Source organism: Passer domesticus, chromosome 3 (genome assembly GCF_036417665.1).
Source record: "Passer domesticus isolate bPasDom1 chromosome 3, bPasDom1.hap1, whole genome shotgun sequence".
NCBI lineage: Eukaryota > Metazoa > Chordata > Aves > Passeriformes > Passeridae > Passer > Passer domesticus.
Genome location: NC_087476.1, coordinates 59512659 through 59656837, shown reverse-complemented (window position 1 = coordinate 59656837; position 144179 = coordinate 59512659). Strand labels below are relative to the sequence as shown.

The 144179-nt window shown below is 40.1% G+C and overlaps 2 protein-coding genes and 1 long non-coding RNA gene across 9 annotated transcripts in view; 2 read left to right on the top strand and 1 right to left on the bottom strand.

Annotated features, from left to right (window-relative positions):
- The window catches only part of CNKSR3 (CNKSR family member 3), a 55506-nt gene extending 4540 nt beyond the window's left edge, over nt 1–50966 (top strand). The window contains exons 1-13 of one of the 3 annotated variants that reach the window (XM_064413368.1): nt 22331–22378; nt 22918–23081; nt 30169–30371; nt 31568–31655; nt 34122–34163; nt 36022–36141; nt 37936–37995; nt 40709–40777; nt 41491–41637; nt 43169–43293; nt 45718–45926; nt 46377–46466; nt 47930–50966. In XM_064413368.1, the coding sequence (XP_064269438.1) occupies nt 30193–30371; nt 31568–31655; nt 34122–34163; nt 36022–36141; nt 37936–37995; nt 40709–40777; nt 41491–41637; nt 43169–43293; nt 45718–45926; nt 46377–46466; nt 47930–48228 (1428 nt within the window). In that variant the 5' untranslated portion in view covers nt 22331–22378; nt 22918–23081; nt 30169–30192 and the 3' untranslated portion in view covers nt 48229–50966. Of the gene's footprint in view, nt 1–22330; nt 22379–22917; nt 23082–30168; nt 30372–31567; nt 31656–32481; nt 32591–34121; nt 34164–36021; nt 36142–37935; nt 37996–40708; nt 40778–41490; nt 41638–43168; nt 43294–45717; nt 45927–46376; nt 46467–47929 lie in introns of those variants that run through there. The other 2 variants (XM_064413369.1, XM_064413371.1) reach the window with 2 other exon arrangements.
- Nucleotides 23321–32381, bottom strand: LOC135296703 (uncharacterized). The gene is made up of 4 exons (XR_010358708.1): nt 32072–32381; nt 29052–29124; nt 27823–27903; nt 23321–23466 (listed from the first exon to the last, which is right to left on the bottom strand). It is a non-coding gene; the product is annotated as an uncharacterized LOC135296703 (long non-coding RNA).
- Nucleotides 50967–79627: 28661 nt separating the features above from the next.
- Nucleotides 79628–138418, top strand: IPCEF1 (interaction protein for cytohesin exchange factors 1). 5 transcript variants are annotated; one of them, XM_064413372.1, is made up of 11 exons: nt 79628–79682; nt 92949–92999; nt 98630–98666; nt 99334–99503; nt 107180–107253; nt 108400–108471; nt 111371–111432; nt 115067–115155; nt 121074–121443; nt 129129–129322; nt 132849–138418. In XM_064413372.1, exons 2-11 carry the CDS (start codon nt 92976–92978, stop codon nt 133047–133049), a joined length of 1293 nt encoding a protein of 430 aa, XP_064269442.1. In that variant the 5' UTR covers nt 79628–79682; nt 92949–92975; the 3' UTR covers nt 133050–138418. The 5 variants fall into 5 exon arrangements, with proteins under 5 accessions (XP_064269442.1, XP_064269443.1, XP_064269446.1 ...); XM_064413373.1 differs by having other exon boundaries at nt 79630–79682; nt 121077–121443; XM_064413376.1 differs by lacking the exons at nt 79628–79682; nt 92949–92999 and adding an exon at nt 98407–98485.
- Nucleotides 138419–144179: the final 5761 nt, after the last annotated feature.

The window sequence follows — 144179 nt, the reverse complement described above, 5'->3', positions numbered from 1 at the left end:
TGGTGTTCTTTTTTTAGAGCTATCTTGCTTACCCAGGGAGATTTCAACAAGGTCAGTCCTGTTAACTGTGTGTGCTGGGAACTGCAAACCAGAGCTGGATTTTAGTACAATTTATAGGTGATGCCTAGCACTGGAGTTATTTTTTAGCTTTTCTGTTTAGGCACTGTCAAGTGGATGCCGTTGTGTTCAAGTTATTTGGGAAAATCTAAGAAATCCCTGGTTATTTTGTGCGACAGGAGTATTTGGCTTTCGGTAGGGAATAGCAGAGAGAGCTGCCCATGCCTGGGATGCAGAACAATCTCTTTCTTCTTTTCTAACCTTTTCTTGGTTACCTAAAAAATACTAAAAAAGTGGTATTGAATAACCACTCTTTGCACATCCAAGCTTGCCCATAATGTTTTACTAGCAAAAGGTGGAATATACTAAATATGTCTATTTATATTCATTTGTGGGCTGAAGCAAAGTAAAAACTAGCACAACAAGTTTGTACTACTGCAGTCTTAAAGTTCTTCATGCGTTGTTGCTGAGTATGTATGAAAACATAAATCAAAGTTGGCCTCTGTGTCCTTGTGTTTAGATCACGTTTTCATGGGTTTTTCTGTGTTGCACTTTCTAGAGCTGCTTGTGGGTTGTGAATTTTTTCCCCCTTGATCTTTTTGTATTCACAGTCAGCTCTGTTTATTTGCCATTAAATTGCTGTTCAAACTACTATAACCAAACATCAGAAAGTCTAAAAGTTGAACACTGTCAGCATAATGTCTGGAAAAGCAATATTTTAAGAGCTAAATATCACAATAGGCATTAGTGGAAAGTCGATTGTAACTTCATAGAATGTAGTGAAACTGCCTAGTTAAAGGTACAGAGATTGGCCCTGTGCAGGCTGCTTTTCCCCTAGTTTTTTTAAAACTTGAGGGTCAGGAAGTAATTTGTATCTGTTGTTGGACACTTCTGTAGGAAAAGCCTCATTTTTGATGAAATATTGCTTGGGCTCCGGGTTTTCAGAACTCTTGTTGTGTGTTCCTTCCTTTCACTTCTTGCCTGAACCCTGTGTTTTCAGCATACAAAACTTCTTGAATGAGTATCATGCCTCTCATTGTTTTTACACTCATTAGCGCATTGCAAGAGCTACAAAAGACAAAGTACAGGGCACTGGATAAAAATGTATGTTGAAATTTGCTATGATGATTTGTTTTCTTTAGTAAAAGACCCCAACAAAAAGCTGTTACTCAACATGTGCTACAGGATGAATTGCAGTTATGAGTGATGTGTGAATACAGCCTATTATCAAGTACTCAAAAGTATGTGGGGGTTTTTGGGTGGTGTTTGTTTGTTCCTTTTTGTCTCTTAAATCCAGATTTCTGAATTGCCTGGTTTAAGACATAGAGCTCCTTCCAGGCATGTCTAACAGATGGTGGGTGACTGGTCAGGATTAGAGAGTTGCAGAAGAGGTGGGCAAGACTGTTCAGTTTTTGGTTTGCTCCATCGTTTTAGGACAGGATTTTCACTGATGCTTCACACAGAAGGCATGTTAATGAATAAGTCTAAACAGTGCCTCTGTGAAATAAGTGAAAGACGTTGATTTCCATTGTATATTTTCCATGGAAGTGATGATATTGTTCTGAATTTGCACCTTGTCATTGCCTAATGGTATCACACAGTCAGGCCTTGCCTTCCTAGGGGAATGGTGTATCTGCAGTGTTTCTCCTTGCTCTGTCCTCCACACACCCCAAATAAGCCCTGTCAAAAGAGGAGGAAGTGAGGTACTGCTGAGGGCAGGGCACGTTTGAGGACAGGAATGGAAGGGTGGAATTAATTGAACTGGGGTCTCCATAGCAGCCTCTCACACATTTATGGCAGTTCTTCAGGCCCCAGCTGCTTGTGGAGTTGGGGTAGCTCAAGATTCTAGTGTGTTTGTACACAGGACTGTAGTAAAATAAAGGAGATTCAAATAAAAATGCTGTTTGACTGTGGGTCTCTGGCTGATATTAGACCTGCTATAGAGTCCTTGTGTCATTTGGGCTCTCATTACCAGAGTGGAATAACTTGGGAGTCTATCCTTCAGGTCCCTGGGCCATGCTTCCTTTGCATGAGGAAATTGCCTGTGGGTTTCCATATGTGTGCCTCCACCTTTTCTGAGTACAAGCAATGACATTTCGCAGCTTGCAGGATCTGCAGGAGGTGCACTGAATCAGCCTCATCTGTTTTGCTGGCTTTAAACATTCATTACCTATTAAAATAGATATTTATGGTATTATGAAATGTAGCTAATTTTCATGAAACATCACACATGCTGGACAAAACCAAGCATCTGTGTTTGATTTGGTGAGATCAGATCTCTGACCTCTGTAACTGGTCTATAGTCTTGTGTTCAGCACCTGGCTGAATTCTGTTATAATACTGTATCAGTTCTGTGTTAAAGTAGTTTCTGTTATGTGCTTCTCTATACATCCTTTTGAATGAAGAATGTTCTTTGTCACTGTAATGACAAAATATTTTTTGGACTGTTTCTTAGACTAGTAGTTGGGTGTAGGTAAGCAAAGTGCATACACTTTGCTTGTGTTGTTGCAATCAAAGCTTTGTGGCATAAATGTGATCTTATCTTGCTCCTTGATCAAAGGAAAGAACTTAATTGGTGCTCATCAAGGGCTAAGGCTTCTGCTAAGCAAGTGTTGGTACATGCTTCTGGGCTAATCATCCTGATGTCTCTCTCTTGGGTGTTCAAAATGAATGTTGCTTAGGTTGCCATCCTTTTATCATTGTGTTTATTTATCTCAGTGTCTTGTTTTAGTGAAATTAAGTTGGCTGGGCGAATGCTTTATTAAAAGCTCTGCAATAAGCCCATTTTATCATTAAACAAAGGAGACCTTCTCTGGTACAGGTGCTTTTCAAGCCAGAAGAGGACTCAAAGTTTTGCAGGAGGCAGAACGCTGTACCTGAGCAGGTATCTTAGCACTGCACTGCTGAGGTGTGTGCTTGGCCATGCAGGTGGGGAGGGAGAAGGGATCAAAAAGGGATGAAGACTTATTTCCCCTTCTCTCATCCCTCCTCAACCTCCCTCCCCCCAACAGGACTTGCCCTATATAGAGGGCTCTAATAACAAGTTCAGACATGCCTAAAGAATGTGGCCTTTGAAAAAGTCTAGTGGATGGAGATGTGCCCAGAGAGTATTGCAGAGGAAAAGTGGGAACCTAGTGAAATGCAGATACTTACTCTGATGTGAAACTTTACTTTTCCTCCCTCCCTGTCTTGTTCTAGTCACTGCATCCCGTGCAAGGTGTTGGATTCTGTTTGTATTCTGTCAACTTCACCAAACAGAATTATAAGAGTATTATGGCAAAAGTTACACTTAATTGTTTACATTCCTCAGGCGAGCTGTAATGGAAACTTTGGAAGAAAGAGGAGACAAAAGATAGATTTGCTATAAATTCTGTATGTTTGTAGTCTTTTTCATCAAAATTTGTAGCATGTCTTGCGGTATTTGGACTTTGTTTTTACCAGAGGGTGTAATGTTATACCTCTTGTGAAATATAATCCCTGTGTCAACATAAAAGCATTGTAGTTGTTTCCTTGTATTTCAAAATAGTTCATCTTTTCTCTTAGCTATACCTACTTCCCACTATTTCAGACAATAACATTGGATAAATAAATCTATATGCGATTGAAACAAGGACATGGAAATCAAACCTGCCAATAACATTTCTATATCTTGCTGGTTTTGCTTTTGTCTCCTCATAACATATTAGGCATCACTGCATTAAAAAAAAAAAGAAGGTAAGAACATATTTTGCCCTCAGTTATGATTACAATTTAAAGATAGTCTTGGAGGAGCATGTAATGTTGGTGTTTGGCTGAGGACGAGTTTTATTGCTTATTTGTGAGGGTTTGATGCAGCAGTGCCAAGGCTGGAGCATTCAATAGACTGAGGTGGGTGCTGTCCTTCCATAGCAGGTACTCCCTGCCACTGGGTGCTCTGAGTGGTGAGGGGATCTATTTTTATGGTTGCTCTTATGATAGTTTCATGCTAATTTAATATTTGGTTCCTTACTACTTTGGGACTAGGTGTACCAGAGTGATGCTGACTGCTAGTATTCTGGCCAATTGTACTTTTATTCAGATTTTAAAATATCAAGAGAAGATGATTGAAGTAGAGCCTTGAGAAACAAAGCCTCTGGGAGCTGATGAAGTGTTCTTTTGTTGCCTTATGCAATTCTTGTCTTAGTTTAAAATTAACACATCATTATCACAGCGTAACTGGTGTTACATGTTTATTTTATTCAGTTTCATACAGTAACATTGGACAAATAAATCTATATGTGGTTGAAACAAAGACTTGGAAATCAAACCTACCAATAACATTTTTTATATCTTGCTAGTTTTGGTTTTATCTCCTCATAACATGTCTTTTTAGACCACAGCGTGGTGTGTAAGTTCCAAGCTAGTTAGTATCTTTGGTGTATAAAATCATCTCTTCAAACAAGACAATTAGATAATTCCATTGGATGTTGCCATGGTACCAGTAGCAACAATATGTGCCATTTTTTTTGTAGTCAGATTATTGCTGCATTCTCAAGGTGATGTATTTGGAGAGGAATTCTAGCACTCAGTAGAGTTAGTCATGTGCCAGGCATGTTTGGAGACTTTTGCTGAGCTGCCTTTCATGGAAATGATAATTTCCAGGATAGGTTGTGTGCAGTCTTGCAGATTTGTTCAAATTAACATGGCTTGGTTGCTACAGAATGCTGAATGGACTGTGTGGTTTCTAACACGTGTATAATTGAGCATAATGCATGTAAATTTTATTGTCCAATATCATCCTCAATTTTCCAAGGGTTAAGAGAGTGTTGAAATGATAGCTGGAAACTTAATTTTTTGTTTTCTGAATTATATTTTGCTCATTATTCTTCCCTGTCATTGGGTGTTCTCAAAAATGTGTTAACTACTGAAAACTAATTTTTGTTAAAGATTTAAACTATTTTCTTTCTGCTCCTTATCCCCCTAGCAGCTTTGTTAGTCACATATGCATGGGCCTTCCCTTGAGATGCTTCTTGCATCTAGGAATTATGCACTGTCTGGAAGTTGCACCAAAAAAATTGTACTCTGTAGCAGATTATAAAAAAAAAAAAAGAACCCAAATCAAATTTAGCTGTGAGAAAGAGGCAAATAGCCATCAATCAAATTGCCTGACTTCCCAACAAATACCTGATGGTGCTTAATACCAATGCAAATACCTGTGGCTTAAAAGTGTCAGGGAGACTTCTCTGCAAGTCAGCAGAAGGTCAGAAATATCTTGGCACCACCCCACGAGGAGGGTAGAAGATCTGTTCACACTCTTGCCTCTTCATCATCACGAAAAATGAGGATGTCAAATGGACTGGCTAGGTTACTTGGAGGACTCTTCTCTGCCCTCTCCTGTTCTGCTTTTTGTCTAGGAAGGTGGTAGGTCTCCTGGTCAGTTTAATGATATTTTGGACTTGTCTATGATTCAGACAGAGCCCTCAGCTTGCCACTGATGATCTTAAGATACCTTTGGCTTTGTTATGGTTGTAGTCTTGCACTTGAACTCTGAGCTCTCTGCTGTTTTAGGAAGTAGAATTATAGCTACGTCTGAAAGATATGAAATAATGAAAATGAGTCAGGCAGCTAATTGTTTCAAGCAATTGCTTTAGTTGTTTAAAGTGATTATAAAATTATGGAGAAGCTCAAAGATTTGGTGTTTGACTGCTCAGGTGTGACATGTTTTAAAATGCCTGTTGTATTTGGTGCCTCAAGACAGTATGTCCTGGTTCATGGAAGGCACTCTGAGGGCTGGGTAAAATAATGCCAGGAGTAACTTTTAAGAAGATAGAATTTCTGATGAAAATGTTGTCAAGCTTTTTAAAATGAAGCAATTTATGCATGCAAGTAATGACAGCATCTCCTAGGAGAATCCAGTAGTGACTCCTGGGGATCTGTCCATGAAGGAAAGGTGTATGCACCATCAGCTCCTTTCTGTTAATGTTGTGTCATTCAGCTTGTAAATGTCATTCAGCTTATCATTGATCAGCAGGTGCTGATGGCTGGTGATTCTCATGTGCCTGCACTTACTCCTCCCTGGTGACTGCATCCCTGGTGCTCGGCATCCTTGTTTCCTAACCGAGGGAGGTTGTCATCGGAAAGCTTGGCTATCTGGCAAGTGCATCAGCTGTTGCCTTGCAGCAGGCTGCTCCCTGACTTGCTCATGGGTGGAACAGTAATCACAGTGTTTGCAAGGGTGCACACACAAAGGAGAGGCAGATGTGAGTAATGGACCTTGCTGCAATCGGCCAAAACAGTTCCACATGGTGATGCGAGAAGGCAGCCAAACCAGATTAAAGGGATCACCCCAGTTCTTCTTGGGAGATAAGAGGCAGGCAGTTTTGCAATGTTTCTTTTTGTTTCCACTGTGGGAACAGGCAACAGAGTGTTAATTGCGTGAGTTCAAGAAAAGGAGCTCTTGTGACTAATGAACTTCTCCTTCAGCCGCAAAAACCTTGTAACTTGGAAGAGACAAGCTCTTAATTGTGTGGTGGCTGTAGGGCAGGAGGGGTTGTTGCTTCATATAAAGCACAAAAAGTTTTCAGGAACACAAGGTTCATGTGCTAGACACACAAGTAATGTAGAGTGTACTGTTGCTGCTTTTGGAAAATGAAATAACTTTGTGCTGGACCTGTTGAAGGATAGTATTTATTTTTAGGGCCACCAAAGATCAATAATGAGTATAAAACCTATTCTTGCTGCAAAGATGTTGACTTATTTTCCTCATGGAAGGGTCATAACCTAATACAGCTGACAAGGCATGGAAGCAGTCGCCTTAGGAGGCAGGCTTTGAAGGGGACGGTGCTTTTGTGTTACCTGCAGTCATCGTGTAAATACCGTGATTAATATTAATATTGCATGGGATTTAATTCTGTGCTTGTACTTACTTTCATTTTTATTCCATTGGAAGTGTAATTCTCTATGCTATTGTGAAGTTCTTTACAACAATAAACGAGATGGGCAGAGGCTTGGTGATGAGATGTATGTATGACGTGGTCGAAGCTCAGATCTGGTTAGAATGGACTGAAGGTTGATTTTTGCCTCCAGGTGGGATGGGTTGTTTGTTTTTCAAGTTGACTTTTGCTTTGCCCGGAAGTTTTGCTGTGCAGTTATCTCTAAAGGCTTCCCTTGCTGGGGGTTTTGGCATGGAGGTGGGTGGGGGTCTGGCCTGTCCCCTCTATCCATAAGCTTTCCAGGCCTGAGCAGTGTACCGTCTAGGAACAGGGATTGAGGAGCTGCTGTTAGCTCTGGCTTGCAAGTAAATACATGCTTTTGGTTTCTGTGGCTCTCATTCCGCATCTTTTCAGCAGGATTAGTGTGTGTGCATGAGACGGGTAACAGCAGCTGAAGTTTAGTGTCTGCAGACAAAGAGGTTGATGATATTTTTATATAGGATTAAAAACATTGGGTTAAAATAAATGTCTTTCATATTTCACATGAGTGGGATGGGATACCTAGAGAGAGTAACTTTGGGATAAGAAGACTTCTATGTTGCTCTGTTTGTCATATGCTTGTAATGTTCTCCACAGGAGAAGATTACAAGCTTGCTTTTGAGATACTGCTTGCTTTTGAAATACTGCTACTTCTCTTGATTTGAAATAAACATTAAGAGGAAAATAATGCAAAGAAATTTTTTGTGCTTGCTGCAGTTGAAGCAGCACGGCTGTCTAAAGGTTTGTTAAATGGCCACTTTGGGGAGAATGTCTACAATGAAAGTTTTCAGTAGTTATTTCTGATCAACTTTACTCTTTTGGCTGTACTTCCCTTTATTCCTTGTATTTCACAGATAATGTGATCTTTCCTAGATGTTATTCTGTCATGTTGGTCTTGGGTAACTTGTCACTTACTTGACATAACTTGTCTCCTGGATGTTTTACAATAATTTTCAGAGGTATTTGGACCTTTTTTCCCCCTCGTTGTAAAGAAGATACTTATAGATGTGACAAAAGCAAGCATTTTGTTTTTTAAATTTAGTTGTTTTAGCTATTGTATGGAGAGCCCTTATTCTTTTCCAGCAAATGGTAAGCAGAAGACAGGAGTGCTTGGTGGCCTCTGTGATGACAGCTTGCAAATAAGTTGTTCACAGTTTTGTGCTTATGGGTCTCTATTACTGGTGCAGAGGGTTCTGCTGGAGCTGGTGGGTTTCCTGGAAGTTTTAGTAGAGGGATGTGGGCAAGATGTCACTTTCCATAGTGGTCTTGGTTTGGGGATGTGAAGCCAAGTCTGCATAAACAGAGATTAGTGTGAGACACTTTCGTTGCTGTGTAATAACTTCTAAATATCAATAATGCCTTTAATTCAGAAAATAAACCCTACTCTTTCCTTCTCTGCCCCTCCTTCTCTTCCCTTCCTCCACCATTCCCCACCTCATGTAAGGACCTAATGATTAACTCGGGTGTACATAAGGTCACTGCAGTGCCTGCAAGAGAAGAATAAAGTGATCAAACAAGCGTCCGTTAATCACTGCCTTAAAAGTCCATTTCCATAAAGTTGACAAATAGGGCACTCTCAGGGGTTAAAGAGGTTCAACCTGGTTGTAGGTTCAGTCTTCCCTTGCAAAGTACTGCACCAAAGTATTACTTCTGAATTTATATTTGCAAGTACTTTGGGCTCAGTGAACAATTTCTTATGATTTGGAAGTTTGAAAAGTCAGTCACTGACTGGAGATTGCTACATGGCACTGACCATGTGGCAGATTGACTTGCAGAAGTCTTATCTGAGGACTTGAAGAGGTTATTTGATCTCCCATGATCTCCTAAGGTACCTTGGAAATAAGGCTCTGTGATACATGAGATACAGTATGCATCCAGGAGACAGGCTGCTAAGACAATTTGAAGTTGGTCAAAACAAACAAATAAGTGTATATAGATAAGATTTCTGGTATTTCCAGATTGGATGTAATATCTTTTTATTACTGGGCAAACATCTGCTTCTTAAGTTTTTTTGCACTTCCAGTTTCAAACAGCCCTTATACCCATTGCATGACATTTTAAAAAACAACATAAATGTTAGTAATAAATGTCCTGGCATCTTCCAAATCAGTATTTCAGGGACCAGAAAATATGATGCTCATGAAATATAACCTAATTCTTCTTTCTACCCCATTCTTCAAGTGTAATGTTAGTCACAGAGCTATACAAAACACTCAGTTTCACATGAAACCTTGTGTTTACTGCTTCTCATTACTTATGTTGTTGGTACTGATTTGCCAAAAAACCTGAGCACTAAGAGGATGCTTGATGTGCTTCTTTAAACTTAATGCTATTTGAAATGTAAGTGGAGCAGTAAGTAGAAGAAAAATAAGATGTCTAGGTGACTCTAGAAATAGAAATCGGGGAGGGGAGTATATTGTGTTAAAAAATAGGCGTAAAGGTTATCGCAACCATTGTTTTTAGGACAGCATTTGCATTTGTATGTTTCTAGCCTGTTTATTGCAGCAGGGGGACAGTAGGTTATTTTTAGTGTTTCAGGTGATATTACAAATTCAGCATCAGGACCTTATTGTGGAAGATTGCATGCAATCATCCACATACATTCACACACACATGTAGGGTGCTCCCAAACTGCTGAATTCTGTCAGGCATTGCAAATTCAAACCATTTATGGGATTTTCATCTCTTCTTCCATCTGTTTTGGAAGTACAGAACTCAAAGCTTTAAGGGGAGATTGTCCATTTAATAATCTCTTGGAAGAGAGGCTGTTAAATTGTTATATACCGCTTTCACAAATGTTATCCGATCCATTCAGCCTTATTGAAAATCCAGTTTAGAAAGTCCTTCACCTTGGTCACTACACAGCAGTAAAGTGGCTGATGTGAAGTTTGGCACAACTGAAATAGAGAATAGAATTTTTCTGATAGAACAGAATAGAAATAGAACAGAATTTTTCTGATGCAGGAGAAATATGGTGCTTACAAGGTGGATCTACCACTAGGGTAGCACATTTTCTCCATGAATGGCTTGACAGTTTTAGGAGGGACCTGCCAGTTTGTGCTTCTTGTAAAGGTTTCTGTTATCTACCAGTTCATGTTCTTTCAGCTATTGACTTTGTGTTGACTGACACAAGCATGGCAATTATGTTTGGCTTTTTTTAAACTTGATTAATTAGTTTGGTATGAAAGCCGTCCCTAATAAAAATGTTAACCTACAGAGAAAATTATATTTTGCTTAAAAAAACTCCAAGTGCAGCATTGTTCTTAAAATAAGAAAAACCAAACAAAAAACTCACACAAAATCATACAGATCAAACACTAGGAACCCTGCCCAACTGCATAGTGACACAGAAAAATCTCAGTATGAGGAAAAACTTGATTATTCATAAGAATTCAGTGATGCTGTGTAGACAAAGAGAATGGTTAAATGCATGAAAATAATGAACTGAAGAAGCACTGCTTTGAAGTGTCAGTAGGTGAAAGGTATTATAGGTGGAAATACAGGTGACTGTTCTATTGACGTTACCTCTCTGTGAAGCAGAAGCACTTCCTCTTTCAGACACCTTTGAATTTTTGACATCTTGAAGTTTCCGCTTGTGATGGTGCTGGTGTAAGCTGTGTGTTACTGTGAATGCATTAACATCACAATTGAAATTCCAAGACTCTAAAAGGGAAAAGGCTCATTAAGTTGTCCACGAGTGTTCCTATGTCAGCTCTTGTGAAAATTGTTTGAATTTGTTTGTGAATTGCTTTATAGTAATAATAAATTTAGGTAAACTGGAAAAGTACAATGGTAAGAAGCTGCCTTTTTGTAAGTTTAACTTCAACGTCTGCTGCTTTGAAAATTGGATTAAGGATATGTGAGAGTTGGAGTGAAACCTGCCAAAGGACATACGCTTTTGTAAGGAGTTTAATGCTTTCTTCAGATTTTTTTTTTTTCTGCAAGCAGTGCAACCCTACATCCTATACCACACTGTGTTTCTCAGTGTTCTCTCTTTTTTTATCATTCACTGTCTTTTGTCCAATGCCCTGTCAGTTATTAGAGAGCCTTATATTCCTTAAATCCATGTGCCAAGTGCAGTCCTGCGCTGGTTCCCCCTGTATGGCACCAATAATTTCCCAGAGCTATGCCAAACCTGTCATTTGCTGCCAGGTGGTACACTAGTGTGCCAGGGATGGGGAATGTTGGTCCAGCCTACTTGCAATGTTTCTCTGGTGCCCTGGCATGCCTCGCAGAATGTGCTCAGATACCAGAGCACATGGTGAGACCCCCTCGTCATCTCCCTTTTGCTATGGTCCTGGCAGGTTTTCTGGAAAGGGGCAGGTAGTAACAGTGCAGGGATGTTGGATCAGGAGACCCCACCGTGGTGCCTTCCAGCTTTACCTGTTCTGTCATTCAGAGGTGAGAAAGAAGGGGACCAGGGGTGTTGGAGAGAGCAGTGAGACTGGACAATGGGAAGAATAAGGCTAAAGAGGTGGTCTTCAGCCGTACATCATGAACTACAGACTGAGTCCAAATTCCATTATTTCCACAGCTTCTAGAGTTTTTGCCTCTGGAGATTGAAACAATTTCCTATTCCTGCTATGGATTAAGCTGCAATATGTATTTCACTTGAACAATAAAACAAAATTAAATTATTTCCCTTAAACAAAAAGAGAATCTGGTTCTTGTAATCTTGTGAATGACTCCATAGCTAACATTGGAACTATTTTATGTTCAGTGCTATTATACTTCTGTAAGCAAAATGGTAGTGTTTTAAAGACTTGTTTTGAGCAAAAATTCTCTTGTAAGATGTGTGTGTTAGAATAGTGGTATTAAAAAGAAACCACACAACAAATTCAGCATAGTTGTGTGAGCTGGAAAATTCTGGGAAATGTATTTCCTCTGCGGTTGCGTTGATTTAGTGAAAACAGCTGTATCTGCTAGTAACAGCAGTGAGATTTCTTTTGGGCTTCTCTTTGGAGCTGTTAATGGGTTTGAGGAAATACACGACTCTGAGTGGGGTCTGCAGCCAGTCTAGTGCAGTGTGTAGGGAGTCTCGCAAAGCACGAGTCAGGTCTCAGATAGAGGAGCTCTCCTGGTCGTAGTTGTGCCATTTTCTGCTCTCTGTCCTCCACCTCCTGCATCTTTCTGCCCGTGTTTTGCAGTAACTCCACAGCAGAGATGGCAGACTGTGTGTCTTCCTGTGTGTTTTTCCAATTTGTAGCCCATTATACTGGCTGAAGCTGCTGCTGCTGAGCTTTTAGAGTCCTATTGCACAGTTGAGGCACAGGCATCCTCCTGGCTTGCCTTTTGCTTGCGAGATGTTGATGTTACGTGGTTGGGACAAGTCTCTCTGGTGGTGTGGGGGAGCTTCACCTCAGTTTTTTTGGTAAAAGTGAGTTGGCAGTGACCACCTGTACATCTCTCTGTGCTGTCTGGGATCCAGTGAATCTTTTGAGGTCGTGTTGTCTGTCCTTTGGCATGAGGCCTCCTCACTCAGAGAGTGGGTCAGGGTGCTGGAGCAGCCTGAAGCTGACCTGGCAATTGTTCTCCCACTCCTGTTCCTGTTGCCACCTAGCTGCAGGAGGGGACAAATGGGGCTGTGGTGTGCCCATGGGTGCTTTGTTTCTGCAGCAGTCAGGAGGGAACACATGATGGAGGGGAGTGATTCCCTATAAAACCAAGCACTGTGTGGAGGGAGGGAAGAAGGCCTTGCTTGCTGATTTCTCCCAGCTGCAGCTTTCAGTGGCCAGATGCCACTGTGCTTTCATTCTTGCCAAAACTCTACTGTGCCTAGGCAAAGCTTTATTTGTATCAATGAAGCAAAACAATTTTTGGGTGAACAGATCTACTGGAACTATAGAAGTTGCAAACTCCTGTTTGAGTACAATTTAAAACGCCTCAGCCAGCATTTCTTAAAGTGTACTTAGTGTGGAAAAAAGCTTTAGTGGGATGAGAAAAATGAATACCAGAATCATCTGGTTTTCTCCACTTCTTGCTTTTGATTTTACCACTTGCTTTTTTTTTTTTTTTTTCTGCTGGAGAAAGACTTAGTGTGTTTCTTGAATTGTTGGGAAACAACTTGTGAGTATCCAAGAGCAGTGTAGTTTTCAAACCCAGGGTGCAACAGATTCTCCACATTGAAACTTCGGTGAAAGTTTCATTGTCAGGGTTTTGGCACAGTACATGAGGATGATGTGTTGTGTCACTCACAGTCCATAGGACATATTTATATATTCTGATGTATGTGGAACAGTTCTACACTCAGTGCATGAGTGAAATCGATGAAGCTGCTATATGCTGGTGCAATAAGTTAACTCTCTTCTAGTGATGCTCTGTTTAAGCAACATCTTTTGTTCAGTCACCATATCAGTTGCAAACCACTTAAGAAGAGAATTCTTTAGGGTGTAGGAAGAAGCTGGCAGTATTTTAAGTCCTGTTGCATCTCTCTGAGTACAGGTATTTGGATGTTCTTGCTTCACATAATGTATGCAACTGTAAAGTCACAGTGAGTGATGATCCTCCTACTGTGATTAAAGCTCTCTATTTCCTGACAGTCATATCTTCACCAGCAAAATGATTTTATCAGGTTGTGGTAAACACAAGGTTTCTTTCACTGGGCATGATGGCTATCAAAAGTTTGCATGACTTAGTTCAAGAACAATCTTTTTTTGTTTAAAACCCCCTTATTTTTTATTAAAATGTGCATTTTTTTTCCCCTGCCATTAAAGTAGTGTACTAGAATATGCTCTACCAGTCTCTGCGGGTTTAAAATGAGTTTTTTGGTGGGATATAAGGTAACTGCTAGATGTAATGGTAAAGAATTAGGGTGAGAAAGAATAACAAGATCTGAGACCTGCTGGCTGAAGTGCTTGTGTGTCAGTTGGGAGCCATTCTAAACCCATGTAACTACCACTGTTTTAAACACAACCAGCAGACAAATAGGCACACCTCTGCATGCATTAGTATATTGGGGAAAAAAGATGTTTTCTTGTTTCAGTTTGGAGTTTATAGTAGTTCTTAAGTGGTACTGGAGCAACAAATAAAATGGCCTCATTACAGCTACAGCATACTGGCTTTGTATTTGGTTCATACTGCCTTGCTTGTGCACCCAGCAGATGAGTATAAATTGCACCTTGCCACAAGTAGGATATTGTTTTTACTGTGAGGTGGGGGAGGATGTTGTCAGAAGTGTCCCTGAAGACATTCTGTGGCATTAACTAGGAAGCTATTTGGGCTTGTCTGCCTAAAGCAGGTGTGTTCTCTATTTTAATGATGTGTTTGCATGCATTTGCTGAGTGTTGGCTTTTATTGCACGTTCTGTTGAAACTAAGAGTGCCAGGTCTGTCTGCACAGAACATATGGATATGCTCTGTTTCCATCTCATTCATGGAATGTGCCAAAAAAATCTGTTAAAACATGGAAAGATTGATTTTGCAAAACATAGCTGGTCAGTGAGTGATGCAGTTGATTCTTAAAAGAGAAAACCAAAGAGTGAGTGTTGCTCTGTGTGAAGCTACTGCATCATATGGACATTAATCCCGGATGCATACAGAGCATACACCAAGGTCAGCAGGAAAAAATAGTTTGCATCTGTTCTCTTCTTTTTTCATCCTTCTCTGGTCAGGAGTCCTTTTTCTGGTGATGTCTGGGATTAGCAAAGAGTTACAGCTGAAATGCTGGGAGCAAGATATCATGCTGTTGGTTGTTTGAATATGAACCCTTCCTTGTTTGTGGTCCCATTTTTTTCCTAGGATGAGTATTTAGGGTAGCACTATGGAGTCTGACTGCCTGGGGCTGGGTGGTAACTCCTCAATGAAGGGGTGTCTCATCTCTTCCCTCTCTCTCCCAGGTGAGTGAAAATTTCACTCCTGGAAGCCAAATGGTATTTAATGGCTGAATATTCACAGATGAGTCAGTCTCTTAGGGAAGTGGGTGATACCAGTGAGTGTGATGGCACCAAAGCCCCACGGGGTTGTGGCCTAGGGCCCCACAGTTTTGCACAGATATCCAGTCCAGTTCTGCTAGTGAAAAGCATGATTGCATGTATATTCTGATACCTGCCGTTTTTGGTTAAACCTATATGATGTTATGCGGTATTCCAGTTATGTTTTCCCTCTCCTTTTTTTTTTTTTTTTTTAGATATATGGCATGCTGTCACAACTCACTTTTCTGTAACATTGCATTTCAATTTTGCCTTTAATTTGAAGTCTTAAAGCTATGTCATAATAAGAACCTCCCTATGGAAAATGTTAGAAATAAGTTTCTCTTTCTCCACTCCAATTTTTTTCATGAATTATCTGAAAAGGAGCTATTAAAAATAAAAGTCAACTCTACTTTGAATTTTAGTTGAAATTTTGGAGTTAAATACCATTAACTTCTCAACTATTACAGAGTTGCCTTTATCACTGCTTATTGTACACTACCATTTCTCCGTGTCAAATCTCTTTTTGGAATTCTGATGCCAGTTCATTCATTGTCAATCAAAGCTACAATTTATAACTTAGTTCACTCTAGCAATTTTCCATTTGATGTTAATATCTCAATCTAGAATACTAAACCCATGAGAGCAGCTGTGTGATTTACTGTGATGAATTTCCTAGTATTACTAGGGTCAATTTTTGGCTGTATTTTTTTTAAGCCAGTCTGAAAAACCTTTGGTTCCATCTTTGGCTTAAATTGATATCACAATTCAGTATTAGTGTGTAGCTTTTTCTTCTTCCCCTCTACCTCACCGACTCCAATTACTCTATATAGAGTTTTGCCTTTTTTTGGGAAAATCTCCTGTCACTCTTACATAAAATGTTAAAACCAAGAGTAGCTTTTACAAGTGAAGAGAGACAGTTTTCTGAAGTCTTCGAATAGGAGCTCACCCTTGCCGTGAGAATGATGAGGCACTGGAACAAGATGCCCAGAGAAGTAGGTGCCCCATTCCTGGAAATGTTCAGTGCCAGGTTGGATGGGACTTTTAGCCATCTGGTCTAGTGGAAGATTTCCCTGCCCATACCTGGGGTAGGGGGTGGAGGGAGTGATGTGGAAATAGATGACCTTTAAGGTCTCTTCCAACCCAAACAATTGTATGCTTCTAAAAGTAATTAAAAGGGAAGCTGCCATCTATGTTTTGGTGCTGTGTATGGCACACCGGTGATAGTCCTGTGTTCTGTGCTGCCTGGCTAAGTGTCCAGTCCAGAATATTTGCCAAAAAGGAGTAAATTAAGCAATGTAAGAGGAAAGATGACACTGTATTTTCTCTTGTATTTCCTGTTCCTCAAGTCTTAAACCATCTCTGTCAGGGTCACACTCGGCTTCTGTGGCACTTTCTTTCGTGAACCTCTTCACCTTTCCCTGAATCTGTGTATGGATGTTGAACATTCATTGCATACTGCTGTGTGAAGAGTCGCTCCTTTATTACTTGTTTGGACCTGTTACATGCTTGCTTCACTCTCTGATTCCTGTGTTGGGAGAGATGATGAGCAATCTGTGTTCTTTCTGGCCACTTCTGGCTTTACAGGCCTTTATTATGTCCTTCTCCCCAAAGTACTTTTTTCTGTAAAACTTATTCCATGTCTGCTTAGTTTCCTGAAAATATTTTTTGAGGAAAATTTGAGTTAATTTTTCCGGCTTTTGTAGAGAGAAGTCTTGCCTTATAAAACTCCTGGAGGATTGGAAGGGTTCAGCAATCTGTTTTGACTCTTCCTGAGCATACTTTGACTGTGAAGTGGTAAAGCTTAGAGTTGTCTTCAGATTTACTGTCTGAACCAAGGTAATAGGCACTGCCAGAATGGTTGCAGTCAGTGGCTTTGTAGGGAGTACAGATAAAAAGTGTAGCATAACACAAGGGCTGTCAGTCTGAGATTGTATCTGTACTGAGCAACTAAAGGTTAAACATAGTCTCTGTTTCTCTTCTGGTCAGGATAGCTTACAACCCTAATTTACCCACGAGTTCTTTTATTACAAGGCAAGGCTTTCAGTTTTGTGCTAAAAAAAAAGAAAAAAAAAAAAAGAAAAAAAAGGATTTATAGATGGATTTGAGTGGAATGAATGGATTTATTTCGAGGTAACATGAATGCATGAGTATGGAGCTTGTTTTTGCAGGCTAAATATATTAGTTGAAAGTACTGAAAATAGAAACGTGTTGCAAAAGCCTTTCTGTGCAACTGTCAGTCAGGGGGGATTACAGAGGGGACAGTAAAGCACTCATTATTGAGCTGAAGGCTTCACCATTTCCCTCTGTCCAGCTGTGACCTTAATGAGAGAGCTGCCCTTTGCATCCTGGCTGGCAGGCAGAGCCCAGCAATTTGTCTGGTACCATCCCTGTGTGATGGGGGAGATTGACAAGGATCTTCTGTACCGCCCTGGCTGCTCTTGGCAATGCCTGTGCTCAGCAAAGCTGTACCCAGTGCCTGGGGAGGCAGCGCCTGGTGCCTGCTTCATCAGGATGCAGGTGCTCAGACAAAACCTTAGAAGAGTAGCTTAAAACTGACTACATGAGGAAAGCTTACTTAAGAAGCAATCAGGTTAGGCAGGAGACATTTTTCCTGGCATTATACTAATAAAAAGCTCTTGTTCTTTGACTTTGTGTGTGTTGTTTTGGTTTTTAAGTGATTGATACTTCAGTGGTGGTGGCAGTGCTATGATCAGTTTTAAAATTACATGAGAGTAAAAAGTGGAATGAGGAAATTTTTTCACATTTGTATTAGACAATAATACAAAGATCTCTTGAAGGCATTTTCTTGGAAAGCGAAGACCTTTGAGGTCTTTTCTGGCCCATAAAAGTGGCTCACACTAGTTGATAGCTAAACTTTTGTTACAGAAACTTTTGGAAAGATTAACATGAAAATATTGATGATAGCTAACAATCAGGCATATGGATCCTAGGAAGTCAGTTCTTACCTAGGATCAAATTATTAGTGAAATAAGTTTCTACTTACTACTCTAGATTTAATTTTTTATCCTCCTTTAAAAGAGCCTTGAATTCCTCTGTTGAAGTTATCCCTGGTTCTGTTTGTGATACTGCAGGAGGCGAATGGTGTCTATGGTGTTACCGTGTAAAACCTTCCTACTGTGTTCTGTATTAAAGAAAACCATGTATTTGTTTTCTTCTCCTTGAACTTTTCTTATTTATTTTCACCCTCTATCTGTCCTACTTAGCTGCCTTGCAGACTCTTTTTCCTTATTTTCATTTGCCTTCTCAGGTGCTGGTTCATCTGCTTATTTTTTCTCTTTCTAGTGTTCATTTGCTCCCTTGATTCCCTCCCACTTTATCTTTGATTAATTTCTTCCAGTCCTGGAAATAGAGGAAATGATGTCTGATAGAGGAAGCTATCACAGTAGCTGTTATAAAATGATGTGGAATGTAAATGACAGTATAATGGCACATACCATGGGATATGCCAAAAATTCTCATGCAACTGATTATCTTTCAAGGCTTGGAAGGGATGAAATTGATGTGTGCAGGGAATCTTTAGATACTCAACGTGTCAACTATATAGACCCTGAAAAGGAGACCAGAATAAATGACTTTTTTAGGTGGGAAGGTCAGTTTTAAGGTGATGAGGCAAAGATGACTTTGGCAGTCCTATCCTAATAGGCTATCCAGGGATGAGCCCCTTAATGGGATGAGGGTTGTAGTTGAACCTTGGTTCTGTGCTGAGATGCCAGGTGCTGCCTGCTTGTTAGAGTCACCCAAGGGAGGAGAAAACATGATCATAACAATGCGTTGTGTCCTTGAGGCAGTGAGCAGTGATCTGCTAGGTGAAGGAAAAGGTTTTGTACTTGTGAGTTCTTCCTCTGTTCAAGTGGCTGGTGCTCCTCCCGCTTCCCGGTGTCAACTTTTAGCATTTTATGAACTGTCCTGAGAATCTGTTCAAGTTCTTGAATGTACGGAAAATAATGCCTGTCACATTCCAGCTTCCCTTCTCCATGCCTTCCTCAGTTCCTGGCCCTATCTGTCCTCTCTTCCTTGCTCTCTGCCCCCTCTGCCCTGCTGTGTTGGATTGTTACCAGACTCTGTTGACTCCGGTATCAAAAGAAAGGAGTGACTGAGGAAAAAAGAGGTGGTAAATCAGCTGTGCCTGTGATGGATTAGCTAATTGGTGCTTTATGTAGGTAAATTGTTTGGTAGTGTCCAAGGCAGAAGTTGAGCAAAAAGCGTGGAACTGCTTAATGACTCTGCTCACAAAACATACCTCTAGTTTTTGGGGAGTGAGGTATGCCACTGCTCGATGGCTGACTATAGAAATGTTAATTCTCTCTGAATAGAAAACCGATAGTTATGGCTTGGACCCAAGCCTCATCCTTAACTCCCAAGTTGTTTCTTTCTTCCCCTCAATTCTTATACAAAATAACTTACTTAATTGTGGAAACAGCCTGAGATTGGTATCAGTGCAAATCCTTAAGTGTAAGCCCTGTCCTAATGTTTTTGCATGAATGCAAGGTATTGAATGTCTTCAGGGGTGCTTTGCATGGTGGTTATTTTAGACAGAAAAGTCTAGACGGTTCTTAGGATCTATTGCACATCTCTACACCTGCCAAAATTTGGGAGGGAGTGTTGTTCAAATTACACTGCTGTTCATCAGAAAGGTTTTCACAACACGCATAGCACTAACTGAATTAATCTGTTTTGCTCACTCTCCCTCCCCCAAAAAACCTCTGTTACTAGTGTTCTAAAACTCATTCTGCAATTGCTATTTTTATTTATACCTTTCCTCATTCTCTAACAATTACATAAACAGAAAGGACATTCTTTTGTGCATGGTTTTGTTGTATGTGCAATAATATAAAGATTTCACACACGATTGAGATAAATGCTTTTTAAACCCATTTTGAGCTGAAAATTAATAGATTAGCTTTCAGAAAGGCTCTTCAGTGGATAAAGGCAATAAATATAGATACCTTTTTTCAATGTCAATCTTAATTGTATTTTTCCAGAAATACAGAAAACTACTTTCTTGCTTGAACCTGCTTAATATTGCACTGTTGAAAATGACCTGGCATGTAAGAAAGTATCTAAGTAATGTCGACTTGCATTTTATTGTTTTTAATTCATCTAAGTTCTTCAGCAATATCCAGACATTGCAATTGACAATACCAAGTCTCCATAAGACTCTGAAGTTCATGGAGAAAAGACATGGAAAGAATATAGATGTGTGGAAGAAAGGAAAAATGAGCAGTTCATTTAGACTACTGGTGACATTTGAATGCTGATTTTAAAACTTTGCTTAAATATTATTAAAATTTATTGAATTGGGTAATGAGTCCTTCCTCCTCCCTTCTGCATTCCCTCTTGGGGGAATGGAGAAGGTTTGCACATGATGTCTTTGATTCACATGTGATTAGACATTTAATTCATATCATGGAAAACTAAACTGTAGGCTATAAAATGTGGTTGCAATCTCAATTAAAATGTTTAATATTTCCCCCTGGTTTCTTAGTAAAAATAATAAAAACTTTGCTAATGCTGGTAAGCTCATCTTAAACTCTGTCTACCAGTACATGAGTTCGTGGGTCTGTCTTCACTTTCTGCTTTGCATAGTTTTGGTCATTTAAATATGTGTCTGGCTGAGCAGTTGTGCCACTGTGTTGGCTATTTTGAGTAAATGTTTGTGCAATTTTGTAATATCTTATTATATAAAATATAGTCCTACAGTGTGGTTATAGAAGTACTGTTTTTAAGTACTCTTGATTAAAAAATTACTCTTGATTAAAAAGAAAATTTAAAGTAGCCCTTCAAGTTTTTAGTAGGCGTTCAAGAATGGGCAAGCATGAGTTAAAAAAAAGCACAGGCAAACAAAGAGCCACAGTTGTATTTCTTGGTGAGGATATATATGTTTTAATTCCCATATTTTAGAATAGAATGAAGTTCTAGAAAGGATAGCAGGCAAAAAGCAAACTGCATTAGGAAACTGTAAATATAAAACCTTGACTGCATGCTGAATTAAGTATTTTATTTTAGGTGTTTGTGTAGTTTGTAATGGAAACTATGGGCTTACAAGAGCAAGTGATGGGAAACAGTGGTCTGTGAGGCAGCAATAAAAATTGGGAATGCCAAATATGTGCACTGTATGTCAGCCATGCTTGTGAATTTGTTTGAAAAAATAAATTGTTAAACAATGAAGGCCAGTTATTTTTTTAAATTATTTTTCCTGGGAAAAGAGTTTGTATAGCCTAAGGAGGGATTTGGTGCCTGTGGGAAAGAGAACAGTGGGCTCAATTTTCAGAACTTCTGCAGCTTTGCCAAGACATATGGGAAGCAACAAGAGTACACCCTGAACAACTGTAGCCCTGGGAGACTCTGCTAGACCTGCATGTGGGTTTTTCCATTCATAATTATGCTTAAAAATCAAGCTGTGTGCGCTGGTAGCTCTGCACAGGGAGGAGTCGAGCTCGTTCAGCCAGATGTTGATTTACTGTAATAATTAAGCTGCTCTAGTCATGTAAGGGGGTGTCTGTGGCCATGAACTTGGGAAGGCGAGTGGTGTGTGTTTGGTCAGGCCGTGCCTTTGGGAGCCCATCCTCTGCACATCTGCTGTGCTGTGGGGAAGCAGCGCCTGCTCCTGCCGCTGTTGTGTTGTGAATATGTTTCATGTGACTCCTCAAACCCCCTTTGTGATTTGAGTCAAGTGTTTTCTTGGTGGTAGAGTGTGCTGGGAGTGCTTGTTTTCCAGGCTGCTGCTGCAGCTCCACGAGTGGAACAGAGTGCTGGTCTTTTGGCTCTGGTTTCTCTGTAGTTCAGGATGCTGTTCATGTTTCTCATCTGCTGCCTTTGATATCCTGTCCATCTCAATGGTTTCCGTTTGAACCGGAGCTGTGCATAAACATCCTTTATTCAAGTAAAGGTTCAGCCTTTTTTTAAAAAAGGAATGGTAAAACAATGTAGCTGTAGTGGACAATACAAAGATGTCAAATGTGTTAACTGAATTTTTGCTCATGTCAACTGTTTTCAATGAGTGTGGTGTATTCCTGCAAAACAGACCTAATTGGGTCGGTTCCTTTTGCTCTAGCCAAAATACTGTAGGGGAACAGAGTTAAAGAGCACTGAAACATTTGAAAAATAACATCCATCCAAATTCTCCCCCAGATTGTTGTTGTTCACAGGCTCTTAAACAACAGAGGAAATAAGGAAAATACACAAGGAAACAGGATTAACACATGAAGCTTAGAGTAAAATAAGATGAAAACCAGAAACACTTTCTGTAATCATTTGGGAAAACCTACTGTAGAGAACAGCATCAAAGGATCACTGTTTAAAGAGAGGATTTGGGGGATATTGCTGGGACAAAGTAGTCTAAACTGTTTTAAAAGTACTTCTAGATAGAAAAATGAATTAGATTTCTTACTTGTGTGTTGTTGATCCTCAGAAAGGGGAAGCAATGGCTGCTTCAGGAAGCTGCAGGCTCTTATCAATCAAGGTAATAATGAGACTTGAGCCAAACATCCTTTTGATTGCTTTGCCTGTATGTTTTATTTTTTTTTGTCATTTTCCTTCTCATCATTTTATGCTTTTGTTTCTTTGCTTGTTTAACAGGCTTTGGGCAAGATCTTTGTTCTTGCCTTGCCCTGGATTTTTTTTTCTTTTTTTTTTTGACAGTTGTTTTTTTTGTTGTTGTTATGGATGCCCCTCAGGGTCTGGGTTACCCTGATGTGTATCCCCTTTGGTCACTTTGCCTATGCAGACAACAAAGGCACATTTTTACTGGCTGAGCTTGATTCACAAGGAGCAGGCAGTTTGTGCATTGACTTAGGTGACCCAAAGATCCCCATAACTTATGTGCTCTATTTTTATGCTCTTGTGGCACAACCTCAGTCACATTGCAAGTTTCCTTCATAATTTTGCTTTGTACATTATATGAACTTAAAATTTCTGCCTTTTTCGAGGTCTGGGGTTTTTTTGGGGGGGGTTGTTAGTTTGTTTCTAATGTCTCCTTGTCTGTCTTTTGTGTTTTGGTAGGCCTGGATGATTGCCTGCAGCAGTATGTCCATAAATTTGAACGGGAGAAGATAAATGGTGAACAGCTGTTACAGATTTCTCACCAGGACCTTGAAGACTTGGGTATCTCACGGATTGGACACCAGGAACTGGTTCTAGAGGCTGTGGATCTCCTGTGTGCACTGGTTAGTCACATTGTGAAGAGATGAGCAAACAATTTCTTAAAGGGCTTTTTTGGGTGAATAACCAAAGCAAGATTGATAAAACCGGAATACCTTTGTATCTTGCTTTCTGTTACACATCATGATAAAAGAAAAATGTAAGAATTTGTTTAATTCTTGGAAGTATTGATAGTTCTCTAACTTTGGTATTAATAGTTCTTTTTTCCTGATAAGAGGCAACTTCAATTAATTTGTGTGCACTTCCAAAGGGAGTTGTCTGAGTGGCGTTAGATCTTGCGGCTCCTGTTAGTGAACTGTTTTAGAAGACAGAAGACACACTGTTGAAGTGACAGGTGCTGGAAGTTCCTCACATCAGTTGAAGTGGGTTTCGGGTAATTCTGTAGCAAACCTAGGAAGTGAAGAAAAATTAATTCTTGAGATGAGGGATGTTTAGCCACCTCAGTTACAGTTTAGCTGAACTCTTAATTGGATTCAGAACTTAAGCTGTTCTTTTGTTCTACTCCTGATATATAACTGCAGATACTTTGAAAACAAACATATTCAGAAAAGCATAAATACATTTTGGATTGTTTTACTAGTGCAGGCTTTATTTAAAAGCTATAGTTTGGTCACAGACTTGAAGGCCTGTTTGATGTAGTGCAGTGTAATGAGCACCAGAGGTATATATAATTACATCAGGGAGGAGGGTGGGAAAGCCTGCCCGATGATTCCTTGGCCAGCACTGGCCTGTCTTCCCTACATTAGGCAAGGTTTGGAGCAGCAAGCAGCAACTCTTCTTAAAATGGAGAGTGCTTATTGCCTGTGTGATACATGCTTTATTTGCTGCAGAGAGGTGCTACAGGGAGTGTTCCTACTCCACAACCTGGAGCAAATTGGACTGAAAGAAGCATATTTAACGAATCTCTTCAAACGATCTAAAATGTTTCTCAAAAAGTTACTCTTATACTTGAAAGATATTTTATTTCCTTTAGGTATTTGATCTACCAAAAAATTTTAACATTAACTTGAAAACCTAATAGAAGAATGTAGTTGGACTGAAAAGCAGTTCATGCTGCTTTTGTTGGGCAAGCAGGGGTCTTGTGAGTTAGTAAATGTAGTGTAGGCTGTATATGGTCCTGACTGAAGTCATCTACGTGGTAGTCCCCAAAGGCACTTTTTTATTCTCTTAAAAATATTAGAATAAAGTGAACAAAGCTGGACAACTGCCAGAGCCTAAAGCTGTGTTTTATCTCTTACAATTTCCTTCTAATTTCCTTTGTAGACAAAAGTTTTGACCTCAGACCCATTTCTGGAAATCCTTTGTGAAATGCAGCTCAAGTTAATGCATTAGACAGATACTGCATATTACAGCTGAAATGTATTTGTTCCCTTTTTAAGAGGTGCAGGAAGAATTCCTGTGTTTTCAGCATACCCTTTGCCACCTTCTTGATGCCTGTTCCCTTGAGTTTTTGGAACTGCATAGAGTCACCACTGATTTTGTTTCCAAGGGGATACTAATTGCTAATGACAATAATTTTTTTGGTGGTGTTGTTTCTTTTTGTGCAAGAGAGAGGTTTACTGATTCCACCTGTGTTAGTTCTTTGAAAGTGGGAATGTTTATGGTTTAGTGGTTGTTTTGTACATATGCTGATACTTCCCCAACTTTTGGGGCCTTATAAGCAAAGGAGCAATTTAAATTTTTTTTTTTCATTTTTAACCTTTTTTGCTTTTCTGTTCCCCCTTTTTTGATCCCATTGCCACCCCACTAAGCTGTCAGCTCACACTCTGGAAATGTAGCATTGGCTGGGCCAGCCTGATGTCACTCTCTGCAAGGTTGTCGTTCTTGGTGGGGAAAGGCTGAGAGGGGATTTTGGTGGTTTCCCAGTCCTGGAGTTCCCAAGAAGAATTTCCCCTTTTATCTATTTTTGTCTTGGCAGTTTCCCAGCTAAGTTTCCTTCAGATCAATGCTTTGGGCTCCCTCACACCACAAGAACACATGTGACAGTGAGGAAGCTCTCTCTGGAACATCTTTCTCCTGCAGTATCTGTTTTCAAGCATTCACCATTGAGACCTTTGTTCCAGCCTCAGTAGATAAGTCACTAAACAGGATGTGAACACAGTCCTTGCCTTGAGAAAATACACCAAATGCACCTAGTTTTTTAATTTAGTTTTTCTCGGGGCTCAGTACTATTTGGCAGCACTGAGCTAAAAGTATTTCTATGAGTTTCTGGTGTGAAGAGGAAATAATTGCATCTTTTTTTACTGCTTTGGTGATGAAGCAGTGTTCTCTCATGTCCTTGTAGCAGTGTCTGCATATGCCTATCTTGAAGAGTCAGCAGGAGAGTGTAGACTGGAATACAACATTTCTGTTGCTGTTGAGGTTGTCTAATAGAATTTTCTGAACAGGCGTTGAAGACTTACTTGAGGAATTTAGAGGATATATCAAAGGACCTGAATTCCCCCTGAAAAGGGGAAACAATCATCAATTTGAGTATTTCAACTTTTTGTTGAAAAAATTGTGTGGGGGGGGGAAGGGATGGAAGAAAGATCATGTTTCTTTTTTAATTGAAGTATTTGGGAGAGGGGGAAACAAACATACATAACTCTGCTTTTCAAACCACAAAAGCAGGGACAGAAAACAAGCTTTTGAGATCTTAATGAATATAAAACAATGTAAGCAAGAAACTATGCAAATATTTTCACTTCTAATGTGTTCGTTGGATTTGATTTCTGAATCTTTGCCTACACTGTATGATGGGAGAGTTTGGAAACAAAAACGCGGTGGATTTTTCTTGAGGTTAGAGTAAAGAGATACTAGTTATATGCAATTAAAAAAAACACCCCAAACCCTAAAAAACCCATAAACTAAAAAAGGACATAGTTGTACGTTTGATAATTTTACTGATGGTAGCATTCTGCCAGCATATTTGCAGTGTAACAAAATATAACATCATAACATGGAAAAAAAAAGGATTCCTGAAGACTTACCCTTTGGGTCCTAACCATTGTCAAAGGATATCTATGCACTGCCACATAAGATTTTAGTTTTTTTAGCGGCTTCAAATTTTGTGTTTATTAGGAAATTTGCTACTCCAGAGGATTCTTTAGAATGCATTTTTGTTAAAAGGAAAAAAGCAAGAATGGGTGACCGTGACAGTACCTTGTGTTAATTCAAAGGTTTTTATAGCCTGCAGTGAGTTGGGTCAGCATCTGAGCAAGCATTTAAACTGGTTTTATTCATTTTATTTCCCAGAGCAGCTTTTCAGTTCAATCAGCAAGCATGTCCAACTCCTCACATTGCAGCCTGTGAACATGGCTGTCTGTGAAAGGGGAGAGGATGCTCTCCCTGGGCAGTAGCAGAGCCCTTTATCAGCCCAATTCAGCTCTGACTCAACGGGTCTGCTCTTTTGACTTCAGTTGGCCACTTTTGGTTGTTTGTTTGTTTGTTTGTGTGGTTTTTTTTTTGTTTGTTTGTTTTGTTTGTTGGCTGCCTAACCTTGAGCTGTTATTTGGTCAGATTATTTTTTCTCATTAAATGTGATGGAGTTTAGAAGGAGTGAGCTCATGTGCTCTCTCCTGCACGTGTGGGTGCTGCCTCTCCTCCAGCCCTGCATGTGGCTCCCAGGTTAATGAGTAATAGCCTCGGAATGTTTGACATCAGGTGCTCTTGACCGCTGGCTTCAGCCTGTGTTTAGGTTAAAACAACTTTGATGTTTAAAATTGGAGCAATAGTAAAGTGCAACCTTTTTTTTTGGTTCATGAGCAACATCTAAAATCTTTTGGTTGCTTAAATAATAATTTGTTAACTCTTGCAGCCTTAGTCCTGTGGAAATATTTCAAGAAAAGCCTGCTAAGCTTTGCACTTCAACTGTGTGTCACTGTGAAGGTTGTTTGGTGTGCTGCCACAATATCAGCATTCCTATCTGTCATAGATTGGGACTACAGTTCTATGACAAGTTAAATTAATCCAAGTCAGCTGCTGTCTCCACCCCCTCCTGTCCTCTGATTAGTGATTCTTTGTGCTTGCACTCACCTGACCCTGAAGTGAGCTACTTCAGGGAGCTAAACCAAGGGATTAGGTTTCTTTGTATTGTTTAGATCCCTGAGCCAACCCTCCCAACAGACTGGACGTAGCAAGTGAAGGAGAAAGAATATTTGGTGATGTGAGAGCTGGTCAAGAGAGTTTCAGCTGGGATAAAAGTATCCTTATATCTGGTGAAGGGGCAAAATGCTTTCTGTGTATTAGAGCAGACAGTGAGGGGACTGGTGAAACAGAAGTGGCTTGGCTTGGGATGACTCCTATTTCTGGGGTAGTTCATCCACTAGGGCTGATCCACAGTTGTCCAATTTGGTGTCCTGGTACTCAAGAGCTATGTACCCTGTGTTGTGCTGGGTGGGTCTGGTGCTTGGTCAGGACTCTTCCTGGAGTACAAACTGCTGGTTTAGCAGTGGAGGTGCACTCTGTGGAGCCTTTGGAGGAAGCTGTATGAGGGAGCTTAGAGCAGTGACTTGGAGCTTGGCTGTGATGTGCTCTTGAGTGTCTTTTGGGGACACCAGTTGCAGGTATGAGCTGGAGCCCCTGCATCCCTAGAGACTGCACCTATGTTGCTGAAGTCACCCTCAAAACTGAGAACTACTTGACAGAATTATTTAAAAATGACCTGAACTGGAAGAATCACACCAGACTCACCCATGGTATAAATAAGGTGAAACAGGTATGATTAAGTGATATGTGAATGTTTTAAGTCCAAGCCCAAAATCTTACCTGGTATAACACATGTCTTTTTAAATGCTGGTGCCACCTCTAATCTCAGGTACTCACAAGTGGTTGGCTGAGTTTCTGCATCTGAATGACAGAAAGAGAGATCTGGAGATAATTAAATGAAAACTCTCAAGTTCTGATCAGAGTGATTAGATTGTAGCTCTGCACAGAAAAAATATTTTTTGTTTTCTGTCCCTTTATGTAGGCAGGGGATCAGCATTCTCTAGTTCCCCTCTTTAAGGGGAGGGTTTCTGATATGTGACTGCTTTCTTGTGGTCATAGGAACTTGCCCCACATCCAGACCTGTTTGTGAAAAAGTATTCCCTCAACAATAAACTAATATTCACTCTTTTAAGAGGAGGATAAAACTAACTGCAAGAAATACATCCAAATAATGCTCTTTGGGTGCTGGGTTTTTTTGTTGTTTTTGTTAAAATTAAAAGGTGATAAGTTCACACATCACAGTGTGTAAGTACTTTAAAGTTGTTTAGTAATCCAGATCTTTCCCTTTCTGTAATCCTGGAAAATTTAAGGATATCCTTTGCTGTTGCAACAGTGGCATTTTTTAAAATCGGACATATCCTTTCAACCCTTACTCCTGGCTGCACATTAAGGGTATTTCCTTGCCAAGAGCCCTGAGGTGGAGGAGGAGGGAGGCACTTGTGTAACTTAAACCCACTGGGATCTTATCCATAGGAGGTAGTGGTATTTTAAAGGTAGCTGATGCCTCTCCATACACTGGAGACTTGTGTTTCTTTGGGTCAAAGATTCTTACATTTTGTAAATGGCTTAATCTGAAATATTCCAGCCTGCTTTCCAGATGCTTCAGTCTGGAGGGGATGGAGCTACAAGCCAGCACTGTGCCCTAGCAACATCCTGGTCTGCATTAATGGGAGAGAGAGGGAAGTGTTTATCACCCTTTAGTTGTCACTCCTCAGTCTAAATTTGCCCCCTGCCCCTAAGTGCAGCAAAGGGACAGGCAAACTCAGTGAAGGGCTCTCAGCTTGGTCAGGGCTGGAGTACTTGCCCTTGAGGGGAGGCTGAGGGACTGGGACTTCTTCAGCCTGGGAAAGAGATGGCTCCAGGGAGGTCCAACAGCCTCAGCTGGATCTGGAGCTGGATCCCAGCACCCACCATGGTGGGGAGCAGTTGTCAGGATGACAGAGTTGGGCTGTGCATGGTAGAAGCTGAAACAAGAGCTTCAGGCTGGGTGAAAGGAAACATTTTCTTACCCTGAGGACAGTCACACCAGGTGGATCAGGCTGCCCAGAGAGGTTGTGCACTGTCCTTGGAGGTTTTCAAGACCTGACAAGATAAAATCCTGAATAAGTTGGTCTGAGCTTACAGCTGAGCCTGTTCTGAGCAGGAGGTTGGTCTGAGACCTCTGAAGCTTCCTTTCAGCCTAGATGGTGGTCCTGAGTGGAGGCATTAGAACTCCTGGAAACTAGGAACTAGATGGAATTAAAATTTGCTGTAGTTGTTTAGGGTTTGAGTAGGAAAGTAGAGTAGAGAGTATATCTGACTGAACTATGGGACTTGGAGGTTAATTGCAAGAATCTGCAGCAGCAAAAAAATAGTGAAGGGCAGGACTCTCTTGTATTTTTGCGTGTTTGTTTTGTTCTGGTGAGAGTGGGTTTTTTATTGTTGTTTTGGGGTTTTTTGAGTTTTTTTTCCTCAAGAAAAGTAGGATTTTGAATTTATAAAGTTGAAGCTATAGGCAAGACTCAGATTTTTTTTTAGGTTTTGTAAATGAATGAAAAATTTGGTGTCTAAAAATAGGTTTAATTACCATGTATGATGTTAACACTGTCCTCAAACTTGCAAATACTTGCACTATTGTACTCAAAGAGCACAGTTACTGAAAGCTGGTGATCCAAATATTTATTTAAGCTTTTGATTGCAAAATTGCATTTACTTCCTGTTGATGCTTTAATCGCTTACCCGATTTAACTTATCTTTTGTTGTGAATGAAATGTTACTTCAGTGTTTATTTATCACAGGAGAAAAAATGTTTTAAAGAAAAACAGTGCTTGCTCTTCTTTAACACAAAGAAAAACAACACATTTAACAAGCAAATTATATCTGTTACGGCACTGGGACTTGATTCTGATTAAAAAGCCTCCTTAAATCTAATTAATGACAGAAATTAGGGTTTGGCACTCACAAAAGTATTCTTTACTGGCTGTTGTGTAGAACAAATCTTTGAAGGCATTTTTGCCAAAAAACCATGAGAAAGTTGTACAAATCATCAAGACTTTTCATCCCATGTGAGCTTTTAATTTGTTTTATAATAAATAGGATAACTCAACAAAGATATTTATCAAGCTTAATAAATAATGTTCCTTGCAGAACTATGGCCTTGAAACAGACAATATGAAGAACCTGGTTCTCAAGTTGCGAGGGTCGTCCAACAATCTGCAAAACTACATCAGCACCCGTAGGAAAAGTTCAAATTATGATGGAAATACCTCTCGCAAGCCCCCCAATGAATTCCTTACTTCCGTTGTGGAGCTTATTGGTGCTGCTAAAGCCTTGCTTGCATGGTTGGACAGGTAAGAATTAAATGGTTGTATTTTAATTTGGTGCTCTAATTGCTTCTCTTTGTAGGGCCTTCCATAGATGCTTGGGTGTAAAGATCTTGAGGTCACTAATTCCTTTTTTTTGGTGTTGCTAGAAGACCTCTAGTGGATAAATTTAACCTAGGGTATCTATTCTTGCAGTTTCACTTTTGCTAAGTGCAATAAAACTGTTAACGTTGCACTCAAACTGGTATTTATAAAAGGATGAGTGTTCCCTTTTAGGTCAGTTTCTCATACACATCGTTTTCCCAGTTTCTAAATTACTTGTCATTGGCAGATCCCTTCCTGAAAGACGTTTTTAATGTTCTGCTGAAATCATGGCCTTAGCTATGTGATTTGGAAACTGAGCAGTGGGAGAGATTATCCTTCTGCTGTTTCATTTTCTCTCTGTCTTTTTTTTTTTTTTTGTCTGGAAAGAGCCAGAGTTATTTTGTTACAGCTGCAGCAGGTCAGGTGCTGGCAGGGATGCAGTCCATGATAAGAGATGAACATAAATTCTCAAAGCCCTTGTTAGCTTGTCTGAGAAGGAGAGTTAGGAGAACAACTGCACAGGGACTGGCAGCAAGGTGCACTTTTATCCTTTATCCTGCTCTCAAGTAAGGACTTGATCTGTGTCCAGGCAGCAGTGTTAGCACTTTTTGCTTCTCACCTGGTCCTTTCCTCTCACTCTGTTGCTGGCAGATCACCCTAAATTTTTTTTCTGTAACTTAGTCATCAGAATTGTTGGTTTGTCCATTTACAGACCTGCTGTGGTTATTTCTCAACCCCTCTTCTAGGTTTTGCAACTGTCTGAAAGGTCAGAAGTAGAACTCTTCAGGTCCTAAAGCTGCCCTACCTGTATTGATTCTTCTCTAAGTCTCACTGCACCTCTGTGTGTAACATGTGAAAATCTATTTTTCTTCTTTTAGAGAACTGTTTTTTCCTTGTCCAGTCTGAAAGTTGGAGCTTCTCTCACTGGTAAACCCAAGGACAGGGCTAAAAAATTCCCAGTTTTGGTACAAGAGCGGAGCCAGGACTGTGCAGTCAGGAATATTTACATTGTAAAACTATCCTCACACCTATCAGTGTCAGCATTGCAGCACTTACTCTCCTATGCTCTTCCTCACTGGTAAGGTGGGATGAGAGAACACTGGTCCCTCTAATGTAAGGGGAATTTTCTCTTGTTGTAGGACCCCATTTACAGGTATTGCTGACTTTTCATCAATGAAGAACAGAATCATTCAGCTCTGCTTGGACCTCACTACTACTGTTCAAAAGGTCAGCTGATTGCTTTTCCTCTCTGCTTTCCAAAAGGGAAGGAAAGGAGGTGTTGGGGAAGTAATGTGCTTGCTTTATGCTGAGTGCTAATGAAAGGCAGTTCTGGGAATGAGAGCTTACTTTTAACTTTGAATGTCCATGAAGGTCAGTTTCAGTTGTCTATGTTTATGAGTTGTGGGTTTTTTTTGTTGTTCCCCCTGCCCTTCAATTTAATTATCAGTTTTGGTATTTCTGGCTGTGTCTTAAGGGACTGCAGCTTAAAGGCTACTCTTATTTTCTTGAGCTTTACTGGAAAGAGGGTTAGTCTGTGCAATAGTTGATTTGTGTTTGAAGATTTTCACATTCCAAGCAGCATGTTGGCAAACAGTTATCAGTGCTAACTCTAAAGAAAAATATGGTTCCATTGGTTTTTGTACCTATATTTGCAGACTCCATAGATCTTGTCCCCTGCAGAATGTTTTAGCCATCAAATGGGAAATGCTGCGTGTAATAGAAGGAGCTGCTACCTTTATGATACAGTTCCTACCAGCCAGACTGCTTCTGCCATTACTGCAAGACCAGAATATTTTCCAAAACTTTAATTACCAGCTGTATAATGAGTGCTTGTGTAAATAATAGCTAAAAGGATACGTAGCAGCCGTGGCAATCTTTGCAATTGACATAATTTTGCTCTCTGAATAATGCTGCCTGTTTTTGAGCCTGTTCTGAGAGCGTGGCACTGTTGTGGCTGTGAAGCACTTCAGTGACTGCCACACTTGGTCATAAACAATATTCTGTGCCCATATAATGTTTGACCTGCCCTGTGACATGGGTGATTCCCTTCCTGTGCTGAAGGGATGATGTCAAAGGACAGAAACATCCCAAGTTGTCAAGCTGTGGTGCCACCCAATGATGTCAGTTGTCATTGGGAAAGGATGGTGTCTGGGTACCCCAAGGTGTGTATGCCTGATGCTCAGTGCCCTTCTAGCTGGGACACTCTGTGTGCAATTGCACAAACTCAGTGATTTACAGCTACAGATGTGCAGATTGTGCAGTAGAACAGTTCCTGTTTCTAGCAGCAGATGGTGTTCACCCAAGAGTGCTACTGGAACTGAGATAGGAAATTGCTGAATGTGTGAATAAAGCTGCTAAAAAGTGTGTCTAATCTTTCTGTTAGGTCAGCCTTTGGTGGGTGGGGAATGGAAGTTGGGAACAGCAGCCCTGGCCTTTTAAAAAATGCCAGACTACTTCTCTGCCAATTTGATATGAGCTATAATAAAAGATGGGGCTGGTGCATATGAGAAAAACATTAATGGGGGAAGAACCAACCAACAAAGTTTTGTCCTGGGACAGGGCACATATGCTAGAATAGTCTGAAGGAGTCTCCTGATGTGGAAAAGAGATACAGTGGAAAAATATTTAGGAGGGTTTTTAGACTTCAAAAGTATTTCTTATTAAGACACAGACTGCAGAAAGAAGTTCTAATGGGGAAGAGGCCAGAGTGGCTCTCGTGGAACCAATGCTGCTCTGCATAAATGATACATAAAAGCATATCATAATAAAGCAAGGCAGGAATGCAAAAAGATTCTAATTACATTGATGATAGCTAGATTGATTCAAGGACAGGATTTTACTCTAAGTTCAGGGCTGAAATAATAAACAGTATAAACAGAAATGAGTGGGAGCAGAAAGACTTCACAATATTGAGCATTTTGGCTGTGTGATGATAGATGGCATTTGGTATTGATTTGTGCAGATGTATTTAGCAGAGAAAAGCAGGGGAAAGTCCTCCACAAACTTCTCCAACACGACTCCTCCTTAAGCCTATTAAAATGCTTGGGGGTTTTCTCCTTGTAGATATTGTAAATCTTGGTCTATTGTTTATGTGCTGTTTTAACTTTTTAATCTGAGAATAATACCATTCTCCAGTTCAGCACTTCTTGCAGACAGCAGTGATGACTTCTGTAGATTTTTACATGAACTTGTTTCAGTTCAAAGTCTTTTATACCTGGACTATGTAAATAATGCCTTGTGTGCAGCCCTCTGCCCTTCAGGAATATCACTGATATTTTTTAAAAAATCACTTTCCCTTCTATTTTTAACAGTATGCTTTAATCCATTTTGATGCCTGGGGCAGAGGAGTACCTGAGTTCGGGTTTATCAGTGTAAGCACACTTATCTGCCTGGCCTTCTGAGAGTCTGATTTAATTGTGCAAGGTTCTGCTTTTCTAGAAAAGTCAGCTGCTGTAATTGAATCCCACATTCTCTTAGTTTTCAAGGTTTATTATTGCTTTCTGCCAGGGCCAGAAAATAGTTACTTAATAGTCCTTTTGAGCCCTACTGAGTGAAACTAATCTGACTAATCCCTGCAGCATGAATAACTCTATTTCTATTTGAGGTTAAAAAGGAAGTTTTGCAGTTTTCAGACATGATTTGTTTCTATGTTTATTGGTTAATGTAGGGGTTTTGTTCTTGTTTTATTTTTAGGATTGCACTGTGGCTGACATGGAAGATAAAGTCCAGACTGTGGTAAGTTTATGTTTCTGTTGAAACTCAGCTGTCTGCGTTCACATTCATTTTGGTTGCTTCTGTGCTGACTGTATTGACAACAGCTTTTCAGTCCCAAATGCACAAGCATATTGTGCAACTAAACATTACTGTGACTTATTTTGTGAATGTTCTTTCCTGTAGAGGAAATCACTGAAATTTCAGCAGATGGATAGTGTGTGGTGGTAGCATGTAGTCAAGTGTTCCTTAAAGTTTCATTACACAGCAATATTTCCAAGAGAATTTAACCTCAAATTTTCAAGGGAGGACTAGTCCTGGAAAATGATCACAGACTAAATAAACCAATTATGCCTGTGAAGTGCATTTAGCACCTTAATAAGCAGGAGCTCTGCCTCATTATGCTTCTTATGTAAAAAAACTGCCTTGCCACAGAAATGAAGCTCTGGCTCTGAATTTGAGCTTGAGTTTCTAGGGCTGTTTGAAGCAGCCTTGTGACCAAATGCAGAGTGTAATGGAATGCTTTTTATATTTTGTAACAGTTAATCATCGCTTCCTGCTTTTGACATGAACCAGGCTGTGCTCTTTGATAAGGCCTTCCGGTAGCTCATAGATCCTTAGGAATTTAGTAGCACAATAACTAAAAATAATTTTGTTCATAAATAACGAGACCATGTAAAAGGGAGTTTTCTGCATCTTTCTTTTTCCATTTGTGCACACCCACACTGGAAGTAGGTATTGTTGTTTGGAATTCCCTTGTTTGAGCAGTTCCTCGCATTCACACTTAAACATAGTTTTGATTTATTTTATTGCTGCTCTAGAAATCTGATGTAAAATGAAACAGAAAACGTTGGAGCTATTGTTTCCAGGGACCATTGTAATCCAAACCAATGTCTTCCTATGACACAGCTCCCCTCATTCTGTAGTTATATGTGTCTACTTTGACTGAAGGACTCCAGCCCCTTGTGAAAGGTGACTTACCTTGCAGGTTCCCAAACTGTTTATAGCTACCTACTGTACTGTGTGCTAATCTTCTTTCCCCTCTCCTTCAAGATTTTGTAACCTACTTTGAGTGTCAGCCTTGCTTCAGTTGATGTAAAAGCAGAAAACACAGTGAGACATAATGCAATTTGTGTGTAGAGAGGGCACAGATTTTTTGACTTTTTTTTCCTTATTTTTTTCATGTTTAATTAGACATTCTGATAGTTACCTGTTCTGCAAGGCAAAGCCATTCTGCCTCCAACTTCACTGACACACACACACCAAAGTCAGAATTAGCCTTTATTTATAATGTTGGCTTAGGATCAGTTATGTTTTGGTCAAAAGGAAATATGAACCTTGCCTGTGTAAGCATTCCAGAAGAGGTCAGTTCAGAGGCACAATGGAGAGAAGTACTGCAGAAGCACTTAAGTGCTGCATGGTCCTACCTTATGCTGTAAGGTTTGTGCAGATATGTCAATGGACAGCACATCACTTTTTGTGACACATGGCCAGTTGTATTCTTATAGCAGAAGTAGAGAGCAACATGAAAAACTGTCAATTGTTCCCTCAAGGAATCATCAAAATGCTTCAATATTTTAATGACTTCTATTTTGGTTAGAGCAAACAAGCCCCAAACCAAATTTTGTGTTATATTTTGTGGGGGGTTTTTTTCAGACAGAGGCTGTGTCAGCACCTGTTAGTGATGGTAAGGTGACACTAATTGAAACAGGTTGTTTCTTGTTACAATAAGGATGTAAACATGCTGTAGAATAGATCTGTACAAATGAATCTTCAATTTCAGTGATTTTAGAATTAATTTCCATTGTATATTTTGAAAACTGAAAGAGGAAGAAGCCAGCAGAGAATTTTCCTAACCATTTTTTGTATGTTCTCATTGCAGGCCAAGACTTTAAATGGCATTTGTGATAAAGCCATCAGGTCAACTACAGACCCGCTGATGAGCCAGTGTGCCTGCCTGGAGGAGGTCCATTTAACCAACATTAAACCTGGAGAAGGCCTGGTAAGAAGCAATGCTCTGGTATCCTGATGTTCCCAGTATTTAATACGTAGCCTTGTGAGCCAATGCAAATATGTATTTACAATAAGGTGTTTTAAACCAGTAGTAACCTGTGGGGAAAAGAAAGAGGCACGAGAAGGAACCCTAAAGGTCAATTCTCAGGTGGTGTGCTGGAGTGGCTGCCAGGGGCAGATACGCACATTAATAGGCTTGATCCCAAATATAATTTCTGATTCTAAATTGTTGAAAGTTGTTATTCTAATATTGGGTTATTATTATTCTAATTGTTGAAGGTGTGTTAACCAGAATATTGGAGAATTGACAAGTGCTTGTGAAGCTAGTAGTTTTATTTTTTCAGGTTACCATAACCACTTTTTTTCTAGGGGGGCTGGGAGAGGGAGAAGGCAATGAGAAATGATGTTTGTGTTTTGAAAGATAATTTTTTATGCGTGTTTACAACAAGATAGAGATGAATGGGAGAATTTTGGAGGTTTGGTGTTGGCAGGAAAATGAGATTTTTTAAACTATTTGGTGGCTATGTCTTATTACTGACTCTTATTTATTCAATGGATTCTTCTTAGCTGAGTGCTGGTTATGAGAAACTTAATTTGAAATCTCGGTGGGTTTTCTGTCTAGGGAGCAGATGTGTTAGAATGAGTTGGAGGGAATTTAAATCGCTACGTGCATTTGTATTTACTCCTAGCCCTGAAGGCAGGAGAAATTAACATTTTTTAGAGAAAGCTGCACAGTCTTACTAGTTTTACCTAGACCAGTGGATTTGACTGAGTCGGTCATTCATTTTTGAAATTATGGGAACCTCTTTGTTAATACATAAGCTACATTGAAGCAGAGTCAGTCTACCTTGGCCTGAATAAGAAACAAGGAGGTGGGTGCAACCAACTGGATATACTGACAGGAAAACAGGCTGGGAATTGGCTAGAGAGGAAGGGTCAAAAAGATCATCTAATTTTCCACCTATTTTTAAAGTAAGTGTGGTAACTTCAGGCAGCTAAGCTGCTTTCAGCTCCTGAGTAACATCCAGTTCTGCGCTTCTCAGTGTGAGTGTTTCTAACAGCAGATGTAGAAAGGAAAAGTAGTTATGCATTTGTTCGTAAATTATGAAATCAATTTGCTGGTCATCTCTTGTGGGAAATCTATGTAATTATTAGTTAATAGTCTGTTCATGATTTTTAATTTGGTGGTCTTATAGTCAACACCCACTTCATCAAGTTTGTCCTTGTGTTCACACTCAGCATTAGCATACAGAGCCACAAATACTCTGTTGGAACTTTAGTGCTTAGGAAGCATTGTGGTTATAAGGCTGTCTGTGTATCGACTTACCAAGAGAAGCTGTAAAAGAACATGTCAGCAATTCTTGTGGACCACCTGTGTGGGTCTGCTCTGTTTGGAGAGAACTTGTGGCCACCTGGTAAAACCTGTAATTCTCTAATGCAGGCTGGATAGTAAATAAAAAAGTTCTGTTCAAGGCCAAAGTCTGACAAGTCAGAAAAATCAGCAGTGTTTGTTATTACCAACCAGAGAGTGTTTCTAAGTCTTATTGCATGCGCTAGGTGTTTTAAGTCATTATAAATATTATAATAAATTACACTAAAAGTGATCTGTGAAGAAGTTTAGAGTGTTGTAATATTAGACTACACACTTTTTTTAGGGAGAATATACAAATTGTTAACTGGTTTTAACTATGTTTTGAGTCTGCTGCCAACAGTGTTTTAATCAGATAAGTTATGTGGTTTGTTTTGCCTTTAAACTTGTTTTTCATTTTTTCCTTATGTTTAGGGAATGTACATCAAATCCACTTATGATGGATTGCATGTAATTACTGGAACTACAGAAAACGTAAGTGAAGCAAATGTATATTCTCTCAGACAGCAGCTTTGGTTGAGTTAGTTTGAATTACTACTTTTTGTTGTTTCAGACATGACTTGCACGGCATTACTGCTTTAACTACTGCATGGTCCATCATTTGTTTATCCACAGTTTGTAAATATTTTGTGCCTGCATGTTTCACTGTTAGCCTGATTAAACCAGTTTCTGCAAGTACACAAATTAGTTCAAATGCTTGGCATTAATTGCTTTAATAAGTTACTGTATCTGCTGTTCTGAGCTCTTATGGTATCTTGCTTAACAAAGTCTTGGATGTATTTGCTCTCCACTGGCAAAGGCAATCTCCCTTAATGGGAGCATTTAAGTGGTACTGTGTTAAATTCAGTAATGAGTCATGAAATCAATGAGCTGTCCCATGACAAAATTACCTTGCAGAGTAAAACAACTATGAACAAGTAAGACTTTAAGAGTGGTCAGCTGGAAGGAAGTAGCTGGCAAGAGAGGCAGCTAGTTTTTTAGTGCAGGTGGTTGCTTGTTTTATTTGTACACTGAGTCCTTTGCAACTGAGAGTTTATTGAAGACTTCTGGGCAGCCCTTGAAGGAGTAGATCACTAGCCAGCAGCCAAGGCTGGCAGGTGATGCTGTGGTGTTTTCAAACAGGCCACTACTGTCCAGGAGCAGTGACTGAAAGAAAAAAAGAGCAGAGAAACTTGGCTTTTGCAGCAATACTTCTTTTTTTTTTTTTTTTTTTTTTGTGACTAGGAAAGAACCAGTGGTTCTAATTGTTCCCCTGCCAGGTCCAGGGACCAGGCAGGAGAGTGTGGAAATCTATGCTTGCAGAGTGTAAGATTCTATAGCTTTGATACTAGTGTCCTGGCATAACTCTGTGTAGGATCTGCCACAGAGACCATGTCCACATCTGCAGCAATTTTAACACCTGATAAATGCAGAAGAATGTAATGTTGACTGCTGACAAGCTGCTTCTGCATGTAGGTCATATTTTGGGGCTGTATTCCTTCTGTAGCTTTGACTGTTGACCTAAGGTCTAAGGTCTTCTTTTTGTTATCAACACTGGTTCTTCCTTTGGAGGAACTCCTTCCTTTGGAGCAACAGAACTTGACAAGCAACTGAGAGATCTGCAAGCAACTGATGGCTTTATGGTTGTGTGATATCACTTAGATGACCCAGGCTGGATCTTAGCTCAATTTTCTTGCTAGATTTGGAATGATATTTTAGTAGCTATCCCCAGGAGCTGATGTATGGGGATGCAATGGAATTGCATCCCTGAATTGACAGTACTGAACAATGGAAGAACTGGGGAAGTCCATTTGGTATGAGTCAGCCAAGAGGATCCCTGAGTTATGCCATCCTACGTGAAACTTTGCACGTCGTGTCCGCCTCCAGCTAAACTCTGCTCTTTCCTCTGCTCTCACAATGGGATCCCAGTGCTGTGACCTGTCACTTGCTGCAGGAGTTCTCTGTGCAAGGGTTCCCCACCCTCCCTCAGATGAGCTGTTGGTCACCCAAAGAACAGCTTGAAGTGAACTTTGTTTTTCACAAACTTGACTCTGGCCCAGCATTTTTTCATGATCTTGGTTGACTCCTATATATGCAGCTTTCCACAGAGGCATTTCCTCTCAGAGGAAGCAAGAAGACAATGCAGAAATGGGGTTACTCATGATAGCTGAAGCCTTCCACAAATTACCCATGTTTTTTTCCTTTGTTGCACTGTTTATTCTCACAGTTCTTTCTCACAACAAAGTTACACGAGGTCTAAAGGTGTGATGAGGTGGAGAAGGGTGTCCTTAATCCAAGTGCTTAATTCTGGAGTTGCTAGGAAGAGCTGGCCTGCTGCCTGGTGGTTACTCATGGGGTGGAGGGAATGGGAGGAGTTGCTGTCCTGTGACCAGGTGCAGCATGTACCAAGGTAGCATGTCTGTGTGCTTTGGGTGTTGTCAAGGCTGGTAGGAGCTGGTGTTTTACAGCAGTGAGAGTTTTTTTAATAACTGCAGCAAAGGCTGGTGCATTGCACCAGCTGTTGATAAATCTAAATATTGACACACTTATCTGTTTCTTGCTAACGGCTCTCCAGAGCTTCGGTGTTGTTCCAAGAAAATTGTATTTTAAAGTGTATTATTATTAGATAGGTATTTGAAAAATACCTGTCTGTGCAAGTATTTTTATCTGCTGACTTTGGCGATTCAGGCAGGCAGTTTCACATTAAAGTCAGGAGCTTTTATTTACATTGGAAAACAAAAAGGGTAAGTGCAAAGGATCTATCTTGGAGGGGTTTTGATCCTTTGTTCTGTACATTCAAATTCTTAAAGTATTTTTTAACATAAATACACATTTGTTTAAAAGTTGTGCAAGATGATTGTTGTGTTAAGGCAGAAATCCTCCTCAGGATTTCCTTGCCTCTTCCATTACTGTCTAAAACTATAGTACAAACTGGAGAGAAAAGGAGAGTGGAGACTGTCCCATGACTTAAGTACAATTTGGTGTTTAACAGATGGAGGCTATGCCTTCTCTCTTCCTGTTTAGTTCCCCCAGCATAAAAATAAATAATTTGATTAATTCATTTACATTTCTCAAGTCATCAGCAGAGGTGAAAATTATGTATAGTGAGGAGCATTGCTGATGCAACCTTTGACTTAGATTGGTGGGAGTTGTTGTGGGACAGAGGGAGACATGATGCAGCACATGACTTTTGTTTTCCTCTTTGTAGTCCCCTGCTGATCGCTCCCAGAAGATTCATGCTGGTGATGAAGTGATCCAGGTTAACCGGCAAACTGTGGTGAGTAACTTCCCTTATGCTTGCTCTGCACCACAGGGGCTGAATGGATGGGGTCAGGAGGCAGTTCTGATGTTTGAGGCTTTTTAGCATTTTATTTTCAAGACAAATTTTATTCTTTACAATATTTTGATAAATATACAGTATTTCTTGTTTAAATGCTTTATGCATCATATTAAAATAGTTCATGTTGCATTAAAACATATTTAAAATGTCTCGTTACATTCCACTGAAATGCAGATAACGAGCTTTAAAATGCCCCCCAGTAATTTGCAATGATTGTCCAGTCATTTTTATCTGTGAACCTGGAGGTAATGATTGCATTTTTGCTTAGCACGTTAGCAATGACTTTCAATGTGAGAAAGAAACATGACAAAAGTAGTTCACTGTGAATCCCTATGTTAGTCAATTTGAGCATATCCTTCTGTCCTGAGTGTCCTTCTAGGGCTGCAACTGAGCTATAGAGAACACTGCTTGATATCTTAGTATTTAGTTTAGAGCTTAAGTAGAGAACTTGGAAAGAAAATGAAGAACCTTGCAAAAAAAGAGCTTTACTTTTTTTTTAATTTTTAAGATGGCTTTTTTGGATCCTTTATCTCTTCTAAATCCTCCTTTATGTCAAAACAAGCTGTCTGACTTTGGAGATTTGGGCTTTTCTTGTTTGTTTGCTTTCAGAAAAGAAATGCTGAATAAAGGATGCCTTTCTTCTCTTCCAGGTTGGATGGCAACTAAAAAATCTGGTGGCAAAGTTGCGAGAGAATCCTGCTGGAGTTAGGCTGCTGCTTAAGAAACGTCCTACTGGCTCTTTCCATTTCACTCCTGCTCCACTGAAGAACCTGCGCTGGAAACCACCCTTGGTGCAGGTGAGAGCCTGCCACTTCCACTCTCATCTCGGGATGGGAATGCCTTGGTTGCAGCTGGAAAAAAGAAAAATACCATAAATGCCCCAAAGTACTCATGTTTGAGTGTACGACAAGGCAGGTTAGGTGAAATGGCTGTCCTCCTATGGTTCCTAGATAAAAGGGAAAATGTTCTTTTCTTTTTCTTTATTTTTTTTCTTTTTCCTTGCTACCAGATAATGCCCTCTTGGTACACAAAGGGACTAGGTGTGCTGCATATTTTAATCAGTCTGTGTGCCACTGGGAGAACTTATCTAAGGCAAAACTGCTGATATGTATGGAATTCATCAGCATGGAGCAATAAATAAATGCTTTCTCTGTTTATCACAGTAATATGTTTTTGCTGAAATAGCTTAAGACTATTCCATATATTTGTCCTCTTTTTAGTCTAGTGAAGGGTGAGAAAGAGTGGGTTTTTTTCAAAAAATTATTTAAACAACTTGTTAAAATAAGATTTGGTTGTTGGGCAATTCACAGGTTGGGTACTGACAGACAGAGAAAGTGATGTTAAGTAATTCTTAAATAACCATGTTGAGGAATGGCATGTTGCATTAGGAAACTTGGGGCTTAATGCTTGCAGGAGTGAGCAACCTAACTGAATTCAAACTACTTGTCTGAAATTATTAAAACCAGGGAGAGTTCCCCCTCCTTCTCCTCCTGTTGTGATACAAGTCTCCCTACAGCTGTGGGGATGATTTAAACCTGTGAAATGCTTGTGGCTGTCACAAGTCTCCACGAAGGCAGATTTCTCTCAAAATGGGTAGAAGATGTATACTTAACTACATGTTCATCCTTCCTTTCACCAATGCACGTGCCCCGTTTTTGTGGCATCGTGCCTGACATGTGCTACCAGTGTGAAGAGCTGAGGTGGGCTGGCTTATAGGCTGTGCCCAGCAGTGTTTCCTTAGTGGGTGGGAGTGATTGGAGAAGAAAGGTCTTTGAAACCTTTTCTCTCCTGTAGGCAGACAGGAACATGGCGAGATGCTGAGAATATATAGAAGTGAGGCACAGAGATGAGCAATGCCAAATCTATTTGTAATTTGTTTCCCTGGCCCTTATACCCATTGATCCAATCTATGGTGAACTTTACTATATTCCTGTCTTGCCCCAGGCATTGGAGTGTGTGGAATAAAGGTAGCATATGCTAGCTTCACAAGGCGTGTTAATCATATCTGTATTAAACAAGTTGCATTATTTTGATGCATCTAAATATAAAAGAGGGGGTTTTGTCTCAGTTGCTTTTTTTGTCTGTGGAATTTACATGAAAAATAGAACTGGAAAGAGCAAAGTATTCTTGAGCAATGCATTACCCATGATAGGACTTCTGTGGGAGGCCCTGTAAAGCCAGCCAAGACTAGGGGTGGAGGAAAATGTGGACTCTTAAGAGTTTATAGTAGTTCACTAGAGGATGAAAATGGTGCTATTGGTTATTAAATTATCTTTTTGTAAATGATAAATGAATGCTCAGATGTTTGATAGCTGTTTAACATTTCAGACCAGTCCCTCACCAGCTTCAACCCAGTCACCAGAAAGCACCGTGGATACCTCGCTGAAGAAGGAGAAGCCAGCCATTTTGGACCTGTACATCCCCCCTCCACCAGCTGTTCCGTATTCTCCTCGGTATGCAAACAAACCTGCACCTCTCAACAGAAACCTCCTTCACTGCACTTGTTCCTGAGCTGGCTTGCTGTTAGAGCTCTGTGCGGATTAGCTTGAGGAAGCTGCAAATCTCAAACTTGCTTCTAGCTGCCTAAATGAGTTGGATTGCTTGAACTCATGCTTAAATGTGTATACTACCAGGATTGCAGCAGATTTTATTACTGGAAGATTGTGTGCCACAGGGAGCAGAGTTGTTCCCAGAACATCACACCAATGTCATCTCTGGTTTTGTTGTGGAGCTATGTTTCTGACACTGTTTAAATCCAACTGCACACAGCAAGAAGTAATTTTTATCCCTAACATTTTTTCACTGTTGGATTTTTTCTTTTTTAGCAAGTTGAGTAACTGTTGTGGGAGTTAGGATAGAAAAGAATGTCAAGTTAAATGATGCCTATCACGTTAAATTTTTAAACTTGCAAGTTGTTTAAAACAAATATGTTCCCACTGAAGGGAAGGGAGAGGCAATACATCAACTCTTCTTTTTTTATCCTGTGGTGTAAGCTATAAAAGTGCATACCTGTATACACAGCGGGAGGGGAGTTGTGTATATGGTAAGGCTGGCTGTTGTTTCTTCTCAAGTCCATGTTGACTCATGCCAGAACCCTGCCAGATGATCTGGGAATGTGATGGGAAAACGTGTTTCCAGGCAAGATGTGAAAGGCAGGCATGCTTCCTGGCCTTAGGTTACGTGTAGGCAGCCCAGCACAGAAACTGTGACCTTTTGCTGCAGGCCTTGTGGCAGGGCACTTGACTCCTGCTGTGTAAGGGCTGATACAGAGACAGAGGTGCTATTACTGCAGTTTTTGGGGCAGGACCAGGGTGGGGGGCTTGGGGGGGGGGGGGGTTGCTTAGATAGGGTCTCTTCACTAAAGTTGGACCCACCTTGACCTGTGCTTGCCTTGCTTTTGTGGTTACATATGCTCTTCTTACTAAAAAACCCTCAAATCTTTAAATCTTTTGGCACAATGACAAGCACATAGATTTAGCAGATGAATGCCTTAGTTGTTTCTTCAAATCATTGAGTATCTCAAACATGTTGGTGAATTATGTCCATGTGCTCAATTTGTTTATCTTTCCTAAAGAATCACAAAATTATATCGAGCTTCAAATGCCTTTAGACCTGAATCCGTGTTGAAAAGGATGGAAATCACAATACGAGATGTAAAACTCATCCTGGATGATAGGTGGAAAGGGAAAGGCATCTTGACTTTGACTTTTAAAGAAAGCAAATGTGAGAAGCTATGGCAGGAGGAAGAGGAGAAAGGATAGTTCTTTTGTCTTCAGTTTGGTCATTTATTTTGACCTCTGCATGTTTTGCTTTTCTCTTGAAATTGTGATGCATTTGTGTGATTGCTTTTTTCTCCCCCCCTCATCATCCTGTTCTCTTCCCTTCTTGGCATGAATCTCCTCTGCTCCTCTGACTGTGAGTCAGAGGGCAGTGTTTGGTTTCCCTCCCCATGGCACTGTCTCCACATGGTGGTGGTGTAGGAGAGCTCTCCATGTACATACATTTCTGGTGTAACACTTGAGTGCAATTTTTGGTCTCTCCATCTACATAAATAGCTCCTTCCTATTCAGTGAGCTTTAGCATTCTTCTTGCTGGAGAGCTGGACAAGTGGGATGTGCTGTCCAGGGACTGCTATGAACACTGGGGTATATGTGTGCTTAGGTGGTCAGGTATGCCTGACTTGGCTAGTGCTTGCTTCAAGCAGTAAGATTGTAACATGTAGGAAGGGGAAAAACCTCCAGGCAAATCTTAACTTGAAGGATAGCTTCTCTTCCAAAAGTACTTGCAGAATTTAATCAAAATAATCTATGTGTGTGTGAGTGTGTATATATATATATATATAGACACACACACACACTATGAATCTGTTACTGGAACTCTCAAGGAGGGAGAGAGAAGGTGGTAAATATTCAGTGACAGGTATTGGACTCCTATAATGACTGAAAGGCAGAAACCTTCAGATGGAGGTAATAGGTGTTACCATTACCCATACAGAGATGGATAAATTCATGTAGCACTCCTGAGTCACAGATATGTACTTGAGCAGGCAGTGAGTCAGGGCCTTTGATGCCCTCAGGACAGAACAATCTCATTTATCAAAATCTTTTGCAGGAATGGAGCCTCTAAATTTCTCAGTGTGTTAAATTACTGGCTTGTTAAGAGTGAATTAGCATGAGGAGGGTAGCTTTCTTTTCTCCTTGTTAAATATAATGAAGTCTTCTATCACCTGACTTTCTTGGGGGTTTCTTCCAGCTTGTTTGCAGCACAATGCCAGTTGTCACGAGCATGACTTGCTGCTAGAAGCATCTTTCAAACCTATTAATGTCTGTAGCTTTAAACTCTTTCAAGTCTCTAACTGCAGTGACATGTCCTTTCAGAGATGAAAAGGGGAGCTTTGTGTATGGAGGAGGCAGCAAACGCAGTCAGCCACTACCGGGGTCCAAGGGCGCCGAGTCTCCCAACTCTTTTTTGGATCAGGAGAGCCGAAGGCGGAGGTTCACTATTGCTGATTCAGATCAGCTGCCTGGGTATCCCATGGAAGTAAACGTCCTACCAGCCAAGATGAGAGAAAAAACACAGTCCTACGGTGAGTTCATTCCTCTCTTTTTATCACTGTTCAATCAGTCTGAAATGATTTGTCTTAGAAAACTGCTTGTTAGACTTGATTGATGTTAAGGCTATTGGTACAAATTGTGAATCTGAAATTCTGCATCTGAAATAATTTCTCTTAAACGGTGTTATTTCTGTAATGAATGTCATTCAACTGGGGTCTGCTGCTACAGAACACCATTTCCACATGTATTTTGGTTATAACATTGTCCCCTCCTGCTCTAAATGAGCAAGAGAGCGGCTGTTTAATCTCAGCACACTGATTTCTTATATGTCACCAGTGGAATTACCTTCAGATATTCTTTTTTCTGCAATTTGAACTCCTTATTGCTTATCTCTTCCTTTGTTTAACTGGGAAAAGCAAAAATTTAAAAATTTGTTCTCTCAACTTTATGTAACTCCTCATAACCTTCTATGTTGTCTCTAGGAAAACCTCGTCCTTTGTCAATGCCTGCTGATGGAAGCTGGATAGGAGCTGCAGAACCCTTCTCTAGGCCACGAGGATCAGGGAGAAAAGGCAAGGTTTTAGGTTTTATCCTTCACACTCTTCCTCTCCAAAATTTTCTTGGGGTGAACTACATAAAAGTGTTTAAATTAGGAATGGAGGATTATAGTTTGCATATTGCTGAACTGATACAAGGTGACCATTGTTGGGTTTAGCAGAAATGCCAGATGGTAAATTAAATTTCTGAAGCTATTCAGTGATGGGACTCAAATGTTCTGCCTTAGACTTGTAGTGAGCATTAAAAGTTAGCTAGAATGACTAGGGCAGATCTGTACTTGTGATTTTATAGCACAGGTTACCATTTTGCTCCTGCACACAGCCTTTTCCCTTTCTACTGCATTTAATATTGATCATGAAACTACTTTTGTGCTAAGTCTTTTTGTTTAACTCACTCTGGAGGCTGCTGAAGAAGCAAGCTTGTTCACAAAATGTGAAATGTAGGGCCTTTTAACAGCTTTTACTGCTGTTAGAAAGGAACATATTCTGCAGGCATCACTGAATGGGAGAGAGACAGAAGCTCATAACATTTTGTGTTCAGTTGGATGACTTTTTTACTTCCTACACAGTCCTCTTCCCACCCTCTTTTGCATCTGAAAGACTTTTAGTCCTGTTAGAGTGGGAAATAGGGATGACTAGTTTATTCTTGGAATCAGTTATGAAAGCTAATGTCTAATTCTAGGTAAAATCAAAGCTAGATTCTATTATTTTCATATAAAAGTAGAAGTTGATAAGGAGAAGCATCAACCTGGAGGGATACTAACAGAGCGATCACCAGGTGGCAGGGCTGGTTTTTGTGTGTATGGTTTTACCTTTGGTTTTGTGTTGCCTTTTTTTTAATGCTTGAAATGTACCTAAGTGCTGCAGGCTTGTATTTAAGCTGTGTTGGATCAGAACTAAAGGCCTGCCTAGTCAAGCAGATTTCTTCAGCAGCAGCTGCCTTGGTCAGGTGTCTGGGGAAGAGTTAAAACAGAGAGAGCATCATGAATCACTGGTCAAAACCAGGGAGGGAAGTGCTTACATCTTCACCTGCAAAATTAATTTCTTTTGTCAAAGTAATATTAGTAGCTTTTAAATTACTCATGAGTTATACTGAGAAGTTTAACATGGGTTCAACTCTGGTCTCTTCAGCATTTTGAATAACACATTAGAAGAAATTTGTTACGTATCACCTATGATAATGATTTGCATGAAGGTAGTCCGTATCATCATTTTTGGTGTGTGTGAATCTGGAATATAACAGTCAAATGTTATGTCCTCTGATTATGGTTTTATTTCATTATTGTGTTACTTAAAAAACATTAAAGATGCAAAAAGCTATGAATTTATTGATAGTTGCTTATATCCCAGTGTTTTATGAACAAAACCTCAGATTTAGGTTTTTGACGTGTAACCAGAATACTTTTATAAAAATAGCAAATGTCAGTGGAGGGTTTTGAAGTCAGCAATAATTGGTTTTCCCCCTCCTGTTCGTGCAGGTGAAGATGTCCTCTGCAGGTACTTCAGCAATGAAAGGATACCCCCGATCATTGAGGAAAGCCCCTCCACGCAGCACCCGCTCTGCAGACCAGTGTCTGACAAGCAGTTAGTGAGGGGAACGGATTATATTCGAGGCAGCAGGTGTTTTATGAATACAGACCTCCACAACAGTGCAACGATTCCTTTTCAAGAGGAAGGTGCTAAAAAATCATCGGTTACATCATCCACAAAATCCTCCTCGGCAGAGCCCTCGCTGCTGGTCAATTGGTTCACGAGACTGAAATTGTTGACTCACTGACTCGTCCCCAGCGCTGTTACCAAGTGCCTTTGCTCGTCGGTCAGAATTCTCTACTTTGCAGCTTAACTGACACACAGAGACTAATGCAGTATTCTTTTCCTGGAGAATCTCACACTTTAGCCTTTTTGTTTGTCATTTTTGATGGTTCAGAGGGTTTCATAGTGCAAGGAGGGAAGAAAGATCAAGCTCCTCTTCCTGGCCAAAAACTAAAGGCGATTATTCCTATGGAAATGAGTAAAATTTCAGTGAGGTAGAGGCCACACGTGACCTGGAAAATGCCTGGTGACTCAGAGGAAAACATTGCATTACTGTGAAGCCCAGTGGCACTTTAGTTGTCTGAATGCTCAGAGGCTGGTGCAACTGGCAGGGCGTCAGAGTATGAAGAGCTCACAGAAGTTGTCACTCTCCTGGCTGGGAAAATAAGCAGGGAAACAGCAGTTTCATGCAACTTGGTGATGCTGTTTCAAGTACTGCATGAGATCAACCTTGGGAGGAAGAAGTGGTGGTGTTACCATTCTTTCTCTGATATCCAGAGTTCCTGTGAAGTCTTAGGAAGAGAGTTCTCTTATTCAGAGATTTTAGGAAGTTGGACTAATTTAATTATAAATCAATCCAAGCTTATATATATATAATCTATTTTATTTGAAATCACAGTACAAATAAGGAGCACTGAACAGCTGCGGTGCTCATCTGTAAGGGTATATGGATTGCTACAACAAGCCAAGGAAATGCATCTGTAGAGGTGGTGAAAGAATATATATTTTTTCCTTAATTGTTTAAGAATGACTTGCTGTTAACCAAAGTAACCTTTAAAGACAGTCCTGTTGGATTTATGAGAACTTTTTCAGTGGTTCAGTTTTTGAATGATGTGTTGTTTTTATGAAAAATATGTGCTATTACACACTACAATTGTAAGACATCTTGCTATTTTCTATATAGCTCTAATTTTTACCCCTCCAGAATTTTAAAGTAGCATTGGGTATTTTGGGAGGAAAATAAAACTTGTTTAACAAAAGAGGAGGACATTAAAGAGGTATTGTTTAAGAAGGAATGTACATAAGATTGTTAGTATGCAAACAGTTGTGTTTAAAGTTATTTAAATGTTAAATACAGTTGTATATATTTTTACATTTAAACAGATAGTTTGTACCTTCCTGTATTGATGTATTGGGCACAGCTTAGTCAAATGAAAAGAAAATAAGATTTTGTATTACCTTATAATTATAAGACTAACTATTTTTGTAGATGAGACATTGCCAACAGCCTCTTCTCCTTTGGCCTTGCTGAAAAGAAGGATTTGTATTTAATGAGTGGTGGGGAAAGAGAGGGAAGTTAAATGCTAGTTTGCACTTAGGACTGGGGCAGGAATCGCATGTGATAGCGGGATGTTAAAAACACACTGTAATTCTGTCTGTGAAGATGTCACCATTCTGCTGCAACGAGCTGATGAAGTTGTGTGCTACTGCCCCGCAGAGAGAGACAGGGTGTTTCATTCACTTCTCAATTAATTATGTTTGATTGTGACTCATTGATGACTGGGTTGGCTGGTTTGGACCTTTCTGATCAAAGCAGATATGTCTGTCTTCTGCCACTCTCCTCCACTCCCCGAGATGGCAGTCTGTACTAGACATGAACTGCTCCTGTGCAGCTGAACCCTGCAACAGTTTGGTCCTGCCTCCAAGAAAAGGGCTGAGACTGCCATATTGTAGGCTCTGTGCTGTAGTATAGTCCAGCCTCAAAAGGCTGAACTGTTCTAAAGCTGTTGTCCAAACAAGACTTTTAAAATGGCAATTCTGCTCATCTTCAATGTTGTGTTTACTTTAAAAATGAAAGGAGGCCATCATGCTTAATCTCTTGTTGTGTATAGTGAATGTAGAGGATGCTCTACAGTTTAGGGGTAAAAAAAAGTCCCACAGATCTAGGCATAAATCACAGCTGATACCCTTCTTGCTTAACCTGCAAAAAATTCTGCTATTATGCAAAAACTTGGCTCATCTCTTGATGTTGAAGGTATGTGTATCTATCAGATCAAGAACTGTATCTAGGCTGACTTCCCTAATGAGTACCACCTAATGTACATTTCCAGATATCCTGCCGTGGTACAGTACTCCACAATATTTTAAATACACTGTCATGGTGGGAAAACAAAAAATGCAGTTAATTGGAAAAGATCATAAAACCCACAAAATGGAAAAATAATATTTAGTACTGTTGCATATATGTATAGTAGGGATCATGCACTTTTGAAATATTGAGCAGGCTTCTGTTGAAGTCTGTAGAATACGTGAAAGCCAATACCTTTGGTTTCTCTTGCATAACCATTGCAAAAAAAAAGTCCTAGTTTGGATGGTAATGTGTGAAAGGAAATAAGACATAAAAATGAACACTAACAGCTTGTAGAGACAGAGTGCAGGGCAATTCGCCAAGCCATGTGTTTCCTCTAGTATAATGGACAATTAATCAGTGTTTGAATTCTGGATGACCAACAGAGGTGAACACAGTACTGAGAGTATTATACTAATTTTGTGCTAATCAATGAGCCAATAACTTTTCCTTCCTCATAAGCAGGGCTTGTTTTACCAGTAACATGCACCATGGTCTTGGTGCTTGTTGAACAGAAAGGAGAGTGAGTAAGAATTCAAAACTTAACCAAACCAAGAAACAGATGGTAAAGACTAGTTTTAGAGTTGGAGAGGATAAAGAATTTTCTTCTTGCATAAATGTTTCTTTATTCCAAATCTTGCATCCTGTTTTATTACACTGCCACCAGGCAGTCTTTACAAACTGCTCTGTATCTGCAATCACATCCTGAACAGACCAAGTTAAACCCCGCATCAGGCTTTAACTTAGATCTTGATGAATTCAGCACAAACCCTTTTTTGCAGGTTTTACTTCCCTAGGAGCTTTCCTGTATTCATCATTCAATTTTTGGAATATCTTACACATGAGCAGAAAGGCTTTCGTGTTCATGCATTCTCAGAAATGCCTTTGCCAGCAGGATTGAGGAGTGAGTGTGAATGTTGGCTTCTGCTTGAGTTTTCTGCACTAAAATATTCATTCCCTGATTTCCACCATACATCCTAGTGCACCATCTCAAAGCGTGAGATAGAAATGCTCGTGGGCAATTGCAAAGAAGTGTTGTGTCCTTTGAAGTAACCTTTGTCTTGCTGTACAACTGTGTCTTCTTTCTTCGCTGTAGCCTGAGCTTTACTTTGCACATGCTGTGGTTATTCACGTGCTCTTTGTTGCTGTCACATAGGAATGCTTTTGTCTCCTTGCAGGCTGTAAGGTTTTTATAATGGACAAGAGCTCTTGAGGAAGCGACTGACTTAACTCAGCATATTCTGTGATTCACTTAAAATGTAGAAAGAGCACTCCAAATATCTCAGTTTGGAGAATGAAAAAAGAGGGGTCAGGCTAAGCTAAATGTGTGGGTCTGTGTTGTGTCGAATGCAGCTTCATCTGAGTGGCAGCAACTCTGCAAAGAAAGCACCCCACACAACTGCAGCATGCACATTTGTTTCTACTGCTACATTTGTATGAAGCTAGAATATGAAACAAGGGCAGTCTTTCAAAGCAGTTAGATATAGTTCCACACACCACATTGGAGCTGTAAGATATATTGACAAAAGCAGTCAAGAGCTGCTGTCAGTGTGTAATTTCACCAAATTCTGCTGCCTGTGCTTCTGCTGCATCAGTTTAAAATAGTAACAGTTTTGTCTTCCTTTGTGATAGCAACTGCTGGTAAGATTGTGTCATTCCCACAGGGCCTTGTGCAGTGGTCCAAAAGGTTAGTTAGTTTGGGTTATGCTGGACTTTGTCCAAAAGTGGAAAGTCAAATTTAAAAACAATGTTACTGCTCCAACAACACTTAGAGTTGGGATTTTTTTTTTTTAATACATACTGGATATGAAACAGGCAGGAGTTGTCTGTTGCACATATTTTGCCAGTGGAACAAAAAATTAGGATTACATACTCAATGGAGGAAAAAACCCCAGACCTTTGGGTGTCCTCCAGTTCCTGCCAGTGGGAGAAATGTGTTTGTTTTAGCATGACATAGAAGAGATGTAAACATTTTTTTAAACCTCTCTGTGTGGTCACCTCACTTGTTCACGATGATGTAAGCCACTTTCTCCCTTAAGTGGTTATGGAGTTATCCAATATATTTTTTTTGGGAGAGGGTAAAGATATCTTAGACAATTATATGATTGATTAACAGAGTATGGAGGCAGAGTATATATATTGGGCATAAAATAAGTGCCAGAGAGTGCAGAGTTATAGGGAAAATCCGTGGGGTCAATTTATGATTGTGGTTGCTGTTTGCTCTCTGAGGTGAGGGTGAATGTTCTCTATGCCAGGCAGCAGCCAAGGAGTCAGAGAACAAGAATTCCTGTTTACTGTGCCATCTTCAGCTGAGAGGGGTAGTTACTTGGGCTTTTTTTGGTTGGTTGTTTCTGACACCCCACCCTCTTTGGTTAGTGTAGGCCTTTTTCAGTGCAAGTGAGCCAGAGTAGGAATTGTTGAAATGTACCTGTGGAGCAAATCTGACAAGATTCTGGTGGATCACTGGGCTGTGCTGACTGTTTGGTGCTCAGCCACCACGTGTTTAGATGTGCTCTGGGAGTGCTTTTGCAGGTGAGGAGCCTCAGACCCTTGTGACCTTTGCTTAGAAGCTTTTTTGTTTGGGCAATATTTACTGAGAGGCATACAATATGCCACAGCCTAAACTGATATTCAGTGTTTTGACCGTGTATTTAATGTTTTGGGTTTTTTCCCCAAGTAACTGCATGCTTCTCAGTGCTACTTATTAATGTGTTTTCCTCTTTCATCCCCATTAGCTGTTTTCAGTACCAATGTTTCTATTGAAATTCTCCCATGTTTCTAGTGAAAATGTTCCTAATGCCAAGCAGTCACAAATGAGCCATAACATTTTAATCTGTAAACTGTAAAAGAGCCCCAACCAAACAAAAATCCATTAGAAAAACACAAGAAAAAACAGTTTTTCTGCCTTGTGAATAATGACTTCATGAATAATAATGAAGCTAAGGATTTTCATCCAGGTAAAAGATCAGCCAAACTTTAGTGGCTGCATCTTGGGTGGTTTGTTTGATTTTATTACCTGATAGTAGAAAATGAGGGCTGTAGTTCAGGTATTGTAGATTCTTGTAGTGCAACTGTGGTGTTTAAATGTGTCTCCACAGAAGGTGACCAAAGGCTTTCTTAGGTGTAACACAGTTTTAGCTGAAACTCTCCCACTTCACTGAATGTCCCATTGAACATGCAGAAGTCTTAATATTGTCTGGCATATTTGTTGACCACTGGTTTCTGGGGGGAAGTTGGTATAAGTTCCTATAGGTGAATAGGATGAGAGCAAAATAAATTATGTCCTAAATTAATTATTTCCCTTTTCCTATGTCTTTCCTCGCTGACCTTTTCCTCCCTACATTAAGGCTAAGGGACTTTACAAGAATTTATTTCACAAACAAACAGCTATAAAGTCTTTAATATTTATAGCATAATCAGTTTTCATGTCCGAGATAGTTTTGGTCAGATCCTTCCAGCAAAAATAGTGCTGCCCACAAGACAACATTTCCAAGTTCTTGATTTGTGTAAGAATTCCTCTCTGCTTAGTAAGCTGTTGGCTTAGACTCTGCTTTGAAGTTACTTAGACCACCCCAAGCAGTCCTTGGTCCTTTAGGTCCAGACACATCAGCTTCTTATCACTGGGTAGGAAGAAAGGTCTGGTTTTCTGTCCCCTTTCTGTTTTGTAACGCTGAATTCATAGGTTGCATAGGAGAGATGGGTGTGTACCTCCTGCCCTTCCCTGTCTGTGCTATGGCTGTGTGGGGTGGAGGGACAAGAAGGCAAGGGGAAACCCATCAGCTAAAGCAGCAGCCCCTCTCTACCCTCCCTCATGCTCAGGATAGGAGTGACAGGCCTCTCAATAAAAGGCTAATGGGACAAAAAGTACTTGATTTGCAAAGTTTGTTTTCCTGCAGAAGTGTGGGAACACTGTGGAGTGACCTGATGTGTCACACAGTGTTAGTGCAGAGGTAAATGAGGGAGCCATTACCTAAAACAAAAAGGTTTGGCAGCATATGAGCTCCTGTATGGCACAGGCATGTTTCACCCAGTCCTGCACAGAGAGGCCTTTACTAAAGTAAAGGGCACAAGTGAGCTGGGGCTGTCTGGGAGAGGCAGCGAGGCAGATACCCCAGGGTGCTCACACATGGGTGAATCTGGGCACAAGAAATGCGTTTGACCTGTACTGCCCATAGCTGGCTGCTGTGCTTGGAATGGATGTGGTTTGTGTGGGAAATAAGGCTTTTGGAAGGATGTGGAAGAGGCTCAGGTTTTGGCATCGTGACTCATTTTCCCAGTGGTTGACCAAAGTGGGGGAGGTGTGATGGGAAGCCGTGATGAGCAGTACTCCTGCTATCTTTCTCCCTATCAAGAAATGTCAAGGAGTGAAAACAAACATCACCAGAAGTCTGAAGTTCAAAACACCTGAATCACACACGGTTACCAAAACGCATGACTTCTCACTCTCGCAAATGTGGATTTTTCATCTAGTTTGCAATGAAGCATTTGGTGCATTTTCAAAATGCAGAAGATTTTGGACACCCTCTGGTCTCTCACATTATTTGCTGTTCATGTAGCTGGCTGTGAAGAGAGACATCTTGGCTAGTGAGGCTGGCTCTTGCAGCATTGTCTCCGGGCAGGGGCTGTAAAGTGAGAATTGCATCACCCTGACTAGTTTGATACAACCTTTTTGGGTTGGATGTGCGTAACATGCCTACGTTTTAAAATGAAGTGAAAGTCAGTTATAGAATCACAAAAACATACAAAAGCCATTAGTGGGAGTAGAGATGCTGCCAACACATTTTTCTCTGGTTGCTTTCCAGTACTCTTGCCTAGTTTGCACCCCTAAGACAAAATTCCAGGTGCTGTCCTAATGGAAGGTGGCACACTACGTGACACCAAAGGCTTGTTTCCATTGTTCAAAGCACAGGCCAAGCAACATTTCTGTTGTTTTTCTCTAGGTCTTCAGTGATTTCCAGTGATGACTAGTCTATTCAGTCTGTTGCCACCTTCTCCCTTTGCTCAAGGTGCCCTTGCTGAGCACCTCAGGCAGTTTTGGCATTGTCACACTTGGGTGCCTGCAGAAGGCAGTGTTGTGTTCAGCATGCTTGTGCTGCTTTTGTACTTGAGCATAAATAAATTCTCCCACTAAGTAAAGAGGGTTTGTAATGCAAGAGGTTCTGTCCTCAGCACTAGGTCTGATTGTTCCTTCTAGCTTTTGTGTCAAATCTGATTAATTGATTAGAGCTATTTTTTATTTATGATCGAAAGGGTGAAATGAAAATAGGATCTTGTTGATGAAGAAGGTTCAAATGAACATTTGAACAAATTAATAAAGGCCAAAGAAACTAGAGAAGTAAAACCAGGCACTAATTCCTTATCTGAGCAATGCTAAACAAAAAATACACAACGTAAATGTGTATGTGTTTTGCATTTGTGTGGGTTTTCATATCTCAGCCTACTGTCTGGAAACTTAATATTATTCTCCTACAAGTTTCTTGACAATGAAAGATAACTGTGGGATGCTTATGATCAAGCTGCTGGTGTATTATTGTGCTGTTGTATTTTGGGAGAGCAGGCTGCTTGCTACACCTGGGTTTTCTGTTCCTTCCCAGCCCTCCCACTCTAAAACCAGTGCACATCACATCAGGTGGCTTTCAATATTATAAGCTTGTCACTAGATCCTCTTTCCACTGTGCTACTCAGTTCAACTTTTGAGAACAATAGAAAATGTATTTTTAAAGGCTGAAGACGCTGCAATACCATAAGCACAGGTAGATGATTGGTTTGAGAACTGGAGCCATTATAAGGAAACAGATATGCTGCTGTATTTAAGATGAGAAGTTTTTCTTCAAGTAGAAATTTTGTTATGTTCTTGGACTATTAAATACACTCTTGATTCAGAAATGCACAAAGCACCATTTGTGCCACTTAAAGTTCACATGGAAAAGCTGAATCATCCAAGCCATCTGAATGATGCACACTATTTAGTAGTTGTTTTCTTCATCAGGCAGCTGGTGATCTCTCTTCCTGTATTCGGAGCTTGGGTGGGGGAGGAAAAAAGGAAGACAGAAAGGAGTCTCCAGGGTGGGGGGAGAAGCTATTGCTTCATGTGTGCAAACTTTATGGTTTTCCTGAGATCTCTAAATTTGTGGTAAGTTAAAACTATATTAAGAGGATTGAAGAGGCAATATATATCGCAATTAGGTTATAAAGTGTTTTTATTTTAAAGTAATAATGCTTTATGAACATTTTACGCATGTTTTGTTTATTGTAAGTTCTATTTCAAGCAGTTCTTCATGGAAGAAGACATGGGATATGAGCTAGGGCTGGGAGTCCTTCAGACTTGGTAGCTTCTGTGTCTCCTGCTCCCGTCTTGAAATAAGGAGGTGAACTGTGAGATTTGTTACCTCAGTCACCAGCCAAAAAATGGTAACTCAATTTGTCTTGTGCTGCTCATGTTGTAAACTTAACACCCAATTTACATGTTTGCCTAGTGAAGCTCAGTGGTAATATAGGGCTGTTCAGTGCTAAAAATCTCTCAGGTCAGGAGGGGGACAGACATGTGACAGGGTTGGGGGAACATTAGTTTTGTAGAAAACCCCACACATACTCCCTGCAGATGCATCCTTAGTTTTCTAATTTAGGATGTATCTATTTTTCTGTGGATATTTTGTTCATATTGACATTGATGAAGAAGCTTTTTTCTTATTTTTTAATGATCTATCCCTTTATTACAGTCTGTCTTACCTAGTTAGAGGATAAGATTTTTTAAATCAAGCTTTGTCTTCTAGTTTTAACTTCCTGAGTGTAATGGGTTGGGGATTTAATTGTTTTGTATTGTACTTATTAGTACAGTTGAAAGGGTCTAAAGAGCAGCAGAATAGAAAAAGCAGTGCAGAAAGGCTTTGCTCAGATCTTGTTTGTCTGACTTTTCTTTGGGTCTTTCTTTTTTCGCAAAGCTGTAGAGGGACACAACCAGCAGGCATTCAGATCTTCTTTTGAGTCTAAACCAAACTGTGTGACTCCGTCAGTGTGAGTAATGAACTGCCTCGGAATTGATGGCAAATTACTTGTATTTCTAACCAACACAGAACAGGAAAAAAGGGCTGGGGCTCTGGTTCTCAGCAGATTCTTCAAGAGAGGCTGTCATTAACTGTGTAAGGGGGGCACTTCCATTCCTTTTGGTGACTGTCATTTTAGGGTTGGCAGTGCCTGCAGTAACCTGAAGTACTTACCATACCAGCAGGTAGTATCAGCGAGGGGGCAACAGCCCCTCTTGCTTAGAAAACATTGGCCTTTGAGAAAATATTAACTCAAACTATGTTGCATAGTCTTAAGAAAAGATGATTGCATTGGTGTCATAAGAACAAACATTAAAGATTTATGTAAGAATTTTATAGGACAAGAGACAATAAGGTTAAATTACAGCAGGGAGCTTGAATTTGGTTGAAAAACCTGATGTCAATGAGAGTTAAGCACTGGTTTAAGATGCTGAAGGGAACTGTGGAACCTCCATTATTTGATGTCTTAAAGAACAGGTTAGGCGGCCTCTGTCAGATATAGCCTGAGTATAATTGATCCTCCTGGGAGGGACAGGCATAATGATCTCTTCATGTCTCTACAACCTGATGAATTTGCAGAGATGTGAGTAGGCTGTGTGTGATTGCATCCTGCTAGAGTTCATCACGTGCTTTCAGGCCCTTCTGGATAAAAGCCATCATGCACACTTCACCATAACCCTGGTGAAATTTGGAGGTTTAAAGGACCCTGAAGCAATCAAATGAATGCATGAGAAGATGCAGTTCAGGGCCACCACAGAGGAAAGAGGGACAGGGAGCAATAACATTCAGATTCAGCAATTTTGCACTTTTGTACTTATCTAGAGTAAAAGCATCATTGAAAATTACCATTGTTGTTCCTTCAGTTGAGGCACTTGCAGAACATTACAAAAACACCACTTTTTGTTTTGAAGAACTGTGGGGGTTTTCCTCTTAATAAGAGGAAGGTATTAGTAATGGTGCTACACTTCTGATGAGGGAAAGCATATTGATAGCTCTAAAATACAGTTTGGCATTTTAAAATCAAGACAATAGACCTACAAAACCTGCTCTTTTATACTGCTTCCTGATAGAGTTGAAAGACCCATCCTCACATCCCTGCTATTTCTAATGTGATTTTTAATTTTTAAAAAGGAAAATAACTTGCAGACAGGTAGGGTAGCTCTGTGATAATGGAAGTAGCTTGTTTCTGTATGTAAGTTCCTTGTTGGAACAAGCTGTGAAGCAAAAAAGTACCCACCTTCATTGTCTTTTAACCTATGGGTGGCCTAGGGCTATGAACTTTATGGGGAGACACACGGGTGGCATGGTACTAAGAAATTAATTTCTCATGCAGTGCAAATCATCAGTGGCCAGTCTCCAGAAAGCAATACCAGATGTCCTGAATATTTTGACATTCAAGTCTGCAGAAAGCTCCAAAGAGGAGGAAGTGAAAGAATGGTGGCAAGTCTCTTGCAAGCAATTTTAGGGATGTGGGACTTCATTTGCACATGAGTGTGACAGCTCTTTTAAGCAAAAAGCATGGTGGGAAGTGGGATAGACTTTGCCTTTACTACCACTCAAAGGACTAAGCCATCTGCTTTTCCATGTCATCAAGGAACACTGTCTGGTCTGCTGCCTTTATCTCTTCTCTGTAATATTTACTTTTTCCATAACTAACACATGTGCTTCTGCAGGCCTGCCAGTATTGCCCTCACTATGATTCAGAGTGCATGTAAAGCCAGTAGTTATTTTAGGAAGCAATAGCTGAGTCTTTGCATCAGATTTCAAGATGCATTTTTGGGCAAGTTTTCAGATAATCCATTTATATGCAGTTGGAGTGCTTTGAAGATATAAAGTGCCATGTTACAGATAAGTACTGATTAGTCATGCAAATGAATAGAGATATTTTAATTAGGGCAATTTCAACATGACTCGTACTGTGGAAAGAGCCCATGTAAACATATTAAATAGGTAATTTATTAGTGGGAGCAACCTATGATTAAGGGTGTTGTGTTTTAATTTTTTGGGGGAAATAATATACTTTGTAAAGTAACAATGCAAGAGAGTAACAGCCTGATAAGGTAGAAACCAATAACAGAGAGCCTCTGTTTTTCAAAGTATTCATAAAATTATAAATGAGATACTTGTGTCTCTTCATGTCTGTTTGAGCCACAGTACAACTCCAAGTAAGCTGGGCATGCTCAAGCATGTACTGCCTGAAATGTGGCAGTCTTGCCAGCTGGTCAGTCTGAGACCACTTATATATCCTGTGGTATTGTAGTAGCTTTGGTCTGGAATTTGCCATCATTTTCCTGCCAGGACCCTTTTTTGCAGTAACTTGTGTGTGTGTGTGATCTGTCAGCATCCTGACTGGGAGAGAGACAGCAAGTGACCGGGGTGTTTCCCACGAGGCCTCCTGGTGTTGTGTAGAAGGTGTGGTGGTGAAGTGTTGCTGGGTCATTCTATATCTGCTTCAGAGTCACTTTTGTATGTGTGTGCAATTATATGTAAGATTAATAGAAATGGGGGCCAGGATCAAGGCACTGTTTTGCTATACTTGCTCAGGAAGGCTTCTGAGAATTAGAGCCAGACCTTTCATGTTCTTGGCTATGGTTGCACACTGCACTGTTGCTTTCCTTGGAATCAGGATTGGGTATCTCTGTGATGAGGAATGGAGCAGAATATCAGACTATTGTTATTGATATGTGTGTGTTTATCACCTTTGACAATATATCTGGGCAATGTAAGTGATGAATATTTGATGAACTGCAGGAATACATCCATGAAATGATTCCTTGCCCCTTTGTTTTTAGTGCCAGGACTTGTTTATAGTGGAGTGTGCCAAAGTTAACCTCCAATTAAAAATCAGGAGAGGCAACAGTTTACCCCATGGTAAACACCAGGTTGTGACTCAATTTACTCTCTGTCAGTTAGTCACAACACCCACAGTCTTTTTAATTCATGACTAAAATGCAAAGGTGTAATGTAAGTGGATTTTCCAGTCTGGTTTCCTAGTTTCAGTAGAATTTGCCTGAGCTTTATATAAGTATAAAAGTATTTACATGTGTGTATGCCTGTGGGTGAATGTATATACCCATGCACTGAATTCTGTTTAAACTACTCAACCATAATATTTGAGATGGAATGGCAGGACTTGTCAGCTCTGTCTTTCAGATTTAGTCACTTACCTTTGCTAAAAATCTTCCAAACAGCTTAGACTTACAAACTATAGTCAAGGAAAATGTGTCTGCTGTTGCCATATTTCCCTATTCACAGAGCCCCCTTACCTAGAGAGATGATAAAACCAGGCTTAAGTGAAAGTTTACTGAAACAGCTTTTGTGTAACTTCTCATTTTATGCCTATATGAGGTACATTTATCTTTTTTCCCCCTTTTCTTTAAACTGAGAATATATAAGGATCACAATCACTGAGGTTGCAATTCCTACTCAGTAGGTATCTGAAGTACTTACTAAGGTTCAGTGCAAAACCTATATTTAATCATTGCTGTTCTCCTAGTGTCAGGGTTGCACTTCAAGTGCAGCTGTGTGTATCTCTGTCTTTATAAAAAGAAGTCAAATTTCACTTAGAGTTGTGCTTTGAAAAAAACCCCAAACAACTGCTGTGACTTTATGACCTTTCTAAAGTGTGTTCTTTGCCTTTTAAATAGAGACTTTCATTTGAAGGAATTTACAACAGATTTTCCTCTGAGTCCTTCACACTTAGATCTTGGCTTCATTCCAGGGTGTAGAAACTAGATTTGTAATTGCCTTATTTACAAGGTAGGGTTTCCCCTTCTCCTTGTTTGCTTAACTTGTTGGATTGTAGACTATTAGGCGCCTTCTAAAAAAATGTTTTATTTTTATTCCTTTTCTGATAAATATATATTTATTCTCCTGAAAAACCATCATCAGAATGAATGAAAAAGTGGATTATTCTGAATTTAATTTGTAATATAAGAGACTGGGTTTAACAGAATGGAAGAAACTAGATCAATTTGATTAGAAGATAATTTGACTTAAAATTCCTGTTGTATTTTTTCCCCCCAAAATTACGGATTTAGATAAAATTTGGGTAAAACAGTGGTCTGAAATTCCATTGCAGGCTTTAAACAAGGCTCAAGCATGGTAATTGTTTTGGGGAACAAAACCATTATTCCCAATGGTGGGATGTGGGTTAATTATTTATTTTTACCATCAGTCTCTGCCTCTTGGATACCTGACTGGTTCTAGAATACACAGAACCAGCACAGGGACACTTGTGTGGAACACCTGTGCTTTCAGGACATGCTTGAACCTTTCTCTCTCAAACATGCCATCATATGCCCTTTGGCTTCCTGTCTATCCAAAACTGCTCCTTGTCAGTACTTTACTCTTCCCAATGATCCTGTCAGCTTATCCAGCATTCTCTTTAGGAAGAGAAAGTTGATGGGTGGGAGGTAATGTAGTCCAGAGTGTGTTTGGGGACCAACTGGCTATAAGAGAGATCCAGAGTGAGATGTTTATCTTGCCATTGTCTGTCTTCCCCACTGGACTCCTCCCACTGCAGGAAAGGGTGGCAGCAGCTCCAGGTCCTGCTAACAGGGGGGAGGAGGAATGATGCCTCCTCTTGTGCCATGGATCCATGCAGAAGGCTAGCCCTCATCTGGATTTCTGGACAATATTTTGCTGCTGTACTATTTAACCTTTTTTTCAAATATTATTTTGTGAGCAGCTGGCACTTGCTGTGTGACTGGTGGTGCCACTGGGCTTTTATCCGTGTGACTCTGCTGTAGGAGAGCACTGCAGGAATTACTCAGCTGGTTGGGCTGCTGAGGGCTTGTCAGCGGGGACTAACCTTGGTTAGATTTTCTAGTCCTCTCAGCCTTCTGTTTCTTCTTATCTCAAATAGATTGTGAAAATATTCTGAATGGTAAAAATGGACTTGTCTGTAACAGTGCAGCAAGCAGATTATGTATCACAGCCTGCTGTACAAGTCCTTTGGAAATTGTTTGCTTACATGATTTCCTATGTGGATTTTTTTGTGGCATTTGACTGCTTGGCTGAGTTGTGTGGGTCTCTGCTGCCAGACAAACTTTTGCCGTGAAAGAAAGACATTTTGTTTGTCTCTGTGGATGAATGCTGGCATTCATAAAAACACAGCCTGTCTAGTCATGCTCATAAATAAAAATCCATTCAAGATAATGATGACAGAAAGGGAACATACATATGTCAGATCATATTCTGTAAATACAGACAATAATGAGGTTTGTAGAATCTACTTAACTTAGGTCTTGGTCCTGCAGGCAGTTATTCAGCATGTGAATACATTTATGTAGCACTGTTGACTTTTAGGACTTTTCGAGTTTATAAGATTAGTCCAAAGGCTGTGGAACACACACAATCATTTTGTTAAACTCCTCTAGTTTAATGTGTTACCATCTTCAGGCTGTGATCATACCTGTTTTGTATTTCCTCAGTGAGGGAAGGCCACCCCAGAGGTGGCTGTAGCTGTCAGCTGGGAGCTGGCAAGTTGTGAGTGCAGGTCCCAGAGCTGGTGCAGCCTGCCTGCCTTCCCTTCCTGCATCTTGGCCTTAGGAAAAGGAAGGTCATGGTGGAGAAAGTAATGTTTTACTCTCATACTGTAAAGTCCTAGAAGAGTGAATATTTTCAGAAGTGTGAGCCAATCAAGAACTAGCCATGGCTCTTTGTGTTTCCTATTGGGGGCCAATAGGGTGACTGACTTTTTATGCTGCGTGTAGCTTATTGCAAGATTCAGGTGTGAAAATTCTTATTAATGCCTTCAAGTTTGACATCTGGAAGGAAACTTTGAATGGCTTGTTAGGCCTCATCTGCAAGCAAAAACAACCAAATTTAAAAAAGTACTTCGGAGATAAATCACTGTTTAAAACCATTAAAAACAAGACAGAATTTGTTAGCTTTACTTTTGTTTTTTTTTGGGTTTTTTTTGGGTTTTTTTGAAAAGAGATTCAAAACATGTATATGTTCAATATATGGTGACAATGAGCACTGATATTTGTAACTGTACTTTTTGATACCTTGAAGGCTTATGAGGCATGGTCTCTCAGCAGACATTGAGCTGATGCTCATTCCCACACCATCACTGTTGTTGAATTGACTGAAATGTGAATGTCCAGTATCTCCTTAGGGAATAGTCTCATGCTTTATCATGTGTGTGTGTGTTATCAGAATTCAGGTTTGATTGATTTCATGCCACTGAAAAATAGTGTATAGCTGAGTGGTAATGGAAACCTGGCTACAATGAGAAGAACTTAAAGGGAAAGAATGAGAACAGGAAGCCTAATCTTCAGATTTTCTATATATAGAAATCACCTCAAGGGCAAACACATACTGTGTTGTATAAATACATTTCAAATGCGTTTTGTAGGCACATATTTTCGATGTGTTGTCATGATCAGAAACACATGTAGACTCTGAAAAGTTATGTGAAGCATGCAGAACCCTTGCTCATGCACATAAGTAGAAGCTATGCACAGTGTATATGTGTGTAAACATTCAGCTGGAGGAACAGCCACATAAGAACTACTTCAGAACCATCCCCAAGTCAGGAAGCCACAAATTATAGGTCTGAAATTTACCACACTGGCATGTCTACATAAATAAAACCAACTGGAAAAATAGGAGAGAGGAAAAACACATTTACAAATAGTATTAGGTTAGAGAAAAGGAAAAATGTTAAACCCTTTTCTTGGCTACAATCAGAAGGCTGGAAGATTATTACAAGCAGGAGCTTGCAGACTTTAGCTAAACAACTTCCTGATGCTGAGTATGAGTCTTGATTTTTATTTATGTATATGCATACAGTCAGGGCTTTACATATAATCATTACTTTGATAGAGGCCAAGAGGGGGCATGGTTGGATTTGTTTTTTCACTTTCCAGGTACTTTGTCATCATCTTACTCCCTCTTTATCTCTGCCAAGTCTTTGGGATGGCATGATGTCATCTTCTTTATCTACCTAGTATCTACCATGATGAGCCCTTGATCCTGACCAAGGGTGTTGGCTGTTTCATGAATGCTGAACTGAGAAGCAGCCATAGGAAAGCTGAATTTCTATTGCAGACAGCAACACCTCAGCTAGAGTAAATACAACTGATACTTGTAAAACCACTGAGACAACTGCTAGTTGTCACAAAGCCTTATGTAGGTCTCCTTACGTCAGTGCTCTTCCAGTCCTCCCAGGCTGTGCCAGAGCAAACTCCCAGAGCTTCTCTCCCCACTTGGCTGTCACAGTTGCAGCTTCAACTCTGCTGCAGCTGGGCTGATGGAAAAGTAGCTTGGGAAAAGTAGCTGCTCTGAATGATTGGTCGCTTCTCAGCCCCAGATGTTCCCGGAACTGAAGTAAGCTCGGCAGGTAAAACACAATTCTTGGAACTGAAGAGTGAGAAAAGGGGGTGTCAGTAGATCTGAAGAAAGAAAGCAAAGTCAGCATTTCTGTTTTTTTGGAGTTGTCTTTTCTTTCTGTATCTCTGAAGAGACTCAGTGAGCAGAAGTGTAATTGTCTCTCATGTGGAACATGCCCACATGGTAGAGAAAGTCTGGTGCTCACTTCATCTCCTGCTCGTGTCTGGGAGGTCTGTGGCACAGCTGGTGAGAAGGTAGCAAGAATCACTGCTCTTCCTACTGCACTCTTCTTGGAGCTATGCCCGTGTCCTCTGCTTCACCAGCTTGGAGGATGTAAGGGAAGAGGAAGAGAAGGGAAAGCGTTCTGTAAGTTGAGGAAACTTCCTCACTGTCTAGCAATGTCTGAACGTTTTAAGTGGTGGGATAAAAGGAAGAGTTTTCTTGAGATTGCATGTTATGAAATTAGAGTTGAACACACAGGTTCCACTCCATCATCTGGTTTCTCTGCAAAAAATAAAAAAAAAAGGGGGATGTTCCTCTGTAAATGCCTGGAAGCTTGGGGGCTTTCTATAGGAGAAGGATGGGTAGGTTAGAAAAGTTTAGTTTTTATTTAGGCTCTGCTGTCAGACATCATAAGCAGATGTTGCACATAATCCTAAGGAAAATGGCTGTCAAGAATGCATCAGCACTAATTCTGTTAGGTGAGGACTGGAGCACTGGCAGCCCGTGGATCAGAGTTGTTTCTGTGGGGGAGAACCTCCTGTTCTTGCTCTGAAAGCTGATGTCTGTGTCATTGTAACTATGGCATTACCATCAGCTTCCTTAACTTAAAATCATGAGGGTTTGGTCAGGAATTTTTTTTATTTCCTGTGTTGAAAGGCTCATTGCTGCTGTTAATGAGGTGGATAGATCTCAGCCGGCATTGAATAACAAGTACTTGTTCTGGGTGCTGACTGGGGACTGCAATCCCCACATCTAGGGAGCTAAGTTCCCCAGTGTTTTGTGGATTTATATCTGCCCTTCACAACACTTCCATCTGCAGGAGAGAGCAGCCATTGCTTTCCTTGGATGATTTGAGGAACCGAGACAGAGGTAAGCCAAGCTGGCTCAGCACTGCACAGCAAATGAGGAGGGTATGGAAAGGCCTTGAGCTGTAAACCAGTGCTCTTCTGCAGCTGGACTATCTTCCCTGCTGTCAATCTCCTAACTCTTCCTTTCCTGTGATAATTCAGTGGTGCATGGCAGTGGTCACCAGCCATTACTCAGTCTTTGAAATGACCTGTGCCTGATGGGGTTTCTGTGCCTGCAGAGGATTCAGCTGAACAGTATTTAGTGAAGAACTTGGAAAAATTAAGTCTGCAAATAAGCCCTGAGAAAAAAATACAGTTGGATATTTCTCTCTTGTGGATTAGAATGCAGTTTTCCTTACTGGAGGAGGAGGAAGGAAATGGTTTGAGCTGTGGTATGGAAAAGTTGTGTAAAGAGAGGCTTAGGGTTTGTGTTTTGTGGTGTTTCCACTGCCTTCTCCATTGTGTAAGTACCATGGAGCACCATGTCTTTGGGGACAAGGTGCCCATACTGCTGTCATATTCTGCAGCACAAGGCTGAGCAGACAGCTGTGGGTGGGGGAGCCTCTGATGGGTATAATCATTGAAATGAACCTGTCATCTCTTACAGATTTTGGTGCAGTCAGATTTATATGTGGCATTTCTTCTAAAATATCTTCATACCTGGTTCCTAAAGCTTTTTAGCTATGTGTGATGTTCCCTTTGAATTTCTCTAATAAAAGAGAAATATGTGATAAGACAGGATTGGAAAAGGACACTTAAATATTTAATTTGACTACCACTTTTGGGATTAAAAATTAGTCATAACTAGTGATTTATTTAATACCTTGTAAATCTGTAGTCTCTAACATTTTACACAAATGAATGCAGTTCTACATTACCAACTTCTACCATGCTTTGGTTGGGTGGAGTTCCTGCAGTCATGCACAGGAACTAGATATCTTTTTAGACTCTCCTTATCTTGTCTCAGAGGAGAAGAAGTCCAGAGGAGCATCCCACTGAAGCCTGAGTCCTGCAGGCAAGCCTAGATACCTGCTTAGCTCTGCTGGAGCAGGGCACTGCACCAGCTGTCGCATTCTGCTCTTTAACCAGTGCTTCATCCAACCTTAGTGCAGCGGCTGGAGCAGGAAAAGTGCTGCTGATAGAAATCTGCTGTGGTCCAACAAGTAGTTAATGGTTAAACACTCCATGGCCTCAGAAGGCTGGGTCATTCTGGTTCAGATTTTTAATGTGGGGTTAGTCTGTAGAGAAACTTATAGCTGAGTGTTTCTGGCAGACAGCCCAAGGGGTGGGAAAGGAAGACTTTTGTAAATTCACTGCTGTACAAATGTATGCTTAATGTATGCGTGCAACCTAGTATTTTTTAAACAAGTAGGTTTTCCTAGCAGGAGAGATGAGCAGATGTTCTGCATATGGCTGGGGCAGGGTGCTGCTTCCCAGCAGAGCCTGACCCCTGTGCTCTCCTGCCAGGTGTCACCAGCAGGGACAATGTGGGGCAGCAATGTCCTGCTGCCTCCTGCAGCCTCCCTGACTCCTGCCTTGGCTTGGGGGTGAAACTGTTTTTGTTGCTTTGATTATTACTGTTAATCTTCCACCTCAGGATTTCTGAGAAAACTAACATCAGTTCTTAATACGTAGGGATTTTTTTTTTTGATGATGAACAAAAACTTTCCTGTTCAAGATTGTTTAGCAGGAAGTGCTTATCAAAAAAACCAAGAAAACATCCTGGATAAAATTTATATTCCATATGGCAGAGGTTAAGGGGAATGACAAAGAAAGCATTATATATCTCATCTTTATTAAGTTAAACAAATGTAGGAACCACACTGACTTCAAATTCAGCATCAATCTGGTAGTTAAGAAATCAAGCTATTTTAAAAAGTGGACCTAAATGATGTGACAGTGTGTGTTGAGAGAAAAATAAGAGAAACAGCTAAAAGGACAAGCTATTTGAAATGGCATCAGGGCTCTTTAATTGTGCTATTAGTAGAAACTAAGGATAAATATGTATCCATGTCAAGGAAGACTTAAAAAAATACCAATAATATGACAAAGACAGTATAGGAAACAAAAAATTACAGCAGTCTTCTAGAAATAAGAAGGTGTATTTTTTTTTTTTCAAAATTGGGAGTCATATCTAATAGAATAAGAATGGAAAAGACCATAAGTTCTGGTAAATATTTTGTCTTTTTGGTTTGATCGCTAAAGTCATAAAAAATGGACTGAGGAGGAAGTCACAGCAAAATCCTTTCAGATCATTAGAAAAGAAGCCAGAGAAAGATTCTGATACTGTTTGAATTGTAAAAGAAGTAGGAAAAGATGATAAGATGAAGAAATAGTATTACGTGCGCTAGTACTAGATGTTTCTAGAGAAAAGCTTTTTTTCTTTTTGTGGTGACGGAAATCTAAGAAGCTGTCCCAAAGTGAACTACTACAAGAATGAATTTTAAAACAAATTAGTAAAAGAAGTTTGTAGCTCATGATCACCCATCAGTGTTCATGGCGAATTCTAGAGCAACTGGAAAAAAAAAAAGCTAAAATAGACACTGTGGGATGCAATTTATTAGCTGAATTAGTACTAGAGGAAAAAGAAGAGGCAAATTACAACAGGTGAATTCATATGTATCAAGGGAGACATACTGATTTGGAGATTTTTTTGGGGTAAAGATGATGCTGTTCATAATTCCAGCATTCTTTGGCTTTATGTGCCAACCTGAATTGAAGGTGCATCCAGTTGGTAGGGGATGTTTTGACAGAGGTGTGTTAGATAAGGAATGAACTTCTGAAGCCAATCTCCAGATTATCCCCACCCACCCTACTGTAGTTCACATGGCAGACAGGTCTTGCATTGTTCAAAATGAGCATCCTCAGAATAAAATTAACCAGATGTACTCCAGGAGTGCACTGCTAATCAATCCACGAGACTGGACTACTGGTATTAATTTATTTGTGTGCATGGCAGATCCTTGTCTGAGCACACTTTGCTCTATAGATTCACTGTTGGTAGCCTACTGCACTATGTGTGTACCACTGCAACAGACTTGGATTTCCAGACACCTTTTGGCAAGGCTATAGCCAAAGGCTCATGATGGCTAAGGCAGCTACAGCTCTTTCTGTGGGCTAACACCTGATTAAACGATGGAAGGCAAAGGCTGGAAACAAGGTATGAAAAAGGGGAACTAGGGTTTCAGTGCATTAGGAATCCTCAGCTTGAAAAAAAGGATTGAGAGGTAACGTGACAGGTCTGTCAGTTATGATCGCCACAGAGGTGATTACAAAGTGGCAGTGAATACCCATTTTTCCACAGGAAAACTGTTATGCACCATTTATTAAAACAACACGAACAAAAGGCCACAACCAATACCTCAAAAAAAATTCAATCCCCCCCCCCCAACAAAACTGACAGTAAATTGAAAGAAAAAAGAAGTATTTTTTCACACACTGCAAAATTAAATTGTGGGAGTTACTGTAGATTTCATTTTGCTGAATATATAAATGGGTTCAAAAAGCAGTGAGAAAAGTTTATAGAAGGACAAGCTCTTGAGAAATGAAACTCTTAATACAAAGAAGTTCTGCAACTCTTCCTTCAGGATGTCTCCAAACTGTGGAATGTCCCCAGAATTCCACATGGAGACCTCACTTGACATTGTTTCTGTTCTTGACTCTTTTCCTGTACTCTGTTGATTTCCACGTTGCCTTTATTCTGACACAGTTTGAACACTACATAAAAATGCCACTTTTATTTCCTCGCAAAGTCTGGCATATAATTATATAAATAAGAAAAAGTAATAATCCATGAGATCAGATTTCTTCAGCTTGTTCTTGAAGATACAAATATGTTCTCTCTGTATGCCCTTGGGACACCCAGGGTATCCATACTTCTTTTTATGCAGCAAGTTTAGGTCAAGCTCTCTAGAAAGAGCTGAGGATGAAAATGGCACATGAACCTTATTCTCTAACAATATTGCATTGTTTTGCAGTGCCAAAGGGAGCTTGGTTTCATTCTGGAGATGCTGCTAATGCTGTGAAGGCTTGCACGGGGCCTCTCAGCCTTGTGCACCACCTGTGACCTCACTTGCACAGTCCTGCTGTAGTTTCCAGCTTTGGGAAGTGGCTTGCATGTACTGTTTCTGTGTCAGTCTTGGGAACAATGTTGATGTAGGTATTGGGACAAAGCTCACTGGTAGCAGGGAGGTGGCACGGGGCGGGCAGAGGGGTGCTGTGCCAAGGAGAACGCAAGTAAGTAAATTAATTGTTTAATCACATCTCTCTTGCCTTCTCACTCATTATTTTTCACTCTATCTGTAACTATTCACCTTTGTTCCCCTCCATCTTTTTTTTTTTTGAGCAGACAGGGAATTCCTCTGGAACGGGAGCTGTTGGAACTTTTAGTACATGAGTGTGAAGAGGTTGTTGCAATGCTGTTAAGCCTCACATAGCAAGTTTTTTGGGTTTCAGAAGTTGTTTATATTGGTGGAACAAACGGGTAGGAGTAGCAGTGGGGTTGGGGAGTTCCGAGCCCTTCTTGAAGTGTCAAAGGACACGTGTGGTAATGTCGCTGAGTCATGTTGGCCACAGGGGTGGAGGACAATGGAAAGGCTCTTTATCTGCTTCATTGACTAGGGCTTGAACCTTGGTGCTTTCACCAAATAAAATCATTAGGGTTGGAAAAGACCTTCAAGATTGTTGAATCTAACCTTTGACCAAACAACAGTTGGTCAAGGTGACCACAGCACTAAGTGCCGTGTCCGGTCATTTTTTGGTATCTCCGGGGGTAGTAACTCCCTGGGCAGCCCATTCCAATGCTTAACCACCTATTCAGTGAAGGAATTCTTTCTAATGTCCAACCTGAACATTTCCAGTGCATCTTGAGGGTTCTCCTCTTGTTGTGTTGCTGGTTCCCTGAGAGAAGAGACCAATCCTCATCTGGCTACAACCTCCCTTCAGGGAGTTGTTGAGTATGCCTTTCTCCAGGCTATATACTTCCAGCTCTCTCAGCTGCTCTTCACGAGATTTGTGCTCCAGACCCTTTACCAGTTTCATTGCCCTCCTCTGGACATGCTCCAGCCCTCAATGTCCTTCTTGAAATGAGGGGCCCAGAACTCGGCACAGCACTCAAGGTGTGATCTCAGTAGTGCTGAGTACAAGGGACAATCATTGCCCTGCTCCTGCTGGCCACAGTTTTCCTGACAGACACAGAACAGGATGCCATTGTCCTTCTTGGCCACCTGGGCACAGCTGGGTCATGTTTGGCCAGTGTTGACCAGCACCTCCACGTCTTTTTCTCCTGAGTCACTTTCCAGCTACTCTTTCTCATCCTATAGCACTGCCTGGGGTTGTAATGACCCACGGGCAGAACTTGGCCTTGTTGAACCTCATAACACTGGCCTCAGCTCATTGATCCAGCCTGTCCAGATCTCTCTGGAGAGCCTTCCTACTCTCCAGCAGATGAGCACTCCTATCTGAATGTCACCTATGAACTGACTAAGGGTGCACTTGATCCCCTCATCCAGAACATCAACAAAGATATTAAACAGGACTGAGCCCAGAGTAGCACCACCTGTGACTGGCCTACAGCTGGATGCAACTCCAATTCACCACCACTCTCTGGGCCCAGCCATCCAGCCAGTTTTTAACCCAGTGAAGAGTGCATTTGTCCAAGCCATGGGCTGGCAGTTCCTCCAGGAGAATTCTGTGGGAGACTGTATCAAAGGCTTTAGTCCAGGTGGGCTATATGCAGAGCCTTTCCCTCTTCCAGTAGTTGGGACACTTGGTCATAAAAGGAGATCAGGTTGTTCAAGCAGGTCATGCCTTTCCTAAACCACTTCTGGCTGGGCCTGAACCCCTGGTTGTCTTTTACTTGCTGTGTTTTTTCACTCAGGTTTATCTGCCCCGTGACCTGCCTTTGCACCAAGGTCACCCTTACAAGCCTGAGTTCCCCAGATCCTCCTTCAAACCCTTCTTGTAGATGAGCATCACATTTGTTGATATCCTGTCATCTGGGACCTTCCTGATAACCAGGACTGAGGATGAATGTTGGAGAGTGGCTGGACAAGTCTTTCTACCAGCCAGTATCCTTGGGTGAATCCTCTCCAGCCCTGCAGACTTGTGTCTAAGTGGCTCCACTGATCATTATCTACTTCCTCCTGGATTGCAGGCTTTTTGCTCTCTGTGTCTGTCTACCAGCTCGGGGGCCTGGTTGCCCTGAGGATAACTGGTCTTTCTGTTAAAGGCTGAGGCAAAGAGGCATTAAGTACCTCAGGCTTTTCATTATCCTCGGTGACAATGTTCCCCCTTCGTAAAATAAAGGAGGGATATTTTCCTTGACCCTCCTTTCATTGTTCATATTTTTCCCAAACCCTTTTTTATTATCTTTCACAGCAGTGGCCAGACTGAGTTCTAGCTGAGCTTCCTCCTTTCTCTCTACATGACCTAACAACATCTTTGTATTCTTCCTGAGTTGCCTATCCCTTCTTCCAAAGGTCAATTCCCTATTTAGCCAAGGTGCTTTCAGGGTGCCTAATACTGGTCAGTTCTGGTATAAAAGGAAAATAAATGATTGCTTGTGGTGATGAGTTTGGAAATTAGAGTTGACAACACCATAGATACCATAGATAATCTTGTCTTCTTAATATTGTCTTCTTAATCAAGGACTGCTTTCTGAGAGCTGGTTAAGCAGTCACTATTACAAAGGAGAACCAGATGGGATATCCTGAGCTGTGCTTGCATGGGAGGCTTCAGCACCTTTGCACAGAATTGTTGTCATTAGCAATGTACAAGTGTTGGTAGACGTGTCACAAGTTCTCAGGCTTTTATGGTTTTGTTTAGTCAGGATGCAATCTAATCCTAACATTGTCACATTCCTCATGTATACTGTGGACTTAACACTGAGCTGTTTTCCTTATGCTATGTGGAGCTTTCCAAGCCTGAGATTTTACCAAGGTGAAATTCCCCATTAAGGAACAGTGAACTTAGGAGGAAAAAAAAAAAGGCTTGGTAAAAAAGGAACAAAGAGTCCCAAATGTATTTCTTTAAGCCTTGCACTAAGGTGTTAACATAGGAGCCTATTCAAAACAGATGGAGATTTTTAACCACTAGACCACAGTGATTCAAATGTTTACTAAGATGTATTGCAAAATGCTTTTATTCCCTTCTCTTGCCTTATTATTGTGACTACTGAGCATGAAAAATGCAAATAAGCTGGGGGAGTGATAAAAAATGATAGCTGGGCAGAAAGGATGACTGGAGAGCAGCCTTCACTGTCCTTACCTGCGAAGTTTGTTGCTGGGCCTGGGTTGAATGCTGTGGGGGAGGAAGAGACAGAAAGAGAAAGCAGCAATTGCAAATGCTTTGCAACCTCAGCAGAAAATACTGGTGAGAAATGGCCAACATGCAGCTGAGGTTGTTGCTCTTCCTGCAGAATGTGTTGGCGTTGCTGTGTGAACTCCTTTGTCCCTCAGAGGTGTGAGCTCAGCAGTCTGCTCAGCCCAGAAGGAATGCTTGTAGGGAAAATAAGGGAGAGAATTTGTTTGGGCAAATTCAGTTCACCCAAATGAATTTAGGTGATGTGTATATACCTAATAGTGGTGTAATTTGAAAAGGCTATTTGATAAAAAGACATGCAAACAGCATGTTTAATATCATTGAAGACTCAAAGCATACTCTCCCTAAAGAATGCAAACAGCAAGAAAACCTGAACAACCAAAACATAGTATGATAGGCTTTTCTTAACAATGTCTCAAAAATTGACCTTCTGCATATCATGAATTTTTGAAGACTGAATTTCAGATGGCAGTATTTGAATTTAGGTGCAAGCCCTGTGATCCTATAGTATCATTGAATTCAATGCACTCCTGATGACTTATATATAAAGTAAAAAAACATTTATTGATTAATTGCTGCTAGATTGTTGACTTTAATAACATTAGTCAATGGCTGCAATGGATTTTTATATATCTTGCAACTGGAATGGGACATCCTTTTCTTGGTTCTTTGCAAGAAAGTAGATGGGCTAGCCTTAGAAATTCTAGAGCACAATGCTAGAACTATTTGAAAAAAATAGATTTAAGATATGTAAAAATAATATGGGATGTTTTTAGAAGACTTTCAAGCACTTTAAAATATTTTCATTTTCAAGAAATAAAGTAATTTTTTTCCTTTTTAATTTTTGCTTTTGCTAAATGACCTTGCAACTGGAATAGAAATTGTTGAGCAAGAATACAAAAAAGTGCATGTTGTTCATAAGTTTTCCTTTTTCATTTTCTCTTCTCAAAATGTCCAACGACTCTCCTCTTTCCCTGAATAATTTTTAAAATACCAAATAGTTTGATAAAGGCCTTATCCCTTTTTTTGTGTGTGAAAAAATATATTTAAATCTTTGGATGACTTGGCAGAACAGCTGAAATACATGAATGAAGGAGAAGGATGTTTGCCATGATGAGAAAAGAGAACTTCTAATGGAGCATATTTTTTGAAATTGCATAGTCTTAGTTCATTATCATAACCCTAACAGTAATATTTTATGGCTGGATTTTAACAGAGAATTTTACACGTGTACAAGTCACAGATTGTACTAAACGTGTTTGTGTTCATACATATCCTGCTTTTCAAATATATATGTGTCTGTCTTCTTCTGGGAAGATGTTTTAATATTTTCTGGACAGGTTTTTGGGTTATTTGCTGCTCAGAAGGGGGTTTGGAACTAACAAAGAATGACAGGCTCATTGCACCACCCAGGCAGGTGGCCTCAGTCCAACCTCCAGCTCCCAGCAGGCTCAGCTAGGAGCTCAAACCAACTCCCTGAGGGCTTGATCCCATCAGGGCTTGAAAACTTCCAAGGACCGAGCCTGCACAACTTCTCTGGGTGACTGGTCCCACTGTCTTCATAGGGAAGGAGGGGTTTTTAAAATTCTGTCTGTACATCTCTTGTTTCAACTACTGCTTGAAACTGCTTGAAAGTTCAGCCTTTTGCTGTGTACCACCAGTAAGAGCCTTCTCCATAGTCTGCTGTCAGAGGGCCCCTGAAGCTGTCCCTGCTCCAAGCTGGAAGTGTCACAGTCCCTCAACTTCACACAGAACCAATCATCCAGCTCCAACCATCTCAGTGTTCCCTGCTGAGCTTGTTTCAGTTTGTCACCATCTCTCCTGTAGTGGGCTGTGTGCCCCAAACTGGATACAGCATTTAGATGTGGTTCAAACCAAGCAGAGGGATATAGTCATCTCCCAGCTGCGCTTCCATCTCCACCGCCTGCTGGCCATCTTGAAAGGCCACCACATTCCCAGTGCATCTGGAACACCCAGTTTCTGTCACTGGGTTAGTGATAAAAGTGTCCCTGTCAACGTTTGCTATGGGAAGTCGTTGCAGGCTCTCTGGCAGGCATTTTAAACATGCAGAGCCACAACAAGCAGCAGTAGTGCCAACGTGACTAGAACTGCTGAGGGCTTTTTATCAAAGATGAAAGGAAAGCAGTGGCATAAGGTTGTGCAAGAAACGACTTTGAGGCAAAGAGTAGGATTTAAGTTTCTGTACAGATGCTAAAGTCCTTGTTTAGTATAGTGCTGCAATAAAACCAGGGTATAATGCTTAACTTTGGCAACTGTTTGTTTTCAAGATGTTTAAGCAGTTTTCTGGCCAAATAAAGGTGTTTCTGTTTCCTGATAATGCTATCCTTACAAAGGCAGCTCAAATGCTTCCAGCCTGTGAAGCAGTTTATCTGGGGAGCTCCAAACACTTTAGAGGAATTAATTAGTAAATTTTCCTAAAATTCCTCCAGTGCAGGTAATTACTGTGTACCTCCTTTAAAAGTGTGAAGGTAAAGCTGTGGAAGAAGTGGGCTCAAAGTCAAGTGCTAAGTCAGTGCCAGAATCAGGCCTGGAGCCTCTGAGTACTGATTCCCTGCTCAAGGGCTTTCAGATTCATGTTGTCCTTCAGCACTTTATTTTCAAAATCTCATGCTGGAATTTAGCCAAGTGGTAAAGGCAAATACACAGTTGATTTCCTCTCCTTTGATTTTGCCAATAATACTCCCACAAGGGTGACTTGATCTGGGGTAGAGAGGAGGTGATGTGCATGAACCCCCACCGTTCTCTCAACACTGGAGCATTCAAAGACTGGTTAATTCTCTCTGTTTCAAATTCACTTCATTAACTGAAACAAGTTAAAATAGAAAAGAAAGCTCACAGAGGAAACTGGTACATCTTTACTGCTTAGAAAGAACAATTTATGGTTGTGCAAGTCAGTAGCTTGAAATCGTAAGTGTGAAGTGCAGATAACACCTGGTTTGCCCGTAACAGGTGCTTTTGGCAAATATGAATCATATTGGTTGACAGAGTCTCATCTCATCCCACTTGTGGTCTCTGCAGCCCATGACAGGACTCATGCAAGCAGTAGGTTTGCTGGTAAGTGATAAGTTTCAGTGGATTTCCCGTGCCTTCTGGTACATTCATTGGTTACTTGGTCATCTGAGTAGGCAAAGGAAAGTTCAGATGATACCTTGCTTTCCTGTCTGGTGAGAAACAAACACTCATGGAGCATTTTGAATAAAAAATGCTGTGTATATAATGGGATTTTATTGCAAAGAAACTGCAAATATGGGGACTTCCCCCCTGCCTTTTTCTGTGACAATGGTTGTTCAGCTCAAGGAAAAAATACAGATGTCTGTAATTTTTAACCACACAAATATGTATCTACTGTGCAATTCCCAACTCCAATGAAATCTCATAGGAGCACAATGGAAAAGTAGTTTGACCTGCCTACTTTCTCCATCGACACTCATCTTTGTGGGCTGCCCTCATGTTCTTATGTGCCCTGGTACATATGATTCTGGTTTTTCTGCTTACAACAATCCTTTATTCCTCACAGACAGCTTGCCAGAGAAACAGGAATTGGAAATTCCTAAATATTTTTTGTTCCCCTCTGCAAGTTTTCCTGTGTCTTTGTAGCCATGTTGGCAGGAAGTCCCTTCAGAAATCCTTTTTCTGCTCCAGCCTTCCATAACTACCTCTGTGGAAACCTAGTGATTTCTACAGCCTGTATTGGCACGACTATATAGATAATGTCTTTCAACTCTGCATCACTTACCCTACTGCAATCTTTATTCCTGTGTTGTACATCTACCTCAAAAGTTAGTGAGTCTCTGACTCTGCCACTGCTGTGGCCATAAGAAGCTAGTAAAACAGAGGGGAAAAATGTTTTTATGCTGTGAAATTTGCCATGAATATTTTCACCTAATATTAATGGAAACTACTTAGCTTACTGCTCTCTACACATATTGAATCATTATTTGCCCTGTTTCACAGAGCAATATTTTCAATTCTTTACCAAAGGTCCAAACACTTGCTTACTTGCTTGAATCCTCTTCCTTCTCTTCATTTTATCACCTTTCATTGTTTGTTCCTTCCCTTTTTGTTCTACATGACTGAGAAAAAGATGTGTTTTCCCTATATAAATCATAATCTAAACAATTTATGTTGAATTCCTTATCAGTCAAGCCACACTACAACACATTGTTTGTATCAAAATACATATTTGTATTAAAATCCATCTTCCTACAAGAGCTTTTTTCCCCCTGGCAATTCTTGACCATTCTTTTCACTCTTTTCTCTTTAGTCTTACTGATTCTTTTTATTGTGTGTTGGTGATGGCTATGTTATGTAATATTCCACACAAAACTGCCATTGATCCAAACAAAAGCATTCCTAAATCTGTTCTATTGTTCACCATTCCCTTCCTCATGTGTCAAACTATTTTGTTCTGCTCCTGATCACAGCTGAATAATAAGCATAAACTGCCCTTGAACATGTTGAACACCTCCTCTTTTTAAGTTCATTTGCAGTAACAGAGCTATTAAGTAAATCAGTTGAGTGCTTTCCACTTCAAATATTATTAATGGAAATTTAGCTACAAAGATGCATCTGCTTACTCTTGCCTTACCTTATGTCTTGAAATGATGCATTGGAGAGAAGACTTTACAGGCATTGCCTTAGCTATGGGTTAGAAAAGTGTAAAATTGCTCTCTTGGTAAAGAGGGAAAAAAGAAAAGGGAAAGCAACATAAGTTTATTAGTATATTTTGAAGGATATATGAGTGCTTTTCAATGCTGGTGCAGAGTAACATATGAATGCAATGCAAATACCAGTCAATGAAATGTGATGCACTGGGTTAACATGGTCACCAGTTTAAAACTAAATTGAGAAAGGAAAAGTCAAAAACAAACAAACAAAAAGTGTGCAGCCACAGTGGAAACTTTCTTAGATTCAAGGGTGATGTCTCTCTCAGCTGGAAGTGGTTGAGGATGTGGCAGATCCCTCCTGCCTACACTGGCACAAGCTCTGAAATGGATGGACTGTGAATGCAGTGTGCTGGCACGTCCTCCTCCCAAAAAAGAGTCATCTTTGTAGCAAAGTATCTTCTTCTGGATGTGTTGATGCATGTTGCTCTATGAGAAAAAGCTTTCAAGTAACTCCCTGTAGACTGACGTGAGTCATCTGTTTTTTATGTTCCTACACTTCTGCCAAAACTACTAGAAAGCCCTATAATTATAACTGGCGTTCATGGCACCAACAAGACCCAAATTTTTTTTTTTTTTTTTTGGATGTCCTACAGGTGGCACTGTAATTTCAGTGTCATGAATAGTAAAGCATGGAGATCTCTGTGTATCTCCTTTACCTGACTCTGGACTCTGGAATTTTGCTGTGACAGGAAAAGACATCTGAGAAAATGCAGGAGAATCCCTAAGCAGCAGTATCCCTCCATCCTGCTTTGAGGAAACTGGTCTGTAATATTCCAGTGAGTTAAAAAAGGAAAAAATAATTTCAAAGGATGTGATGGCCTGCCTTATTTTAGCAACACCTATCTCTTTGAAGAAGGGTGAAATTTAACAGAGTGCATGCTCTGGCTTTATAGACTAATGTGATATGTGAAATAAGAGCTTTGTAGATACAGCAATAAAAAGTTACTTGGATATTTGTGCTAGGTGTTTATTCATTCTTGAAGTCCACATATCTTTGGCTAAAACTGTTGAATACATAAGCCAGAAAAGTACCCAAAAATACAAGGTTCTGAATTTTAATTTCCTTTTTTCCACAAACCTAGTGAATTTGTAACTTACAAAGGCATCTGTCTCATATTTTTAATAACCGGGTTATTAATTTTGTCTTACCACTCTGTCAGTTAGTTCTAAAGGAAATGTGGTGACTAAAGAAGGTTGATCTGAAACTATTAGATCCATGTGCTTGTCTGCAGATCTTGCTGTCATCCCTGCTTGGTTGCGGTTTCCTGGGACACACCTTGCAGATGACCCAGAAAAACCAAACCGACGGCACTTCATGTCCCATCTTTCCTTTTGTCCCAAGGGCTCCCTGGCCTTGGTGTGACTGGGTTCAGGCTCTACCACACCTTGGGGTTTGGGAGTGAACGCTGGGGCCCCCAGGAGACCGGGACTGGAGAGGTGCTCTGAGGAATGTGTCAGCAAGAGATGCTGTGCTGAGGCTTTGAGAGTGCCATTTGTCATGGGGACTGTTGCGTAATTTCTTCTGTCTCCCACAAGACTCTGCTCAGGAATGTATGAGAGTACATTTTTAAAACCAATTTATATTTGGGAAACAAACAAAAAATAATCAAAAATTAGTTATCTGGAAATATTTTAAATATTTTATTTTTATCTCCTATCCCATTTCCACGTCTGGGTTCTAGCATTAACACTTCTGGCAGGCAAGGCTTTTAGCACTTGCTTTGATGTCTGACTTGTGGTTTGTGTAGTCATGGCTTGTAAAAGAGACATGAGTTTCCTCTTGGGCAATTTCAGCATTGCAACTGATTTCTGTAAGAGTTTCCTCTCTGCTTTGCAAGGTGTATGGAGCTGGCAGGACAAGCGTGACTATTCGTCAGAATTCCTTGCTGGTAAGGTTGTGGCTAATTTTTTTTTTTTTCCTTAAGTGACAAATGTTAGTTATTTCTGTCTAGTCACATCTATTTTCTTTTTCTTTTTTGAAGACAGTATAGTTTTAGCTGGTAAGAAACAATGTTCACTTGGTACAATAAAGGAAGTTCACAGGAGCAAGTAGCTGCCTGTTTTTAAAGGCCTGTGTAAAAGATCTCATGTTCTCCCATCCTCCTTTCTACTTTGGTTAAAAATGCAAATGGATCACTAAAAAATAATGAAATAATTTGAAAAAAAAATTTGTTGAGTGAGGACAAGGGACAACATGTATATGAATTACTCTCTTCTGGACAACTTTATTTTAGTTAAGTTTTAAGATCCATCAAGGGACACTGTGACCATCTATTCATGGCTGTTCATGTATATCTGATATTTGGGAAGACAAATGTGTAATATGGAAATTGAAACAATTCCCTTATTGATTTTGGGTTCCTAGAGAAAAACATGCAAATACAGTGTTGCACAGGGAATTTAGGGTGCAATATGGGAGTAGATTTTATTATGCTGTAGTGACAGCACTGAGCAGAATTATTTCTGTTTTCAATGTAAAAAGAATTTTAGAGTCCATTAGTTTTAATGTTTCTCTCATGCACATTAAATTGAATGAGTAAAGACATGGCTGAAGTACTGTGTGAATGGGCTTACCCATATAAAAGGACAGCTGGAATTAGAATCTCCTGTCCTTTGTGCTGAAACAGAAAACCCAAAACCCTGTCTTTATCTCTGGATTCGAGTTTTCCTCAACAAAATGTGCCTCTGGAGAAAGTGGAGATTAGCATCCAGTTTAATTATTCACTTACCCACTTACTTTCAACAAGTTCTTTTGAAGTGTAGGGCTCCGTTCAGTTTGACAGGATTTTTCCATCTGCCAGTTATGCCAATATTCAATGGTTTGTGACAATTCAAAAAGGAGAGAGAAATTGTTTTGTGACTTATGGAATGGCCTTTCTGTACCCTCCCCTGTGATGAGACTTTGTAGATGCAAGAACTGCCTCTGTGGAGAGGAGATTCCCACAGTGCCCCTCTCTTGGTCTTGACTCTGGTGGCAGAGCTGCACACAATGTGACCAGGTGTGAGTCCTGTGGCACGTGGAAGCTGTGTGCCTCAGGTCAGGCATGCTGAAGCTGTCTGCTTTCAAATGCTGCATCACCTTCACTTTGTCCAGCATGCTGTCTCCCTGCTGTCCCTTTTCCATCACAGAGTGGTGGAAAGCTCTGTTTCACCTTATAAATGGCAAGAGCTATAAATGCCAGGCTGCTAATGTTCATGTGAACTTTGGGTTCTAGCTGTTTGCTACTTGTCCCCATGCATGCTGGGAGACCTGATTTCTTGCAGTGCTGTCTAGTTGCCAGAACACAACATTTCCTTCTCACCTCTGGGAGTGTATTTCCTTGTTGGTGCAGCAGCTGGGTGCTGCCTGCTTGGAATGGCAGGCTCTCCACCAGCCCTGTGCAAGGTGGTGGGGGAAAGCGTCAAGCCAGTACAGGCTGAAGGGCTTCCTCATTTTTTAAGATTCTCTGTTTTGTCCTTGTTGACTTCAGATGTTTCCCCTTGCCCCACAAATCCATCCCTTACACACTCCCCCATGATCTCCCTAAAGTAATGCTGACTTGCTTGTGGGTTAATGGGGCAAGGTCTGCTCTGGATAAAGACACAGCTGCAGGGCACTGTAGAGACAAGAGTTTTGTGCACTCAGTTGATTAAATGGCATGGATTTGCAGCCTGCTGCTCACCAGCTTGTCATGGGGGGATGCTAGGAGATTCTCAGTCGCTGTTGGATCCTGTGGTACGAGCAGTAACCAAGGAAAGGGCTGTCGCTGCATGACATTCTGAATAGTTTCACTGTTTTGTGCACAGAACTCTCTTCAAGGAATCACTCAACTCCCTGTTAACTCATGAGGGCTGTTTACAGACCAGTGTAGCCAGTACTGGTTTCATGTCTGGAGAAGGTGTCCTTCCTGATGCGTCACTTAATGCTGATAAAATCATATGGAGTGTTGCACCACCACTAGACAGGGAGATGGGCACAGAGGTAATGTTGCATGTGAAACTATACCTATTACCCTTTTCTGCATCTCAGTTCCTTCTTGCCTGAAGGAGAGCTACATTTTTTTTCTCTTAAGAATTTCTCTGGAAAGCAGTATATGCAGTTACAGACAGCTCATCAAAGTGAGTGCACTGCGTTTGTGCCTTAGCGACATGCCTTTCTAAAAATATTTCCCTTTTGCAGCCTCCTCTACTCTTTAATTGCTCACTTCTCTTTCCTATCATCAAGTTACAGTCTGGCTGTCCTCCAGTGTCTGTTTCTTTTGCTTTTGCTGGGGGCATCTCTGGCATAAATCTTGTGAATAGGCTATGTCTGTCCTCCTCCAGCTCTATCCCCTGCCTCTGGCTTAGCTGAGTCATGCTTTCCCTGTGCTTGTGCTTTCAGTTGTCCCCATATTCTTCTGTCCTTTCTCTCCAAACAGCTCTTGTGGGTTGCCTCTAGGGGGGAAGAAAAAAAAACTACATAATGACATGGCCTTGACTCACCTTCTACTTCTTTAACTGCTTCTTCTGCAGATATGCCTTCCTCATCAGGGCAGATCTCATCTTCCTTTGACTTCTCTACCTTGCTTTTCTCCAAAACCTCCTCTAGTCTTTCTCTCTTTCTCAGCTAGCATGTTGTTATTTCTTCTGTTGACTACAATCAATTCCTGTCCACTCTGCCTTCATTTTATCCTGGCATTTACCTTAATTTTATCTGAAAATCTCTTATTGAAACTTTCCACCTGTGATTCTATCAGCCAATGTTTTCTGAAAACATGTGGAAAATGTCGTTCAGAAGGTCCTAATATACCTCAACATGTTGCTTATGATCTAATCTCTACTGTACTCTAATCCATTCCTCTGCACATTTTGCCCAAGTGATTTTATTCACAAACATCCTCCTATGAAGGACAGAGGTAATCTTAAACACGGAGTTGTTTTGCTGTTTGTTTGGGGTTTTTTTTGTTCTGTTTTGTCCTTTTTTTAAATTTTTTGACCAAATGTAGTGTTTGGCCTGTATTTCTGGTATGTCATGGCTCTGTTGAACCCAGCCAGCATGATCAGCTTCTACCTTTCCTATGTCATATTTGCTCATTGCTGGCAATGATATCACACTGATAATGCTATCATAGTCTAAGGACTTCCTTTAGTTCTTTGTTCTCGTTTCCAAGCTATTGTTTAAATTTCACATAAACTTTCAAATGCCTTCACTCTCCATATACTCTTATCCAAGTGTCATTATCTAATGTCACTTTTACTGAAATCTCCTGTTATCTGGCCTTGACAAAAGTAATTTCATCACCTCATATCAGTTCAGAAACTCACTGCAAGGATAGTTTTCCTACTCTGGTTCATCAATGAATCTCCTATCTTATTTATTAATACTTCTGAGCAGCATTAAACATACTGAGCCTGAACTCTGATTTTGAACTCCCTGGGATCCCTCTCTTAGTTTTACAAGCATTTGAAGGTATACCATCTCATTATTTTTCAAAGCCCTTACTCTGGTGCTAACACAAACTTTTGACATTACCTGTCCTCAGGCTTACTGAGACCCAAAATATGATCCTGGTGGTTGTTGTCCTGCTGTTGTCTTGGAGTCTGTCTGATTCCTGCCTGCATCCTCCTGCTGTACCTTGTTTTGAGCCTGCCAAGAGCGGTTGCCTTTTCTTCCCTGTTCCCACAGTACACACAGTCCATTGTAATGGAAGCAAGCATACTTAGCATACTCTGAAGTTGCTAACACTTCAGAGAAGTTTCTTCAAAAATATTTTGTGTGGTGATGTTGTGAATCACTTGACATATTTCTCTGCTTTTTTTGTATTGTGTAGCTGTTTTGTTATCCTTGTTCCTTCTTGCAAGGTCTCAAGAGAGCTCTTGCTTTATTCTGTGGTGCATCCAGGTCTACCAGGTTCTTCTGGGAGCAGCTTCTGGGTACAAGCACCATCTAAATACCATATCAGCTGAGTCATATTAATTGTGCTTATTTTCTCTTAATCTCAAGCAAAGACAACTGCTGGCAATTCAGTTTGCCTTAAAGCTCCTTCGTAGTTAATGTGTCTCAGCTAATACACGGTAATTTGCTTATTGTCTGAGCTTTCTGCAGCTCCCTCTAATAGAGTCTCTAAATGATTTGTGTGGATCTTACAAAGTGCAATGAGAAAGGAGATGACGTCAAATTGTCAAATTTTCTCACAAAGCAAAAGTGTGAAGATGTTTGTATTTAGTAAGGTGCAGTATTTCACAAATTGGTTGTTTAATGTCTCTACAGATATGGGCAAAATAGGAAATTTTAGGAGGGAAGAGAGCTGAAATGTAGAACCAGAAATTATCACTACTTATTTATTGTTTTTGCTAGGAATTTCATTAACTGGATTTTTTTTTCCCCAGTTGTGGTTTTTGTATTGTGTCTCTGCCTGGGGTCTTGCAGGTTTTGCCCAAGTGCTACCAGCATACTTGAAGCAATGCTGAGATGAAGATTGAATCTATTCTAAATTGCCATGTAGTGCACCCCATTGCAGGGTTAAGCAAGACCCTCCTGCAGTTCTCTGTGTTCTGGATGTGCTGTCTGTACCTGGCATACACTTCACTTCCAAATGAAATGCAAAGATGCATTGTGAAGATAAAACCATAGAAACAGAGTGAATCAGAGCAATTTAACTGTGGTCTTGGGTTTCTAACCCATAGAAAAGACTTGGTCTTGTACTGATTAATTGCTGAGTCCATAGGGCGTTTTCCAGTTCCTCCACTTCAGTGATTTCTGATCAGATAGACTTCCAGGCAGTGGTTGTGTTCTGGTCTGTTTTTCTCCTGATGGAAACCTTGGTACAGCTTCAGAGACAGCTGCTTAGCAGGTGGAGAGAGGTTGCTCCTAATTTTGGGTAATAATATAAGATGATATTATATTTGGGTTCTGTACTGCTGCCTGTGCATGAGCAAGGATAGTAGGTGCTCAGTTGGAGTCCACAGCTTTCCTCTGCTGCTGCTTCCTCTTCTTTTGCTTTTAAAGTAGGAACATATTTGTTGCAATACAACACATTATGAAATGTACTGAAAACTTGACTGACATCCAGTTTGAACAGCTGTTCAACCTTCTGACCTGACTCTGTAGAGTTTTAGCCTTGGCTACCTTGAATTCAAAATTTTCAGCATTCTTTCATCCTATCCCTATGGCCAGGTTTTCTTTTCCTGCTATGAACTGAGGCTTAAATTCTGGAGTGGCAGGTGTTTAATAAAAAAAAACCACAAGCATATTGAAAGTGAGTCCTCCGAAGTGATTTGGAATAGCTTGCATTTTTTTCATCTTCATTAATCTCAGTAAATCACAGATTGCTGGTTAAAAGTTTGTCCAGTTTATGAGAAGTAGGTTTCTTGTGTCAGCCTCCTTATGAATTTGGATGAATTTTATATTATTACTTAATTGTACATAAGTTATAAAATTGAAATTTAAGGGCAGTAATATAATTTGAAAAATAAGTTGTTTCAATCAGAACATGCTTAACTTCAGAAGTCATATTATTATTGCTATAAATTAGAGCTCTGCTGCAATGGGAAATACCAAATGTGGGGTTGCTTTTCTTCAAGATTTTACCTCTCATTTATTACTTTTACTACCATGGAGGTACTGTTGCCAGTGAGAGGAAAAAGTGAAGTAAAAACTTAAATTAATTATTTAAAGAGGATCATAGAAATAAGAGTAATTATTGAGGCTGCAATTACTGTGAGATGTACAAATAGGTGATAATATTAATCTTATATTGTCTTGATTATTTTTTTTTTGACTGAGAAGTTAAGAATTTATTTTCACTCTTTGCTTTTCCTCTATAAAGCTTCAAAATATGTGTATAATAAGAATTATGAAAAAATGGAAGTGCTCTATATTGAAATACACTCTTTTAAATATAAAAGGACATCAAGAGCTGGGAGCATTTTAGAAAAAAAAAACAAAAAACAGAGAAGACAGGAAGTATCTCCTTAGAAGAAAAATAAGATACACAGATTAACTTTGTGTAGACTTTTGTGAGAACAACCATAAGATGGTGGAACATAAGTACAAAAATTTGGTGAAATACAGATTATGACATAAAAGAAAATCCAAAACCTTCTGGGAAAACTTTGAAATTGTTTTTGTGAAAGAAGTTCAGTTCTTAGTTCTATGTAAGTAATTTTAACATTCGGGTTTCTCCTTTAAGAAAAGGCTCCCTGTTTTCATTTCAGATTTTACTACAGTGAGGGCAACACTGCTGGAAAGGAGTACAGAAAAGTGTTCATTTCTTTAAGATTCAGGAAGTAAGTGTCTGATGTAGTCAGATCTGCATTTGCAGGAGCAGCAAATAGTTATCTCTAATGATTTATTTCTTTGTGCAGATGTTCTGGCAAAGGCTATGGTGTTTAAAAAACAAGAATCAGTAAATCCTGAATGCCTATAGGTGCTGGAGGCTGAAGAAAAGTACTGCAACCATCATTTGCATGCAACCATCATTTGCAACCAGTCATAGGGATTTTTTAAAGTTTTATTGCTGCTCTCAGGGCCAACCAGCTTGTTATGCTACCCACCTTAGACAAGACTCACTTTTCACACTGGTGAGGGTCTGTATTCTAGCAGATGTTACTATGCTGTTTTTGTGTGGTGAAGAGGCTTTTTTCTCTTCCTTTTTGCAAATGTAAGTCAAAGTAAATATGGCTGGTAGCTACTGAAGATGAGAATTAATGAAACACGAATCTACTGCTGAAACAGTCTAGAAACAGGCAAGCTACTTGATAATTAAATTGGATTTCAGGGAAAAAATATTTCTAAGAGTACCTTCTCATCATATCTTTGAGCTTTCATCCTGGACATGATTTTTTCTGCCTCTCAGTAGTCAATATCTGGTCTAGCTCAGACATGCTGAGAACAGCACTTGGCTCCCAGTTGCCTGCCCAGCTCATTGGCCTGCCTGTCCTTGGCCTTGGAGAAATCCTATGCCATACATTAGCACATGGATGCTGAATGAAGGAATGGGTTCTGGCTAAATTTCTCTGGAGAGGCTGTGATGTCAGCAGTCCAGTTTTCCCACCCTCTTATTCCTAGGGAAATGCCTTTCAGACACAGGAAGAAGGAGGCCACTTGCAAATCTGTATGGCTCAGCAGATGACACTGTGAGCAGAAGCAGTTCCGCCCTCCTTTGCTGAAACCTGCCAGGGCAGTTTATCCTTGCTCTGCCTCTCCCCACCGGGATTGCCTTATTGCAGAGGTGATGTTTGAGTGCAGCACATGTATTTGCTGTGCTCTGATGTGTGGGAGGAAGATAAACTCTTCATTGCTCCTGCTCTTTTAATGAAGAACCAGACAGGACTCTTGAGACTTCAGTTTCCTGAGAACTTTATGAATGTGGAGTGGAATTCTTTGATGGAAGAAGCAACAAGTCCCCCAGATATTTCTTACCTATTTCATCCTCATAATCATCAACATAATGATTTTGCTTTGATTTTAAAATCTGTTTGCTTGAGATTTCCCTGGAAGTGTGAATGCTGGCCTTTTGTGTAGTGCTGTTGATGCAGTGAATGCTTCCTTGGAGGAAGAAACAAGATTTACCTCCAAGTTTCACAGAGTGCAAAGAGTAAAAATTTTGCTGGTCTCTTGTTCTCAGATGCAGGAGTTGAAAGCATGCTCCTGCAATTTTTACCTTCCACTGGATGTATAAACCTCCTGCAAGGCCATGACAGCAAAGGTTATTCAGAACTGCCTTCCAGTGAGGATGTCTCAGGTACTTGTCACTGCAATAATCCAAATTTGCAAGTAGTGCAACAGTTCTGTACCTCCGTGCTAGGGTGAGTCATGCCCTTGTTCTCTCTTTATGTACTGGACCTTGCATTGTTCCCTCAAAATGTCTTCGCTGAAAAACTGATCAGAAAACATAGAGGAGGGAATGATGGTTCCTCTCCCTTCATCCCTATCTTTTCACAAGGGACTTGCTTGGGGAGAAACCCCTTAGATTGTTGTCTCAGGAGGGTCTATAGGCTTTTTATTTTATTTCCTCTTCCTCCCTTCTGTGTTTCATCTTCTAGCAAAAACCTGTGCAACTTTGGAGGAGAGCAGAATATCAGGGAAGTGCTTCTTTATAGGAGTGTTTCCTTACCCTTTCAGTACACTGACTCTTCATCCAGTTTTGCAGAGAGCTTAACTTTGCCCGCTTTCATTGCCTGCCACAGCAAAAACAAAAAGCCAACTAGAAAGCAGTAGGAATTGGAGCATTGCACTCAACATTTCTGCAAACTCGTCCTTGGCCTTCAAGCATAGCAGCACTAGGAGTCAGTTCAACACTACAAGGAATGTGAGGCAGACAGATTTCATTAAGCATGCCATTTTGTTTTCTCATTTCAGTCTGTGAGGCTATAGAGGCAGCTGGAGCATGTCTTCCTTTTGCTGAATTTCCTCTTTCTTTCCAGCCCCTCTTCTCCTGAAGGCAGAGAGCACTGACTCCTGCAACTGCTTGCTCGGAGCTGTCAGCACATATAACCTGCTGCCCTTGGGCTTCCCAGCTGGGCTGACAGGACCTGGCCATGATCCAAGCAGGGCCATGTCTCCAGATCCTTTCTGTCTCCAACACAGGAGCAGTGAACTTTGTTCCAGTTTTTCCTGGCCTTCTCCCAAACAGAGTCAGAAGTCATCTTGTTGAATTGCTTTCACATGAGGGGATGGAGTAATTCCAAATGCACTTGAAAACAACGTTATAACCAATGGTATTATAAAATATAAACATATTAGATATGAAAAATGCAGTTTCTTGCCTGTGAAAAAAGCCCTTTGGTCTTTTCAAAGTGTAACACTAATTCAAAAGGTTAAAGTTATCCATTGTGGCCAAAGCTGAATGTATACCCTGACAATTATGTCTTATGACTGTATCTTCATAGACTTGCTCTTTCTGATGCCAGTGGTGAATCTGTAGTTTCATCTGCAATTAGAAACATGAGGTCATGGGGACCAAAGTAGGTGGGGTAACCTTATCCAGGAAGGGAATTGGTCCATGAACTTTTGTGAAAATTACCTTAGTGTCTATTTGTCTTTGCCCCAAGGCAAAGTACCACCTTAATATCCATCTTCCCTGGTGAGCCTGTATATGAGAGAAAATCTGCAGGCCAAGAAACTCCTAGTACAAGTTAGACATTCAATTTAGATAGCTGATTAACCAGTTAAGTACCTGACTAGAGCTGACTAATTAGTGGTTAATGGTAAGGTTCTGTCAGATTAAGTTGATCTCTAGTAAGCCTAAGGACAATTAAGAGCTTGCAATCGCTATGATAATTTTTCCCCTGCATTGTTGCAAGAACCCCGGTTAGAGGTAAGGTGATAATTTAGGACTATTATGTAAGGCTCTCTCCTTGCCACAGGACAGTGCTTCAAGCGCTGCTGTAAATTGGGGCAATGTTATTCCTAATGTCTGGTGAAATATGTGATTAAGTAATCATTGATTTTTGGGGGGGAAACTTTTGTAGCCCTCTGACTAGTTTCATATCTGCTGTCAATTCATTGCCCATTGAAGCGCAGATTGTTGCAGGCAGCCAGATGAACAGAAAACAAGCACAGGGGGTAAAGCTGGTGACCAGTGTGAGAAATGTAAACAGAAGGCCCAGAGCTTATTTTCAGGTTGTCTACAGCACTGGCTTGGTGCTTGGTAAAACAAAAATTTTCTTTTGGAGTAATCTGTGTCGATGCCACCTGAACAGGAGCTTAGCTATGCACATTTTGGGTGCCTCTGTGACACAAATAGTCTGAGTCATCTTGCATATATCAAATATTTTGCTCAGAAGGAGGAAGGCATATGTCCACTCTGAATGTCATCTGACAGATGCCTGGAAGGCATGTCTGGCAGGCTTATGCCATGATCATTGCAGATTGACATACTCGCTGTAGCTTCTAATTGGCAAGAGACAGCATAAGGCCTTGTGGATTTTGATTTTCCCAAGAGGAGTATTACTAATGAATTAAGATTGATTTTTGCAATTACAGTCATTGGAACCTCACCGTTCTCTTTTTTTTTTTTTTTTTTCATTTTTCCACCCTTTCAAATGAAATTTGATCTTTCAATAGAGATATTTCTATATATTTTAGGAGAGATGATGAGTCAAATAGACTGGCTCTATCTATTATTGCAAGATATTTCTGATAAGACACCTGTCATGTTTCCATGTTTGTTGCATCAGCTTATTGCTCACATACCTACTTGTTTATTACTCTTCTTGAAAAAGCAAGGATGAAGTGAGACTGATAAAACTATGCATACTGATACTTAATGCTCAGTTGTTAAATCAAAATTTAAAAAGCCCTCAAGAACTTGATTTGGAAATCTTTTAACTGAAGCCACATTTGACACTGTATTCAATTCAGACTAAAATAAAATCAGGTGGTTCAGATAGCTCCTAGAAAAGCCAAATAAATATAGATATGGTGTACAAACTGATAATATAAATCCATCCCCTTTGCTTTTATTGATTACATCCATTGCAGTTTAGCCTCCAGAAAATGAGAGATTCAAGTTTGTTTTACTATTTCTGAAGCCATCTGAAGGGGGAGAGAGTTTACCGTGTTTAGTTTTCTCTCTTTGATTTATTCCACATTTTAATTTTAGCAGATTGAGCATCCATTATAGCAGACTGCAATCCTGTTGCAAGTCTTCCATGTGGGTACCTTAATCCGTAGGCTGGAGGGTTTTCCTCTCCTTCTGTTCCTAGAATTTATCTTGTTGCAAGTGGAGAGTTTTAGGAAGAGGGCTAGAATCCCACACCCACCTTTTGGGTTGACATCCCTTATCAAATTCCATGTCCACCTAAGTCTGGACAAGGATGCACACAGGTCTTCAGCTGTAACACAGCACTGTGAGTGCTGTGAAATGGGCCGAGTCTTCTCCTGCTGCAGCTACTCCAGCTAGGAGTCAGGACACCTTCCTGATGATGTGAACTGAAGGTTTGTCTCTTACTAACCTCTTGCTGGCTTGCAAAGCTGCTGAGCTCAGGTGTAGCTTTCCTGGCCTCGGAGCCTTTCTGTTGGCCAAGCTGCCAGTCCTGAGCACGCCCCTGGGCTGCCGTGGTGTGACCACTGCCAGCACACAGAGGGAAACTGAGGGCACTGACCATCCATCATGAGATCCCAGCTGCAGCCTGTGTGAGGGGCTTATCGAGGGGCAGGAGGCTGTGCTTCCCAGAGACAGCCCCTGCAGAGTCATGGTGGGACATTGATTGGCTCTACTTGAGTGGCCACATTGATCCAGCTCCTCCTCCTAATTCACCTGACTGTTTAGCAAGGATAGTTTTCCCACAATAAACCTGCACAAAACTGAAAAGAATCACTTATTTTGTTCTAGTGCAGAGATAAGCAGGTTATGCCCTTCTGGAATGTTAGTTTTGAAACAGTTGAGTACACTTGAGTGGATATAAAAAATCTGAATGCCTTTTCACAGAGTAACTACTGTCACTCATGCTGGGCTTTCTTAGGAGAAACAAACTCAGATTAAGTGTCTAAGAGTTATTTCTGCAGTGACTGTGTGATTTTTTAAGTATCTTTCATTACACAGGGAACAATAAATTATATTCTTTAACTAGAATGGGACAGAAGTAAATGTTGCTTTTGAACACTGGGTGCTGGCTCAAAACTGCTTATCCAGTCTGTGGAAACTAAACAAATGTTTGAGTTAAAGTTACAGAGAAGGGTTAGCTGAAATCTGTTTCAGCTCCATTGGCACAAAGCACACAGGAGGAAATATTGCCTTGCCAGTTAACTAATGCTTCTCCCCTTGCTCCTGGTGCTGTGTGATTCAAAGCTGTGCAGTTCCTCCCCAAACCCAAGGTACACATGAAATTAAGAAATGACAGGAAAAAGGCCACGTCACAATAATTACTGTGATATGGTCTGTTATTCCCTTTATTTCTTGCTCTGTATTTGAGGCTCAATGTTAATTTACTTGTATAACTCAAGGTGTTTCCTCTGCTTGTTTGTACTAGCTATGATTTCTAAACATCCTTGAAATTATTGGCCATAACATCTCTCCTCATCATGATATTACTTCAACTTGAGCTACTTATAGAAAGTGCTTCTTTCTACTTTTGAACAGAAATGGCTGGCAGCCAGAAAAATATGTATTTGTTTGCCTTTCTATTTTTGGTTTGAAATTGCTGGAAGCCAGTAGGTGGGTTTTTATTTTCTTTTTTCAGATTTTATTTTCAAACTAAGACAAATATTATGTATGAGGAGTGGCACATATCTTAAATAACTGGTTCTAGTAACAGGAAAATGTTCTCGTTAGAAATTCTTCTGAAGTGTGGCTCTATTTCTGGAAATATTTTCTTGATTGCTTGAGTGGAGTTTTGTATTCTCTCCCATTTTCCTCCGTGATTCTTTCACATACAGAGTTTTATAGGAACTTTGCTGGCACCAAAACATTGGTATGTTTTCATTCATCATGTACTGCACCAATTCATCATCTGCCCATTCTACCAACCAAAGGAAAATCACACAGTGAGCTGACAAGTGCTTGTGTTAACCAGATGAAATCACCTCATCTGCCACCTAAACAGATACCTACTAACCTGGTGTCTTTGGAAAATAGAATCCAGTGTCTGTGTTGGACTGCACAGATTTTGGTCTCCAGAAAGGAAAGTTTCAACCCATTATAAAATGAGTAGTCCAGTATGAGATCTCATCCCATTCAGGAGAACCAGAAGGTTACTTATTTTTATTTCCAGAAAATGTTAGGAATTACTTAACCAAAGCAGGAATCCAAGTCCTATAGATTTCTTTCAGACTAAAGACCAAATGAACCAAAAAATTCACTCCCAATTTTATTTATTTATTCTGTCTCTTGCATTTCTTCCTAAAACCCCAAAGACCTTCATTCCCACCCAACTCCAAAACCTATCACAACCAAGCAAAAAGCAACCCTCTGGCCAAATCAATGAGCTTTGTTCTGTTTATTTCATAAAAATAACCTTGGATACTTTTGGGTTAATGTTACTTACTGCTTGTTGACTTCTAAATCAGTAAAATCAGTTCACATAACATAGGATTGTCTTTGGAAAAATTCTTTTTAGGGGTTGGGAGAAGTCGGAGGGTAGAGTTAGAAAGACAAAATGTTTGAAAGCATTTTTTTACTGTACTGCCAAGACTTATGTTATGTGAAAATATAATACAGAGCTTAAGTACACAAAATTTTCTCTTTTAACAGCTTTTCCATTGAGCTTTGATACCATTCATGGAAGCTGATGGCAATAATCTTGTAAGTATACTTGAAGCTATGACAGAGTTATTGATTATCTGAAGAGGTCATATGTTGGGATTATATCCTTGTAGCCACAAAGACCATGAACAGCATAAAAGATGCACAACAGCATCAGTATCCAATCAGGATCTTTCTTATGGGCCAGCCCAAGCATAGAGGTTGCCCCAGTTCTGCTATAAGGATAAAATGAAATCTACTGCATATGCCTGATGCTAGGAGTGCCCTCATTTCCAAATCCTAGCCCTCAATGGATGAGACAACTGTAACCTAAGATACATGAGCTTAGCAAAGGATTTTCTTAGCCACACAGTCTAATGCTTGGGAAGTTTAAAGAAAATACAGCTCTGTAGAATATAACTGTTGATCATAGCTGCCTTTGGTGCCTTCTCAGACTTACACATTGTGAGTCAAATTTCATGAGACATGAAGCCTGTTTTTTAGTATTAGCCCAAAGCCCCTGCTTTTTCATGTAGACTTTTTTTTTTCCCCTCTCCCCTAAACAGCCTCATATACCTATTTCACCCCATTTTTGTTTCTGGGGAGTTCGCAGACCGCCCCTGACCCAGGACTCTGGGAGCCTTTGATGCAGCTTCCTCTGACTAGGAAGGGTCAAGAGTCCTTTAACTGGTGTTTGGGAGGGACCTGCCCTGAGAGCAGCCAAGAATTTGTGAAGCTGGGTGTGAAGAAGGAGTGAAATAAGGAAATAAGGGGGCCTCCGTTGAAACTGTGAGGCTGTAGCAGTCTTAGACATGGTGATAACAGGGCAGTTTCCCCAGAAGGTGTAGGAACAGCTGTCCCTGCTAGGGCAGAGGTTTCCACAGAGAGTGGCTGCAGCTCTCCAAGTCCCAGACTTCAGGAGGTGTCAGGAACCTCTCCCTGAGGCCAAGGGCAATGTCTCTTGGCCCTGCAGGCCATCTTGGAGGAGCTGTGCTGGGAGGTGGAGGAGGTTTGAGAGGAAGCGTGCAAACTGTGCAGCATCAGAGAAAGTGGAAGGGAGAGATATAGGGTCTTCTCTGAGAAAAAACAGCATGAAGACCATCAGTCCCCACCTGCAATGGAGAAGCAGACGGTGTCTGTGCCCTCTATCAAAGTAAGAAAAACCTCTGGAGAATTGGAAGGATGGAAATTGATGACTTCTTGTACAAAGGGGAACCTCCCACTTCATCTAAGAGCAGGTTGGCTGCCCTCATAATTGAAGAAGAGCCAAATGTGACCCCTAGAAAATGATGTGGCTCACTTGACTGTAAACCATGCAGGTCTACCAGGAAGAAAAGTTGAGACTCTGCAGTGTGTTACTCCCTGCTGCAAGAACAAAGGACCCATCTGTAGCCTGACCAACCATCCAGAGATGTTTGCTGCCTGGGAGGGGCCAGGATCCAGGATGTTGTGCAGAGACTGCCAAAGCCCGCCCAGCCTTCTGACTTCTATCCCCTGTTGTTATTCCATTTGAGCACAAATGATACTGCTAGGGGAAATCAGTATGTGCTGGGGGCCATAGAGCTGGAAAGCAGCTTTACAGAGAAGGACCTGGGAATATTGGTGGACACTATCAGCCAACAATGTGCCCACGCTGCAAAGAAGGTAAATGGTAACTTTGGCTACATCAGACAAAGTATTGCCAGCAGGTCAAGGGAGGTCATAATTTATTCAGTGCTGCTGAGGAATGACGTCTCAATATAAGAGACACATGATATAATGAAGAGGCCCAATGAAGGGTCAGAAGAATAATTAAGGGACTGTAGCATTTAATATATGAAGAAAGACTAAGTGAACTGAGACTGTTTAGCTTGGAAAACAGGCTCAGGGGGGCTCTTACCCATGTGCATAAATACCTGAAGTGGGGATGCAAACATGGTTTAATGGCCAATATGGTGGTGGTGCTAAGTTGATGGTTGGACTTGATGATTTTAAAGGTCTTTTCCAACCTTAATGATTCTGTGGTTCTTTTCAGTGATGCCCAATGACAGGACTAGAAGCGATGCACACAAACCAAAACATAGGAGGTTCCCTGTGAACATCAGGAAACCTTTTTTTACTGTGAGGATGACTGGGCACTGTCACAGGTTGCCCAGACAGAGTGGGGTGTCTCCACTCTTGGTGAAAGGCAAAAGCCACTTGGAAATGATCCTGGAAAACCAGTTGTAGGTGGAGAGTGGATTTAGATGACCTCCTGAAGTTCCTTCAGTCTTAATCATAGTGTGATTCTGTGGAAAAAAAGGACACCTGGATAGACAGAAGCCTCTGCTGAAGTTGTCACTTCTCTCATACATTTCTCTCATCACTGAAGCCTTCCTGGCACAGAAGTGGCAATGAACAACGCACAGTTGTACAGGTTCCTTTGCAACTCACTCATGATGTGTTTGCCAAGTGCAGGAGTAACATGTAGCAAATTTGGAGTCTGTGTTGTTCTGCAGGATCACTAGCCCATGCTGTTCAGTCCTTAGCAAACCAATGACTACCAAAATAATTAAAACCTACTCTCTGTTACCAGTCTTGCACAAAAGTGTATGTTTTGCAGTTATCCCAGAGCTTTCTGAGAGCTATTCCTCTCAGATTTCTCTTGGTAAGAAGAAATAGAAATGCATCTGATGTTCTTGGTTTGTTTTTCAGTTGGACCTGTGATAATGAAATAAATCATTTCCCATTAGGAAATTGAAAATTATAGAAAAATATCCAGCATTGTTAAAAGTAAAATCATGACATTTGGTTTAGTTTCAGGTTGTTCAATGGCTATGGCTGCTAGTTACAGTATATTCACATCTGGAACTCCTGTTATACCCCTTGTTTTATTGGTAACAACTCTGCCTTTCACACTTTTCTCTTTGCTCTGTGCTGGTAAGAAGCTCTAGAAGAGTGAAACTTAAAAGTATCTTTTAATCAATGTTCACCCAGGTCCACTGACATAAAAGATTATTGACTTTTTTATAAAAGAGTTTTCAGTGAAGGAAACTTTAATTCACTTCTTGAAAAAAGGTTTGCCACTGGAGACTTGCTGATGTGTTGTATTCGCATGGAAAATTGAATCCAATCTGTGCTGGTGAGGCATTTTATGAATTTTGTGGTAAATTCATTTAAATATAAGTTTTCTATTGGTTTGAGATGAAAACAGTTTTACTGAAAATGTTTGTTTATTTCATAAAGTATCTATCTGACTCCAAAGACTGTGCTTTGGAGAAAGAGGTTGTTTTTATTTGTTTATAGATCAACAAAATTTGAGAAGGCAATTTTGTGAATCATGCTGCATTTTATTGCTACATTTGGGGATAAGAGCTTTCTGTTATATGGAGCAGAACACATATTTTTTTATAGGATGAAGCTGGGTTTCTGAACAGCATTAAAACATAACTGTAAGTTGCAGAATTCCAGGCTTAGTGCTAATTTGTTGAAAATTTACTCAATTTTCAGGAACACTTGCAAAGATAATGAGAAATGTATCTTAATTAAAAAAAAACCAAATCATTCATCAGTTATTTTTTTAGAGATTTACCACTGATTTTATGCAGGCTAAATACAGGTCTGGCTGTAGACAAACTGCTCTTCCTTCCACCAGTAATTTCCCAGCTCCTCCCACAATATATGAAGAAAAGAGGGTTGGTTCATCACCCCTATGAACTTGCAGCAGGATACCATTATTGCTGCAGAATAATACACATGAATTTGTAAATTATATTAGCTAGCCCAGGCTCTTACTAGGTGATCAGTTTTTGCCTCAGTCTGATACAAAGTGGGCCCCAAACGGATGTCTTACATAACATGGGTATTAACTGTTTCCTGACACATGAGCAATAGACCATGCTATTTTTTTTTTTTTTTTACATCATCAACAAGGTTGGTGGAAAGATTGCTTCCTCCTCAGTTGTGTAGAGAGAGCCACATCCTGTCTCAGTATTGCTCTTCTTTTTTGTGACTTTATATTGGCTGGAGATGAAATGACCCCAATATAGTGCCATGGCAAAGTTGTGATGTTGCTTTACTACATAGTTTTTGGGCCAGGAGACCCGATTCATATTTGTTTTCCTTAATATCATTTTGGATAGCTCTGAAGGAAAGCAATTAGTTTGTGTGACCCATTGATTCCCTGAGGCCATACATTATTTCCATGTGTCCTAAATAGGGTGTAAGTTTCTTTGGAATGAAGACATGAAAAGGATGGGGAAATAGCAGAATCTCTAATAGAGCTGATGTGTTTTCTTATTGCTTTTCTTTGTGTGTTGTCATGGAGAATAGTCTGAGAGAGAGGCAGTGGTAGAATTAGAAAAAAACAACCAAAAAACCATAAGGGAAAAAAGAAAAAAGAATACTCAGTGATTAGGCAGGAGTCAGGGATTATTCATGCCTGGTAAAGCCTCCCACAGGAGTGTTGTTCAGGTCATGTCAGGCAGGCACTGGATAGGCACAGGACTGCGAGGCACGGCTCTGTGCTCTGTGCTACGCGCTGCAGAGATCCCTGCTTCAGAGAGTTGTCGCTCTTGTAAATACTGGTGACAGTGGGCTCTTCTATCAACTTGCAGATGGTCTAGCTTTACTCACCTTTGATTTGCCTGTGAGAAGAGCCATCACATTTTCCAAGAGGGATATGAAATGGGGTTTTGTTTTCCTGAGAAGCTGCCTGGTGAGGTGGAGGGGCTGCATTAGGGATGTTCATAGCGTAGCTCTGCAGCGGATCAGGTAGCTAGCGGCTTTGCATAGCAACATTGTGGCCAGCATATTAAATCATACTTCACTTTATGCTGCATTTGTCATCTGGGGGCTTCAAACCCTTCCTATAAATAGAAAAAAGTGAATGCTTTAGTTCCCACGCTAGAGAAGGAAAGGTTGAGGCAAAGAGAAGTCAAGTACTTTGTCCGCAATCACACAACCAACCACTCTGTCTGGGGAGAATTTACTCCAAAAGCCATACCTTCCATTTTCAATTACCTCCTTTTTTGTTCTGTGGTCTTCTCTTTTAGTTTTGTTTTCTATGTGTTTATGCAGGATTAAATATATAGACTGAAAATGCATAAATAAATTCAATTGTGCTATTTTTGCAGTGACTAAAATGCCCATATATTTTGTGTGATTTTTTTTTTTGTTTCTGTAAGAAATATTATGAAACTATTTAATAGGGAAAAAATACATGTTCTGCATTAAATAAAAAAGGCAAAGGTGAAGATATGGTTTTTTTATTTTTCAGGATTTCTTAGAATGAGCTAAATGACTATCAGTCATCTGGCATGTAATTTAATCTCTCAATGTTTGTAAATCCTCCTTGTGGAGCCTAATGAAGCATTAAAATACTGGAGTTTTAACTTCTATTTTTTAACTTCAAAACACAGAATACGATTTGGGCAAACACAGCAAAGTAGAAGCTGTCTGTGGATGTGAAACAGGAAGCAGTAGTAGATAGACACGTGTAATAGGGCTGTGTTTGCTCTTGCTCAACTAGATATACATCAATTTTAATTAACACGTTTTTTGCTTCAGCTGCTAACGTCCCTTCAGCAGTGAGTGGGTTATGTGTTTCCATCCTGCATATACCACCAGCATCACCACCACGTCCTTCTCTAGCTTCCCCCTCCCCTTTCTACACAAATGTTGCAACACAATCTGAAATTTCCTCTTTTCTTTCCTTCCTGCATTTCTTACAGGTTCCTTTGCGTCAGAAGGCAAAAAAGAAAAGCCAAGGTAATGAGAGATTGTTTTTTCTTTTCTCTCCTGGATTCCTCTTTTGTTATTTTCTTAGTATGTCTTATTCTTGGGAGGGTGAGGATTTTGTACTGCTACTCATCTGGTGAAAAGCTGCTTTTTAACTCCACTGATTCTTACACCGATTCTGAGAAAAATGACAACGGGCTGTTCCTTTGGACTAAATCCTTGTGGTATGTTAATTGAATCAAAGCTGGAAATCAGTGAGGTAGAATCAGCTGCCTGCACAGATATGCACACTAGTGGTTTTCATGTACTGGGCATAATAGTTTTCTCTAGCTGACTTAAATAGATGTATCCTTTTCAGTGCAGCTGTGTGAGGGAAAATACATGCATGCTTCTCTTAAAAAGATCAAAGGCTGTATTTTTAATTTACAAAAACTCGTGTGTGGTTATCTTAGCATTAATTAGCATCTGCATTATCTATAGCTTACTGTTTAATTTCTGAACATCAGCAAGCCTTTCAAATGAATGTGTGTTACTGTCACAGCCATTATAAAACTGAATTACTTCTAAGTATATTTTAAGATGTGCTTGGATGACTTGCTGATGTTCCTAAGTAAGGATGACATCCTTAACTGGCAGCAACATCTTTCCTGGTAATGCAGTTTTAAGCAAGCCCAACACTGTATTTTTAATGGCACAGGGTTCTTTATAATGAGCCGACGGAGGATATCGTGCAAAGAGCTGGGGCAAGCCGATTGCCAAGGATGGCTCTACAAAAAGAAGGAAAAAGGAGCTTTCATTGGCAACAAATGGAAAAAGTTCTGGTGTGTGCTAAAGGAGTCATCGCTGTATTGGTACAGCAGTCAGCTGGTGAGTACAGAGTACAGGCAGCTCTGGTGCCAGACAAACTGCATCTGCTGGGACTGAGAGAAGGGAGCCTGGGGTCACAATTTAGGGGCACCTTGGAGGAGTACAAATAACTGGGTTTATTTCTCAGTGCTGACACTTCTTGTGAGCTGGGAAGTGTCTATATGAATTCGAAATATGCAGAAAACTGTGTGTTTTCTAGTTCAGCAGGTACTTGTGAAATGTTAACTTGCTGTCTCTTTCGTCCTGTAAAGAGCTGTTCTTTAAAGGCTCTGGTGGCATTTGAATTTGAGAAATGTTTTCCTGGGTATAGACAGTTTGCAAATGCTTATTGTCAAAGCTCAAAACAGGAATGTTTCTTCACTTATTATTAATTTAATTTAATTTAATTTTCAGTAATGTCTCTCCTATTTCTCTTTCCATCCCGTTCCACACTGATATTACTCTGTTTGTCTGCTTTCTTTTTTTTCTTTTTTTTTCTTTTTTTTTCCCCCCTCCAAATAGTAGAAATCAGCTGGCTTTACTCTGGGCTAGTTTGATTGGGCAGAGACGTTGTCTTGCCCATCGTAGGAAGATTCAGATATAGTTATATAGTTATTTCCTTCACTTTGCTGTCTGGCAGTGCTACCTCTAAAAAGCTCTTATCACATTCAAATGATGGACTGACAGATCTAAGAATTAGGGTGTGAAGAGAATTAGGTTATGCCAGCAAAAACATAGTTTGAAACTCAGCAGCTTCAGTTTGAATGGTGGATGGGCATGAGGTTCCTTAAATGCAAAGCAGTTGCTCTGGAAATCAGCATGTCACAAGCACAACAAAGGATGAAAGAGTAAAGGAACCCTTATTAATTCTTAGAGCATTAAAAAAAATATCAAGGGAAATTTCGATGATTTCCACTTGTTTATTTCCACTGCAGTAATCCCCATCAAAATTTTTGCTAACTGTTTCAGGGAAAAAATACAATAGATACAATAGTTTAAGCCATTAAAAAATCCTTGTACCCTAAACAAAGCTTTACTCATGTAGACTATTTCACATTCTCCCTTCAGTTGTGAGTGTTAATGTCAGTGGTTTTTTGTGAGATGTTTGTTTGCTTGTGTGTGTCTGAGAGACATTTTTTTTGTTTGCTTTTTAAAAATCCAAATAAAAACTTTGGTACGTCAAGATGATATTAACTATTTCTTCTTAGGGTAAAGGAAAGCGAGTTTGCTAGTCTTGGGCTGTTGTTTTTTGTGATGTTGTGATAGTCTGATATAGATTCCTTTCAACACTGTCAAATACATGCATACTAGAAAGAAAATAAATAAAAATATTGGGGAAAAAAGTTTTGAAAAAGCACTTTTATCCTTATGCTTACAATATCTCTGCTTGAAAGACATGTTGAGGCAGTAATACCAATAAGCAGCATTAATACCTTGCAAAACCTTATTGGCTTTTTTAAATCTGTGTTTACAGTGTGCTTCTGGCCAAGCAGTTTTAAGAAAGGTGAGCTGGCTGACATGACTTTTTAGACACAGAAAATATCAGAAAGGAATAATCTCAAGGAGTAATCAAGGAGAGGGGAAATAAAAAAGGCAAGATTAGAAAAAGTTTGCCCCTGGGAAGAGTGGTGGGGGAGAGGTGCAAATTCCTCCACTTCCTTCAGTTGTTCTGGTCTGGTTAAATTCCAGTCCTGAGATCCAGAGAAACCATGATCATGTTGGTTCCAGTGCTTCTAGACAGCTCTTACCCTTTTAGTCCATGCCTACTTCCTGACTGTCACTGACGGCCCCCAAAAGAACAAGGCTGAAAAATAAGTGTCAGCCTCATTCAAGTTTATTTTATGTCCTCTGAAGGTCTAATGTGGCTTCAAAATATTGTTGTCTTGTGTCAGCCCTGAGTTCTCACTTATCAAAGCTGTGCTTTAAGCATGCTAGCCAGTAGCACCCCTTTGCTTTCAACTTCTGCCAACTCTCACACATATTTTATGTTAAAAACTCAAGGTTTCTTTGGGCAGCTTAAAGTGCAGCCGATTTATCTAATCTATTTAATTGTAATATAATTATATATATATAAATAACATATATATAATAGATATAATATATAATTATAATCCAATTTATTTAATTATAGATTCAATCAGTGTTTGCAGAATGTCAGTAACTGTGGGGTTTGTAAAGGAGGAGAGGTGTTTTTTGCTCAGGCCTGCTCTCTTAAATTCTCGAGACCAGAGGCATGCTCAGAGTTGTATGTGGGATCAATTAGACCCAGATATTCTCACTTCAAGATTGACGAAGGAGAAATAGAAGTGACACATTCGCTTGCTTGCTTGACAAGTCTCTGGCCTGGCATTGGGACTGCCTGCACTTCCACTGTCTTCAGTAAAGTTAATCCTTGGTCCCAAGGGGGTGTGCAAGATGACAGTCTCAAGTTCTGTTGCTTCTCACGTGCCTGAGGCTTCGTGTGACCAGCCCTTACAGGGGCTGATGCCAAAGGTGCTGATGAAAGAGTGGGGCTGACGGGAAAGGGACTGGGGCACACTGAATTCCTGTAGCTCTGCTTGACCAGTTTGGCTCTGGTGAGAAATGAGCTTGGTTTGTTTGTGGCTGTGTAAAAACCAGACACTGGCAACTGTAGCATAGCAACAGGGTGCTGGACCTTTTTTCTAATGGAGATGGAGAAAATAGAGAGTGGGTGGAATTTGTGTGGGAACATGTATTATCCTGGATTTGGGTAGATAACCTCATCTGCATATCATCTTCTTGGTCAAGTTGTCTTCATCTGCCTCTGGAGCTCTGGATGTTTCTGTCATTCTGGCTTAATTTTTCTTCAAGCCACTCTGGTTCTGGGTCTCTCATGAGAGGCAGATTCGGAAACACTTGTTGTGACATTTGCAGCTGATATTTCCTCCAATTTAACAAAAAATATTCTGTGAATGCCGCGGCTCAAATGAGTGAAAAAAATAAATGGGTCAGCAATAGCAGATCAGACACCCTAAGAGTTAAACTTCTCCTTCACTGAAGGAAAGCCAGAGAACACAAGCAAATCTGAATAAATTTTTGATGAGTGATTTGAGCAGGCTTGGATAGGCTGCCCTGGAACCTCTTCCCACACAACCTTCTTCTTTCTATAAAACGTGAGGCAAGTAAACTTCTCCTTGCAGCACGGAAGCACTCCAGTCTGGGGAGGGGAAGCTGTTTGGACTAGGAGGAAGCACGGAAGGGCTGGTTTTGCAATGAAACACAGGACATGTCAGAAAATGTATCTGGGTAGTCAGAATTTCTGGGTGCATTCAAGATCACCAGACTCACAACTGCTCTTCATTAGTGTTAGGTGGAGTTTTTATTCTTTTTTTTTTTTTTTTAGTACCATTCTCTGTAGGCAGCTGCCATGAAGACAAGTGTTTAAATAGTACGGTTTGTGATCTTGCCTGACCCTTTAGCTGTTTCAATTCTCATACTGAAACCCCAGAGGGAATTAGTACTCCTGCATAGGAAGAGGGGTGGTGGGGGAGGATTGTCACGTGTAATCGCAGGCTCCTGGCTCTTTGTGCTTGTTTCAACTGTGTTGGATAGTGTTGGCTGGAATGGGACAAAGGACTAAATGCCTCTGTCTGGTGGGTCTTTAGGGTAGCTTGACTGGTTTTCCAAATAGAGTTGAAATAGATCTTGTAGAATGTCTTTACAGTGGTTGTCATGGGGATTCAGGCTGAAAAGAAATATAAATATAAAATTAAAGAGATGCTGTCTGTGATCTACTGTCACTATTTGTCTTTGTACTTTTTTTTTCCTCATTCACTGCATTTGAATTAGTCCTCACTCCAACAGCTTTGCTGGAAGCTGTATAATTATGGTCTTTTAAAAGAAAAATGTTTTACCTTTGAGTTGTAATAGCTGCTTATGTGGATGAGAAAAAGCCATTGATGTCAGCTGATTGAGCTGAGAGGCTTGGGGACCTATGGCCCAATATCTTACACAAATTATTCACAGTTCTATAGGATGCCTCATTGGTGTACTTGCAAAAAAATAAGAAAAAAAAGATTAAAATGCTGAACTGCTCCTCCACCATCCATAGCATCTTTTGGGGGCAGTGCTGAAACACTGATGAAGCCTTGAGGACTGCCCTGATTTGCAGATTGGAGCTCTTCCACAATAACAAGATATTTCATTTTTCTAGCACTGTTTTTTAAAATCTTGGTGCAACATTACACTCACTTTAAATGAATTACTAAATCTCCTAAAGCCACAACATTTAGATAACATATTGAGGCAAGCTCAAAAGGACATCAGCCTCTTTCATTGGATTCATGCATTGTGTTTCATAAATAATTGCTTTCTTTTTTTTTTTAGTGCAAAGCTTTTCCCGTGAATAATTGCTACTTTCATTTTTTTCCACAAGAATTTGCAGAAACTGTTGTTATTAATAAAGTTATTTTTCTATAACTTGGAATAGCAAAAGCACAGATTTATGTTAGGCTAACCTCCATAAAACCCACAGGAGATAAGAGCTTATTCTTTTAAACATGCTGATTAAGTAGAAAACAGGTCAAGGTTCTTTGTATCTGAGTTTTTTAGGGCTATTTTATAGCTTCACATCAAAATCTGAAGGAATCTTGCATGAAACGTGTGAGTTAAATAATAGCATGCTAAAGTCATGTTAGAGATAGCATTTTGGAAGAAAGAAAGCACTTAGGATTTCTATATGCTTTAAATGTTTTAAAATGTAATTTTTATCCCAAGAATGACTGAAAAGATGACTTCCACATGTTCTGTTCCTAGGATTTATTTGGAATTCTATTTGCTGACTGAAATAACATCTTTAAGATTTTTTAGTGACTCCTTTTTCTTTTTTCCTTTCTTTTTTTCCTGATCATTATGAAGATACATACCCATCAAACCCCTCTTTGCTGTTACAGAGATGGCACATTTTAGATGTGAACAAATAGTGTATTTCACTCATACATAAAATGAAACATAATTTTTTCTTTAAATGACCAAGTATGAAATCACAGACAGAATTAGTACAAAATCTGAATGCATTGAGGGAGAATGTGTATGTGAGAACACAATCATTTACCGACCGCAACAGGCCAAATACTGCATAAGAAATAGGGGGTTTTTCTGTTGTAGAATTGTTAAAATTAAAGTACTGAAATCAAGGCTTACAGACCTATAGTCAATAGTAATTTAGAGGGTGCTCCCCCATTTTAGATAGAGGAATCTATTTTAATCTAATCTAAATTACTGATGGATTAAGTCAGTGGTTCAAGTCCGAGTTCCATTGCTGGGTAGGAGTGTTCCAGGTGAGTGTCTCCCCACTGACTTATGGGGTGCTGGTAATTCATTAGTCCAATGCAAAATCCAAATACTTAAATACTTTTGTACATTGACAGTAGAGACAGTGACTTATCTAATGGCATTTCATGCACTTAATCCCCTCAGGAGTGCTTTTGCAGCACTCTAGACTGTTTATAGGGTGCAGTCTAGACCATTGGTCACTGCACTGATAGACAGAATTGGCTGAGCTGTAACTGCAGTCAAAACATGGAAGAAAGTCCAAACCTGTCCCAGACCCAAGTCACCCACTCACCCACCTGATGGCTTACCCAGCTCAGGCCACAGATTTATTGCTGCGTGGGTATCTGGGTATATTCCTTCACCCAGGGTCTCGTGGATAACTTTTTCTTAAACTGGGAGTATGGATTCTTACTACAGAGAAGCAACTGGCATTGTATGCATTTCTCATCCAGCAGTGTGTGCAAAAGTGATTGTTGTACCTCATGGAAAACTTTTTTGATTTTGGTTCATTGTATTCTCAGACTGGTCTTGGGAACGAAACAGGAATTTTGGTGTTCAGATCCAGTAAGTGATCACCTTTTTGGAACAGAAATGCTGGATAATACAATCTTTAGCTTTGGTACAGTGCAGCCCAAAAATCGTGCTCCTTCATTACTCACCAGTATTTATTTGCTCATCCCTATATATTTAATATACTGTGCATCTGGGATGGTAATACTATTTAGTTGTCATTTTATCACAATGACTTTAAGCTTATGAAATTCCAACCTGTGGAATGGAAACAAAAGCTCTCCAAGCTAGTCACTAAACAAATTTTACAGATACAAATACAATCAGAGAGTGTTAAAAGCCCACAGAAGCAAATAAGAACTTTTTCATACAAATATTACAAAATGAAACTTTTTCAGCCCCGATGTAAAAAAATAATTTTTTCCCCGGTACTGAAAGAAACTAAGAAAAACCCCTTCCACTGATGCTGTGTCTGTGTCTTGCAGCAGCAAAACCGTTTATTGGTGATGGTGTGAAATATAAACTTCTCACATGAATGTTTAATACATGTAAATGACAGGAATGATGATTAGGTCATGATTTATTGTATGCCAAGATATACAGATATGAGGGGAAGCCACCCACTGAGGTAACCATTCTGTATCAATATTTCAGTTCTTGAAGATTCATACTTCCAAGCATTAAAACTCAAAGACTTGTCTTGATGAACATTTTTTTACAGTCTGATCATATTCATGCATAATGAGACTTGAGATACTGTCAGTCATCTTCATTTATCCTCTGCCTTTGTAATTGTTGTGTGTATTTTATTTGCTTTAACTCAGTGTACATTTTCAGAATTTTAATGTGTCTACTAGCAATGGCTGGGAGCAGCAAAAATGTAATTCAGAAATGAGCACTCTGTGTTTTGGAAAGTACCTTTTTTTCCTGACATTACATCCTACAGACTTTACATATTCATCTCATCTTAGGAGGACTCCTAATCTTATTGCAGATGGCCAGGTGTATGGAGATAGATGTAGTAAAGAAGATGCTTCTGCCTCAGACGTTTCAGGCAGCACAAACAGGGATTTGAAGCTTGTCACTTCAGTTTTTCATCTCTGACTCAGAGTCCTGCTGACTGAGAGCAGAGACGTCAATGCTCAGTAAAGCTCCTTGCATGCAGAAAGAGCTGACTGGATATAAACAGGGTACTGTAAATGTGAATGTCTGCCTGGATATTGCTACCTCTTGTACCATGCCTGCAAGTTTCTGGGGGTAGTGATAGCTGGGTGACCAAAGCCCTCCAAGGCAGGTCAGCAGTGTTTAATCACAGAACTCAGCTGCGTGGGACGATCCCCTTGCACCTCGTGGGATGGGAGCAGCAGGCATTGCCTCTGCCTTGCTTGTGTACAGGTGACCCTGCAAAATGCTCCATGCTGCAATTACACCCTCCTCCATTTCTACTTAGAATCATCTTGGGGCACTTCTGAATTGTATTTTTCAGCTATACATAAGTCATTTTATATGTTGCTGCTACATGTCTGTGTAAGATACACACATGCTGTATCATGGCACAAACACACCTTTGAGATTGTAGGTGCCATCCAGACCTGAACAGATGATATAACACTTTTTCATCCTTACTACTCAACAAAATCTATGCTTACACTTTGCCACTTACACCAAGAGGAGTGATGGCTTTCCAGCATCCTGCATTTGCACAAATATAGCTGGTATAGAAATATTTCATCAGGCGTTAATCTGTCCCCATGGTGATAAGCATATATTTTCACAGTATAAAAAGCTGTCAAAAACAACCACTTGCATGTTAAATGTTATTCAGCATTGGAATCTACTAGTTTACCAGTTGGTTGATGTGGTGATATTTTATTTTTTTTCTTTTATGGAAGGCTGAAAAAGCAGAAGGATTCATAAGACTTCCAGACTTCAGTGTGGATCGAGCAATTGAATGCAAAAAAAAGCAGTAAGTTTATCTCTTATTCCCAGTTTTGCATGATTTTTACAACACTGTAAGGAATGAGTCTCAGTAGTCTTTGACAGTGAAGCTGTGGGGAGTTCTTTTGTGTTGTATAAATAATGAGATATTAATTGAGCTACTGAAAGAAAACCGTATTGAAAAAGTATTTTTGAAAAATCTCTACCAGATGTGCTTTGCTAAAACCACAAACAAAAAAACCAAAACAGATGAGTGTTCCAAATGCTTTCTTTTTCTTTTTCTTCTTCTTCTTTTTTTTTTTTTTTTTTTCATTTGCTGGTTATGAGTAGACTAGTTCTCAGATGGCCCCTCTTAGTTGAGGAGGTCAGCAGTGGTGCGAGTAATGCTGCATCCCTCCAAGCCTGGACTATTCTTTAGGCTGCTGTGGTGCAGCTGAGCTTGGGCTGTACTTGGGGCCTTTGGTTGTGCAGGAATAAATACTTTCTTTAGCAGGGTGCACATTTAAAAATATTCTCTCCAAACTCCATATGCAGAACTGACTTCCAGCTGCTTCTGAGTACACTTTAAAGGTTTGGAAGGGTGTTGCTGTTACTCAGTTATAAAGTGCAGCTTGGTTTTAATCATGTCCCTCAAGATCTCATGGAGAAGTCACAAGAGTCAGTCACTGTTCACCCACTGTGTGCTGCTTGTGATTTTACTGTGTCACATGTCCCTTCCCTCAGCCATCAGTTTTCCATGCTTTGGGGTCTTAGCCTGACCACAGCACATGGAAGCTATTCCATGTCTTGTGTCACTACTGGTGCTTTCTTCCAGCATTTTTCAAATTTGCTTTACGTCTTAGAGTTGGATGAAGCAAAACTGCGCATAATATTTGGGATATGAGAAGGCAACATAATTATGTAATGAAATAATGGAAGACTTTGTTTTATTCTTTATTCCTTCCCTTTTAGTTCCTGTAGTTTATACTCTCTGAATAGTGTGTGGCCTAGGAAATGAGCTAAAAATAGACCAGAGTTTTAAAGAAAGAGCTGTATTGATGGACAAGCTAATCTGGATTAATACAGTGGAGTGAATAAATATTTTAAATAATTCATTCAGCTATTATTTTTTCTTTCTTATGGAAACTATTTTTCTTCACATCTCTTTTTTTTTTTTTTTTTTCTTTTCCTAAAGTGCTATTAAGATCAGCCACCCACAGATCAAGACTTTTTATTTTGCGGCAGAAAATGTTCTGGAAATGAACACGTAAGTAGGAGCGACTGGTCATGTTTCATCCTGTCTCATGCCTGAGAACACCCTTTGAAAGTTCATTCTTTCACTGTCAAGCAGTCGTTGACGAAGTTATTTGGGGAATTACTGAGGCTAATTTTTCTGGTCGCTAAATGGAAGAAAACTATTGCACTTTGTTCACTAATTATGATTGAAATCAGAATAGCATAGTTAGCCCAATTTTGGTGCTAATCTTCCCAGCATTTGCTGGTATAACTCCATTTCTGTTAGAGTGGTGCTAAGATTTGATAGCAAGTACAGTGCCTGGGAAGAAGTGAGAGGAGAAAGGACAGAGAGGGAAAAGTCCCAGAAGTGATCTAGGACTAGAATTTAACAGTTTCTGATTTCAGAGTATTGTATGAGCTAACAAGGAGGGTTAGAGGGATAGAAAGGTCTGATTCCTTTATGTAAATTAGCATTAACTTCAGCATCAAACTGTGCTGTAGCTGAATGATCCTCATGGCAAGTCAGATACTTTCTTTCCACAAATGTCCAGAAGATTAACAACCAAATAGTTCTCAATGGAAGAAGTAAAAATGGATATGAATACTGCCATTTTAGAAACCACTTAGCTATCAGAAAGATATTATTTTCTACTGATCCAAATTTGGCTGATTTAGATATATCTCATGTCTTTGCCCTTTTTACTTCAGGTCACAGTCTGTTCTCTGTGCTATTGCATTAAATGGCCAAATACTGGGTACAAAGCAGTACAATTTAAATGGGAAGAGAGCTCCTACAATGGTCGGGTCAGGATTTTAATCATGGCTCTACTGGTGATCTTTGTGTGATTTTTCACAGGGCAATGACTAGTCATTCCCTCTATAAATGAGAGACCTCATATATATTTACTACAACAGGAAAAGGGAGAGGTTGAGAGAATGTGTGTGACCTCCTGAAAGATGCATAGATACAGAAATGTACAATATTACAGTAGTGTATGTACATAGGTATGTATTAATAAACCTGTACGGATGCCTACAAGTAAATACAGATTAAAAAAAAATCTATTGCCGTTTGCAAGTTGGAACAGCATGGAGCATTCTGGTGGGGAGATAACCATCCATTTCAGTGTTCCTGCATTTCCCACCAGACCTCCTGAATGGAGTGACAAGATCCTGAGGCAGATTGGATGAGGATGACTGAGAATGAGGGACAGCTGGACAGGAATATTTCAGTAGTGAGGGTAACCCTGGTTAAGAGAGAGGAGATGGAAGAACTTATTGAGAAGGAAATTAGAGCTAATGGAGGATATTAGTAAGTGCTAACAGCCAGTTTGGAGCCCAGCTGGAAATTCTCATGTGAAAAACGCTTGGTCTCCTGTGAGTCAGTGATTGAAATCTAAGCAGGTGTCTCAGCTCTTATGCCCCTGGAATGATTTTGTTCAAACTCCACTTCTTGATTAAATTTCATTTTGGCTTAAAGCTAGGTAGCCTAATGTTAGAGCAGCCTGCACTATGCTGTACTAACCCCCCACTGTTATAACTGATGATGTTTTCCTTGGCAAAGTACAAAATACATGCATTTAATACATAAAGTACACGCATACTCACGCATATGTCGAAACAGACTAAAAGACATCTGTTCTCTTGGCTCCAGTCCTGCAAATGCACATGTGAATGGTTCCACTGAACTCACTGGAGCATTTGTGTGTGTCAAATTACTAGTGTGCATAAATGCTTGATGGATCATGACCTTTTGTAACTCTTCATCCGTATATCAACATACGCATATACCTGCACATATATCTCTATTAAATCAACAGTGGATTTATTAACAAAGTCATTTGCTTCACTAATTTATCATGTATTTGCTATTGTCATGCACACATGAAAAGTAAAACCATGCATTTAGCTGGCCAGTTGTACATAGTTATTAGTGACTTGTCTGCCCTCGTCATTAATGAAGTTCTAGAAAATTTTTAGCAAATCTTTTCCTTAAGGTGGATTTTCATTTAAAAAATCATTGTTAGGATTTCTCTTACAGAAATGAAACTTTGTTTTTCTGATTTGTTTGTAACTCTATTGCTCATATTGCAGTCTAAAAGTGCAGTTACTTTGATGCTGATCTTACTGTCAAATTCCCTGTTGCTTTAGTAGAACCAAAATCAAACAAAATGTTTTTTTTTTCCTGGTAATGAATTCCTGCCCTTCATACTTTCTCTATGTACGCCTTGCATTTTAATCTTAAAAGCTTGAGCCTTTTCAGTTGTTAGTTAGTTAAAATGTGGATAGATCTGAGTGAACTACAGGCAAACACAATATACAAAATTATGGCTTGGGAATGTTTCTAGCACCAGAAGAGTGCAGCCACCTAGGCAGATAAATGAAAAACACCCCAGTTATAGCATAAACCAACACAGGAAGTGAGACTTACTAAAACCAAAAGTACATGGCAAGTTGAAAAATGTGATATGTTATGATCAAAAACTTTGGTTTCAAGTGGTGCAGACTGTGCTGCAATAGTTTTGGCCAGGGCAGCTGACATCATCTTCTGAGGCTCCCACGCCTGTTTCTTCATCTCAGGTGAAAGATGACACCTCAACAGCTGGACGAATTCACCGACATGGTGTTACAGCACAAAGACTTGTTCTTTAGCTTGCACAAATGCGACTCCTGGGTCATCAGTAGTACCTTTCTTTCAGTATCAAGTAAAAATGTCCCAGGCAACTAATTCTGTTCACTACAGGGAATATTAAAACAAAGTAAACTGGTGCCTTTCTAGAAGATGATTGAAGAAATAGAAACTTTGACATTTAGTCGTCAGGCTAATGAAAACAGATGTGGTGATGTAGGAAACAGCTGAAAGGAGCAAAACTCAGTCTGAAGAGCATGTGAGTATCCCTGACTCTGTGTTCCCTCTGTTTCAAACACAGGTGGCTAAGTAAGCTGGGAATGGCTGTAGACCCTCAGGCACCAAACAGGAAGAATGAGGAAGGTATGCTCCTAACTGGTTTCAGTGTGTAACTACATTGTGTTCTTCACAGTTTTTGCTTGGCCAAATTTTTGTCAGCTGTTTTCTTTCTTTCGAACTGTCGTCTTGGGTCTGCCTGCTGCCTGAGCTCAGAGAAACCACATTGTCACGGTACAGAGTAACCACAGGAAAAGAAAAAATGGTGAGAAACAGTGTGAGTGAGAGACACTAGGTGATCTTGTGAGAGGTGTGTAACTACTTTCTCGCAGTTTGCTGGCTTGCTAAGCCCACCTAGTGTGAAGAGGAACAGCTGTGCTGCTCTGGGTTTTGAGCTGGTGAGTAATATTACAGGAGTTGTGCTGCAGCATGGCAGCTTGCAGGCCCAGGAGCACCTTGTGCTCTGCAGACCCATCCCTACTGTGTCCTCCAGTCCTGGGCGTTTCAACAACTGCAGCGCTGGGGGATGAGTGGGTGGTACTGCTATTCTGGAGCCTACAATTTTTTTCAGAGCCAAGCCCTAGTTCATTATGGGATGAAAAACTTTAAAATTCCCAAACAATTTATTTGTTTATCTTAATTTGCACACTGACACTTTTTGGTGGGAGGATACCAGTACTCAAATCACAAATCTGGGCAGAGAGGTGGTTTAGAATGAAATGTGCTCTGAGTAATATTGTGTTACCAGACCAGGAATAGACTCTAACCTGAGGAATCTGTGTCATCATCTGGGCTTTTAAGTCTCCATTTTTAGAGTATTGGTACCCAGTGTCCTTTCTGGAATTGCTGAGTTTGTGAAGGAGCTGTCATTATGAAGAGAAACTGGTATTTGCAGTTGTATGAACACTTAGGTGATGCAGCCTGTTTTGTCTAAGCAATGAAGTGTTCCTCTCTGCATCCCTTCTGCTTTATAAAAAAATTCAAGATTGTAGTTTATGTTCAGTCTCGGGACATGTAATTACATTCTTGATTAATTTGATCTGGCTCCATTTATGCTCTACCATAAAAAGCAGATTTGGGGTTGGTAAAAAGAGATGCTACTGATTCCTGGAGAATTCAGCAAGTCTCATCAGTTTCTTTGTTTTCAGTTCACATTTATTTCTTGTCAGGAAACTTGTTAACTTCCACACCATCTAATTCTTCCTGCCCGTATCCTGTTTGAAGCCAACTTTATCAAAACACTTTAGGATAAAGGGCTATATTGAATATTAGGTTGTGTAGCAAGAACTGCAAGATATTTGTACTCAGGGAGGAAGTGTGCAAATCTATTGTCCATCTGTTCACGAACAGAAGAGTTTAATGGAAAATGGGAATGGCCAAAATTTTTTACGTTAAACCAATTTTTTAAAACCTCAATAAAACATGATACTGGTTGTGTTGGTTGAATCAATAATTATGAAGCAATGAAAAATGAGTTATTCCACCAATCTTAATCTAAAAAACCAGAAGTCCATAAGATCTAAAATTATATGCTCAATAACCTCTGCAACAAGTTATCTAACAACTTTGCAATAACATAACATAGCCAATATTTCTTCAGCTTTTAAGGGCAGCCACCTGCTTCCCCCCTTAGAAAAAGGACTTCTGATTCTGATATCAAACACCCCCTTGTCTTTTCATGCATTTTGTCACAGGTGATCCAGCAGCTGCCTTCAGTGTGGGTGCAGCACCCACTGATGCCTGGGTGAACACATCCTTATAGAAACAATGCTATGTTTCGCAAAAACACTGTCACTACCCACAGTCACTTCTGCTCTTGCTGACCAGTTCCTGCTCTCTGTATCACACACCATAATTCTTCAGAAGTATTTGCTCTTTTTATGGCATTTCGTGTGTATTCAGATACTTTCTGAGCATTTTAACACACCCCCCCATCTCCATTTTCCTGTGTAGAGTATCAGAAACAGCTGTTGAATCTTTTTCAGTTCTTCTGTGTGCCTAAAAGGGGAGCTGTAGAAAGCAAAAGCTTTTTACTGAGTTACTCAAAAAGGCATGAACAGAGTCTTAGAAATTTATATAGGTTTTATTGCAGCCAGTTTCAGTTCTTTATGCTTAGATATGCCAGCAGATATTTCCAGTAAACAGAACAGCATCTATGCTACTCAAAACCCTATGGTTCTGCAAGGAGTACAGGGGGAAGCAATAATGAACCTCCTCAAGTTTCCCTTTGTTAACATGTTAGAAAATTCTAGCTCATGCACAAAATTCTTCTCTTACAATGTTATTCCCCTCACTCTGTGCTTATTAACCCCCACTCTCCCCCCACAATGACATGCAGAAAATATAAAGCATGTGGGTATTAAATGAGTTAATTTAAAATGAAATAATCTCAGGTGACTGTCCAGAGACCATGCTAACCAACTGCTTTCTTGTGGTGTGAGCCCCTGAAGTCCAGCTCTGATGAGGAATCAGAACTGGACTTGAACAGCCCCTGCTCTCTGGGGCAGAGCTGGACAGAGGCTCTTGGACAGCACAGGCTGCTGAGTGCTTGTGGCCAGCAAAGGGCAGAGCTGAATCCCATGGACACCACAGGGGCAGCCTCTGTTCTGTGACCCTTGGCACTCGAGTTGTCCTCATCAGGCTCTGACTTTGTCTGTGCAAACTCCCATGTCCCCAGTTTGGTGGGGTGGAGGTGAGTGCTGTCACCCTGCACAGGTGGTGCAGGGCAGGATGCAAGCACTTGCTCCTGTAAAGGTTACATTTGTGTTGGGAGATTTAACAAAACTGATCTTTGTGCTCTTTAAGTGCACAAAGAGGATGTGTAAGAAAGATGGTAGCAACCATTTTAGCAGGGTATACTGAACAAGGGGTAATGGTTTTACACTAAGAAAGGTCCAGATTAGACTAGATAAAAATATGTGATTTTTTTTACCGTGAGGTTGGCAAAATACTGAAACTGGTGGCACAGAGATGGGGCAGAAGTTCCATCCCTGGAAACATTCAGGGTCAGGCTGGACAAGGCTCCAAGCAGCTTGTCTAGTTGAAGGTGTGCCTGCTCATTACAGAGAGGTTGGACTATATGACCTTTTAAGGTCCCTCCCAAACCAAACTATTCTATGACCTTGCCCAATGTTTACTATTGCCAGGACCTGGGCATAAGAACCAGCAACATTCTGCCTCCCTTTTTCTGTGTCTAATTTTATCAGCGATTGTCATTTCATGTAATCCATCTTTAAACAAAGTTGTGGGAAATGTTTTCTCCTGATGCACAGATAGTTGAAAGAAATAACAAGATGACTGCCTCTGCCACACATCAATGAGTTCAAACTCCTATGAGTTTGTTAAAAAAAGAAAAGAAAAGAGACAAGTAGGGTATTCCTAGGGTATTCCTAGAGTACTGTGTTTACTTTTGGTTTTACTTCTTCATATGTACTTCATATGCTGTATGATGTGTCTATATGAGATACCGAATTGCAGCCAAAGCCCCGGTGCCTGTTGCTAGCTCCAGGAAAATTTATTGGTTACAGAATTAAGGGATTGCCTCTGCTACTTGCAACAGCTCTCCAGCATTGCCACAAGTGAATTAGGAGACACTGACTTGTTAAAGTGTAGTTCTAAATCCAGAACACCCTACTTGGTGATCTTTGGTTGCCACAGTGCTGCAAAGAATAATATGTTGTTCTAACTCTTTATTTTTGCACATTTTCCATGTCTTCCTCAGAATGCTACAGTGAAAGTGAACATGATGATCCAGACATCACAGACACGCCACCTCCTCCCTACACAGTCCAGACCCCACCTCCTCCTTCGGTAGGTGTTCCAGTTATTACCTTGTTTCTTGTTGCAAGCGGGTTGAAACAAAACCCTCCTGAGTTGGTGGACCTCTAGGAATAACCTGAAACATTTTCTGGAAATGTCCATGCTGTGTTCCTGTGGAACAGGAAGACAGACTGCCCTCCCCGTGGCAGAGCACACAGCTGGCACATCCTGCCCCACAGGGAGCTTTGCACTGTACAAGATCAGCTCCTTCCTATTTATCTTGCTGGAAAAAAGAAGGTGTCATTCCACCTCATACAAAAAATCTGTACTTCCTTTACAAGATTTTTAATACACCGCTAACAGCTGTTTTTTCTACTCTTTTTTCTCTTTTTTTAAAAATCCATCCTGAAGCCTCTCTCTTTTTGTGACCTTGGTAGCATATTTAACAGCTTCATATTTATTTGTTTGAGTGGGCTGTTTTTGAGAGTGCTGAATTTGAAGCTGCTTTTGTGGCAGTGAAGGGAAAGAGGCCTCTTCACACAGAAATAAAAATCTGGTTTTTTTCCTTCTACCTCTGAAAAACAGACTATGAAAAAAGATAATAGGCATGCTTCCAAAATCTATGTAGCATATTGTCCCAGAATATTCCTTCCTGTCTCACTTCATTTCATAAATTAAAATAAGCACTCTGAACCCTCATGAGTCTAATCAAATTGGCTTGCCTAATTATTATCTACTTCTTGCCCTATTAATCTTGTTTCTATATAATTATTTTTCCCAGTGATCTCATTGCCCTTATATGTGATTTAAATGGATTTTTTAAAAAAAATCTTCTAATTTAAGCAATTTTTTTCCATTTTAATTTTTTTAAAATAAATAAAGAAAAGTTGTTAATTTGCTATGACAGGTAGCATCACTAGTAGGTTTAGGGTGGGTTTTTCCCCTCTCTTTGCGGCCTGTAAAAGAAAAGTTTAATTTGTAGTAGGAGTCAGGAAGAACTGTTGCAAGTAGCACAGGCAATCCCTTGATGTTTGTAACCAGTAAGTTTTCCTGGAGCTAGCAACAGGCATTGGGGCTTTGGCTGCAATTTTGGAGTAAACAGATTGTTCATATAAAAAACTATAGAGTTTTTGGAAACTATAGAGCAGCCTTGTGAGAGCCTTTTGTCACTGCATTTTTATTTTTTTAAATTTTTCCCCTTAATTTGGAAAGTCAAATTTACTTAATTCTGTTTTTAGAAATGAGTGATCTGGTTTGGGTTGGTAATAAGGAATCCTGATTCCAAGCCTTTCCCTTCACTACCTGAAAGTTAACACTGAGAGGTATGCAGTAATGTACTTAGTACTAAATATTCTCATGGCATTTCATGGAAGGGAAGTGTCTGCTTTCTCACTGTTGTGTTACAAGTTCCTCTGTGGCACACACACAGAGTTGGGGTGGGCACAGAAGCAGCAAAGCAGGAGAAAATCTGAACTGTACAGATGAGCTAGAGAAGCTTGTGCAATCACAGGCATTGATAAAAGGAGATGTTGTGGACAGAGTTTCCTGTCTGGCCATCTCTGATTAGCTCACATAAAGCTGGGAGCACATGTCACACAGTCACCCACTTGCCTCCCTCATTTTCAGTCAGATAAGTCAGTCTTCACTTCCTCTCCCGAAAAGTGTGACATTTATCACCAGATCAATCTGCCTGGCACACGGGGGTGTGAGGCGCTCACTGCTGTAGAACGTAGTTCTTTATTGCCTGTATTAACTGGAAATGAAATGTGACTGAGTGGCTATAAATATCAGAGGAGAGAAGAACTTTGGCAATGTGTCTCCTGCAGCTATTCAGGGCCGTGGGTCACTTAATGAAACGTCTTTAATTTTATACCTCAGTGGCTTGCCTTTAGGAGATGTAGATGTGTTTTCCGTCTGCTCACCTGTGAGTGAATGCCTGGGTTTTTCCAGATGATGAGTTTTAAACAGGTGCTGGCTTTGGTTTTCTGTTTTTTCTGGTTTCCTGCTGTCTGTTGGTCAGTTGCTGCAGAGGCCATCTCCAGTTGTCTCCTTCCCATATGCTCCTCTGGAGTGCTGGCCTCCACGTTTTGGCAGGGAACACATGGGAGGCAGGCAGTGGTGCAGATGCTGAGGGATCCTGTTTTCTCAAGCTTTTCCTTTAAAAAGGATCTTCCCTTCAGCCTTTACCTTTGTTAGCTGATTCTTCCTATCCCTTAAAATCCCTTCTTTTGTGGACAGAGGTTAGTGCCTCCTGAACAAAGGTGTCTTTTCACCCCAGAATTGGCCACTGGAGCTGGCCACTCCATTTGCAGTGGGTCTGCCCTTGCTCAGCTTGCTTATATAGTGAGTAGGATCAGCTCTGTTTGACTGCAAGTCAGAGTCTTTTTTAAAATACCATATTTAATACCTCTTTCACTTCTGGACAAGTGCTGAAACAAGAAAAACAATGGAATGATTGGGAAACTGCAACTTCTACTAAAAATTCTAGGTTTGCAGCCTGCGGTTTTCTCAGGGAAGGCTGGTTAAACACAGCTCTCTGCCTGTTTATTTGTTGCAGAATTCTTGAACCAAGCTGTGAAGTCTCAAAAATGTGGTGGATTTGGGTTCATATGTGGGTGCAGCACTTCGCCTACTTCAATTTTCTCAGATTGCTACTGGAAGTGACACTTATCCTGTCAACTCAGCTCAGTGTCAGGGATGCCACAGGCATTGACTGGAGTTCATTTCTTGTGGGGGTTCCAGTTGTTGGTTTCTCTGGGTCTGGATTGAAGGCACTTGAGACAGTAGTTCATGTTAGGACTCAGGTGTTTATTATTTCTTATCAGTAAAACTGTCTCACTACTGTGAGTTTGGCAGTTTTCATTAGAAGGCACAACATGGCTAATAATCTCTTGTTACAAGGTCTTTTAAGACTAAACTCTCCAGTTAAGAACTGACACCTAGATTATTTTCCCTTTTAACCCAATAACTGATCCCAAGGAGACCACAATGTGGACCTTTCTGCCCAATTACAAAATGCCACCCAAACCCAGGAAGAAGGAGGAAGAAGAAGCATGAAGAAGAAAATCAGGATAATACCCTGTGCCCTACATCTTGCTTCCATCCACAACATACTAAAAATCCCAAAACCTAAATTTCTCACCAAGTGATACACCTACACTACTCTCTATAATCTATTTCACACTTTTGTGGATTCCAGTTTATCTTGAAGTCTAGGAAACTTTCTCCATGAATGAGGGTCAAAGTCAGTGCTCCCCGGGGGGTTAAGGCACCCCAGAGCAAGCAGAGAAACATTCTCAGTGCCCTGGGTTTCCACAATTTATTTTTATTATTTAAACAGAAAGGCCTCCAAACTTCTTGACATCAACTCCAAACCAAAAACTATTATTTTGGATACTAATAGAATCCCAGGTGTAGGCTCTGTTACATTTTAGAGCAGCAAACACTTTGTTGTACTTCTAGCACCAAGTTTGTACTTGCTGTTTTATTCTCTGCTGGCTCAAACCATTTTGAAATTTGCAGAAGAAAAAAGTAGTGATCATGAGGTTCCATGTGTATGTGCGAGTTTGTGTACTGTGAAGGAAAAAAGTAAGAGAGGAACAAGTAAAATGTAACATCTGTAGGACAAAAGTTAAACTGACCACCTGCATTAATTTATCCATGTGTGAATGGATGCACAGTTAAAAAATCAGCAGATGTGTTAAGACAATATATTGCAGCAGCGGCCAAAAAAGGAGTTGAAGAGTTTCATGGTCATAATTTCATGGTCAAAATATCTAGAGACTCATTAATCTCCAGTGAAATTCTTATGATCTGCTTTTCAAAACATCCCCAAATGGAAATTTATTATGTGGATGATTGCAATACTTCCAGAGGAGTCACTCAAATAAGTTAGGTAAACAATTGTCATGCCAAAGAAAAAGCAAAACACAACACATATGCAGAGAAAAAGAAACACCTTCTGGCAGTCATATTTATTCTCACTCATATTTTTTAATTAACACACAATGGAAATGAAAATAAAAACATATTCCCCTCAGTGAGGCACAGCCTTCATTTCAATAACACTTTTTTTTTTAGTATAGACAAATGCCAGAAAAATAGAGGTGAGATCTAATATCTTCCTGTTCCAGCTTTGAACAACTGAAATTAGAACATCTACAACATGTGGGCAAGAGCTCTTACTGTTTAGTTGCTGTGCTTGACTTATGAAAGCTTCGACAATTTGTCTTTGTGATAGGAGCTCTTAGATGAAATGCTTCATATCACCTTTGTTCCCAAGGGCATTTTTAGCACTCCTAGTTTACTACAGCGTCTCCTTTGCTTGAAGATGCATATGTGAAGGTTTCTATTTTAGAAATAAAAACACACCTGAAACACAGTGCTGTAATTTTCATCGGGGAATATAAATGTCTGGGTCCTGCAATCTTTGGCACGGTCTTATGGGAATCATGAAAGGATCAGAAGCATGTCTTATGAGGAATGGCTGAGAGAGCTGCCTTTGTTCAGTCTCAAGAAGAGGGGGCTCAGGAGAGACCTCACTGCCCTCTACAATTCCCTGAAAGGAGGTTGTAGCCAGGTGGGGGCTGTGCCTACAGTGACAGGACTGGAGGAAGTGGCCTTAAGCTGGGACAGGGCAGATTCAGATTAGAGATATGACAAGGCTTTTTCACCATTAGGTTGGTCAGGGACTGGAATAGGTCACCAAGGGAGGTGGTGAAGTCACCATCCCTGGAAGTGTTTGAGAGGGATCCAAATCCAGTGCTGGATGATGTGGTTTAGGGGTTGCAGTGGAAGTGCTGGGTGCTTGACTGGACTGGATGCACTTGAGAGTCTTTTCCAACCTAGACAATTCTATGATTCTATAAATGGCTTCAAAAATTTACAAAAGTGAAGAATCTTCCATAAAGAAATTGTGCTCACAGTCTGATATAGGTCTTTGTCATCCTCTGAATTGACTCCTTGTTACATGATGCAGGTGTATTAGAAGCACAGAAAGGCTTTGCTGTTTTTAATATGAGAAGGAAGTAGTATTCATTACAGTATACAACACTGAATTGCAGAGTTTAAAAATCATAATAAAAAAATTGTTACTCTTCGTTTGATTTATTTGAATAAAACTTATTTCTGGTTTACTTTATAAATAGATATTCTAGGCTAGCCCCTTTACTGTGTTTTCAGCTTTTTCAGATTTCCCTAGCAACACCTTTTCAGTAAGTTTCAATATTTTCGGTCTAGTTATCATCTGCTTTAGTCCTTAGTCAAATCTATTCTATATAAATATTGAGGACAGAAACTTGCCAGAATGGTGATCCATTGAGTCTGGTATTCCAATTCTGGCATTAGCCAGTAGGAGATGATATGCAGAAGGAGTAAATTTCTGCAGTAACAAATCTGGCTTTCATATCATGATGATCTCATCACAATTTCTGGTAGTTCCTGCTAAGCCTTCTTGCCCTGATGAACGGTTATCCCTTGAATGGACTAGGAAAAATACTTCTTTACCGTACTCCATTGGGACCCTTTCTGTCTATCCCTGTTTTTTGCATTGATGGAACTGTTGAGTGCTTCATGTTCAATGGTTAATTTGGAGTTTTTCTTCTTCACTCTTGATTAGGCCAATAAAGTGAAGACAAATTAAAAAAAGAAGGTGTGTGTGAGACCTACCACAGAAGACTACATTCAGCATAAGAGTTTTCCTTGGTCTTTGTTTCTGGGCATTGTCAGGTTCATATCTCTTTTTTCCTTTGGTTTCCTGGTGGCTTGGTTTCTGAAGTTACTGCTCTGTAGGAGATTGATTGCCACACCACAGGCTTGTTTGGTTGAATAAATAACCAGATTACGTCAATTTTTGGTCATTCAGCATTTGAGCTGCATATCTATGCATCATGTATAGATATACATCATGTAGAACCTAGAAATAGGAGTAATTTGTAAATAATTTTTGTTTTTCTTTTGTTTCTGGAAAGCAGGATCAGCAGAAGTCATCATTCACCTCAACTCTGTCAAGTGAAGCATCTTGTTCTCTCTCCTCTCCTGAAAGCACTTTCAATTCCCAAGAATCGTCATCTTCCTTGACATCCAAAGTGGTTTGTTCTGAGAGGCAGTCCTGGCTTGACCTGGTGAACAGCTCTGCCACGGAAGAGGGTGACCAGCCTTTAACGTTCTGCGTACAGATTCATTCCGACGAGGCGCCAGAAGTAGTCTGTGCAGATGCAGCAGAAAGCCAGGAAGTCCGGCTTTCTGAACCCAACGGTGGATCCCAAACCTCTTACTTAAGTGCAGATACACATTGTCTGGCTGTGCCAGATGCAACTGGACAGCGATCACTAGCCAGAGGTGAGCTAATGAGAGAGGAGACTTTTGCTGCAGAGTTATACAATAGAAGAGTTATGGGTTTCCTTGTCTTCCTTCCCCCCTTCCTTCCTTCATATTCTTTACTGAAGAGTTTTCCACATTGACGCATCATTTATAACATTCAAATTATTGCACATTAAATATATAACCTAGTATTTGATTTGTAGGTACCTTTACAACTTTTCTCAAATTGTGTCTATATGTTAGACCATAACCTCTGTGTATAAATTTAGCATAGACATAATTTTATTAACAGTCTTTATGTCAATGGATATCTTTTATTAGTCAGGATTGAATCAAATGTTAACAAAATGTGTCACAGAATGGACACTGTAACAAAACTGTAATATGTAGGGAACAGTGAACGTAGGAACAGTGAACATAGGGTTAAGTCAGTCCAATTATACAAATCTGTGCTATTGCATTTATTCAAAGTACGTACTCCCTATTTGCTTAATTAAGCTTCATTGTAATCAAGAGAAAACAACTGAAATCCTGAATCAGAAAGTCTATTAAGACTGGATTTTGTTTAAGCAAATAGGGGTCTGCACAGTATCCTCCTACTGAAATTTACTGCTAATTGAAAAAGGTGGCATGGTTCCAGAATTTGGTCATTGTTACTGTTTGTAACTCTCCTGTGCAGCCAGGAAATGTCTCCTGCCTTTTGAGCAAAGCATCTTCTTTCTGAATTAAAAGCAGTTAAAGCCTAAGAGTTGTTCCTGGTATACAGTTCTGAGTAGAGAGGTAGTACATAAGGGAACAGCAACATTCCAGTGCCTCAGCTCTTCCCATGATTCCAAATCCTTGTAAAGATATGAAGTGAGTACTTTGTTGCTGAAAGAGAAGGGTTGTCTCAGCACAATGCAAAAGAAAGGTGCATCTAAGAGCTTAGACTGAAAGTAATGCAGTGGTGGAAAGAAACAACATTGGAGTTGTTGGGAAATCAGGACATTTGTCTGTAGGTGAACTTGATACTGAAAGATGATACTATGAATCACATTAGTTACTTGGTCAGTCCCCTGTTTTACAAATATCGACCCTTAGCTGACACCCCTTCATGTTGTCATACCTTTTCTGATTTTACATGAAAAAAAAGACATTAAGAAAAGTAAAGTTTTCATCAAAAGTGAAATTAACTCCATGTTTTATGCTCACCTACCTTATCCACTTAGTAGGCTTTTCTGCTAGAAAATTCAGCAACAATGAAGAGCAGAAAGAATTAAAATCCAGAGTGAGCATATGTGCTGTTTCTATGTATTGAAAAAGAGTGCTGTGCTTTGAGTTACTGTGGAATCTAATTCCCCTAATTCTGGCTTTTCAAGTTGTGAAAAGGCTGGAGCTGGCAGTAATGGAGTCCCTAATGAAAAAGTCACAAAGACATATTAAATATATTGCTTTCTGTAATTTTACCTTCTGAGTTAAATTTGATAAAGTAACCTCTTTGGAAAACATTATTAGGGATATTCAAATGGATTGTTGGAATGTAGGACATAAATGGGATAGTGGCTTATAGATCCTGTTGACAAAGATTCAGTGGTTGCTCTTCAGAAATCTAAACTTTTGCTTAGAATATATTCCTCTGATATTGTCAGAAATTCTGCAATACTGTGTAAGTTATTGCTTTCCATTGTAATGTAAGGGTGACAAATACTTTTTTGGATGTCATAGAATATGCATGATCATAATCACTTTCATAATCACTTAAATAAGTTTGATAGGCTAAATCACACTAACCAAATGTAAATCAAGGCACATTTTGGTATGCTCCTGCAGTGTACCAGATGGTTTAATTTTGATAAGATTATTCCTGGGGAAATGAATTCTTCTGTTGCTCACTGCTTAGCTGATGGGCAAGCCTGATGGCAGAGCACAGAACTCTTCCATCCGAGCCACAGTGGTGATCACTGACAGAATTCCGCAAATAGATCATTCCACCAAGACAGTCACTATGGAAACTGCATACCCTCACTAGTTCTTGTCAGCATCACAACCCATTGCTGACCAAGTAAACTTAGACCAGACTCAGGTCTGTCTCTCCTTTATCAGTCTGCATATTATGGGCTGGGTGTGGAGAGTGCTGCTGTGTGGGGCCCTCCCCTGCAGTGGTCACTGAAACATTAAGGAAATATTTTGCAAGGAGATTAAGCTACTTCAATTTTAGCATGAAGTAGGAAAAGAAGGATTAATGTAAAATAACATTTCAGCTTCAAATGAAAATTATCAAAAAGGGTGCAATTCTGGCTCTGTGGCTCATCCCCCAAGAATTTCTCTCTCCAGCTAGTTGATAAGCACTCACAGAAATACTGTAAGATGAATTCAAGTTGTTGGGTAAAATCCATCTGCAAATTCTCCTGATTTGCAATAACTGGTAAGAACACCCTTGTTATCTGATGCAAAACAAGAAGGCATACCTCAGTGCAGTGGGTATTATTTGCTTTACAGTGCTTCTGAGCAGTGTGTTTGTGACATGTTTCAGAGTTATGAGACTGCATCCAGGAGGAGGCAAGTCTGTCTTTTGCCCATATTTGTCTTGAAAGCACATGTTTCCTGTGTGTAAAGATGGCCGTGCTGTCGTCAGAACAGCTATGATCTTTGATAGCCTTTAATCCCAGTCCCCCACAGAACCTACGGGTGTGTCTGTGCTCCCTCTTTCTCCTGGTGAGGATAAAAAACCCCTGCCACACTGTTTTCTGGCCACATTCTTCAAGGTAATTTTTCAAGGTAAAAACACAAGTTGAATTTTTGGTTGTAGATGATAAGAGCCTAGAGTTGAGGTGAAAATTTTCTAGAACTGAAGAGCACTTTTGTTGGACAAAGTCTAGAAATGGAGACCAATGTGAGAAAAGTTGGTACCTAAAAGGAAGAAAGAGTAGTTGTGGTTTTGTGGGAAGAGCTTACCATGAAAAAGTACAAAAACAGTGGAGAAACCTTAGTGATGAGTTAAACAATGGAAGAAATGTTTTTCAGAAATAAATGAATGAATCTCCATAAGAAAAGCTACAGATTCAACTAAATGATGATGGATTATTTTTTCTACAGAAATTATTTAATGAACTCCACTAAGCAACTGTGAGTGTCTGGTGCAAGGAGCCATAACACATGATATTTTTAACAATCTTTCCAACCACTCTTAGTAGCGTTATGAACTTTGTCAGCATTAACTCTCTGCACCAGTTACTGGGGAGATGTTACATACCAGAGAGTGATACAAAGAGGGGAGTTTATAATTTTTCTCTTTTGAAAGGAGACCAACATTATGCATTGATTTACTTTTTGGGAATATTTGAGACTTTGCTACACGCAGAGTAACAAAGGATTCTAAACTGCTTGTGATGCAAAGAAACTGAAAGGTAAACAAGAAACAGCTGAGAATACAAGCAGCTGTCTGACTACGTGCACTGTATCCAGAAGCTGGCCTTGGCCCCTCCAGGATGGCTAGACATGCTCTCCAGCCAAACTCCATCCTTTGTATTTCTTCTGGCAACCACTGGAAGAAAAAGTATATGACCCTGACACACCACCATTACAATCAAAAACCTCAACAGCTAAAGGAAGCCACAGGAACTAAGAGGTTCTAAGAAACTAGGAATGTGTCTTCCTATTTATTTAGGGATCTATAGCAATAAGATCCTTCTTCCCTGCATTTTCTGAGGGTTTCATGATTGTATTAACTTAATGTACATTGGCAAGGCATTCCTATTTTACCACTTCTGGTTTATTTTACCTTAGCTCACAGTAGCTGTGGAAGATCTGGTGCGTGGTGATATTTTCGAACCTGGACAGCTTTTCAAATACCTCTTAGATTTTATCTGGGTTGGTTTTGTGGGAAGGAGCTGGTTAAATAGGAGCTGGATTCATTCAATTCCTTCTGTTCTCACGACTGACATCCTCTTCCTCTCTGGAGTCTGCCTGTGCCAGTAATAGCCAGAACAGATCCTCTGGTGTGCGCTGGCCCCTTTGTTCCTTCTGCAAAAGTTATAGAAAATAGCTAGATCATGGCTGAGACTAGATGAGAAATGTGCTTATGATGGGAACAACTATGTAGAGAAACAAATTGAATAATCATTTTGTTTCTCATCAAAAAAGCTTTAGAAACTGAAAACTATGGTGCTATGATTTTCTGAACCTTCTGAAAAAGAAGGTTATTTATGTTGTTATTTATGTTTATTAAAATTCCATCCCTCACTGCTGAGTCCACTATACTGTCAGACAACAGCATCTAATTGTGGTATAGTTTTCCTATTATTTTTTTCCAATCTTTCCTCTCTTTGTTCTGCATTTGCCAGTGAGAAGTTTGCCTGAGTTATGTTCACCTAATTGAATTTTTTTCTGTCTTTTCTGTTCCATAATTATGTGGGAAATGTGATTTCCCTGAGGTGACTTCATATTCCCATCGAAAAGTCTGGTACCACTGTGGAGAAGGGCTAGGGGGTGGATAGGTAGGTAGGGGCAAAAATTGTCTATGACTTTTTACCCTCTGCTCTTTTCAGCCTTGGGTGTATGTGTTCTCTCGACTGGTGTAAAAAATTTTAGCGGAATCAGAAACAGAGGTGCTGGCAAAGCTACAAGATGCTCATAAGAGTAGCAAGAACAGGAGGAAGAAGCAGAGTTTTTTCCTTGGGATTAATACACAACTGGGGGCCTGTGAGATCTCAGTTACAAAATGGGAGAACAAATATTTACATTTCAGATAAATTTAGTCAGATACGTTCTGTTGGAGGTGGTTTTCAATGCAAAATGCTCTTTCTGCCAAACATTTCCAATTTCTTTATCTTTACTACAGGGAAACAATCAGCTTTATTTTTCACAGATGCTTTTTGAAAGTTCTGGATAATTTCACTTATGTAGGTCTAAAGAACATTAAAGTTGAGATTTCAGACATGCTCCTGTACTGCTCCAGGATGGGGAGTCTCAAAATGTCTCCAGCCTCTGGCAAGTTGGCTGACAGGGGAGTGGAAGCTGGAAATTGAGGAGGTGAAGAATAGACATGTTGAACCTCTGGGAGGTTGTTCTTGTCTGTGATACCTCCTGTTAGAGGGAAAATCCAGATAAATGGCATCAAGCCTCAGAATTGTGTTTTTAGTTCCCCTAAATCAGAATTTTTCAGTTCCTCTATTAACTCTCCCCCTTTCAGATTTACAGCATCAATCTAATGCATTCAGTGGCAGCTTCAAGCCTGCCAAATGTGGGCTTTTCTTTCTGAAGCTGGCTCTGGGATACTCAGGATGCTGAAGGTAAAATTCCAGATAGGTAACAGATGGTCTGGCCTCAGTTCATAGAGGTTTATTGGCAGACATATCCTTTGTCAACACCAACAGTGTTCTACACAAACATACAATATTAGGATGCTCTCTTATTTTTTAACTGTAGTTGAAATTCATCAAAGATGGAGACAAAAGTGCTGTGGAACTCATACCTGGCTCTATACAACCTGTAAGTTCCACTCACCCTTGTTTTTCAGTAGTTTGCTGAAATTCCATTTAGTCCTTTATCCACCTGATATGAAGAATCTTTCCTTTCCCTTTGAAATTACCTGATCCTGATTAATCCCTTGGAGGATGAGAACGGTGGAAGAATAAGAAATAGAAAAGGAGTTTCAGGTAGAAGTCTTGAAAGTCTGCAGGAGTTGAGTACATTTTGCTGGACAAGTGCATCATCTGGGAGCCTTCTCCTGGGTTTTGCTGACTTTGGCTCCATCTTTCTCTGTGCTGAATGTTACTGTGCTCTTACAGTTTCCCACAAGTGCATGGAAGATATCACATTATTTAGCATGAAAGAAGCATGATCAGTGAGGGTGTTTTCTCAGGCTTCTTGGTTTGTAACCCTCTTAGGATACTGAGGAAGTTCATGAGTTAACCTCAAAAGGTGTCTGGAGCAGGGACCTTAAGTCCCCTCTGGGTTGACTTTGTGTAAAAGTTGCTGAGCAGGATTGAAGCAACTTTTTTTCCTTTTTTACACAGCTTTTCTTGGATAGCTGATAAAAATCAATTTGTCTCTCAAAGTATTACTGTGCACAGTCCTGGTGGGTGATGTCTACAGCAGAGTTGAGACAGACCTGTGCAGAAGCTGGCTAATGAAACAAACAGCTGCTTCATCCCAAGAAAGTAGGCAGGAAACTAGTTATTGCAAGCCCCATGGCATGTACCAACAGCTTTCAGGAAATACTATTGCTGTGTATTATGCCTTACACTTCCATTTTTTTTTTCTGTTTCCTGCATCTTGTTAAATATACAACAGTTCTCCTTTTCCTCCCTCAGCAATGTACCAATGTTAGAAGTTATATTTAGTTTTTGTAAAGTTACAGTAGGCTTTTTATAATCACACAGTAGTGAAGAATAGGCCAGAAACACAGTGAAGGCAAATATTTGCAGCATATCATAAACCTTTCTCGTAACCTAAATATTTAGAAAGAACAGAGATGTAGGAGGATGCTGTACTTTATAAAACATGGGAAAGATAAGAAGCTGCCTCCTTAGCATGCTGACATATTGCAGAATTCTTTTCACAGCAGCATGAGTGAGCAGAAGGACTTGTTCCTTTTGTTCAGGATATATTTGCTGACTGTAGATGATTTAGAAAAGTAAATGTTTAACTTTAAAAGAAAAAAGTGCCAAGCCAGTTTGATGGGAATAGGAAGGACTGCAGCTGAGAAGCACCAAAACCACTACCCCCAGTGATATAAAGCCAAGTGTTATCCAAAGTGGATCTTGAGGGATTCATTAGCACCCTGAAAAGAGCAATAGCTGTAAGATTTTCCTTTAGAGATGGCGGAAGCTGTGTGGACTGAAGGACAAGTGAGTTGCGCAGTCTGTTGCTAAAAATGGCCTTCTGCTAAAATACCCCTACATATGCCTGACACATTTTTAGTTTCCGTCTGTTCATTTTTAAGTTGTTTTATTCTGAGAAATGCCTTTGCTTCGATTTTCATCTTATTTTATGCTATTCTCAGCTGTTACTCACTTTTCCTTTTGTGTACTCTCTGTCTTGAAAGATGGTCCTGCAGCTTGGGAGCCAACAGAATTATTAAGGTGGAGATAATCAAGATTTTGTTGTGAGGCATTACAAGGAAATACTTTGCTGCAATCTGTGAAACTCAGGGGCAAGACATTGGATGCCCCAAGGGTTCTTGCTTTATCTGTTTTCTAGGGACTTTCTCTTGTGGCCCCTGAAATGTTTCTATGTTTCTTTTAATTGATCATTGTTTTAAACTCTGTTTTCAATGATTACAAAACCTGGTGATGAATCAGCACACCAAAGAGAATTTGCCCCCTGAGTTGCCACGTAGAAGCATAATTCACTGTGTGTAGCATGCAGGGAGGGGTGAATGGGTGTAGATGCTGTCACAGTTGTTTCATTCAACATAGAGCTACTGCTAGTCCTTCAAATTCTGTGATCTATTCAGAGCATTAAAGCAGCACTCTATTAGTGGAGATACAGGCTCACATCTGTTTGCATCATTACCTGATTCTTAACAACATGTGAGTTTGGAAGTATGTCTTTCTCATAGGCATTATTACCCTAGAAATTACCCTAATTGCCCTTAGTTTTAACTCTAATACAATTATTTTTTGAGTTGGTTGAGAGCCTTCCTGATGGCTGAACATCACTTTTCTGTTATCAGCTGCCACATTCATGTTCTCGTACCCAATTTATTCTTTTCTTTGCAGACCAGGAAAAGTGTGATGATGATGATGAGATGGAGCGACTTTACAAGTCATTGGAGCAAGCAAGCCTGTCTCCCATTGGTGATCGTCGACTGTCAACTAAGAAGGAGCTTAGGAAGTCATTTATCAAGCGCAGCAAAAACCCCTCCATTAATGAGAAACTCCACAAAATTCGAATGCTAAACAGTACATTAAAGGTGAGTTTGTAGATCTTGCCAAGGAAAAGCCTGAGGGAAAAAACAGTTTGGCTAAAAAAAAAAAAGCAGTATAGACTTCAGCCAAACTCTAATTACATATTTACTGAAAGCCCCAGAGAATTCTGTTGAGTTTTTGAATTCTTTTTTTTCTGCTTCATTGTGAACACTGATCTGTGTTATGTTGTTCAGCTTGAACTGGAAGCAGAGGCAATAGCTCAGGAGGGACTCTTCTTGCAGAAGTTCCAGTCCATTTGGAAAATTTAATAAAGAAAACTCTTAGTTAACTGGAAAATTTGCAAGCTCAGCTAAATGCACTAAACAGGGGAGCCTTAAAAAAGGAAGAGCAGACAAAGTATGTTGATGATAAAGCACATGAAAATGACCCCGAGCCAAAAAAAGTTTTCCTTATGTGATTATCAGAGAATGTACAGGATGTGCCAAAGCTATTGTAAAGACCTCCTGTAACTAAAATATTTCTAATAACAAAAGCATCCTGCTTTTATGTTGGAAATATATCACGAACTGGAGGGGTACATGGGTTCGTGAGACATTCCATGAAAGGGCCGGTAAATCTGTCTGGAATATGGGAATTTATGTAGCGGTTTACTTGCCAGCATCAAGTGTCACGGGATTTCAAAGCCTGCTTCTGAATGGTACTGAGGGAAACAAAAAAGCTTAACCATAGCATTTATATTGTAAGGAGAAGACAGAATAAATGGAAACTTGGGGATTCACTTGTTTTTTTTCGTATGCATTAGAAGCAGGAATTGAGTATCTTGTTTCAAATGGATGTATTTGGCTTCAGGCACTGTAAAATGGTTGTACTTGATGATCTTAGAGGTCATTTCTCCACAGCTGGAGAAATGTATGTAAAATGGTTGGACTTGATAATCTTAGAGGTCTTTTCCAACCTTAGCAATTCTATTATTCTAAAAATTTACCCTGCCAGTACAATCATTGGTTTGATTATTAGTTGCAATGGATTGCTTGGGTTTGGCACCTCAGTCTGTATTGAAATTCCTGAAAAGTAAAGCGAACTGGGAAGAGAGGCATCCTTCTTGGCTCTGTATGAGACCTGGTGAAGTCTTTCCTTAGTATTAAAGAGTTTTCAGAGATGTGGCAGTGACTACAGAAGTATTCATTTGCACTAGCAGTAAAGTGAGCCCCACACATAGCAGAAAGTTGGTTTAAAAAGTACACCTACTTCCTGGGATAAGAAGCTACATACAGAAACATTCTGCAAGGTTTTCCCTGACAGGACCCTTACTAATAAATCTAAGAACCAGGTAGTGCAAAATAGAGTTGCATTTTGTGGGACAGTCATTTTCATTGGTATGGAGCTGAATGGAAGCACTAATGTCAGACATGAGCAAGGAGGACAATGGTGCATTGATTTAGCATGGGAGTATTATATAAGTTGTGATTAACTTAGGCTTGTCTAACACTTGTATTTAATATGGAAAAATAAGATTTGGAGTGTTCATAACAGATAAAATATGTTGATCTTTTTGGGTCTTGAGGTTTTTTTTTTTTTTTGCTTTCTTCAAAATAAGAACCTGGAATATTGACAAGACAAATAAAAAAGCACAGACACTTTCTCATAGACACAAACAGAGCTCTCCACACAGCAGTATTTAAGTTAGCCTGTCTGAAAGTCAAGTGCCTGCAGTGGGAAAGTGCCATATTAATTACATCAGTGGCATTATGTGCTATTAGAGTCAATTTTCTTAATGTAAGGCATAAGATAATTGGAAATGATCTACTGGAAATTTAAAAATCAGGATTTTTTTAGATCCATATGTACTCTGCTTTAATTAAAACCCTGTTAGTTCCCTGTTAGTTTGAGAAGTGATTTATGCAAGTCTCAATGCAATTTTAATTTTAGACTTTTGACTCCATGTATTTAACAACAGATTAATGTTGCTGCCACAATATATCATTAACAAAACATGCTTTGAATACTTTGGAAGAGAGGAAAGCTGTGTGCAAATGCATCATAGTCTTAGTGAATGTGGGAAATAGTTTTAGTGCTACAAGAGAAATTCCATAGCATGAATTTTTGCTGCCAAGTTTGTCTAGTTGAAATACTCCTCTTCCTTCCACCTCCCTGTCTCCTCTCTTCTTCTCTTAAGCTACCTGCACATATCCCTGCATCAATGCCAGAAGTCTTTAAAGAGCCGGCAGTGGGTCTTGAGGGTAGGACGTGTAAAATACAGTTGAAGAGCTTTTGGGTTTAGAAAGCACCTAAGGCATGACAGAAATCAGAGCAGTTGAAGGTTCATCAGAGTAGCAGTGGGATATGGATGTAGAAACAGCTGATTGCTGCTATCAGAAGGTGAAATGAATGTGTGGGAGTACTTTAAAGGTGTTTTCAAGGCAGCCCCCAGCACAGGGTGTCCTTGGGTGGCAGCATGAGAAGATGGTTAGAACTATTCCATTGCTTTCACACACGGACTGCAGCGAGGGAGCCCAGCAAAAGTAGCCAAGTGTTGTTAGTGCAGCATGGTGCCTCTGTTAATAAATTATGCCTGCTCACTGGGGCTTCTCTATCTTGTGGTCCATGGATAGGCAATATGGACTGGAAAAGCGAAGTGGTTTGTTATGCCACAACATGTGAGGACATCAAAGAACATCAGTGTGTGGAAGGAGGGTGCAATGAAGACAGAGCCAGGCTATTTTCAGTGGTGCCCAGTGACAGGACCAGAAGTGGTGGCTTCAAACTGAAACACAGAAGATTTCCCCTGGATAGCAAGAAACACTGTGAGGGAGACCAAGCACAGGTTGTCCAGGGAAGCTGTTGAGTCTCTGTCCTTGGAGATATTCAAGACTCATCTGCACACAGTCCTTGGCAGCCTGCAGTAGGTGGCTCTGCTTGAGGAAGGGTTTTGCACCAAATGACTCCCAGAGGTCCCTTCCAAGCTCAATCATTCCGTAGTTCTGTGACACACAAAGTCTTGCTGTCCCTGCATCAGTCACTGCTCACATCTTACAAGTGAACCAGGGCAATGTATGGACTGAAGTGCTCTTGCCTAAAAGTAGATACTAGATTTATTAGCAGTAGCTGGTGGTAGATGGCAGACACAGGTACTGTAGCCACTCTACTGACAGTGCACAAATTATACCCAAAATTGTGTTCAGTCCAGCTCCCAGAGAAGAGACATTTATTACAGGGAATAAGTGTTTTTTGAGAAAGTTTGAGCTGCTGTGAATTACAGAAATAAATGCTGTTGTGTCTCATTTCATGCAAGTACTGTCTTGTTGAGAGACAAATAAAAATGTGTAATTTTCACATGAATCTTCTCTCATCAAGTTTTGTTAAGAAGCCTATAAAAAATCTTGATGAAATCATAACTTGCCTTTAACTGGGAAGAATTTATCTTTGATGACCTGTGCTCTAAAAATGGGAACAAGCTGCCAGTAGGATGGCCATCTCCTTGTGACATGAGTCTAATGTTCCCAGAATATTTTTGTTAGGGACAACCGTCTTGACATTTTCTGTGGAAATAACCACTTGTTCTCTTCCTAGTGTAAGGAACATGACCTGGCCACAATTAACCAGTTGCTAGAAGACCCACAGTTGACAGCGGTGAAGTACAGAGAGTGGAGGAGCACAAACATCATGCTGGTCCAAGATATTTATCAGCAGCAGGAGGTCCAGGACATGTCCACAGAGAATAGTGAAGAGCAAGAAATGATTCCACGGCCAGTCACTGAAAGTGCTATTTGATCAATGGCACATGGCAAGATTTTTCTCCACGGGTCTTCACATACATGCAATTTAAGCTGCTGTATATTGAGGATTGTTTTTCGTGAGTGTGCTTCAAAAGGAAAACAACCCATTCTCCAAAGTGTTAAATGCTCCTGCAGAACTCATTTAATGTCAAATGAGCAAGTTCCCCAAACTTGCCCAAGTTGCCCTAAAACGCACGCCTGAATGTGGCCTGCATACATAAGAAGAATTTTTAACAAAGCAGCAAAGAAACGTTTTTCAGTTTTTGGAGAAAAAAATTATAAGTGTCCAGCTTCTGGAGGACACAGAACTATGTAATATGTACTGTATAAATATGAGATCCTTGGGATTGTTTTAACCATACAATTTACCATGAAATGAAGCTAAACTGATCCCAACAGGATGTAGTCTACTCTACCTTTTCACCCTCTAAGGTAACCTGATGTATACATTTTCATCTCTGTACCCATTTACTTTCACCACTCAACCAGTTTAAACAGAGACAAATGGAAAAGTAATTATGAAAGAGTTGATACTATAGATAGCTGCCAGGCACCCAGTTTGGGCTCTGCCTGATATTTTATGAGTTTCAAATTTATTTATGGTCCAGACCAAGAAGGTACTGTCTTTCTACATGAAGAAGAGGTCTCTAAGTTTTTGCTAACATGTAATTTACTCTTCAGGGGGACAAGATTCAACTTTTCTTATGGGCTTTTCAGAATTCCTTGGAAGATTATGTTCTTCTTTCTTATTTTTGACAATTGGGTGTATATAAGGTACAAGTTCATCCCAGAGTCCAACTTAAGGAAGATCACATTCACAAACCAGAAGCTAAATGACTCAACTCCTAATGTGGACCTGGAAGTGTAAAACAAAGCTGCAAATATTTTTGTAAATATATGTAATTATATGACTTACATGAATGTGACTATGTACTGTATAGACGTTTTATTTATATATTTATATATGCTGAATTTCCTAATATAAATAGGCACATGTGGACCAAGCCCACCCAGCTGTGAGTACTTACAGATTGACTTGAAATGCCTCTTTATTTTGTGTTCCATTATAGATCACAGTAATGTCTCTGCAGCTGAGACTACCCTGAGGCATATGCTGTGACTTTTTCTTCTGCTTTTCTAGCTTTGAGTTTTAGATGAAGAAAATCTGTACAACTTAGGGCCTGAAAGAAGTTTTCTAGAGAGCTTCAAGATTTCCCTTTGGGGGAAGAAAATAAGAGGTTTTGCTGCAGGATCATGATTTTTTGGCTTCATTTTCCTCAGTACAAAATTTTGGTCTTTTGCCTTCCTCTCTTTTGCAGGATAAATAATTTTGCAGAGTGCTGAATTTTGAAAAGCAAGACTTAGTCCACCATTCCCAAATTAATGTCACTATAGGAACTGTGACAATCTGCACTTGTGTTGCTATTTCATAAAAATATTCCTTGTCATTATTTTTCAATACAGTATATCTTTTAAAGCAAAATACACCATAGAGATGCAGCCACATTCATCTCTCTTTATACATTTTATCTTTTATCATAGCTTGATTGAGAAAACAAAAGATAATGGTGTTAGTGGGAAATATGAAATCTTTTCCACCTGTGTAGTGATTTATTTGACTGTTGATACTGCATTTTTAATACTTAGCAGCTTTTCATTTAAAATAGAAGCAAGGAAATAGATTAAAATTACTAAATGGGGAAGCAGACACCAAACCCTGGATGGTTAAAAAGCTATTCTTTTCAGGAAATAATCATATGAACGGTGATTTTATCACTTCACTAATTCTATCTAGAAGTTAAGCAAGATAAATACCTGGTACAATTTGGTTTGGAGTAATTGCATCTGAAAAATGGAGCCCATTTTTAGGTTGGTTCGTTTGTTCTTCTTTTTGTGCTTTCTTTCTTTTTTTTTTTGTTTGTTTTTTTTTTTTTTTTTTAATGATTCTTCCACCATTCCTATTGAAATGCTGTCAATTAACTGCTGAGAGCATCCTAAAGATTAGGAGTGTAGGGATTAATCTGCTTGGCCCATTTAATTTTTAACTATCTGGTGCTAAGTAATGGATAAATATTGGAGGACAAATTGTGTGTAGATTTTCTATCACACAGGTGAGTTTCTCATGAAACAAAGCAGGAAAACACTGTTTTCCTTCAAAATCATCTTCACTTAGATGCTGAAAAGCAGCATATGCTTAAGTGGCCTGTTGAGCTGGGCCAGACAAGTCAGTGCCTTGCAGTTCTGAGCAAAGCCTGAGTCAACTCCATTTGCTGAATTAGATTTGCTGAAATCAAAGAAAAGCCTATGTGGCCTGCACATGCTGAGTTGACTCTTTTCACACTGCACTTGTGTAAGCATAGAAAAAACAGCTTTCCCAAATCTAGAGACAAAGAGATGCCTTTGGACTGCCCAAACTCCGCTATTGGTTTTGACAGATTGTATAGCCCGAAATTGCTTTTAAATTACTCTCTTTCAGATGGTCAGTAGTTTTGGAGACCTACTGATCATGGGTCCTATCACCACTTAGAAAAGAACAAAAAGTTCTTGAATGGGGTTACTTTAATTCCAGCTATAACTTTAACAAATTTCTTTGTTCAGGAAAACAAATGTATGGGTTTATGCAAGTACTGTGCAGGAAGTCTAACTCCACTCTCTTCAGCTACTACTTGGACTCAAAATAATGCAAAGCATGGAAAATGCAAAGTGAAAATTGCAGTGAAACAGGATTAATTTTCTGGCATTGCTAATTAATGTGACAGTTTTTGCCTGGGTTTATCACAAGGGGCTGCCCAGCAGCATGAAAGCCATAATCAGAGACAGAATTACGCACAAGCTGTGACAGCTACAGCGGGGAACCTCCTCAACAGGAGACATTTGGACGAGTCTGTGCTCCGCTCAATGATGCTTGGAGTAACTGGTATTTCTTGGCCCGGATTTGGAAGACCTGCACTATTGACTCATAGCACAGGGAGCTGTGCATCCCTAGTGTGTGAATGTCAAGAAGTCTTCAGCCATCTGCCTCAAGGGACATGTTTTATATACATTTTTGGGAGAAAGTATGTGTGTGTGGATATGTGCACATGCACAGTTTTTATTCTGTCAGTAAAGCCAGCTGGTGCAGAAAGTCCAGCAATGGAGATTTTGGAATTCCTGATAACAATCTAATTTCAACTGTTTCTGCAGCTTTTCTGGAAATTGAATCTCTCTGTTCTGCTAGTGTACATCTCGTGAGATACCAGAATGAGGTGGGATCGCATTTCCTTTCCTATGATGGAAGAGATTTCATGTGGGGATTGTGAATATTTTTACATCTAGCTCTGATGATTCAGTCAACACTAGGGTTTCACCTTGTCATGGTTTTAAGTGCAGCTGGAGATGAAACACCATGCAGTTGCTTGCTCAGTCCCCCTCTCTTTTCCTTCCCCATCCCTGTGTAGTGGGGAGTAGAATTGAAATAAAAATTGTAGGCAGAGACAAGAAAGGTTTTATAATTTAAAATAAAGTAAAATACAACAGTAATGGTAAATAATGATAATGATAAAAAAGGAAAGAAACCAAAGCAAATGACATACAATGCAATTGCTCACACTCATTGACCTCCCAAACCCCTCTTCCCAAACCCAGATCAGGCCCCCCTCACATGTAGCTCCCCTCAGTTTATTTACTCGGTATGGCATTTAAAACTCTGTGGAAATTCAGAATTTAAAACTATTTCTAAATTTGAAAAATTATGGGTGTGTTACATCTATTATGAGAGCCTATAAGCTTACATGTCTCTTACAGATTTAATGTGAAAAACCTGCATTTTTAAACTTTTCAAGTAGCAAAGGAGGCCATGACAGCATGCTTTTATGAGGGGAACTCCATGTACTGTGATTGGGTTTTGGGCTTTGGCCCTTTTTTCACTGTTTTGCTTGTTTGGTCATACAAAAGTAGCCAATTGTAACCAATTGTACCCAAGTGAGGGCCTGAGTTTACTTCACGTATATGAGATGTGTCTTTCTGCTAACAGGAAGCCAAAGTGGTTTTCTTGTAGTAGTACAGCCCAAGTGGAATTTCCTGTTTTGTGTGGAGCATTCAAAGCAGCAGACATTTTAAGATGTCAGTGAGCATTTCCTTGATGCTTGGAGATTCATCCCATTTTGGTTTACTTCAAGCTTCAACATTATTACATTTCAAAAAAACTGCCTTCATTCTGAACTGAAACAAAATTTGAGGTGGAAAAAGGAAAATAGAACAGAAAAAAGCTTGGAGCTAAAATCATGCTGAAATTCACATCTCTGCATAGGGTAGTAGGAGCTGAGCTTGCCAAAAGCTAAGCATTTCAACATCGAAAAAAAATTGTAAGGCGTTGAAAAGAGTAGTACATTCCTTGAAATTTGCTATGGGAGAAGTTCCAAGACCTGTCTGCTTGGGAAAAATGACTATTTTCCTAATTTATTTCCTCCTGATAAAAATCCAGAGGGAGTGGTTTATAAGATGGCTGCAAGTTAAAGATGAAAGATGCATGGAATTCACTGATAGCTCAATAACCTTGATGTATGATCTGGAACTGGTTGACTTTAGTTGACTCAGCTTGTAACACTCAGCCTGTAAAATCCATTTCTTTGGGAAATCATTGTAGCTACCTGTGTCTGAAGCTTATGCACCCCATCTGGTCCACATGAGGTCCATTTTGAAGATGTAAGTAAATGGCCTTTAAATAGGGCAAATAGTTTGTGTCATCACACCGTAGCTTAGGAACCACTCCCTGTGTCCTAGAAGCCTTAAGATCTGCCCAGGTTATTCGGACTCTTGAAGCTGCTTATGGCAGTATTATCTTCTCCCAACTAAAAACAAAAAGAGGATATGAAAGCACATCTCCCACTCCTACATGAAAAAAAAAAAAAACTAGCACTAGTCTGGCAGAAATTAAAGCAAGTCACCTTATTTAGGAGTGTTTACCAAAATAAGTCACCTGGTGAAAAGCCATTTGTGCATACAAATAGCAGTGCTCTTGTGCCAAGCTTTCAGTTCTGAGGACTGGCCCAAAGGAAGAATGGATCTGTCTATCCCACTGTGCTCTGTGTAGAGAGGAAAAGTCATGCACAGAAGAAGATTTACAAGGACTTCTCTCAGGCAGTGCCAGGGCCTGCAGCACCAGAAAAGCACATGGGATTCAAATTCAGTATTTTATCTGCTCAGTCTTTTTTCTTTAATTTTTCTTCACTAGTTTAAAACTCACAGCACAATGTTGCACTCAGCGCTGCCTTTTTACTGCTTGTTGCCTACACGTGTGAGTTGATTTTCATGGAATGATACACACATCTTGCAGAATGAGAGCCTTATGTTTGCACTTGTCAATTAAACACTGAAATGAGAGAATATTTTGCTCAGCCTTTTTTTTCTTCTTATTTTCACTGCAGATTTTTCTGCTATAAAAAGAAATAAATTTTTGCTGGTTCTTTAAGCAAGCAATTTCCCTGTGGGATTAATATTATTACTAAGTTGTATAATGTGAAACCAAGAAGAGTCAATGAATAGTTTGACTGGGGAATGCCTTCTACTGGTTTGCAATGTGATATTTGACACTGCCTTTAAATTAGTTAACTCTAACTCTTAATTAGTTATTTTAGGCACCCTTTAGGAAGATCAGTCTCTTCTGACAGGTATGGAACATTACTAGGTTCTTTTAAGCTTGCAGACCAGCTTGCTTCAGTTAAAAGAAGATAAGTATTTTTGTCAAAAGGTTTTGTTTCAGTTTAGCTGGATAGGCCAGCCAGGGAGCAGAATGGTGAAAGTGTTTCCTAGGAAATGAGCTTGTCCTAAGGGCTCAGCTGAAAAAAGAATGTCCCTGTCTCTGTCCCCTCTCTTCCCCCTGCCTCCTCCATGCTCCCACTGCTTGCCTTGGGCTCATCAGCTCATCATTTGGCACCTCTGTCAGCTCAGCCAAGTCAGGCAGCAGGGAAGAGACACAGCAAGCTGGATATTCATCTACAGTGATGGTAACTGCAATTGCCTTATGGAGAGGTGCAGTGCCTGGCAGAGTCCTCAGAAGGGATGCAGCTGCATTCTGTAGGCAGAAGCAGAAGGAAGAAGAGCTGTGTGAGTGGGAAGGGAGAGACTCTTTCCTTTCAGAATTAAAGCATTAGCTTGGCTCAGGTTCCCACAAAGTTATACCTTTGTTTCTATCAAGCAATGATTTCTCATTTTTCCCCTGCTAGACAGGGAGTGGTGAAGACAATCTGAAGAAACAGTTTTCATGTGATCTCAGCCTGTGCTCTTGCTTTCAGTGCCTAATGCACAGTCAAACATTTGGTTTCTGGGCCTGAAAACAAAACTCTACAAAAAGACATCCAATGACACCTTTCTTTAGGATCCTTCCTGGCATGCTTGCTGTGGGAATGCTGACAGGAAAGGTGCTGGGGCACCATATGTCTACCCTTATGCCTGCTGTAACACCTCACCTCACTGGCTTGGGCTGCCTCTTGTTTGGCTCTTGCTTTTGCTTTACACCCTCTTGTGGTAGTACAAAACATCAGCTGTTCCGACGTTTTATAAAGGTATCGTTGAGTTGCTCATTATGATTTGGACATTTTTCTTTTGCCTGATTAAAAAACCCTGTTGAGCTTCATTTGGCTTGCCTTCTGTGAGCTTGGGACGAGCATGATCACTGGCAACACAGAGGGCAAATGTTCCATCCCTGCATCTGACCCTATTTCATCACTACTTATTTTGGAAAGGCTCAGTCATCATTCTTCTTATTACTGTGGCTTTTTGTTATTGCTGGAAGAAAGTGCCTAGAGTCAGTGAGAAAGTTCCTGTATTATCTTCCTGTTCTCAAGAAATATCCTCGTTATCAGTAGGGGATGTTTCAAATTGTCTAACAGAAGCCTTGGCAGTACATGGGATACAGTGTACAGCGACAAACTTCTCTGTTATTTTGGTGGGGGAACTGTATCTTTCCCCTTTCCACTTCTTGGCAAGGTGCTTTCAGTCTTGGGCAGACAAACAAGTTCTTGTATTGCCGGTGAGAAAACTTCTGCAAGCGGCTCTCGGCGTGTTCCTGAAGGAGAAAACTGATCCCTCAGCACAGCCTGCTGGCTGCCGGCAGCACGACAAGCAAGGGGGGAAACCACAGGTTCGTATGTAAGAGGGGAAACAAAAAAGAAGAGGGTTTGCTGCAGGACCGTGATTTTTTGGCTTCAGAATCCTCAGCACAAGGTTTTGGTTTTTGCCTTCCCCTCTTCTGCACCCACAGAAGTTTGTGATGGTCTCAGCCCACATTTGAGGAAGTTTTGCAGAGAGGTGACAGCATTTACAGCAAGTGTGGAAATGGGAGGTGCTGTCTGGGACACTGACCCTCTCCAGAGCTGAAACAGAAGCACTAAAATGAAACCGAGGTCAGTCTGGAGATAGAGATGGTCTATGAGAAAGAGCAAAGGCAAACACAAAGAAAAAAGAGCTGGTAAATTAGGGGATGTGGGAAAGGGGTAATTATTTTCTGATGAAAATAGATGGCATGGGATTACTGGAACACCTCAACTGGCCGTACAATGGATGGGGATGATTTTTAATATCTGGTTATTTAATATCCATGTATCTCCAGTAATTTATTGAAGCTGTTTTGTAGAGCACCCTAAAACTTGAGGGTTCAGATGTCAGAGATTTTCTTTGGTGTAAAATGCACTTAAGGACCACATTTATGTCCCTTGTGAAATGTTCTGTGCATGCCTGCTGAAACCCTAAAGCCACTGTCATGGTGTGTCACAAGAAAATAGCTGAAAAGTCAGAGGCGTTTCCAATGTCTTCAACCCTTGCATGTCCTGGTAATTGACATGCCTGCCTGTGCTCTTGCAGTCCTGTTGCTGAAGTAGAATCTTTGCTTCTAAGGTGCATTTTCCTAAATATTTTTTTTTACAGACAATAAATTCAGTTCACCTTGGCTAGCATTTAAATTCATATGTTACAGCAGCTATGAAGATGACTCTGCTAGTGGTGTCATTTGCCTTGAAATTTGGAAATTTTTCTCTACAAATGTCAGGAGGAGCTCCAAATCAGATTTTATACTGTTGTAAAACACACATATCACCTTCCCAGATGATGTGATCCTTCATCATGAGCATAATCTGTTTTCTGTGAAACAATTTATTCTGTTCATCTTGCTGCTCATGACACGAGGCAATTCAGGCAGCTGTTTTGTTTCTGAAATGTGTTTTCTAACAGAAGAAAAAGAATGACTTATGATGCTGGTATTATTTGGAAGAAACAGATGAGAGCCTCAGGACTGAGGCAGCAAACAAAGCTCAGCACTTTGGAGACAGTGGCACAAATGACATCCTCAAAAGTGGTTGTGGGAATTTCACTCATTAAAGAGAGAAAGGAAGCCTATCCCATAAGGAATCAGAGAAATGATGAAGGCAGAGTTTGTGTGACAGCACTGTTCACACAAAAAATCAGTGTGTGGAGTAAACTGTGGGAATAAAGATGCAGGAAGGTGTGGACAGGTGTAGGAGCACAGCTGCTCTGGAGGATTGTAGTGTGACCTGGTTGAACCACAGCCCAAGCAGGACTGGACAACACATCAGCTGACATCTGGAACTAGCTTAATGACACAAGAGGATCTCATGGAGAGAAAAAACAGGTTGCAAAACTGCCTTAGTTCCCAAGTTGCATTTGTGTCATAGACACCACCTGGCAAGGTAAGCAGAGCATCAAGACCATGGTGAATGATGTCTTGATGTCAAGGATGGGAAGGTGACACGAGGGAAACCACAGTAGGTTCAGTTCCCAAAGACATATTTGCACGCACGAGGCAGCTGCAATAGGTCAGGACCCTGGGCCTGAGCTTTGGAGTGTGGTCTGAACCATGATGCCACTTTTAACAATGTTCACAATTCAGTTTCTCCAGCCTTCAGTCTTCCAGTGATTTTGTTGCTTTGGAAGATATGAAATTCTACTGTGTGGGTTTACACCTTCCCTGATATGCTATCTACCTCCTGGATAGGATACAGTGATAAATTCTGTTTATAGTTCAAGAAAGACATAGCTATCTCTGGGATCTTATGCCACCTGCAGCCTCCCAGAGTTTCACAATAAAATGACTTTGGATGAGGATCTTTGAAACAATTTCATAATCCTACTTTTTCTGTTAAAATTTACAATAAACAGCAAAAAAAGAACTATACACATACCTGTATTCAGTTCTTAATGTAGCAGCCAATTAATTCCACTGCACCAAGTTCACCTTTGGCATTTCATTTTTTGAAGAAAGAGATTTAGTTTTTTCTTTGATTCATTGAAAGTTTTGGAATAATTTGTAGCTGTAGTATCAGGCTAAATTCTTAAGTGCTACATTAGTGAGGATTATAAAAGTAGTACAGATCAAGATGAAAGAGAGACATTTATTCTGTATTGCTCCAATTACTCCTTTCAAATCCAGCAGCAGCCTTTTCTGCAGCACATACCCACAGATTCACAGATGAAGGTGCTGATATTTGTTGCAACAAAACACCTTGAACTTGAAGAAAGTCTGTCCAATATTGAACACTCACAATACTTTTTTTCTTCATAGCCCTTTTTACATAACAGTTTATTTCACTGTTCTTTGAAACAGTTTCCTCCTAAGATAACCACCACAATCATAAACTTTAAAAAAAAGTGACACTTCTTCTAGCTCTCTTATTGATACCTATGCTGAAAGCCCAGCAGCACACACCAAATACTCTATTAGAAAATATGCATTTAGAAGGAAGAATCATTTCTACAAACGAATAGGACAAGAAAGAGGATTGGTGCTGTGTTGGAGAAGAGGCAGCAGTAGTTCCACTGAACTTACACCAGACAGGAAGTAAAATAGCAACTCCAAAGTAGAGGCAGTAACGTTAAAGGAAAAGGGGTGGAGGAGTGGAAAGGGGAAACCTTAGTAAGATAGCCTGTGGAGATAACCACCTATATGACATTTAAAATTTGCCCTAAGTTTTACTCCATTATAAGTAATACTGATTTCACTGAATTTTCCTGAAATATAAATTTACTTATGCTGTTTGCTGTCTTCTTCTCACTCACTTCTAGACTGTATTTTATTGTTGACATGTGCTAGTTTAGGGCCTGAAAGAGATTTGCTGAAGTTTTGCCATCATTACCTAGAATCTACTGCAACTAGTGACCTGTATTATTAATGTTAAACCAAAACATTGTGAGGATTTATTTAGATGGTATTTTGCTCATCCCTCACAGGCAAATTCACCAGTCCAGGAATTTGAAAGCCAAACCCAAATGCTATAACCTTCTGTTCAGACTGTCTACAAAGGCTGTCTACTCTTTTACCAAGTCCAAATGATCCCAACACATGTTTTGCTTTAAGAAAAGTGTGGACAGAGGGTATTCTTGGTCCAATAAGTTAAAATCCTGTTATACCTTCATGATATTTCTGTCTAAAATGTCTCTAGTAGACATGTGTACAGGGGAGCCACCTGAATTGGCCATTGATTCGCTTCCTACTGATTGCAATTCTTTTTCTGACGGTTTAAAGACCACCTGCTATTAAAGAGACTAAAACTTCCAGCTGGTGAAGGGTCTGGAGCACAGGTCTTAGGAGAAGTTGCTGAAGGAGCTTGTGGGTGTTTAGCCTGGAGAAAAGGAGGCTCACAGGAGACCTTATTGCTCTCTGTGACTGCCTGAAAGGAGGTTGTAGCCACGTGAAGGGTTGGTCTCTTCTCCCAAGTAAAAAATGATGGGATGAGAGGAAATGGCCTCAAGTTGTGGTTTAGATTGGATATTAGGAAAACTTACTTTGTGCAAAGGCTTGTCAAGCATTGGAACAGGCTGCCCAAGGAAGTGATTGAGTTCTGATCCCTGCAGGTATTTAAAAGATGTGTAAATACAGGCCTTGGGGATGTGGTTTAGTGGGCAGTGTTGTGTTAATGGCTTGACTTGATGATGTTAGAGCTCTTTTCCCACCTAAGTGATTCTATAATTCTGTGATTCTACTTCAGTTCATTCAATAGGCAGAAGCACAGGTAGTACAGTTCCAAGCACGTGTAATTCCACTGCTACTTCTACTTTCACACAATTAATGTGGGGTTTTCCTGCACATCTAGTGCATGCTTTTCTTGGGAGAGAAGAAAGGTTTTCTTCCAATTAT

Excerpts from the sequence above, each read along its gene's own strand:
- IPCEF1 (XM_064413372.1), top strand. The coding sequence starts at position 92,976 with ATGGAAGCTGATGGCAATAATCTT. Across the intron at positions 93,000-98,629 it reads AAGCTGATGGCAATAATCTT|GTTCCTTTGCGTCAGAAGGC; the intron begins GTAAGTATACTT and ends CATTTCTTACAG. Across the intron at positions 107,254-108,399 it reads ATTGAATGCAAAAAAAAGCA|TGCTATTAAGATCAGCCACC; the intron begins GTAAGTTTATCT and ends CTTTTCCTAAAG.